Source organism: Setaria viridis, chromosome 3 (genome assembly GCF_005286985.2).
Source record: "Setaria viridis chromosome 3, Setaria_viridis_v4.0, whole genome shotgun sequence".
In the NCBI taxonomy this organism is placed as follows: domain Eukaryota; kingdom Viridiplantae; phylum Streptophyta; class Magnoliopsida; order Poales; family Poaceae; genus Setaria; species Setaria viridis.
The window spans coordinates 13,133,420-13,273,261 of NC_048265.2; the positions used below are offsets into that span (position 1 = coordinate 13,133,420).

At 46.7% G+C, this 139,842-nt stretch overlaps 13 protein-coding genes across 17 annotated transcripts; 4 read left to right on the forward strand and 9 right to left on the reverse strand.

Annotated features, from left to right (window-relative positions):
* The first annotated feature begins 11,726 nt into the window (after positions 1 to 11,726).
* LOC117847795 (gibberellin 2-beta-dioxygenase 3) lies at positions 11,727 to 13,636 on the forward strand. The gene is made up of 3 exons (XM_034729079.2): positions 11,727 to 12,490; positions 12,581 to 12,932; positions 13,067 to 13,636. The coding sequence occupies exons 1-3, from the start codon at positions 12,093 to 12,095 to the stop codon at positions 13,304 to 13,306; spliced, it is 990 nt and encodes a 329-aa protein (XP_034584970.1). The 5' UTR covers positions 11,727 to 12,092; the 3' UTR covers positions 13,307 to 13,636.
* Positions 13,637 to 19,837: 6,201 nt separating this feature from the next.
* Positions 19,838 to 21,782, reverse strand: LOC117847942 (uncharacterized). The gene is made up of 3 exons (XM_034729245.2): positions 21,551 to 21,782; positions 21,313 to 21,454; positions 19,838 to 21,213 (listed from the first exon to the last, which is right to left on the reverse strand). Exons 1-3 carry the CDS (start codon positions 21,622 to 21,624, stop codon positions 20,110 to 20,112), a joined length of 1,320 nt encoding a protein of 439 aa, XP_034585136.1. The 5' UTR covers positions 21,625 to 21,782; the 3' UTR covers positions 19,838 to 20,109.
* A 9,897-nt stretch (positions 21,783 to 31,679) lies between these two features.
* LOC140222155 (uncharacterized) lies at positions 31,680 to 32,971 on the reverse strand. The gene is made up of 2 exons (XM_072292356.1): positions 32,227 to 32,971; positions 31,680 to 32,155 (listed from the first exon to the last, which is right to left on the reverse strand). Exons 1-2 carry the CDS (start codon positions 32,969 to 32,971, stop codon positions 31,680 to 31,682), a joined length of 1,221 nt encoding a protein of 406 aa, XP_072148457.1.
* Positions 32,972 to 56,290: 23,319 nt separating this feature from the next.
* Positions 56,291 to 57,767, reverse strand: LOC117847925 (uncharacterized). The gene has a single exon (XM_034729231.2). The coding sequence runs from the start codon at positions 57,306 to 57,308 to the stop codon at positions 56,580 to 56,582; it is 729 nt and encodes a 242-aa protein (XP_034585122.1). The 5' UTR covers positions 57,309 to 57,767; the 3' UTR covers positions 56,291 to 56,579.
* Positions 57,768 to 63,552: 5,785 nt separating this feature from the next.
* On the forward strand, positions 63,553 to 66,021 carry LOC117848673 (uncharacterized). 2 transcript variants are annotated; one of them, XM_034730169.2, is made up of 3 exons: positions 63,553 to 63,767; positions 63,855 to 65,030; positions 65,143 to 66,021. In XM_034730169.2, the coding sequence occupies exons 2-3, from the start codon at positions 64,110 to 64,112 to the stop codon at positions 65,779 to 65,781; spliced, it is 1,560 nt and encodes a 519-aa protein (XP_034586060.1). In that variant the 5' UTR covers positions 63,553 to 63,767; positions 63,855 to 64,109; the 3' UTR covers positions 65,782 to 66,021. The 2 variants fall into 2 exon arrangements, with proteins under 2 accessions (XP_034586060.1, XP_034586059.1); XM_034730168.2 differs by having other exon boundaries at positions 63,553 to 65,030.
* A 119-nt stretch (positions 66,022 to 66,140) lies between these two features.
* Positions 66,141 to 71,559, reverse strand: LOC117848674 (tubby-like F-box protein 9). The gene is made up of 4 exons (XM_034730171.2): positions 70,989 to 71,559; positions 70,095 to 70,182; positions 68,713 to 68,842; positions 66,141 to 66,971 (listed from the first exon to the last, which is right to left on the reverse strand). Exons 1-4 carry the CDS (start codon positions 71,319 to 71,321, stop codon positions 66,416 to 66,418), a joined length of 1,107 nt encoding a protein of 368 aa, XP_034586062.1. The 5' UTR covers positions 71,322 to 71,559; the 3' UTR covers positions 66,141 to 66,415.
* Positions 71,560 to 76,388: 4,829 nt separating this feature from the next.
* Positions 76,389 to 78,387, reverse strand: LOC117846929 (CBL-interacting protein kinase 19). Its single transcript, XM_034728053.2, has one exon. It carries the CDS (start codon positions 78,275 to 78,277, stop codon positions 76,766 to 76,768), a length of 1,512 nt encoding a protein of 503 aa, XP_034583944.1. The 5' UTR covers positions 78,278 to 78,387; the 3' UTR covers positions 76,389 to 76,765.
* Positions 78,388 to 85,315: 6,928 nt separating this feature from the next.
* LOC117849919 (proline iminopeptidase) lies at positions 85,316 to 89,014 on the forward strand. Its single transcript, XM_034731660.2, has 11 exons — positions 85,316 to 85,472; positions 85,595 to 85,806; positions 85,980 to 86,078; positions 86,175 to 86,285; positions 86,364 to 86,426; positions 86,540 to 86,633; positions 86,910 to 87,007; positions 87,130 to 87,231; positions 87,733 to 87,846; positions 88,158 to 88,232; positions 88,749 to 89,014. Exons 1-11 carry the CDS (start codon positions 85,367 to 85,369, stop codon positions 88,842 to 88,844), a joined length of 1,170 nt encoding a protein of 389 aa, XP_034587551.1. The 5' UTR covers positions 85,316 to 85,366; the 3' UTR covers positions 88,845 to 89,014.
* Positions 89,015 to 89,176: 162 nt separating this feature from the next.
* LOC117849920 (rac-like GTP-binding protein 2) lies at positions 89,177 to 92,033 on the reverse strand. The gene is made up of 8 exons (XM_034731661.2): positions 91,540 to 92,033; positions 91,072 to 91,159; positions 90,872 to 90,981; positions 90,385 to 90,448; positions 90,204 to 90,268; positions 90,031 to 90,096; positions 89,777 to 89,886; positions 89,177 to 89,504 (listed from the first exon to the last, which is right to left on the reverse strand). Exons 1-8 carry the CDS (start codon positions 91,636 to 91,638, stop codon positions 89,471 to 89,473), a joined length of 636 nt encoding a protein of 211 aa, XP_034587552.1. The 5' UTR covers positions 91,639 to 92,033; the 3' UTR covers positions 89,177 to 89,470.
* Positions 92,034 to 93,848: 1,815 nt separating this feature from the next.
* Positions 93,849 to 96,712, forward strand: LOC117847244 (beta-arabinofuranosyltransferase RAY1). The gene is made up of 5 exons (XM_034728414.2): positions 93,849 to 94,312; positions 94,430 to 94,685; positions 94,786 to 95,496; positions 95,598 to 95,844; positions 96,141 to 96,712. Exons 1-5 carry the CDS (start codon positions 93,882 to 93,884, stop codon positions 96,617 to 96,619), a joined length of 2,124 nt encoding a protein of 707 aa, XP_034584305.1. The 5' UTR covers positions 93,849 to 93,881; the 3' UTR covers positions 96,620 to 96,712.
* Positions 96,713 to 99,180: 2,468 nt separating this feature from the next.
* Positions 99,181 to 102,861, reverse strand: LOC117847246 (probable magnesium transporter NIPA3). 2 transcript variants are annotated; one of them, XM_034728419.2, is made up of 9 exons: positions 102,343 to 102,861; positions 102,127 to 102,183; positions 101,938 to 102,028; positions 101,681 to 101,841; positions 101,451 to 101,578; positions 101,212 to 101,349; positions 100,286 to 100,378; positions 99,770 to 99,890; positions 99,181 to 99,644 (listed from the first exon to the last, which is right to left on the reverse strand). In XM_034728419.2, the coding sequence occupies exons 1-9, from the start codon at positions 102,509 to 102,511 to the stop codon at positions 99,640 to 99,642; spliced, it is 963 nt and encodes a 320-aa protein (XP_034584310.1). In that variant the 5' UTR covers positions 102,512 to 102,861; the 3' UTR covers positions 99,181 to 99,639. The 2 variants fall into 2 exon arrangements, with proteins under 2 accessions (XP_034584310.1, XP_034584309.1); XM_034728418.2 differs by having other exon boundaries at positions 99,181 to 99,681; positions 102,343 to 102,859.
* Positions 102,862 to 103,409: 548 nt separating this feature from the next.
* On the reverse strand, positions 103,410 to 108,320 carry LOC117847245 (cleavage stimulating factor 64). 3 transcript variants are annotated; one of them, XM_034728417.2, is made up of 7 exons: positions 108,081 to 108,320; positions 107,852 to 107,929; positions 107,141 to 107,161; positions 106,501 to 107,031; positions 106,324 to 106,428; positions 104,009 to 104,185; positions 103,410 to 103,903 (listed from the first exon to the last, which is right to left on the reverse strand). In XM_034728417.2, the coding sequence occupies exons 1-7, from the start codon at positions 108,174 to 108,176 to the stop codon at positions 103,778 to 103,780; spliced, it is 1,134 nt and encodes a 377-aa protein (XP_034584308.1). In that variant the 5' UTR covers positions 108,177 to 108,320; the 3' UTR covers positions 103,410 to 103,777. The 3 variants fall into 3 exon arrangements, with proteins under 3 accessions (XP_034584308.1, XP_034584306.1, XP_034584307.1); XM_034728415.2 differs by having other exon boundaries at positions 107,123 to 107,161; XM_034728416.2 differs by having other exon boundaries at positions 104,009 to 104,182; positions 107,123 to 107,161; positions 108,081 to 108,319.
* A 2,038-nt stretch (positions 108,321 to 110,358) lies between these two features.
* Positions 110,359 to 115,295, reverse strand: LOC117847125 (mitochondrial import inner membrane translocase subunit TIM50). The gene is made up of 10 exons (XM_034728289.2): positions 114,900 to 115,295; positions 114,667 to 114,755; positions 114,240 to 114,276; positions 113,657 to 113,718; positions 113,461 to 113,574; positions 112,633 to 112,737; positions 112,445 to 112,543; positions 111,886 to 112,042; positions 111,707 to 111,809; positions 110,359 to 110,854 (listed from the first exon to the last, which is right to left on the reverse strand). Exons 1-10 carry the CDS (start codon positions 115,228 to 115,230, stop codon positions 110,809 to 110,811), a joined length of 1,143 nt encoding a protein of 380 aa, XP_034584180.1. The 5' UTR covers positions 115,231 to 115,295; the 3' UTR covers positions 110,359 to 110,808.
* Between the last annotated feature and the right edge of the window lie 24,547 nt (positions 115,296 to 139,842).

Below are 139,842 nucleotides of genomic sequence, written 5' to 3' on the forward strand. Positions count from 1 at the left end.
CTCGGAGCTCGGTTTGTGGCTGGGTGGTGTCTGCGAAAGCAAACCTTTCGATGCGCCTGGCGTGTCTACCACCTGAGGAAGAAAGAGGGAGGCGAAGGTGTGGGGTTGAGAGGAGAGGCCCGAGTGCCCTTTTATAGGAAGAGGAGATCGTCGGGGAGGCGCCATGTAGCGGTGCAGATGAGGATGACCGGCGGCAGGTGGATCCAAGGAAGGCACACAATAGGGAGAAGGATAGCGCCGGCCGGGTTGCCTTTGTGGCCAAGGAAGGGAAGGAGGGTAGCATTGATTGGCGGCCGGCGCGCGTCCTCTGGTCAGAGAAGGGGAGGGGTAGATGCATCGGTGGTATGGCGGCAACGGGGATAAGGGCGGCCCATGGCCGTGGCAGGCGGTTAGAGCAGGGGACAGAGGAGAGGGGAGGGGGATAGAGCTGCAATAACTGCGGGTGCAGAGCTCCGGCAAGGGGGGAAGGCACCTAGACGGTGGCGGCCGCGACGTGATGTCGAGCGCGTGGGGCGCGGTGACCGCACTCTGCCACGGGTGCGTGTGGGCGCGGGCGGCATGGCATGGCCTCGTGGCCAGGGTGTTGTGGTGAGGTGCGGGAGGCGCGACGAGGGGCAGCGCTAGCAGGCCTACTCGCCGGGGAGGCTGATGGCATGCGCGCATGGTGGCGGGCACCGGCAGAGAGTGGAGGACAAGGGGATTCTAGTGGTGGTGGTGGTGTGGAAGGGAGAGGAGGGCCGGAGGGGGTGCGGCCACGAAGGGTTGTGAGCTCTAGCTCTCGGAGCTCGGTTTGTGGCTGGGTGGCGTCTACGAAAGCAGACCTTTTGATGCGCCTGGCGTGTCTACCACCTGAGGAAGAAAGAGGGAGGCGAAGGTGTGGGGTTGAGAGGGGAGGCCTGGGTGCCCTTTTATAGGAAGAGGAGGTCGTCAGGGAGGCACCATGTAGCGGTGCGGATGAGGATGACCGGCGGCAGGTGGATCCAGGGAAGGCACACAACGGGAAGAAGGATAGCGCCAGCCGGGTTGCCTTTGTGGCCAAGGAAGGGAAGGAGGGTAGCATTGATTGGCGGCCGGCGCGCGTCCCCTGGTCAGAGAAGGGGAGGGGTAGATGCATCGGTGGTATGGCGGCAACGGGGATAAGGGCGGCCCATGGCCGTGGCAGGCGGTTAGAGCAGGGGAGAGAGGAGAGGTGAGGGGATAGAGCTGCAATAACTGCGGGCGCAGAGCTCCGACAAGGGGTAAGGCACCTAGACGGTGGCAGCCGCTACGCGACGTCGCGCGCGCGGGGCGCAGTGACTGCACTCTGCCACGGGTGCGTGTGGGCTCGGGCGGCATGGCATGGCCTCGTGGCCAGGGTGTTCTGGCGAGGTGCGGGAGGTGCGACGAGGGGTGGCGCTAGCAGGCCTACTCGCCAGGGAGGCTAATGGCTTGCGGGCATGGTGGTGGCAAGGCAGAAGAGGGAAGAGAGAGGTAGAAGGGCAGGGGTGATGGGGACGGGTGCGATGGCCAGGAGGTGCGGTGGCAGGCTGCCCCGGTGTGCGGTGGCATGGTAGACTCGGCGTGGAGCGTTGGCGCTGCGGTGAACGCGGCGGCGGCAGTGAGGGAATTTGTCCCCCAACGGTGGGGGCGCTGGCAAGCTGCAAAGGCAGGCCGGGCTAGTGTGCGCGTGCTGGGCCAAGCTGGGCCGCAGCACTGTGCTGGGCCATGGGAGGTGGGAAAGGGGCCGCAACACTGTGCTGGGCCATGGCAAGTTTGATGATGCTTGTCTAGGGTCAAGTGGAAACCTTATAGGGTTTAAGATTGGATTGATATTCAAATTAATATTAATGAAGGAGAAAGGAATTTCATTTGGAGAATAGATTTAGGATAAGGTTTCTAAGGAAGAGCAATCAAGTGCAACACGCATGCAGTGTTTGTTTATAAAAATAATTTTGAATATTTGGAAAGAAAATGTTTGCGTTTAGTTTTAAGAATTTTTAAAAAAAAAATCTGTAATTTTAAGTGCTCTAAAAAGCGGATGTTACAATCATGTTCAAGAATAATCTAGAGATGGAAGAAGATCATTTGCCCGTATACATGAGGTTACGTGAGCAAAGAGACTTGGTCCTCGTGCAACATCGAGTCCAGGAGCTCTAATGCAGAGATTGGCTTCATCAGATTGGTCAAGCAAAGATAATTAGAATAAAGGGGGCAAGGATGGCGTCTAGAAGGAAAGGCCAGTACGTGCATACAAAGGTCAGGGAAATCTATATACAGGATTACGGAAGGAAAGAATCACAAAGCTTAGCACCATGGCTGGGATATTTTATTGTTTCCGTCGGAGATCAACAGGTTTAATATATGAACGTATGGCTGGTAGTCTGTTATGATACGCGTGACTAGTAGGCTAGATATAGAATATTAATTAAGGTAGTCAAGGCATATTCGATTTAGGCTTAGAATTTTGTTTCTGGACGTGCGCTGCCCTGTAAATATAAAGGGATGACGGCGAATTGTAATTAATAATCATCGATCAATCAATACAACCTTTCAGCACCACGCTGCCAAAACTCTAGGAGTAGGAGTAGAGTAGAAATCGACGAGTTTCTTCTTGCACGCAAAGTTGCATTGGCTTCAATCTCAGGCGAGCTTATAAGTATCGTCATCCGGTCATTATGTTATATGTATCGGAACTTTCTAGGCATCGTCCAATATTTTGATAGCTAGTTATCAAGTTAACTTAGATTGCAAGTAGAACTTTCTAGGTTTTGTCCAATATTCTATTTGTTTTTGACGTTGCTCTTAGTTTTATCGAGCGCTCATCGAACGGCTTAGATCTGGTTAGATTCTCTTTATCGGCTTTTTGATCATTCACCCATTATCTGATCGTATCGGCTGGTTAGCATGCTTTACTTGCATATGCTATGTCCGATAGATCTTTACTCCTGCCCCTCGCATTGCTAGCTGTCGAATCCTTAACGTCAAAGCGCTACCGATGAGAGGTGATGTTTCGGTTGGGTCTTATCCATATCTCTTGGTAGAAGGATAACGTCATCGAGCCGATAGTCTAGCGTGCGAGGCCTCGCTGCTACAAACTAGTCTGTTAAGTTAGTGGGTTGAAGTTAATGCCCTCTCAGATGTGCTGCCTTGGTTAAGTCCAATCCACGTCTCATAACATTAATTAGATCCATTAGCTTAATCGGCTCGTAAGTGGTAGGGAAGAGGTATTTGTTACCATACTCTAATCTTTTATATTAATAGATTGAGATTAATGCCCTCTCAGCCGTACTGTCTTGGTAAGTCCAATTTATGTCTCATGACATTAACTAGATCTGTTAGTTTATTTGATATGTGCATGGTTAGCAAGGGCTCCTTTTATAGCTATTGTTTCATATTGCATCTATCTTAGCCTGTCGGCTCATATAGCCGATGGCACATGCCATTAATGCTTCTGTTTATTTACACCGTATGATTACATTGAAAAGTGTTTATTCAAAGTAACACCTCGAAGGCTTAGCCGTCTATCGGCTTACGAATTTAACGTTTCCTTGTCAATTACATATAAATTGACTGGTATGCCTTGTGCCTGAAGCTCAGATTTTACGTAGTGATTCGTTGGAATGTAAGGGACTTGCACTACTTGCTGATACCAGGCGCTTGAAAAATTATTTGTTTCGGGCAACAGTTATGAACAGCACCATCAAGATCGGATGGTCACTGTCGCCGAACACAACATCGCTCTCCCTCTCTTTGCGCGTTTCGACACACTCTTCCACCCCGCCGTCCTCCAGCCATCTATGACGGCGTTACAACCGCCGGCATGACCATCAGGTACGGCCGTGCTAATTCATTGCCATGACCCGGTTCCTTAATTTCCTAATTTGGTACAATCATCAAGAATTGCATACATCGATCTCCTAACACATATAAGATGTTATTAACTTCATTCTTATTATTTTAAAAAACTTAGGTTACGTTACATCTACTCATTTAGAGTAGTATAAACCCAATAACTAGCTAGCTTATTTAAAGACTCAAAACATTACCAGCTTAATGGTTAGCATAAGCAGGTAATGTTTCGAGTCTTTAGAGAAGAGCTCTTCTTGGGCTTGTACGCGCCTGAGTCTAGCCCTTGTGCATTTGAACGGTCAAGCATATGGAAGCGTGGTGATAGTTGATAGCCGTCCATCGGGGCTACCACTAGTGATGCTGGGGGTCTGGCCCTCCCGGGCTCAGCCGCTTACCCTCGTACGGCCCGGCGATGCCGGCGTCACCTCCCTCTCCCGCCGCGCCGTCGCCGAAGGCCGTCACCTTGGCATCCACGTGAACCATGGCCGGGCGAAGGAGGCCCGACCCCTCCACAGCCGGCGCCGCCTCTTGCTGCTGCAGCGGCCGGGCCGAACAGGCGTGCTGCTGCACGACGGCGGCGAGCAGCATCAGCACGACGCAAAGAATCTCCCTCGCGCCGGTGCCTGCCATGCTTCTTGCTCGGTTTAATTTTTCAGCTAAGGTAGTGTATCTAGTGATCGATCGAGCCTGCACGACGTACGACCTATCTGAACCCTAGAACAGTACCGTGCTATGTTAATTTGACCACTGTACTCGAGAGCTAGCTGTCGTTCTTGTGCAAGATCTACGACGGGAAGGTCTTATATAGAGCTCGTGGCCTACCTCGTAGGTGAGGTGCTGTGCATGGCACCGTGAACCTTTTCAATTCTTCATCCATCCAATGTACGTAGCCTGCTTACGTGGAAGGCAACTAAGACTCGTGTAGCCGTGTGTCGATCGGCATCACCATCTGCTACGGATTACTACACCTTTTTTGGGTGTCGTCGTCTATGATCTGCGTCACTTCGCGCCTAGGAGAAAGGCAAAGCCTCTTTGGCATCTTCATCGCGCTCCGATCCCACGGCAAGAGCAGAGACCAGAGGGCCGGGGGTGAGAATGAATTCGACTCTGGATGTGCTTCTGGCGGCGGGCAGCTCTCGTGCGCAGTACACTAGTGGAACCTGAAGCAGCTTTTGAGTTCTGACCGGCGCACTGACCGCGCGGGATTATCTCTGGACTCTCTTGTAAATTTATTCTCAAATATGAGGGATTGCAGGTATATTTTTTATGATTATTACCATTTAATTCTTTCTATAGTTAATAAGATAATGGTGGCTGATTGGTGGATTATTACTAAAAATAAATTCTTTATTATCTACAACTATCTTTCTATAATTAACAAGATAAAGATAAGGGGTACATGTGTTTTTTGCTACTCCTGCTAATATATCGTAAAATCATTAGGATGCCTTATATTTTAGGACGGAAGGAGTACAAAGCACTCATCTTCAGGAGATAATCAGCACCAGGCAATCACCCAAATTATATCATCGCATCACCACCTAGCTATGACCATAACCCACAGAGATTAGAGCATCTCCAAGAGTGCCTAAAAAATAAAAAACAAAGGCTTTTGATTTTAGGACATTGCAAAAAAACTATTGTGAGTAAAAAAATACCCTTCTAACCAACACTTCCCAAAAAGATGTATTGCTGCCACATCATCCATCCGTAGACCCAACACTTCCCTTCCGCGAACAGTAACTCGGACTTTTTCCCCTCCGCCGTTTTTTCGTGTGTTTGGGAGCACGGGGAGGGGAGCAAATTTGGCTCAGGATGGAGCTGGTATTGGGCATGCGGGAAAAATAGAAACCAGATTGGACAACTATTGTAGCACCAATTTTTTCATCTTCCATTGATTATTGACATTTTTGCAAAGGATTTACACTAAACTCAAATGGTGCTCCATTTTATAAGCCAATGGAAGTTGCACTGAAAATTCCAAAATAATAAACTCAAATTGCAAAGGATTTACACTAGAGCCGAGTCTTGACATTATTTTTATAGCGTCGTCCCTAAATGTTACTCTTTTTTTTTTGGCAAAATGCATTAACATTACAAATCTTGCTCACTAGAATGCAGTCTCTTAATAACTAAAGTTAGCACAGTCTTTAACCACTTAATAACCCCACGGTAGGTCATGAAGGTCTAATCAACGATCGGATGACGATGGAGCAGGCTATGAACCTAGTCACCGGCCACCATCTTTTTAGGTTAATTGTTCCTGTGATCCACCCGATTGGATCGGTCCAATGTGTCAGTCTGTCAGTGGTTTCGAGAGCTATCTTCTGAAGATTCACATAGTGCTAGTGTTATCCGGTCTTGACACAGGTTGCAACTCGAGCATATGGTCATCCATTGCGCTCCATTTGACCGCCCCCTGAATCGTAAAGGGTAGAAAGATGTTTGAAAATGAAGCATCTTCAGACAGAAAAATGGGCTGTGGTGCTCGCAATGCGAGAGGCGCATAACCTTCTGCAGTGGTGGTGCGCGCTCTCAACCTCGTGAAAAAGCATCTCATCTTTGTGAATGGATCTTCAGGCGTCAAGAGCTGCATAAATGGCTGACTCAGATCTCAGTGAGGACAAATTAGCCACTTTTTGAACATTTTCAAGGAATTCATGCCAGTTGCCATTGCCACTACTAACTGTGTAATCTTACTAACAAATTTCAAGTTGCAAGGCGGGGACAATTTTGATGACCGGAGATTGAAGAATCGGATATATCTAGCTGCAGCAAAGCTACTAGAATTAAAGTTTTTCTAGTGGAAGTGGGGCTTTGCTTTTCGCGTCGATAGCATTCAGAAAAGAAAACGTTAAAATTTCCCAAACACAGAAGGATATGCACGCAGCCACGCAGTAGCGTATCCCTTATGGTTGATTGACTACACGTGCGCTGATGGGGCCGGCCACCATGCTGGAAAATTGTCGCGGGCGCTTTCCGGCCGGCACAAGACGCTCTATGGACCGTGCCGCGTAAGATCCTGATCATCTAGCAAAGGCCCGGACGAGTAGAGTGGTTTCGTCAGAAACCAACTGATCGCCACTCGCGGCTACTGCATGCGCACACATGCTCTCGGCCTAAGGTGGGATACGTTTGCTATTGCTAGCCCACCAATGTTAATTTTCACGCACCTCCTGAACACAGAAATTGAAGCTTCTCTCAGTTGATAACCGGCACAGAGGCAACATGGACATAAGCCCTGACAAAATGCTTGTCATGGAAGTGCGAGTGCCATATCAGACAACAATAATTTGACGTGGCAATACAAGTCCTGACGAAATTTTCATAATTTTGCTTGAGACCCAATTATGGCCCACTTATTTCTATAAAAAGGCAAGGTTCAAGGCTCGAATTTTTCAGCCTAGTCTATCTTTTCAGCCCAACACCAAGTGGGCCCATTCGTTTTTTCCTGTCACAAAATAATACACGGATTATTTCCATGTAATAACTCATAATGCAATATATTAGCAACTATAAAAAAAATCTCTTTACACACTTTCATGTTCCATCCACGAAAATAGACATACACAGAAGAATATAACAAGAAACATGGCCGTAGGTTTCACATGAATCAAGAACAATTTCCAAAAAAAGTTATCAACTTGGCTGATTTCACATCTGCAACACAGCCTACATTACATCATCATACACACGCACTGGTACGGCTCTGTTCGCTTTAGCTTATCAGCCGACTTATCAACCACCGAACAGTATTTTTCTCTCACAACAAATCAACCGTTTCAGCTTTTCAACCGGCTTATAAATCTCCAACTTCATGCCACTGCTACTAGTGCCAAGAGGGATCTAGTCAAGTCTTCATGCAAGACGCAACCGGCTGGAATTAACAAATGACCACTGAATAGATCACATCTTACATCATTGTTACATTGATGAAGACACCATAGTGACCATCAAGTAAAATTATATTTGTCAAAAGCTGTAGACAAGCATTATGTTGCATGTAAAATTCTAGAGCCAAAAATTGCATTCATGTGCATTCCGAAGTACAATTATATTTGTCAGGACCCTTAGCATGAAAAAAGTAGTTTATTGAGAACCTAGACATTGCAAACATATACTTATCTAAGAGTGGGGAGGAATTTTTTTTTTAGAAAATAGCAGTGGGAAGGGATATAAAAAACAAACCAAATTCTTCCCTCTCTCCCCTCCCTCATCCGCCTCCCCGCCGCCAGCCTTATCTTGATTTGAGCTCGTTTCGGCTGAAAACAACCCGAGCCATGGTGGAGGGATTTTTTTTCTTGTCCAGTTAAAATAACTGTTGAAATGAAAGGTGTGGTTTTGAAACAAAAATATTGATATATTTAACCGATGGATTCATGTCAAAGTGAAAATCCTGTACCTTTATATATAGTCAATGTCAGTGGCAGCTTGCCTCTCCTGTTTCGTGTACAAAGAATTGTAGAAACGACGGGTAGAATTGTCGGAGTCAGATCACTAGGAAAGCACCCTCCTACCAACTGAGAGTTCGTCGCTTCTTCATTCACAGCCTGATCGTAAACCGGCCGCCGGCCTGCTTCCGATCCCCACCGCTCCGACATCTGTCGCTGGCGTGCTACGAACCCAATGCTCTTTATTTCTTCACCGGCATGGAGCCGAGAATTATCAGACGTCCGGGACGGCCGAGAAGGCAGGCTATTCAGGAACCCCTTTTGCTCACAGTAGTGAGCAGCCCCGATACCATTTGTGCAACGGATCCCGCGGCCACGTCGTCGCCGGCCGATGGCACCCGCGCGCACGCGGGGCCTCCCCGCACAGTCCCTCGCGATCCCGTCGCGTGACAGCGACCGCCGATGCCGGATGCCTCCCTCCCTCTCCCCGATCCGCCCCCACACAAAAAGCAGCCGCGCTGATGCCGATCCCATCGGGCTGCCGACCACCGAAGCTGCCGCACCCGCAACAGCGCCCTCGCGCCGCGTTGTCGAGGCTTATCTTATCCGCGATCTAGTAGAGTACGTCTGTTCGATCGCGTCGCGTCGTCCACTTTTTTGTGCTCCGCCGCGCGTGCGCTGCGTGCTGGAAATGGTGAAAGCTGCTGCGCGCGCGGCCTGCGGCTTACGTGCTCATCCGCGTGCCGTCGCCTGGTCGTCGTCGGCACGGCAAGGCCAGCGGCGCTCGACGCGCGTTGCGGCGCACCCGCGGAATCTGCCGAAACGGCGAATCCCATCAATAGAATTGCATAGGCACTATGCCATACTACCCCACATTTCCCTTTACTAACTTATTATCAATTAGCTATTGCGCATTACATAGAAAAAATTATATAAACCATCATGAATATTAGGAGTCTTACGTAGCATGGGGCAACCATCCGTACCAATTCCTTAACTTCATTAGCACCATTTGGTGAAACAAATAAAGGAGAAATGTTACCCTTGCATTGTTCCGACATTGATAAAAAATCAGAAACATATAATGAAACAAACTGATTTTGCTCTAGTAGAGCCTAGATTATAACTAATTGAAGACAAACAGATCGACAAAATGCTGCTCCAAGGACGATTATTGGGCTGATAAGTCAGAAGAAAGTTTCATACGGGAGGCCCATACATCAATTAGCTTGTCGATTAGTAATATAGCCGGATTATTAATGAGGTATCCTATGGGAAAAACAATTTGGTTGGGGGCCAGGCTCCTGCCCGCCCCCTTGTCTCCACCCCCTGCCTAGGACGGCCAGCATATCTAAGGCACAATCTCCGATCGTCGAGATTAGAGGATGAACATCGATCATATCGAGATAGGAAAAAAAAAATAGGGCAAGAAAAGAAAAAAAGTAAAAACTAATTGAATTTGGTTCGATTGGAAATGCTCAATCAGCTGTGATCATGTATATTGTTTATAGTGTGGGAAAATTCTCACTCTACCTTGTTAAAAGTCAAAAGTCTTACAAATCTCATACAAAAATACAACTCCTAACTCAAATTAGATCTGGCTCGTTTTATCTGGCGAAGATCTTCTCAAAGTCATAATTATCTTATCCAAACTTCAAAATGGGCATTGGTTCTATGCACGCATTTCAATCACCATGACCAAAGATGCACAATGATGTAGTCCAATTTATGATTTGATAAAGTCTACCAAATCCACAGTAATTTTATCAAACTTTTATATCATATGTAGTAATTAATACAAAGGTAATTGATAGAATCATGCATTGTATATAGTGTTTGGAATTGTAAATAAGAGACATCCAAATCAGACTGAAAGGTATACACCTTTCACTAGTTTGAAAGATATAGCCGACCTTACCTGATTGATGTGCACTTGCGTTGGCCGACACATTCGTCATTTTGTTGTTTCTATAATTCATAAAACAATGTCATCTCAGACATTATTACTGCCACAAATGATTCTGACATGACGCTAACAACAACGCCGTAGCATTGGCCCTTTTTTTCAAAGCTCTAGGTGTTTGGATCCTGAAGCTAAAGTTTATATCCGTGTCACATCGAATATTCGGAGGCTAATTAGGAGGATTAAATATGAGTTAATTATAAAACTAATTACACAGACGGCTAGACGAATCTATTAAGCCTAGTTAATCCATCATTAGCAAATGGTTACTGTAGTAGTACATTGTCCAATCATGGACTAATTAGGCTTAATAGATTTGTCTCGCCGTTTAGCCTCCATCTGTACAATGGGTTTTGTAAATAGTCTATGTTTAATACTCCTAATTAGTATCTAAACATTCAATGTGATAGGGACTAAAATTTAGCCCGGAGATCCAAACAACCCCTTAGTAGCATATGATGACTTGTCAACAATCTTCAATAACTCTCTGTGTAACTATAGCAGTCTAGCACTCCCGGCCCGGCAGCCTCTTGCCCACTTTCACTGGTTCATTGGTCAACACTCTATATCCGAAAGAAATAGAAATTTGAGTTTTGGAGCTTCAGCTTTCAATTTGACGAAACAGCTCCTAAACATGGAACTCGCTTTCAACTCATGCAGAACACGACTTTTAATAACTAACTTGAGACCCAGAAATAGTATCATGATCGTTTCCAAAAAAAAATAGTATCATGAGTAAATCACTTTCAGCGTGAACGGTGGTTTCTCATAGGCTCCATTGCCCCTTCGCCGGATCTGGCACACGGGTGAAGTGCTGTGAGGGTATGATATTTTTTAGAAATTAAATCATCTACAACAACGATGGAGAGGAGGTGCCGAGGAGTAGTGGCACGCTTGCTCCAAGGTCATCCTAGCTGTGGTGGAAGGGCACAAATGAATGATTCGGAAGCTTCCCATTATTGCTTCTCCTCTCTAACCCTATAGAGCAGCGTCCGACTATCCTTAACCAACAATCAACCATCATGCTAAAATTCCACCCATGCAAGAAACAAAGTCTTCGACAGCTGCACCGAGTCGTACACGCATCGGTTGTTTTTTCTTAACGCGGTACAGATGCAGATGCAGATGCAGATGCAGATGCTCACAACCACAGACGTGCATTCACCTCCATTAACGCATGCGACATTACTGTTGGGTGTTGGAATCCAACGATGCATAGCCATTCTCCAAACCCACGGGAGTGCACCAAGGGTTGCATCAGCGCGTGTTATTATGTGAATGGCACCAACCATTAGCGCGCCCAAACCCACACCTCGCTCGTTTCGAAAGCCCTCTCATGATGGCCGGGATTACTAGCTAATCGTGTCTTCGTCATTGTACCCCAGCAGGAATCCGTCAACAGAAACATTATCCGAGACGAAAAGCACCAGAGGACGGACACTTATCACCTCGCCCTCGCCACCACCTCCGACCCCATTGCACCAGCAGATCACGCCGGGACACGTATCGATCGCGCCTTCGCCCCCAGGAGTGTAGGTGTAGGGCGCTCCGGCCTCCCGCAGATCGATCAAGCCCGCCGGATCTGCCGCCCTTAGCCAATTAGCACGAGAAAAAAAAGGACGATGAACAGCTCCCGCCAACGTCGTCCCCTCCCTCCCCGCTCGTTTCGTATCGCCGCTTTGGGCCCCGCCGCCATGGCGCTCCCCTATATATACGAGCCATGAACCCTGCACTCCCCCCACATGCACTCAAGCTCGAGCTGACCAGCAGTGGTCACCAGTCATCACTCATCAGAGTGGTGGGCACTACTACGAGCTTCGAGGGAGCTACGGTTACTCTTCCTCCGAACTACGATCCGATCCTCTGCTTGCCGTACGTAGTACGGTGCTCTGTTTCTTGGTGGCACCACCATGGTGGTCCTCGCGCCGGCGCTCGACCAAATCTCGCTGGTGAGGTCCCCGGAGCCCGGAGGCGCCTCCTCCTCCTTCTTCCCCGGCGTGCCGGCCGTCGACCTCTCCGGCCCCGGCGCGGCCATGGCCGTCGTGGACGCGTGCGAGCGGTTCGGGTTCTTCAAGGTCGTCAACCACGGCGTGCCAATGGGGGTTGTGGATAGGCTGGAGGCCGAGGCCGTGAGGTTCTTCGCCAAGCCGCAGGCGGAGAAGGACGCGTCCGGCCCCGCCAACCCGCTCGGGTACGGGAACAAGCGCATCGGGCGCAATGGCGATATGGGGTGGCTCGAGTACCTCCTCCTCGCCGTCGACCAGGCCTCCGTCTCCAAGGCCTCCCCTGTCCCGTCGTCCTCGCTGCGGTAAGTGGATTCAGTCTCGTAAGTGCAGCCATTGTCCGCGTGCGTGCGTTTTCTAATTAACGATCCCGTCGATCCGTGTGTCGCGTGCAGGGACGCGATGAACGAGTACGTGGGCGCCGTGCGCGGTGTGGCGGCGTCGGTGCTGGAGGCGGTGGCGGAGGGGCTCGGCGTCGCGCCGCGGGACGCGCTGAGCAGGATGGTGACGGGCGCGGCGAGCGACGGGGTGTTCCGGGTGAACCACTACCCGCCGTGCCCGCTGCTGCAGCGCCTCCCGGACTCGTGCAGCGTCACCGGCTTCGGCGAGCACACGGACCCGCAGCTGGTGTCCGTGCTCCGCTCCAACGGCACGGCCGGGCTGCAGCTCGCGCTCCGCGACGGCCGGTGGGTGCCCGTGCCGCCCGACCGCGACGCCCTCTTCGTCATCGTCGGCGACTCACTGGAGGTACGTCGCCGTCCATCCTCCATACCATAGCCGCCGCCCATACCAAAAAACGTACGATCAAGCACCCGTGCCATGAGCTCTCGATCCGGCAACATAATTGATGAGATATGATGGATGTGTACTACGTGCGCCAGGTTCTGACGAATGGGAGGCTGAAAAGTGTGCGGCACCGGGTGGTGGCCAACAGCCTGAAGCCGCGGGTGTCCATGATCTACTTCGCGGGGCCGGCGCCGGCGCAGCGGATCGCGCCCCTGCCGGAGCTGCTGGGGCACGGCGAGCAGGGCCGCTACAGGGACTTCACATGGGGCGACTACAAGAAGGCCGCCTACCGCTCGCGCCTCGGGGACGACCGCCTGGACCCCTTCCGCATCTAGACGACGACACCACCTGTCGCCGGCTCCAGCGAACAGCTCGGGGCCTCCGTGCTCCAGGAGATCACTGGAGGACACCAGGGAGCCAGTACGACCGATTGGTGATTGCCCATGGACCAGGAAGGGAGGTAGGTGGGTAGGGTTAGATACGGAGACAGGTGTGCTCTGTTGGATTGGATTCTTCCTCTCGCATGCAAGCTTTTGTGTTGCCAATGCCAAGTGTACAGCAAATGTGGTACTACTGGCTACAGAGAGCTTTGTGGTGCCTCTGGGCTTGATGCTGTGTGAATGTTATGAGTGTTTTTCTATATATATATGGTATGTACCTTTTCACTGTTTGTTGTACTGACCTAATGAATGTCTAAAGGATGAGGAGTACTACCTGGGATTGGGCAAATTTGGCAAGAGCTAAACCCAAATGTAGCAAAGGGCAGGCCCGTTTTGTTTGCCCATCTTTGTTGCGGCATTCTTCTGTTCGTTCCCTTTTGGTGTTTCCATTTATAGTTTCTTTTTTTTGCGAAAAGGGAGAGCTTTATTGCTTAAGGTGATTCATTACACACTAGAGTGTTAATACACTCAGGAACTGAAATAAAAGAAACACGACACTCTCCCAAGCGAATGGCTAGATGAGCTAGCTCATGCGCAATTTTATTTTGCTCTCTCCTGAGCTTAGCAAAATGTAGACTATGCAGCTGTCTGCTATCCCGCTGAATATCAAGGATGACTGGTGCAATCAGAGACCTATCAACACCAGGTGCTCCCAGTTTATGAATAACTGTCGAGCAATCGGCTTCTAGGATCATATCCCTATCCGGCCATCTCGCTGCCAGTCTAACTCCTTCCAGGCATGCTAGCGCCTCTGCTTTTTCCGCATCTCTGCAATGACGCAGCCAGCACCAAGCCATCAGCAAAGGCTGCCCTTTGCAATCTCTGATGATGACGCCGACGGCTGCTTCCCCTGTATGAATGATAAAAGCCCCATCTTCATTGATATTGAGATCTTCCCCTTCCGGCGGAATCCATCTAGTACTCTCCTCAGTATATTCATCGGTGGGCGGGCTTAGCTTGTTCCTAGAATCTTCTGCTTCCCTCGAGTATCCTCAGCCAGCGTCTGTTGTCGTATTTGGAGCAGGTGGCTGAATGTATCTCATTAGAAAGAGCACAGAGCTTGCTATCGATATCTATTCACCAGCTTGTAGCACGCTATTCCTAACACTCCAACATCTCCATATTAGCATAAGGAAATTTGAAATAGTTCCAGTGTCATACCTGTCCGATAGCATAAGGAGCCACTCCGGTCCTGGATAAATCATATCTGACTCGTTAGGTAACGGCAATTGGCTTCTCAGTTCAAGATGTAGAGCACGAGCATGCGGGCAGGCAATGACAGTATGGAAACAATCTTCCGTCGGGTGACCACAAAGCTCGCAGCTACTCTCCTGGTCTAGGTGTCTGAAGCACTTATTTGCTCTGGTGGGCAAACCATTATTAATGACCTTCCAAGCGAAAACTCTTAACTTACATGGAACCTGAGCACTCCAAATTTTCTTCCATAATCCTCAGCTCCCATTTGTACTGGTACTAGATCCAATGTCACCCATCTCATACTTCCACTTCATTGCCAATCTATAAGCACTTCTCACCGAAAACAGCCCGCTTTTCTCAAAATTCCATGCCAACCAGTCACTGCACTGACTCAATGGTAATTTGATTTTTAAGAATTTCAGCCGCATCACATTGGTGAAAAAACCTTTGAATCAATGTCTCATCCCAATCATTCAATCTTTGGTCAATTAGTTGGCTTACTCTGCGTAATATACGCAATCTGCTACTTCCAATCAGTCTCATTCCATACGGGTGTGGTAACCAGTTATCTCGCCAAATGCGAATTGAGCTCCCATCACTAACATGCCAGACCACACCCTTCCTCAGAAATTCAAGACCAAATTCAATTGCCCTCCAGGTTTGCAAAGCATCATTAGCCACAACAGTATCTAGCAGATTACCAGAGGGGAAGTACTTAGCTTTCAAAACATGTGCACACAAGATGTCTGGAAAAACCAGTAGCCTCCAAGCCTGCTTGGCAAGCAGTGCCTAGTTAAACAAGATCAGGTCCCTTGAAACCCATCCCACCAAGGCCCTTTGGCATTAGCATTGTTTGCCATGATATCCATTGAACCTTTCTCCTCCCTTGGTTCGAGCCCTACTAGTAAGCACGAATGCTCTTCATTAGGTCCTCACACAAACCCCCTGTCAACTTGAAAACACTCATTATGTAAGTTGGGATTGAGCAACCGATTTAATTAAGATCTCCTTCCGAGCAGCTGACAAATCCTTCTCTCACCATGTGGTCATGCGCTTCAGGAATCTAGCTTTCAGAGGTTGGAAGAATCCCCTCTTCATATGACCTTGTGGGGTAGGTAGGCCCAGATATTTCTCCTCAAAATCTAAATGTTCCACACCTAGAATGTTCCTTACCTGGTGAGATCTGACTTCATCACTTCCTTCTCTTACAAGCAATGAACACTTACTAGGACTTAACAGTTGACTCATGCTCTTTTCAAAAGTTGAAATAGCCGATCGCACATGACATGCTTGGTCTGCGGTGGCACGAAAAAATAGTAGGCTGTCATATGCGAATAGAAGGTAAGAGATGCTCAGTGCCCTTCTACACACCTTGATGCCCTCAATACGACCCATATACTTGTAGTGCTTCAACAAAATCGACAGACCATCAGCAACCAAAAGAAAGAGGTAGGGCAAAAGTGGATAACCTTGGCGTAGACCACGCGACGGGGAAAAGGGTGGCAACGGCACCCCATTGAAGCGGATAGAGTAGCGAATAGTGGACACACAGGCCATGATCCATTGTACCCACTTACTTTGAAAGCCTAGCTTCACCAACAAACTATTTAAGTATCCCCAATCAACACGATCATATGCCTTGGACAAGTCCAACTTATACGCACAGAACTCCTCCCTGTCACCAACACCTCTTTGAATTGCATGAATGCACTCAAAGGCAATTAGGGCATTATCAGTAATCATTCTCTCGAGCACAAAGGCACTTTGTTCTTGTGATATAATTTCTCCTAGCAGTGGCCTTAATCTATTAACCAAGCATTTTGAGATCACCTTGTAAATCACATTACAAAGGCTTATAGGCCGAAAATCCTTCAGCTCCTCAGGATTGGTACCTTTTGGTATGAGCACAATGGCTGTATCATTAATTCCTAGAGGCATTACCCCATCTACAAAAAAACTCTTTACAGCACACACCACATCGTCTCGTAGGATATCCCAATATTTTTGGAAAAAGCGTGCTGGGAATCCATCCGGCCCCAAGGCTTTCAAAGGACCCATCTGAAAAAGAACTCCTTGCACAGATGGTCATTCATCTCCTCCAAGATTTTTGGCGCAACTAAGTTCAGTAAATCACCCAGAACAACTCCCGGATCAGTCGCATACAGATTTTTAAAGAAATCCTCCACATTCCCTTTAAATCTCGTTGATCCTCATGCCACACACCATCCCAATCTTTGAGCCTCTTTATACGATTCTTGCGAGCTCGCTAGACTGCTTGTCGATAGAAATAAGTTGTGTTTCTATCCCCTTCACGCAGCCAGGCAATCCGCGAACATTGAAGCCACATCATTTCTTCCCTATATAAAAGCTCATCCATTATATCTGTGATTTGCCTGATATCACGTGATCAGCTACAGGGTTACTCTTTAGTTCTTCAAGCTTAGTTCTCAGCGCCTCCAGTTCAGTAGAAACCGAACCAAAATTCTTCTTGCTCCATGAACGCAAGGCACGCTGTACATGGCCCAAAGCCCCAGCTATTCCTCCAGGCCCTTCTCTGCTTGGTGCCGAGCACCAAGCTTCCTTGATTTCTTCCGCTAGAGATTCAAGTCTCTCCCACATGATTTCGTATCGGAAAATCCGCTACTTGTGGCGCTCCCAGCTCTCTTTTTTAATCTCTAGAAACAGTGGACAATGATCTGATTGGGACGACACTAAGTGATGTAATGTTGCCTCTGCAAACATATCCCTTCAGTTAGTATCTGCTACAGCTCTATCAAGTCTGACCTTGACATTAGTAGCCCCTGCCCTCCCATTATCATAAGTGAAAGGTAGTCCTACAAAACCCAAGTCCATCATATCACAATCAACCAAGGCATCACGAAAATTAGCCATTTGCCTCTCAGGCCTTTCACAAGCTGAGAAGTGCTCAAAACCCCACATCGCTTTGTTAAAATCCCCCATAACTAGCCAAGGAAGCTCTGATTTAGAGCACAAATAGCAAAGCATTTCCCACATATGATGGTGGTTTCGGTTCCCCATACACAAAGGTCACCCTAAACCAAGGTTCGCCCACGCCAACACGCGTCGAGACATCAATATACCGATGATTTTTTTCTATTAACTTCAACTAACTCATGCCAAAAGAGGGCCAAGCCTCCACTTCTACCATCACTATCAACTGCAATACAATTCTTAAGACCCAACCTCCATCTTAACTTAGCTACTCTACTTTCTGAATTACGCGTTTCACAAAGAAAAACCATACTTGGGCTCTTGGCTCGTACTAGAGCCAACAATTTTTGAACTATCCGAGGGAGCTCAGTCCCTCGGCAGTTCCAACATAAAGCATTCATGGAGCTTGGTGGGGCTCGTCCTAAGCACCCACAAGGTTGTTTGTAGCCATCGACGACAACGACCTCTTTAGAGCATCCAGTGTCTCCCCTGCCACCTTCTTCTCTTCCTCTAGCGCCTACTTCCAGGTCTTGCACCCATAGGAGCAGGCGGACTGCCTAGCAGCTTCCCATCAGATTGCAGCTCCTTTAGAGATTGGGCTATCACCTCCGGCTTCATAGATTTCTTGGTCTTCCTTGATTTGTTGATATCTTTTGCAGCACCCGGGCTCTTGACAAGTGATTTGCGATCTGGTAGACCTCCTGTCTTTGATTTTGCCAACAACAGCCTATCATGGAGGCTGAGCGGTAGAGCAGCTCCTTTGTTCTTTGCTGACTCCTCCTGGGTGGGCAGAGTGCCATCATTGGAGCCATCGTACGAGTTGATGCCAGACACACTTCGTTTACACCCAGCATTTCGTCCTGCATGCTTCCATTAGCCACTGATCCAACGTTTGTACTAGGAGGAATCACATGTGTGCCTCAGTGCCCCGGTGGAACTCATTTTAGCTTTTAATGTGCATACAAAATTCCAAGGGCAAAGTTTCCCTTTCGTGCAATAGGCTTCCATGAACACATATCGCAGTAATACTTATTGTCACGCTTCCATAACCAATTTAAGAGATTCCCCGATGACTTTTATATTACATATGCATGTTTCCATATTCCCTTATTAATTTAATGTTTTTCAAACATGTTCTTTTTCTTTCCTCCCTCATGCGCCACTGACTTGCCTCCCCCTCCTTCAGTACATCCCTTCGTCGTAGTGCTTCGCCGAAAGCCCGTGCGGGCGCAAGGAAGGCGGTGGCGAGGCCCTTTCTTGTGTGTGCTGCAGATCGACAGCGTCGGCGGATAAGGTGATGGCGGTAGCTCAGGGCGGCGGATCTGGTGCCCTAGAGGTCATGGGTCGTGAAAGAAGGCTAGCATGGCGTGCAACGTTGGTGCGGGCACACGTGGGCATGATGGCAAGGTGGTGCCGTGTGCATCGGTGGTGGCTACATCGCTGGGCGAGCGGCTTCGCGGAGGCAGCCGACAGCGTGTGAAGAGGCGAGGGCGGCACAATGACGGCCACAAGCGCAAGGAGGCACGGAGGCCGTGTACGTGGGGAGTGGCCGTGCTTGTGCGCAACGGCATGAAGGCGTGCACGCGAGGAATGACCACGAGTGTGCACAATGGTGTGGAGGTCACGTGCGTGGGGCACGGGAGCGTGGAGACTACGTGTGCGTGAGGCACGGTGGCGTGAGATTGCGGTGGCTGCCTCTTTTCATGCGAAGAGAGGGTAGGGGGCACATGCCCGCACTAAAGCCGCACTAAATATAATTGGTCCATAGTGATAATCTAAATATTTTAGACACCCTTGTTTAGAAATCGTACTTAGTGTTGATCTGGCCTTGCCTAGCATCATACAGAGAGAGGAGAGAATGAGCAAACCAAAGTTTTTCGAATGGTGTATAATCACTCTCAGTCCCGGTATGTTAAGGATATTAGGGCACCCACAATGGTTATATTAAGGTGCTCTCTTTAGTAGTGTCCACTATTAGGGCACCCACAATGGTTATATTAAGGTGCTCTCACGTAGGATACAGTGAGTTATGTAGAATACATGTTCAATAGTCTTACTATAGACTGACTCTATGTGGGTTCGCATATTAACTCCTAGCCTTATCATCTCTCATCACAAGTGGGCTGCATTGCATGCAGCTAATCGCTCCATTCTCGTCCTCGTTCCGATTTACGTGTGGTTTGTTCAAACGAACGCTTGCGATTTTCTTCGTTACCGTAGGGATCCATGACGATTGACGTGTACTGAAACTCAAAGATACAACACCCGATGAGACAATAAGCATTGTCACACAAAAACAAATCTCTCTGTTCCTCCTCACAAAAACAAATCTCTCTGTTCCTCCTCACAAAAACAAATCTCTCAGTACGCAAGTGACACACTACACAAAAGACACAGCACGAGTTTATTTTAGGTTTAGCAACTTATCTTATATAACCCCACAATAATAACATAAATAGTGAATTAACCTGCGCCGTAAATCGGTACCAGAAGTTACCCTAGTGGACAAGATCACCAGACAGCAGAGCAAGTAAATTCCAGCCTTTCGATCACTTCTGCGCCTTCTTCTTCCACAGGTCGCTGAGCGCCCGCATCGCGCCGCCGGCCTTCCGCTTGCCACTGGTTCCATCTTCGTCGCCTTCCTTGGCCGTCGTGCCCTCACTCTCACAGGCACCTGCCGAGGCTGACCCGTAGCGCCGTTTGTCCGTGTTCCTGGCCCCCGCGACGCGGTCCACGCCGCCGCCGAGCACCGCGGCGGCCTCCTCGGCCGCCTTGCGCCACTGCTCGCTCTGCACGCGCGAGCGCTGCGCCTCGGCCTCCAGCGCCTCTCGGGCGTGCTCCGACGCGCGCAGCCGCTCAGCGAGCCGGGCCTCCCGCGCCGCGCTCTCCCGCAGCGCGTGCTCGGTCTCCCGCGCCCGCGCGGACGCCGCCTTCACGGCCTCGGCGGCCTCCTCGGCCACCTTTGTGAGGTCGGCGTTGTCGGCCTCGAGGGCGGCGATCTCCGCGTCCTTGACCATCAGGTTTGCTGTGAGCTTGTCGACCAGCTCATCGTTCAGCATCAGCTTCGCCTTCATCTCCTCGAGCTCCGTGCCCTTGGACATCACCTTCCTCTTCAGATCGTCGACCTCCGTGTCTATCACCATCAGCCTCGCCCTCAGCTCGTAGACCTCCATGTCCTTGGCCATAAGCTTCGCCCTCAGCAACTCAACCTCCGGGCTCCCCTTCTTGCCATCGTCACCATCGGCAACGGCATTGCTCCTCGCTTCCTCCTCATCACTAGTCTTGTTGCCCTCCTTGACGACCGGGCCGTCGTTGTTATTCCTCGACTCGCTCGGCACGACCGCCTCGAAGGCGTCTGTGACCGGCGAGCTCATGTAGCCTTTCTCTCCGTTGGCGCCCTCCGCACCGTCGTCTGTCGGCGCCGGCACCTTGTCGTCACCGTGCTCGACCGGCGGCGCCGAAGATGCCGCGTCGTCCCTCTTCTTCGCGCCAAGGCGCTTCTTGGCCTCGACGAGCGCGGCGCGCGCGTCCTTCCTGGCCTTCTCGGCCGCCGCGAGCTGGTCTCGCATCCCCATGAGCTGGCCGTGCGCCTTCTCCAGCTTCGCTTCCAGCTCCGCCACCCGTGGCCCCGCGCCGGGACCGGCGGGCTTCTTCTGCAAATCCACGTTCATGAAAAAACACACGCCACGTCATTGACAACACGTGCACTTGAAGTGTTTGTACAGTTCATTTGATCACAGGAACATCCTTGCCTCGTGCAACGGGCTGCGCGGCGCTGCGCACCGGACGCCGAGAGCGCGGCGCGGCGTGCCGCCGGTTGCCTCCGCGCCCGCCGCCGGCGGCGGCGGCGGCTTCAGACGCTGTGACGGACGCTGCGGCAGCTCAGACACGGCCCTGTAGTAGAGTTGCTCGTGAGTTCACCTCCAGATATGAGACCAGAACAAACTTGGATTGGATCGGAGCGTGAAAATAGTGCCGAATGGCGAATACCTGGGCCTCGACATGCGGCTGTCCGCGTCCTCGAACTTGCTGCTCTTCTTGGCATTGGCCGTGTGTCCTAGCATCCTAACAGCAAGAAAGCGGTTCGCGAGAGCTGAGGCGCACAGACGAGACGCGAATTCAAATCCGGAATTATATCGTTGATGGACGAAGCAACGCCGAGGACGTCTGGTTGGTGAGCGCGTCTACCTCTCGGTGTTAATGCTCATTCGGTACTGATTGGAAACTTGAAACAGGTTACTGATTGGAAACTTGAAATCCATGGCAACACGTGCACTGAAACGACGACGAGGAGGAGCATTTTCCGCCATTTGTCGTTTGCTAGAAGCTAAATTCCGCAAGCACAAAGTGAGTGATATGTCTCACCTGGATGATGCGATGCGAGGCCCTACCAGCACGTCCTGGACTGCACGGACGTTTTTTAGCTTCTAAGCTTTTTGCAGCTCGTGGCTGGCGCCGGTGTTCATGTGTACGGCGGGAGGGGATTATAGTTAGAATCTACGTCTTCGTCGGAGGAAGAAGATCAACTGCACGGACGGGCGTTGCGTTGTCCAGTTATCTCATCTCCAAGCTAAGCATTGATCAGTGACAACTAATGGACCACACGTCCACACCCTATCGGAACCGGGCCGCATTTTCTGGCCCACGCTGGCTACCTCTAAGGCTCAGCCCACAAGGAATTCTAAGAGTAGCGGGGAAGGAGATTAGAAGAATTGGAGCAAGTTCAGGCAGCAAGAACTTGGGGAATCGAGAGAAGAACATACCAGCGATTAGAGAACAGAAGAATGTTACTTGAAGAAAATGAATAGTTCATACATTATCTCATAGATGTCCTCTCCCTCTCCCTCTCCCTCTCCCTGTATATGTAGATAGGATAATACACGGGCTGAGTCCAATGAGAGATAGGCACGCAGGCCCAACACGAACACAAGCCCAGTACGCAGGCCCGACATGTATAGCGATCCTAACATTGCCCCTCCGTCAGAAGCAGCTTTCCCTCAAGCTACTAACCTCTAGTATAAGCATGTTTGCGCTGGACGGATCATCACAATATACATTCATATGGAATTGGAGTCTTCAAGGATCTTCGATCACTAGATTGTAGAAGTGAAGTTTGAAAACGATGTCACCGACACCTCTGAAACTTATGTACTCCCATATCCGTCTTCTTCACTCTTGATGACTCCAACTCCAAGCGGATGATTAGAAACCCCAACCAAAGATTGATCCTAGAGAGGTTCATCAAATTTGCAAGAAGAATTGCATCAGAACCACATCCCAACATGCCTGAGGCACCAACCAAAATATCCTGCTCATCCATATTAACAATATAACTGTCAGGTTCCTGAAGATGTGGATAATGATCATCGCATGGTTCGCATATATGTCCTGTAAATATCAGGTCAATCACGTTGATATTTACGGATAAATGATATTTATTTGAAATAAATGGTAAAAATGAAAAGAAAAAAGAAAGAACGCGCGCACCCCAGCGCGCAGGGGAAAAAATTCTGTGGGGACGGTCCCCGGACTTGCTCCTGTGCGGACCTGTTTTAGATGCCCGACTCCTGGAGACCCGGGGCATCCAACGGATCACGACGAGGTGCAATTCCTTGGCTCTGGGCATGCACTCGCGTCGTCGGATTGGCTCCAGGCGCGGCTCGCCTCTGTCCTCCTCGTCCGCGGAGGTTCGCCCGGTGGCCGAGACAAGGAACGGGACGAGCCACGGCGTGACCGTCGCTGGAGAAGAACAACGCGGGTAGGGCGGAAATCGGCGACCGCCACCGCTAGCGGGGCGAAACACGAGGGATGCGGCAGACATGGACAAGAGCGACACTACTGCGCTGTGGCCGCGTCGATTGGAGGAGGGTGGCACCCGTGGGCAAGACCGGAAGAGCAGCAGAAAAGGCAAGTGCAACACTGCTGACACCTGACCGCACCATCTTCAGTGGCCTGGCAAGCGACTTGCCACGTGCCTTCCCTTTCCTCCATGTAGACCCGGAAGTGTTCTTATTAGTTAGAACTTGGAGTTTGCTGGGTAAATTTCTTTTTCTTGATCTCCTATTGCTAATTTGGTTGCATAGATTCGAACAAAGAGGAAGGCACATATGATCAGAATCTGTAATAAATTTAATTGAATCATGTTAGGCCCCGTTTGGTTCCGCTGACTTATTTTAGCACCCATCACATCGAATGTTTAGATACTAATTAGGAGTATTAAACATAGACTATTTACAAAACCCATTACATAAGTGGAGGCTAAACGGCGAGATGAATCTATTAAGCCTAATTAGTCCATGATTTGACAATGTGTTGCTACAGTAAACATTTGCTAATGATGGATTAATTAGGCTTAATAGATTCGTTTTGCCGTTTAGCCTCCACTTATGTAATGGGTTTTGTAAATAGTCTACGTTTAATACTCCTAATTAGTATCTAAACATTCGATGTGACACATGCTAAAAATAAGCAAAGGGAACCAAACGCCCCCTAAGTCGATCAGGTAATCCACCCAGGAAGAAGATTGCACTGCAAGGTTGGTAGGAAGAAAGGGTAAAAGTAATAATTGCTCCACTGAAGATGAAGGCCTGAAGATGAATGGGACAGTGAATAGCAAAACCGTGGTAACTGAGCAGCACCGATGTGTGCTCGATGGCACGCGAGTAGGGAGTCAGGTGCTCGGGGACGTTGCGTCGCTCCATACCCAGAACCTAGATTTGGTTGGCGTCCCTGGCGCATGTGACAGAGGCTGCGGACGGTGCTCATGCTGCCATACATGACGAGGCACGCCGCGATGCTTGCCAGACCACTGAAGATGGTGCAGTCAGACGTCAGCAGTGCTGCACTTGCCTTTTCTGCTGCTCTTCCGATCTTGCCCATGGCCGCCGCCCTCCTCCGATCAATGCGGCCACAGCCCATGGCAGTAGTGTCGCTCTTGTCCATGTCTGCCGCATCCATCATGTTTCGCCCGCCAGCGGCAGCGGTCGCCAATCTCCGCCCCACCCGCGTTGTTCTTCTCCGGTAACGGTCACGCCATGGCTCGTCCCGTTCCTCGTCTCGGCCACCGGGCGAACCTCCGCGGACGAGGAGGACAGAGGCGAGCTGAGCCGATGACGCGAGTGCGTGCCCAGAGCCAAGGAATCGTGCCTTGTCGTGATCCGTTGGATGCCCCGGGTCTCCACGCATCGAGCATCTGAAACAGGTCCGCACAGGAGCAAGCTTGGGGACTGTCCCCACAGAATTTTTTTCCCGCGCAGGACGCAACGACGCCGCTTCCTTGCGCGGCAACACCGCGTGGACCCCTCAGCCGCACGTCGCGCGCTGGTGGATTCAACTTTGAGTAGTTTCCAACCCCCGTCTATTCTAGGGTTTCGTGTTCCCCTAACCTCACCGGCGGTGGCCTACAGCCGGATTAGGCGCTGCGCCCTCCCGTCCGTCTTCTCTAGCCTCGACGGCGGACTTTGGTTGCTTGCGTCGCCGGCGACCGTTCTCTAGCTTCTTGCCGCGCGGGTGACTGCAACTGCAAGGTGAGTTGGTGACCTCCACTGCACCCTTCTTCCCTCTTTCGATTGGGCCAACAGTTATAAGTACTCAACTTTGCTTTGGTTTCCAGTTTAAACGGACCTATTCTTCTTTTCCATCGAATCTTTCGTGCCTTCAGATCCATTTTGAGTAAGGGCGTTTAGTTTTCCCCCTTCTTCTTGTGCCGATTATGCAGAACCATGATCATGTTTTGCGTGTGCTAGATATTAGTCGGGTCTCAGCTGTAAACTTTACTTTTGTTCAGCAGAGTTGTTCCTAAACGTTGGAGAAATCAGTTTGCCGATTCATTCGTTGCTGCTGAAAGAAAAAAGATGAAACCCCACTGCTAACGATCGCTCAACATTTGGAATTTGCTCCTTCTGCTTTATTTTTGATGAAACAGGAGGGTTTTACCCCTGCTGGTTATATATATAATATGAAAAGACAAATACAAGGCAGTTTGAAATTAAGAAACAAAAAAGGTGAAAAAGAAAATCATGAAAATTACAACATCTGCTGCAGCCATTCAACCATTGGTTGTTTCCAGACTTCTTTAACTCTATGTAAAACTAGAGAATAAATTGTCTTGAAGCGAACGATAGCCCCTTGAGTTGTCGGAGATATGGCTCGAAAGATTGAATCATTTCGTGCCATCCAGATGCACCAGCTCATGATGATGATAATTTCTCCTTCTGCTTTAGGTTTGAGACATGTCAAAGAAACGAAGAGGTGATTGCTCAACAAGCTCAAATAGAAAACAGAAAGCCGGCCCGCAGTATTGGAAAGACTAGTGAGTTGTTGATTCAGTTTTCCTGTTTCTTCCTTTTAACACAATTTAAACAGCCTGTTATATCAATCACAAATTTTTTTTAACTGTGCAACTTTCATACAGACAATACATCTGATGAGGAATTTAACATTACTAGTGATTGTGATCTCAGTGGGGAAGTTCTATCAGGTTTATAAGGATGTGCTGTCGCCCTGGCTTCATTCTTCAACCGTGAGCATAAAAATTCGCTTCCATATTTGTATTTAATCATCAGTTCTAAAGATTGAAATGATTTTGTGCAGCAAATAAGATGCATTCAGCATGCACAGGCACGGTTTTAAAAAACAATAAATCTATTCTAAGTATTCTGAATTCAGCAAGTCTGGTTAGAGCATCTGTTGGTGCCAGCAAGATCGCTCCAGGGTTGATGGTTGGTGCTGCCAATTTTCTGTAATCTATTGCCTGCCTATTTAAGATATTGGTAATATTAATCAGTAAAATGGTTGTCTTCCTCATTGCAGATTGAAGTGCTGCTTCCAACTTTTGAGTATGCCAGTGGGTGGTTGGATCACTATATTTACATTACAATATTGCTGTTGTCAACACCAAGTCTTTCCCTGCTGTTCAAGAAGCGCATATTGATCGTCTCTTGCAAATTGGGCCTCATTGCAAAGGTTGTAGCTGCAGGGCGTCAGTTTGACAGGCAAATTTATGACCTATACTGGGATAACAGCTGACGAGACAACAGACCCTCCCCTGATGAGCTTATGATCTCCACATGTAAAATCACCATGATGGTGTGCTGCTGATTTCTTTCCTTGACATTGTTGAGATAAACCGATTTGGGCCTTAAACAATTCAGTTCCCTTAGTAGTTTCTTATGTAGTCTGGTTTTATTTTTATTTTTTTTTGTACTAAGGTTAGCATCATTTCATGTTTTTTTGTGCCAGTCCTGGATTGGAGGGCCCCTTTTTGACTTTGATGGGAACTTTGTTGGCATGAACTTTTGTGCAAACGAAAAAACTCCTTTCCTACCATGGAACATTATCTGCAAACTCTTGGTGCATGATGCAACACTCTGGTATGGTATATGTCTTCTATGCTTTGATTTAGATCTGACACTAAGCACTTCACAAAGGGGTAGGATGATATGGCATGGCTTTACTGGTGATCGCTTATAGCAGAGGAGAGTGAATCAATATATGAGTTTGGGATTTGGATATTAGGGAGTAATGATACGGTGCAGGTGAGGGCTTGCCCTCCTTTCCAAGCAGGGGCATTTCCCCAGCCATGTTAGGAGGCACTGTACTCGCCGAGAACAAGCAGAGTTTATTTGTTCGATGATTATCCTATGATGACTCATGGTTGCTGTTATGGTGCCATCTACTAACTGAAGCAACAAATTAACTAGCAAGCTATGTTATCTTTTGAGAAACTCAAGCTATGTTATCTAAAGAACATAATGACTTAGCTCCATGTTTTATTCAGGTTGCCGTCGATGAGCCAAACTCAGCATCTGCTAGACGATTTTCATGCTGCCCCTGATGACTTGGATCGGGTCCTACCAATGGATAGGTCCACATCAAACAGCTCCAGTTGGGTACTGTTCAGCAAATGCCTTGAGCTTGTCCCAGAAAGCATCCATGAGATCCTGGCTGACCCATTGGATCAACAGTTCCAACATACCCATTAACAATATTCATGTTTCCCCCACAACCTACAGGATAGGCGGTCAATCCAACAATCCACACAGGATTGTGCTACTTACCTGTGCTTGCATTCCTGTTATCATGAGGATTAATTACATAGTTATAAATTGTAAAATTGATTAAAATATCCGGAATGAAATCTGATGAAAACAGTAACCATTGGTATTGAGCTCAATAGTTGATCCTGCAAAAATAGATGTTGAAAGATATTGTTTTGTTAGGATAGATGCAATTCTCTACTTTGGGAAACATAGCTCTGTAAAACCAACTGTTTTTTATTACTTTCGGCTGCAGGGTTGGAATCAAGCATGGAAGTGATAGCACAACTGAAAGACACACAAGCAAGATACAGAAATCTGTTGCCCCTCCATTACTTGCTTTAGAAGGTGATAAAAGCACAACCGATGCTAATTTGTGACTTTGTGTACTGTTAGAACATTCATCTTCATTGGTTTTGAACATCAGTAATCATTTGCAGGTCCCTCACAAGTGCCACCTGGTTAGTTTTGGGTACTCCATCCATAAATGCAATGCATAGTTTACCTTACTTGCACATCGACTAATAAATTTAAATGACTAAAACTAACCCTTACTGAGGGCTATATTTGCTCTATGCATGTCATCAATACAAATTAAAAAAGTTTATGTTGATTAGGGTGATGTAGTGAATAAGATACACATTTGCTTTTGGAGTATGATATACATCCTAATTAGTGCACAAGATCTGTAGATAGAGCTTAGTGCTTAACCGCTATTTTGATAAGTCATAATAGAATCTACTGCTGATGTTTTGCATAGAGCTATTATTGTCTAACAATTGTTCTTTTTAAAAAAAATAGGTATCTCAAGTGGAAAGAGTCAAAACAAGAATCAGAAGCCCTCTAGATCCTCTAGTCGTGATTCAGAAGGTTAACTTAGCTGGGTCACTTATAATGTTATTTAATTGTCATACAAGCCATCATCATGCTATATTCCCATCCACCAAAGCAAGGCTTATTTTGGAAGAAAATCTTGAAAAGTAAAACCTGACCTTCAATTTCTCTGAAAGTGTTTTGTTAATTGATACAAAATCAAGATTATATTGAAGGTACTTTGCACATGAATCTATTCATACATCTTTTGTATAATGTATATTAAACACATATATAGTTTGCCTAATTGTTGGTCAAAACTTACAAAATTTGATCTTTTTCAAAGTAGAATATGCTTTACATTGATTTCTTAATAATCATTGCTAATACATGGTCATTAATTGTTTCACCTTGTTGCACCAGAGCCCTCGTATTATGAAATCGTGCATACTGACATCAGGAAGATACCTCATTTTCTTCCTTTGCCAGAAAACAGTGAGCCAATTCTTTCAGTTTTGCTAGCCATTAGTATAGCGTGGTCATTAATTACTTCCATCTTGTTGCACCAGAATTCACGGCTTCTTTATTTGAGGAAGTTGAGCCCTGTGGTTATCCCATGCCAATTACGCTTGAGGGTAAGTTGTTACTTCCGCTTCTGCAGTCCATTCTCATTGTTGCACAATTTTACAATTTGTTATGCCACTCTTAACTGTTGTACAATATTTCTTTAACTAGGGGGAATGTGTTTGCTTCATACATTTGAAAAGGAATTTGATGGGGATATGTGGAGCACACTTACTAAAAAGTTGCTTATAATGTGTCCCAATGTGTCGTCTCCCTTGCTTCACTCCATGGTGAGTGTACTGTTATAAGATAATTATTTTTCCCTATCTGGTTCTGTATTTCATCTCTAAATATGAACGTAATAATGATCTTTATAGGGGTAAAAGGTATTTTGCTTGCACAGGTGTACTCATAGGACGCCACAAATTCACCACGAGTTCTGACCTCAGCAAGTTTGGTTAGAAAAGCTGATTCAAACGAGATTGATGATAACTTGGCGGTTAGTACTGCAAACCATTATGTACTCATTTTACTGTTTCATTTGAGCTATTATAGGCTAATCTCATGTTTTCAATCATAGCAGATCGAAGTGTACCTTCCAAATAATCGACATGCCAAAGGGAGATTGCAACATTATAGCATACATTATAACATTGCGCTCATCAGCATCAGGAATTTCCATTGTCATCGAACAGCAAAGTTCAACGAGCAGGTGGGTGTTGAACCCCCTAAGAAGGTAGTAGCTAGGGCGTGTCTTCCAAACAGGTAAATTGATGGCCACAAGTGGGGAATGGAATCACAGCGAAAGCAAACTCTGCCGTGAGGTGATGGTCTCCACTTGTAAAATCACTAAGGTACACTGCACTGTTTCCCTTATACTGAAATTAGATAGTTGCATCACAATCAGTGGTTCTTAAGGTGTTCCCTAAGTATTGTCTAGGTGACATGGTGTTCCAGCATGGCTGGTCGTCCCCGGACAGGGAGGGACAGGAGAAGAGAGCAAGTGCGTGAAGGGAACTGGCCAGGATGTCTCCAGCACTGGTTGTGTTGAGACCTTGGGGGGCTTTGGTATGCTCTGTAGCACAGTGAATAGTTAGGAAGTGAGGGACTAGTGGCGCCTGGTGGCACAACAAAAAGGGAAATATGGGGCAGCAAGCGAAGGACGTGATGCTGCTGTAGAGAGACAGGTAGAAAGTTGCGGCACTGCACCTCGGAGTGGTGTTGCATCGAACCATCAGTAGCATATACTCCTTTACACCTTTTCCTTCTTTCCATTTTGTTTTTGTTTCGTCCGCTGCTGTTTAGCTATATGTTAAATTGGCACGACATTGCATCTCCTAGTCTCCTTTGCCTCATAAGTGCCTAGGTGTTGCGAGAGAGTTGGGTTGTCATGCTCATGCCAAGCCTTAGCGTCTTAGGAACACTGATCAGAATAGAGTATTTTAATTAATTTCTTCTGTAATGCGCTAACAGAAAGGAAAAAACTTTTCATGTGTGTCAATTTGTTCTTCATCCTAGGCTGGCATAGGAGGGCCCCTGATTGATTATGATGGAAATTTCATTGGCATGAACTTCTATGATACTGAAGAAACTCCTTGTCTACCCACGAGTAAAGTTCTTCAGTTATTGAGGCAATTCAATGGAGAAGGTTATGTCTTATATTCACTTCGTAACATTTTGGATTGAGGAAGTTGATCATTTTCACATTTATGCAGTTTTTCCTTCCATCTTTTGTAATCTAATCTTGTGTTATAAAATTTTGAGCTGACCATTGCAAAATCCATGGTTAATTTGATGGTTTTCTTTATCTTGGTTCTTGTTACTTCGTTTGAAACTCATGTGCAAACTTATTTCGTTAAAGAAAACTTCAGTACTGTAGTACGTGGATGTGACATGGGGGTTTCAATCGATGTTGCATTGATTTGTCATCTATTTTGTAGGACTGTTGCTGATGAGATTGTTGATAATCCTAATATGTGTAGGTAGGTATTCTTACACGTTCAACTGTATTTTCTTCCATACATTTTCCCAGATAATTAGTTACTCACTTTTGTTTAATATATTACCAGCAACAGATGGTCTGTGCCCAAGCCATGTTGGGATAATCCTTCTACTGTACAACGTGTGTATCGATCGTGCAGGACAAAGTACTGAATTGTTACCGCCATCATAAGGTAGTCCGGAACCTGTTTAGTCACGTAAGGATCGTGTCGTAGTAGTAACCATCAGCTTGTTAAATTTATATGTTGCGTGACATGGTTCCTTAGGCCTTCCACAACGTGTGTCCTGAGTGGTGCCCAAAGATGAAAGAGGAATTTGAACTATCCACTGCTGAAAAACTGACCTCTTATCCTTAGCCTTAGGTCCTGTTTGGCATGACTCCAACTCTAGGTGGAGCTGCTCCACTCCAAAACTCCAGGTGGAGCTGCTCCACTCCAAAACTCCAGGTGGAGCTAGCTCTGGGTGGAGTTGGAGCTGTCTGGTGAGGGTGTTTGGCTGGGAGGGTGTCCCTAGCTCCAGAAAAGAGGAGTTTGAGGGTAGATTGCCTTTCTTGCCCCTGGTTCGACTTGAACTACTTATCACAAATATAAAATGAAAGTACATGCATTGAAGTCCAAAATAATAATAAATTATATGTTCCAAAAATTTAAAATTTTGAAATAAATTCATAGTTCCAAAATAAGGTCGTTACAATAATCATTGCACTAATTCCATGTTAGGGCAATCGATGTAGCCATACTATCACGAAAGGTGTCCATAGTCACAAAGCTTGATTCCGAAGTTGATCCATCGGAGGCATGTTGAGACACGGCATACTTGTTGTATCTTTCCGGAATAGTAGGCATGTAGGTAGGATCTCTATCAAAATTAGCAAAGTCCACATCAACGCTAGCATGTTCACGTATGAAATTGTGTAGAACTATAGTAGCAGCAACAATCTTCTTTTGTGTGACCATTGAATAACCGGGCATCTTGTAAAGGATTTGCCATTTCATTTTTAATACTCCAAATGACCGCTCAATAACATTACGAACAGATGAGTGTATATGGTTGAACTTCTCTTTTGGAGTATTTGGTTCCATACCTCGATGCCACTCGGGTAAGTGGTACCTTTCACCCTTGTATGGAGCCAGATACCCCGGACGATTAGGATAGCCCGCATCTACAACATAGTACTTGCCTACACATATGTAAAATAAGATAAGTTTGTGCATACAAATATGAAAAGGAACATAAGGAAAAAATCTTTACCTTGAGGAGGATGTGGGAAGACATTTACATATGCTTCCAATGCATGGTACAGTACACTAGTGTCATGCAAAGAACCCGGTTGACCCGCAGCCACATAGGTGAAGCGCATATCAAAATCACAAACGACAAGCACATTTTGAGTTGCAATTCCAGTCTTACCAATATATCTCACTTGTTCTTCAGGTGATAAATACACACGAATATGGATTCCATCAAGTGCACCAATGCAATCCTTAAAGTGTGGGTATGCTCTCTTGTCATTCCTAATCCTCTTGTGCACATTGCGAAAATAAGGATCTGTTGGTCTCAAGAAATCTTGTGCCATGGCAACCACACAATTTAGAACTTCATGAAATTTTCTACTAATGGTTTCACCTGAGTGTTTGAACTTATTTTGTCCTCTTCTATTTGACTCATACCCACCACATGTGAATAGGAAAATGGCCAACATTTCATAAGTATTCACGTGCTTCGATGGTTTTAATCCGTACCTCTCAACCAACACATCATGAAGATCCTGAAAAATAACCTCATTCATCCGAAGCATTCGATGACACTCCCCTGGAGTGTTTACCGTCTCCATCAGCCATCCCATTCCACTTTGTTGTGAAAACATAGATCTCGGTGGTGCCTTATCCATATATGAGTCATGATAACTTTGTGCTAGCTTACGACAGCTCTCAACCATTTTAAAAAAATATTCACCATCAGACTCACTAGATTCATCAGACTCACTTGAAGACATCTGTGAACATTGACATAAATAAAATGCAATAAAATAAAATGTACCACACATGCGACAAAAATAAAATAGTAGCATACACAAATGACATCACTCTCACTAAGCCAATTTCTACTTTTCATATTTATCATTGTACTTCCTCCTAAGCCAATTGAACCTAATCTCATTAGTAGGCAAGGTCATGAACATCTCCCTTTGCTCCTTCTTCACAAACAGCTCAGACGCCATGTAATGTTCATTGCTATCATAGCCGGCCCCACAAGCAATCACAACCTCCATCACTTCATCAATAGAATATTTTCCATGTCTCTTAGAAACATATTCATTGGCTGAACTTGCCATACTTGTTACTGCTTCTTGAATTAGGAGTGCATTTCCAGACTTCGCCTTCTTGCCACTTCTATCAACAGACCTTGCCAATCTATTATGAAGTTTCGGAAGAACTGTTTCTTCTTCACTTGGAACCTGAATTATGGAATGAAAAAAGGACAATTATGAGTTACACACCACCTAGGTCAGTAAACAATATATGATGCATCACTAAGGCTCTTAGCGCCAAATATTCATTGACATATTTGCAGAATTATTTAAACACCACAGTTCTTACAATTGTACCACAGTTTCCTCAACCACCAGTATGTCTCCCAACTCAACTTCTTATTAATTGTTGTGCTCTTTCTATCTTATTTTCGTTTATGGGCACAGAGGAAAATTACCAAGTAACGACATAAAACAATCGCAGCGCGTAGCAATCACTTGCATAAACACCATACCCTGCATTAAATATGATTGGTGGCAGCAGGTATATGAAGAAGAGATCCTCGCTGAACACCAGCACACGCGAGTGCTTCCCGCTCGATGCGAACAGGATCATGGCGCCAGTCCCCAGCCCCTGCACAACCCACAAGCATAATCATAATCAATCACCTTCGAATATATTGTAGCTATATAGCAGACCATTCATTTTACCATGCACTTGATATTATTATGACAAATATAGTGTAGCTATATAGCAGACCATTCATTTATTTCTATCTGTAGCAGTGGAAAATCGGCAATGAATTGTGTATAAAAAATGAACATAATGGTTTGGTTTGCAAACTCTTCGTAGATATACGTATCTTTATTTGAGTGAATCGAATATTAGGCTTGTGAATGTATTCAAATAATAGCACTACTCTATGAATCCTATTTTCAGCACTTAAAGGACATCAGCCTAGCTATAGCAATATAGCAGACCGTGTATGTCAATGAATTGTAGGGGAAAAAATCGAATGTGATGGTTGGCTTACAAAATCTTGCTGATATATGCATATTTATTTGCATGAACTGAATGCCGTACCTATAAAGATATACAGATAGTAGCACTACTTTATGAACCTCTCTTTCTCTAGATCGTCATTTTCCAGCACTTAATAAAATGGCATCTTTTTAGCTACAGCAGACCATGCATGTCTATCTCTAGCTGTGGCATTGAATTGTACAAAAAAATTAATGTACTGGTTGTGAAAATCTCCATAGATATTTGTATTCTTGCATGAATTAAATGCCAAATCTGCAAAGATATGCTACTATTAGCACTACTATAGCTTACTTTCTCAGGATTCACTCGTGCTTATAAAAATTGCATTTCACAGTAGAGGTGGATGGCGGCGAAACTCCTCCTGATGCAAAGGCTCAATCAAATGTGTACTCCAATTCCAATAACACAACCGAGTTCAACATTGGTTCGACATGAATTTCAGTTAATGAAAAAAAATAAGTTCCTGCCATACCTGTGGCCGGCGGAACTCCTCCTGAGCCGGCGGACGGCGGGGATCTCCTCCTGATGTGGAGGACGACGAAGCTTAGGCGGCCGTCGGCGGATCTCTTTTGACGGCGGTGGTAGGTCTCCGGCCGCCGGCAGGGGTTTGGGCGGCTGTGGCGCGCGGGTGACTGCGCGCCAGCGGCAGACGGCGGGGCTTGGCGGGCGGGCGGGGAAAGGGGGTGTGGTGGAACCACCTCGGATTACCTTGATTAAAGCATGGTTAAGTCGCCTGACACGCGACACTCATGCCTTAGTCAAGTTAACTCGAAGTGCCATCGGATTTCCTCCGATTCAACCACTTACAGGACCGGGTTAGCAAAACTCACACGAAGGTGAGTGGTTCCAGGGAATACAACAGATCCACTGAGTTAAACAAGTTTGACAATTTAGTTCAACATCAAAATAAAAATCAAAATTTTACAAGATTCAAAAGCAGCGGAAAGGTAAATTAGCGGAAGCTAGCGCCGGGGTCGGATGTCCCTGATGAGGCCGATCAGGACATCAGTGATCCCTTTCCTCGCCGTCCGAGGAGGGATCCCACTCAACCGTCCAAATCGGAGGGAGCTGGGGCGGCCAAGTGCCAACAGGAGCAAACTCAGGAGCTGCGACTTCACCTGAAAAGAGAGCCACAACAAGGCTGAGCTGCTAAGCTCAACAAGACTTAACCGACCAGTGGTAAAACTACTCCACCACGTCTAGACATGCAAGGCTCTTTGGCTGAGGGGTTTGTTTGCCAAAAGCGACTATGTTAGATCCTTGCTTTCAAATTTTAGCTCAAATTCTAAGTTCAAGAACCAGTCTACGTTGGCATCTTACTCTAAACAAACATAGATCCAACTTTATGTATATAAGCTCATCATCAAGACCATGTCATCATCAGACTCTTTCATTACTCAGTGTAGCATAGCGATCAAGCAGTCTCAAACTGTGAGAGGCAGACGAATCGATTCGAGTTTCTTAACCATGCATGGCGAACCTAATCTTACGACATCCGCGCACCACAATGGTCGCTTCCTGTGTCGGCCATCCCCATCAATTCCCAGGCACGTGTCACGTCCAAACTTCCCTTGGCATGCAATGCTCCACAGTCCCGGCCTCTACCGTACTGTGACCGCACTTGCACCCACATGATGCACCATGGGAACCTCGTTCCAGGGACAGCAGGGGTATAAACCACGCCCTAGTTCAATCAGGTACTAGGCTTCCCCATCCCATACTAGGTATGAGATTAGTACTTTCAAACACTTGATCACGAACACCACCACTGTCGAGCCTTTACAGATTTCGTAGACAGACGGGGCGATCAACCGACCACCAAAAGAGTTAACAAAAACCCTGCCCCCTCCATCGTCCTTATAGTTGTAACAGAAGGAGAACAACCAACTCCTATAACTCGCGAGTGACAGGAAATCACTCGACTTTTACCGCTTCCTATTTAAGCATAGCAACTACTCCATCCAACAACTAGTGTTCAGATCAAGGAACTATGTCATGCCTCTAAGGTTGCAAACAACTCCTATACGTAAATGCACAGACATGGGGAAAGAAGGCATGCGCAAGTTTGGGAAACTTTGGGGTTTATGCTTCGGGGCTTGCCTTCAAGCGGAGGGGAGGGAAGCGGGTCTTCAGCTGGGGCGACTTCGGCTTCTGGAACTGGTAGCCCAGCTACAGCTCCGTCTTCTAGCACCAGGTGTAGCTCGTAGACGCCGTTAGCAAGACGAAACTCTACACAAATGCAATGCAGGAGTTAGTGTTTAGACGGTTATTTCAACAGCAACACTCGCAAGTCTTAGCCCAGAAACTTGTAGCAAAGCTACGGAAAAAGTGTGGGGGTTCAAGCTTCAGCGGATAGAGAACAAGACCAAGGGTCAGATTGGAAGAAACTTATGATCTGACCCTTAAACCTTAAGGGATAACCGGGTTTGGGGTCCTCAGATCTATTACAAAGAAGTCCCCAAAATCTTACACAGATACCCTCGGGTCAAGGAAAAAGATACAGCCGAGTCCTCGGGCGAAGCAGATAAGGGTCGGCTAACAGACAGGGTCGGGCGAGACGGAAAAAGGGGTCGGGCGAACAGCTAGGGTCGGGCGAACCGGTGAGGGGTCGGCAGCTTACCTTCGGTTTATAGGTGAAGCCTTTTGGGGTCGGGAAGGGGTAGACTTGAGCGGAAGGTCTTAAGCACTAAGGCTTTGGTGGCGGCGAGGTCCGGCGGTGCTCCAGCGGTGGCGGAGCTTCTTGTGAGCAACAAGGAAGCTCTAGCACAGCGCGGAGGAGCAGGCGGCTGGGTGGATTGGGAGGGGTGGGTGTTGAGCGGAGATGAGAGTTCCTCAAGAACTTAGGTGATGGCGCTCGAGCACAAAACAGAGGAACAAGGCGGTGAGGCAACGATGGCGAAGGGAACTCCAGTAGAGCTCTGGCATTCCCTTTTATAGCTGCGCGGAAGAGAGAGGGAGTTGAAGTAGCACGAAGACCGGAAGAAAAGGATGGAGTGCGCTGCCATAGCAGTGATTGAGCGGCGATGGGCGGCAGAACAGGACTTCAGAGATAGCGTCCTCGGCTATTGGGCACGGGAGACAAGGCGGCGCAGGCGCGATTTTGCCGGGGTTGAGGTTTGGCGGAGGCGGGCGTCGTCGTGCGGCGGATCTGATTGGTGTGACAGGGAGAATGGCGCTACAGGCGAGGTTGCAACAGGTGAAAAGACAGGCGGGCTGCGGCTGCGCGGGCGAGCGCAACTGTGTAGAGGCGGCGGAAAAGCCGGAAGGCATCGGGCCTTGCAGCCGGGGATCCGGTGAGATGATGGTGGGCGCGAGCCGCGAGGCGGTTTTTGACGCAGCAGGTGGCAAAGCTCTGCCACAGCGGCGTCGGAGCACCAAGGCGCGGCCGGCGAGGGTGCGAGCGAAACGAGGCGCTACAGAAAGGGTTGCAGAGGGGCTTCCGCTGCGATTGGGGAGGAGGGCGCGAGAATCCATCCTGTCGCGGCCAGCGACTGGGCGAAGCGGCGGGCGTCGGAGAAAATGAGCCACGTGGGGGGGAGCTCTGAAGCGGTGCAGGCCGCTCGAGTGCACCTGCCTCGGGAGATCCGGGGAAAAGATCGCGAGTCCACCGGTCAGTCTCGGTTTCTCCTCTATTCAAGATTGAAAGGGACACTGTTGTTGAGACTTAGAAGGAATCGGCGGGGTGGGTTAGGGCCTTCAGGGGTCGGGACCGGGAACTGGAGTGGAGCACTCCTGCTCGGGAAGAGCTGAGACAGAGGAATTTGGGGACTCGGATTAAGATTAACCCGAATGATTTAACCGAGCTCGTTACAAGGGGCCGGCGAAGGGGCTAGGGCGGGGGACGGGCGGGGAAAGGGGGCCGACGAAGGGGCTAGGGCGGGCGGCGGTGGGCCTCCGGCCACCGGTGGCGGGTAGGGTGGCTATAGCGCGCGAGTGACTGCGGAAAAGTGGCGGACGGCAGAGCTCGACGGGCGGGCGGGGAAAAGGGTCGGCGAAGGAGCTAGGACGGGCGGCAGCGGGCTTCCGGCCGCCGGCGGAGGTAGGGCGGCAGCGGGGCTAGGGTCGCCGGAACCCTAGCGGGCGGCGCGGCAAGAAACAGAGGCGCGGGCGGGGGAGAAACAGAGGTGCAGGGGGTCTTGAAGGAGAAAAGAACGAATCATTTTTCTGTGTAATCAGTGGCATTGGTGGGTAATTACCCACCAACTCCACGAGGAGGTTCAAAAGACGGGGTTTTGGAGCAGCAAAAGAGGTGCTCCAAGACTCCACCCCTATTTGCACTACAGCTCCATGGAGTTGGTAGCTCCATGGAGTTTTGGAGTTGAGGTGTTTGGCTGGATTCTTGATGGAGTTGCTGGAGTTTAGGAGTTGAGGTCTCGGAGGAGTTTAGTACTAGTTGTTTTTTACCTAGTTCCAAATTTGAAGGTCCCCGGAGACCCTCTAGTACCGGATGAGGGCTCCAACCGGTACTAAAGGGTACTAGAGTACCGGGTGGAGGCTTCAACCACCGGTACTAGATGGCCCATCCGGTACTAGAGGCTCCATCCCGCGCGCCCCCACCGAGATTTAGATTTTTTCGGGGCACAAAGGCGCACAGATCGAGCAAAGCACAGGCGCGGCGCCCCCTTATCTTCTCTACCTCTCCTTCTCTCCTCTCTCTCTTCCTCTCCTCTCCTCTCTTCCTCTCCTCAGCAGAGCCCAGCGGCGGAGGCGGCCAGATGGGGGGCGGCGGGGGTGGGGCTGGCGGCGGCGAGGGAGGCAGGCGGGCTGGTTAGGTGGGGGATTTTTTTTTTAATTTTTTAACACCCTCCACCGGTTGTTTCAACCAAAACAACTGGTACTAGACGACCCCCACCGGTTGAGTAACCGGTACCAGTAGTAGATCCATTTTTTTATAGTGATCACTTCCCCGCTGTGGCACGCGGTGCTAATTTCGAGCGATGCTAAAAAAATTAGGAGCGAGGAACGTTCTTGCGCCGATGCTCCATTACTAAACAATGATTTTGTAAAACTTCTGCACGCGGAGTGAGGCACAGCTGATTTTCCTATCTGTAGTTATATATTTTTTTTCTCTTGGAGCCGGGGTTAGTCTTTGCATCCAACCATGGGGTCTGCGGAGGCAGGATATTTAACCTTTTGCCATCGTACGAATGGCACGTTATGAAAGTTTCTACATATCCACCAAGAATTCACAAAGAGAGTCCACCATGTGAGTGAAAATGCCAGTAGAGGGATTTTTAAAGAGGCGTTTTAACCCCTATCTTCCAAGAGTTTGCTTCGCTCATGAACAATCGCCTTTCTTTCTCGAATTCTCGTTGCTGCTGCCGCCGCCTGCCGCCTGGCTACACGCCTCCTCACGAATTGACTCGCGCGTACACGCCATGTTAGCTGTCCTCTGGATTAATTCACATTGCTAGAAGAGATCTCACGCGTACTTGATCCGTCGACCACTTCTACGCTACTGTAAAACTTCACATTTGATGTTAATACCCGCAAGGTATAGACTCGGAGCCCATTAGTACCGGTTGGGGTTTCAAGTAGTACTAATGATCACATTTAGGGTGTGTTTGGCAGCAGTTCATTTTAAATTTTTTTAGCTCCACTTCACCTCAGCTTCACTCCACCAACTCCAGAAAAATATTGAAGTTGTCCACATGTTTGGCAATACAGAAAATCATCATAGATCCATTCATATGATGCACCAGTGGAGAAGCAGCACTGTCATACTCACTCCCTACCTATAATCCTGAAGTGTGCAAGTGACTGCTGCTAATGATAGCAATTACATCCCTACTCAGGATCAAGTTTGCCCATGATTAGAGAATCTGTAATCTATTTACGAATGCTTCCAGATCTTTACTATTTCAATTGTGTGCTAGACACGTGTTTACATGCTTGAGCTTTGATGGACCAAACATGTTGCATTCAGTTCTGCACTCACATTAAGCATACTTCACTCACTGCAAGTTGTGTTAGAGTAGTAAAGGAATCTCACAGCATCAAGAGGCGACGCGTTCTCCAAGCTGCACACAGCACGCGCGCCGAGCTCGAGAAGCAGAGGAAACGCTCCTATGAACTGAAATGCTTCCAGAGTGCCCACATCAACATACACAATTGTATCCGCAATCTCATCTCCAATCTGCGACCACAGTTAATAAATACATTTAATTCTTCAAAGCTGAAAAGATGAGAGTTTGAAATTCAGAACTCATTGCAAGCAATTATTGGCAAATTATCCACAAATTGAGATTGTTAAAGAAGACCAATTTTAGGTTTAGAAGCTCAAAAGATGGTAACCAGCTGGACAACTAATATTCGGCATTGTAACATAAACTTTGAGTCCAGGATGTTAAAAATATGGTTCTTTTAACAGGTTATTAATTGTTCCAATAAGGCACATTTATCAGATAATTTCTATACAATGCAAATTTCCGTGAATGGATGCAAAAGCAAAGTTGTGGAAACCACAGGAATTCCACGTGACAACAGCTCAAACCTCGTGCCATATCTACAAGATAAATTGGGACAGGCAAGCATGGATCCAGAAGGTTAGTTGTTCACATCCATGTTTAGGAAAAATCAGATTCAAAGCTCAATCAGCGTGGATCCTAAGATATTTGCCATCACTTTATTTCATCATCTTTTCGAGAGACTCTTTAATTTCGAGAAGGATTTTTTTTTGAACTTTATTGTTCACCAAATTTGTATTTTTAGCATAACTCAAACAAGACTAAGATAAAATTGCATGAAAAAAACAAAAGGGGGCATTTGGCAGTATACTCATAGTGCACCTTGAAAGGTGATATTTGCTTCCCTTGCATGTTGTACAATTCTTTTGTTGAAAGTGTATCTCGGATCTTGATTTATCTCCAAAATGAATTGTATTTGAGGACTACCCGTTTAATGAAAACTTCCCTACAGGGCTTAGTCCAAGAAAAATATGCATCCAAAGTCTATGATAGTATTAACTCTAACAATTTATTAATCTAATTCGACACCATATCTTATTTGATTAAAGAAGGTAATTTTAACCTAAGCACCATGCTTAATTTAAAAAGCCTAGTCCATAGCCCTTGGAGGCAGAAAAAATAGTAAATTTTGATGAAATTGGATTGTTCTTGCTCTTAGTTGGATAGATGAATTATCACTGTCCAATGAGTATAAAATTGGCATAACTTTTTTTACTAAACAATGATACACACACATACATGCATATTAATTAATGTTTTTATAGCCAAAACATTATAGCCAACTAAGTGTAGCTCAGCTGTAAGATTCCTTTGTGGTGGGATTTGCTCACCCAAGTTCGAGTACTTGACTCAGCAGGGTGCACATATTTTTCTAGATCTATTTCAGGATTTAACCGGCACAATTCTTTCAGTGCCTGTCGACAGCAAGGCGCCGGTGGTGACTTCGTCAATTTCGAGAATTTGCCGAATCATCTCAAAGAGCTCATAGGGTAGAGGTGTGTGCGTGTACTCGTAGGGACGAGTATGCCGGTGGTGCGTGCGTATATGTGAGTAGTATTGCTGTGATTTGAATTTTTTAATATTTTTTATATTTATATAAGGGTCTCGTTTCTAGTTTCACCTTCGGTCTGTGCCCATGTCTGCCCATCTCAGAACCGGCCCGGTCTGTCAGCCTGTGCCCATGTGCTACAATACAAGTGACGATAAAAAGAAAAACCAACTGCACGGGACGTCTGACAAGGTGTGTGCTTCGAATACGAATCATGAAAGGAGTTTCAACGACTCTTCAAATTCAATGCTCTGAGTAGTCCGTTGCAAGAAGTTTGGCAGCAAGTTACAATCACACTGGTCAGACGCCTAAGGGTTTTTTTATGTGCCTAAGACGACACTGCATTTCTCGTTGGTCCACATGAAAAACGGCCTGCACGCAGATACTTAGTGGGCTGTGCACTCTACTGTCGTGGGCCTCTGGGCCTGTTCGATTCCCGTCGGACAACCCACCACCTGCTTTGCTTCCTCCTCCCCAACGTGAAAGGCTAAAATGGCACGGCATTGGTGATCGATAGAGCGAGCAGGGCGCGGCGCGGGTGGAAGGAGCCTGCGAGAGCTGCCGCCGCGCAAAATGAAGGCAGCGCCGAGGTTGCTGCAGTTCCTCTCGCGGCGTGCGCTCGCCGCGCCGCCTCCGCCTGCTCCTCCTGCTCGGCACCTCCTCGGCCGGATCGCTTCGCCTCCGCCGCCTGCCCTACCCACTCGCCACCACCCCCTCCCGTACGGCCCCGCCGCGCCGCAGCCGACGTCGGCGTCAGCGACTTCTACACGACACTTCCGAAGCCCCACCGCGCCATCGCCTCCAACGTCGACGTCGGTGCCTCCTCTAAGCCAGCTCCGAAGCCCCGCCGTGCGGCTCCCTCTTACGTCGGCGTCGGCGCTTCCACCACGTCACCTTCGAAGCCCTACCGCCGCCCCACCGCTTCCGAATTCGGTATCTGCTCCTCCGCCTTCCAACCCCGTCCGGTACCTCAAGCCGCGAGATGCCGAGGAGTCGATCGGCACGCCAAGTGCCCGGTCGCTCACACGCACGGCGTCGTCTGCGTTAGCGCAACCACTTCACCGCCGGCTGCCATGCGCGGGGCTCGACGGGGCCACATCCCTGACGCTCTTTACAGGACTCAGCTATGGGATGCCACGCACGACAGGGTGGCCCTACTCACCGTCCTGCTTGTTCTCCACCGGTGCACAAGCGCAACAGCTGACAAAGGGACTGAGACTGATGGCGCAGCGGCTCATGAAACTCAAAGGTGAGGCCTCCTCATTGCTTTTGGCATCAGAAATTCATCCAATGTAGAGGGTTTGATGCAGCATCACAATTGAATTTAAATCTGGTGCCTCCACTTAGATTACAGGCTTGAATTAAGCACTCCTGCCTTGATTTATTGTAGCCTTTTTGGAACTCATGCAACATTTGATCTCTTAACAAAATTCCTTGTTCTGACAAAGTAAAACTGAGAAACGACACCTGATTATGTTGAAGTAGATGAATTAGTATCAAATCATAGATAATTTTTAACTAAATTATATAAGATCTTACTGAATCTGAAACATTCACAGCGAAGCTGACATGCTTTAGCTTACATATTTTGATTCGTTCCCCACCGAAAAGTGAATTTGCACGGCATCTTAGGTGTGTTTTCTATTGTCTTCTGAAGCTTTTGCAGCACCCAAAATCAGTCAATTACAGACTCTCTGTTCTGATCTCAAGTTGATGTGAATGCTTCCCTAATGCATATTATACAACTACTGACTTGCTTACTATATCCTGATAAATTTGCATCTCATGTTACATGAATTGTCCTGAACTTGGTCTGAGGTCATGTTAATTGACATGCTGAGCTAGTTTTTATTGCAATATTTGAAGTGAGGTAATTTCTGATTGCAATATTCAAATGTAGTTTATGATTGCAATATTCAGAGTGGAGTAGTATCTGATTGCAATATTCACAGTGAGATGTCAAATTCACATGGACTGCTTCAATTTATGAACCTTCATGCTACTTTCCAGTGCCGTGTGGTATTCTGTGCAACTCAGATTGAATTCTTGAAAATTGTGTTTGTCAGTGTTCTGGTTTTTCCTCATCTCAATACAGCTTGGAGTTGCAATTGAATAGAAACTGAACTCTGTGATTTGGTACCTGAACTGTTAGCATATTGATTTTCTTCTTACCTCTTTAGGTCCACCGGAGCTGAAATAGTGGGCGAGCAGCGTGAAAAGGCTGTAGATTATTTCAGAAAGAATGATATACTGATCAAGGTTCCAGATATCTCGACTGGATCTGATTACAACTTGATCACATTCAATACAGACAAGCCTTACATGTTGAATGAAGCTGCGAAAAGATCTGTCAGGTCCTTGTTTCAAAGACTTGACTGCATTCATATTGAAAACAAATGCATCAGTTCGCCAATAGTTGTGAGAAACATTTTGGCAAGCAGAACAGGAGTTCTTGGATTCTCAGAGGAAGAAACAGTGGCTCTGATAGCAGAAGGGATTAACAAAAACTATGTTGATCTCAAAATCTGCTTGGATTCTATAATGACAGAAATACACGGTGAGGAAGTGATCACAGAACTTCCAGGAGGATATGAGCTATTGAAATATGCAATGCATACTTGGAACATTCTAGAAGATTGTGGAGATCTCAAGAGACTAACTTTGCTATGTATAAGAATAAGATCATGGCAAGGTAAGAAGGTTCTAGAAAATTGGAGAGGATGCATGAGCCATAGTTGTCATGCTTCATGGTGAAGTGTAGAATACTCTAAAACTAGATATTTTAGCATGGTAGAAATATAAGAAACTAGATAAGAATGAGGAGGGTTCTAGATATAGGATATTTTGTATGGAAGAGTGTGGAAGTTGCCACATAGCAACACCACAATGATCATGAGCACCTATAAATAAAGGTGCTCCCCTCCCTCCTAGCCATACCATGGCATAAGAGGTCTCATGTAGAAGATTGCAAAGTAGCCATGTAGTGTAGTGGTGCCATGGTAGGATAGTCATACAAAGAGTGTGCAAGTGAGTCTGTATCAAATTGAGTAGTGAATAAAGGTTTGAGTTTCCTTATAAAGAGTTGATTTCCCGCATTGGTGTCAGTGTGAAGGTATTCTCCAAGTAGTGTGGTGTCAAGTTTAAGGCGCCGATTTCTCAACATGAGCATTTGCGACAGGCAATGGTCGATGACTCTGTCGAGAAGTTATATCTTCTGCCAAACCACTCATCTCTATTACCTGCCAGTACCCGAGCAATTGTTGTTCTTAAGATATATATGCTTCTAGTTGAAGAAATGCCAAATATTGATACTGCACATGCTAATCTTGCCTCAACAATACTGGCAGCAGCTGCTAAACCATATATGACTCCAGGAAACCATTGGTATGATATTTGCCAGAACGATACAATGCTAAGCAACTGGTTAAATTACCGCGGTGAGCGCATGTACACGGGAGATGAAAGAAGCTTGATGTTATTACATCGACATGTTACCCACTACAGTCTTGAGCACCAAGGCAAAAGCCCAACTAGTAGCTGCACATATGAGGCTATCCAGAATCTACTGGAGCACACTTTTCCTGATTTCATATCGAGACTTCAATTCCTCTTATGGGATAATAACATTCTAAAACCACTAAGATTGCATACTCTATTTACTGCATCCCCTCACCCTTATGATGGTTGATCCAGTGTTTTGTGCTAATTGGTACGTGAACTTTCCTTGTTAACCTTCGCATACATTATTCCTATTGTCTATAATTTTGTTCACACATCATGAAAGGGCTTGCTGGCAGAGTGGCAGCTATTTTTTGTTGATATATCATTTCTGAGGATTTCCTTGTTGGATTTTCCATTTCAGAACGACGTCCATTCTGCTGAAGTGTCAATAAGAAGGTTTGGTGGATCAGGAAGGCGTAGGAGCGTAGCAATGTGTAGGGTGGCTAAGTAGATCGAGATCTAACTGCCGAACCTATGCATAATGCTATTAGCTCTTTAGTACGCTACTCACTACTCAGGAAGTTATCTGTGTATGGGATATATACAATGATAGAGAAAGGTATACATCAAGTCATGGACACAATAATTGTTCAGTGAAAATCTCAACAACTGTTAGATGTAGAGTGAACCTTCTTTATCACTACTTTCTCACGAGTAAATTCTTTTCATTACAAAACTTCAACACCATGAATCTGTGTTATTTTTCAGTAATTTCTGCTACCCAAGTAATTGCAAGTATTGAATTGCTTTCTAGAGAATACCTCAGGGTTTTGCTATGCTTTCTGAATGCCTCAGATTCATGCAAATACAATACCCAATACCGACATGTGTTTTTACATTGTCCAATAGTAGTGTTGAAATGTTGCTCCAATTTCTGCACCCACACACTGGATGAGCATACGCCAAGCAGATAACATAATCTGCCCAGTGCCCATTATTGTAAGTCGTATAAAGTAATAATAAAAAATTGTAGTTGGTATTATGATATTTTGATAAACCTCTTTTACATATCTTTACATATATAAGCATTCCTCCCATGCATTGCTACTACAGATATGCTATCGCTGTTTCATATGTGTACTCAAATTAATGAAATGATAAAATATTGGAAAAACTACATAATAGAAGTTTATAAATAAAATGGATGAAAATTGGATCACAACATTGTTTAGTTGAAATGAACCGATTCTGTTTACAACCCATATTGCAAATGGCCGACAAGTGTGTGCGAATTAACAGCCACTGTTGCTTCTTCTTCTTATGCAAATCATACATGCATATGTCATATGATAGTTGGAGTGAAAAAAGCTATACTTGGGGGGCACCGAATTATGTAGAAGATCTACTCTTGGAGGATTGCAGACACTTAGTTTGTTGACAAATATATGCACTCCTTTCCCCTGCAAGAAAAACAGTTACACTCGAGAAAAATCACAATATAATGGCACAATTGTAACTTTTGTTATGCTATGAATTTTTTTTCTTGAAACCTTTGTTCGGCTCTGCCATGTGCTGTGAAATCTTCATGCCAATGTGATTTTGCAGATGCTCATCGAAGCAAAAACAAAGATATGGTTGAAGATCTGCATGCCGTGAATTTGGAAGCATCAGATAGACGTGGGTCCCAAATTTCTTGGCCCAATTGTATGGGGAGAAACAGGGACTGGTTTGGACAACAGCATAGGAAATCTTCATGCCAATGTGATTTTGCGGATGCTCATCGAAGCAAAAATAGAGATATGGTTGAAGATCTGCATGCCGTGAATTTTGAAGCATCAGATAGACATGGGTCCCAAATTTCTTGGCCCAATTGTATGGGGAGAAACAGGGACTGGTTTGGACAACAGCCTAGGTCTTGTTGCTAGAGAGGAGCAATCGGTTGCGTGACAATCAATGATGAACGGCGTGCTTTCAGTGGCCCGGCATGCTTATTTGGGAACCTCAAATCCTGTGGGGATCCCGGATTTTTTCCTGGACTGGAATCCCATGCCGAAACCGGCCACGGGCTAAATTTCCACATCCTCTGGAATCTCACGCTACGGGGGTGCGCCGGGTGTGGTTATACATCACCGGAGATGATAGATTCGCAGGCATCACCCGAAGAAAGCGGTGCACTAATTAATATTCTAATGGACCGTGTCTCAGCTAATGTGTGCGTGGGCCTGAACAACCCGCGTGATGAACATATGCATGCAGAGGAATCAAAAAAACTAGCTAACATCATCGTGTTCCAAAAATTTCATAGGACTAAAAAAAAGTTGTAGATTGCTAACCGAATATTCAAATTAAATTCCGATTGTACCACTATATTTCTTATGATAATATCTTCAAAACAAGACCACGCTTGACTATATTTGGCTGATTTTTTAAAAAACTATTTTTAAAATATTAAATATTAATTTTTATTACTACGAACAAATTTTTGAACACTAAGAACAAATGATTGTTTCATACGTACAAAATATTAAACATCACGAGCAAATGACTGTATATAACGGACAAAATATGAATGAAAAACTATACGACCGAAGAAAGTATTAAACATGACATACAACTAATAGTGTGGCACAAACAAAAGACTGAATTATTATGAGAAAGTAAAAGAAAAGTACTTAAATTGTTAATCAAGCATCCAAATTATTTTTTTATTACATCAAGATGTTTCTTATAATAAGATCATAAAAATAAGACTACACATAACTTGTCTGGTGAGATTTATTTTTCAAGTATATTTCTTTTTCAAATTTTTTCAAGTATATTTTAATATAAATAATAATTTTGGTCACTGTGAACAAATATTTGGATAACATGAACAAATGATTGTTCCATACGAATAAAATGTAAACACAACGAACAAATGGTTATATATAGTGAACAAAATATCGAATATCAAGAACAAAATTCTTGTACGATGCGAATAAATTATGCGAACTAACGGAAAACATTTTCAATAAATGCATTATGAACATAGAATAAATATTATAATTCATAAATAAATACAAATGGATAACTTTAAATATAAATAGTCATGGGAGAATAAATAAAAACTAAAAAACTAAAATAATAGTATGGGTGAAGAAATAATAGATAAAGAAAATAGAATACGAAATATAAGAATAAATAAAAACATTAGATAGGGAATAAGGGAAAAGCAAATAAAATAAAAGATAATAATAAAAAATAAGCAAATACAAATAAGGATCTACATACCTCGAACAAGTTGCAGTAACTCATAAAACAAGTATTTATAAACCTAGAACAAATTATATGAACTCACTAAATAAAAAATTGTACATTTGGAACAAATACACTATGGACATATAACAGTATTGTAATCCACAAGTCTATATAGTTGACCAGTTCAGTCTTTAAAGCGACCAAATAATTTAACACACAAACAAATAATATAAAGTAAACATATAATTTTACACCACAAACAAACAAGTGAAGATATATAGAACAACTACCTTTACTAAGTAATAACAAAAATTCTCTAGTATTAATAGTAGAAAAAATAATAGAAACTTATCATCACGAGCAAATTATTGCCTACATGAACCCCAATGGAATCTTGAATCTGCAGTTTCATGTTTCATTTTAAGACTTTTCTTGATTTGCTACGCCCCATAGAATCTTGAATTTGTAGCTGTGGCTCCTCCATCTCACCGGTTTTTGTCAGATCAACATTCGTAGTACTGCTTTTTGCATGAATTTTACATCGATTTGAGTAGCTTTCAGTAGAAACCAAAACAACTTATTCTTAATTTAATAGAGACAGCTACTCTCCAGCATATTTTATTTAGGCTTATGTTAAGAAATGGAGTAGTTGAGGGAGCAAGAATGGTGCCCCTCTATTATTTTGGACAAAGTTCCAGATTCAAGACTTATCTGTTGACTAGTAGACTGATCTAGGCAAGTCTTAGGTGTCCAAGTGACCAAGTCTGACAGCTGCCAACTACTAGCGACGTAGTGATTGATAATCTCATAAGAGCAGAAGGAACCTACTGGTAGTGAAGTAGTGATTTGAGTGTACGACACTGAATTTTTGTGATTTTATCCATGAAAAATTACGTGAGTAGCAATTTGCAGTTTCTTTCACTCTTTTACTATCTTATCAGCACACTTTGTACTTACTTTTGAACATGCATTGCCTTCACTGTTGATTTCATGTCTTCAAGTAGGGTCGTGCAACTTTAAGTTTCAGCACAAAACTTTCCTCGCATATGTATCATGGAAGCCTTTTTGAGCATTGAAAACTAATTAGGTATGGCCAATTACAAGAAGCAGTGGCAATGTGTTTGCTTTGACCACATCCCCTAAATCAAGCTGGTGTCCTGCATTTTCAGACTGCTTTCGATATCGTTCATTCTTTGATTAATGCCAGTAGAGTAGCTATTTCTATTTCTAATGCAGGTGTCATTAAGTCCATCTAGGCCTATATTCAACTAATCTGCTAGTAGAGTAGCTATTTTTGGAAGTACAAAGCTGTATATCAGGTTAATGTCATTTCATTTACTGTTTGATTAATGCTTGTCGAGTCTATTCTTTTCCTTTCCTGTAAAGTTAATCTGGCATTTGCTGTTGGTTTCATGTCTTCAAGAGGGTTGTGCAACTTGAGGTAATTCATTGAAGATACTTGGATGCTTCATTTTACCCTACCTAGTTGCCTTCCTGATTGGATATTTTGGAAAGTTCCAAGGCACCTGGAGGACAATGACTTCTAGTCCTGGTCCTTGAATTGCTTGGCAGCCTTACAAGACTCCGGGAATTGTAAGTGCCCGCTTCAGTAAGTAGTCCAGTACGCTATAGTAGTTCAGATTTCTGAGACTTACACTTTCTTTTTGTGTTGATGCAGTGCTCAACCGTGTACAGGTGATATGCCTTCCTCTTCTTCCTTGTTGATGTCAACAATGATGAGGTGTGAAACCCCCTGCTGTCTAGCTTGCATCCTACTCCAATTCGGTTCCATAGCTACCATACCTAAAAAACTATCTGTCCATCAACTTGGCTGAAGAAAAAGACTTCTCAGATATGTGCAGAGAAGGCTTGGTTATCAATTATTCACGTGCCTTTTTGTAAAGCTTCCTTATTTTAGTTTGCATTATAGTAGAAGTCAGACTTGTTTTTCGTAGAGCTTCAGTTTTTTTTCTATGAAGTCATGTCATAGAACAAACAACCTTTTGTTCCCCAATGCCATCATCTTGTTGTGTCAATAGTTGATCAGGTTTTGCGTACGAACAAATACAAATTAGTAAATTTTCAAGGATAATATTAGCATCCACGGCCTGTCAGGCAGCTCATCTCCTTGAGTCAGCACTACATTTCCATTTTTTAGCAATATTATGTCTTAAATGTTTTTACTTTGTGAATTCGACCCCATTATATTTATCCCATTTGATTGGAACAGTGAGGTTATTTCTAATCATTATATCTGTCAGATACAGGTTGAATCAGCTGGCCAAGTATTCTAGGTTCTCTATGAACCTTCAAGAATCAGCTGACCAAGAATCAGCTTGGCTTGTCAATGTGTTATCCCCTAGCACATGTTCTGCTCTAGTGCTCTGCTCTTTTTCTTCTATGTATTCAGTTGATCGGCAGATGCTCTGCTCTTTCTTTGTAACAGAGGGTTGTAGAAGCAAGATTCAGTTGATAGCTGGGCATATAATATAACTGAGTTATATATTAATGTAGTTCCTGGAGTATGGAACTAATTTTCTTTTGTCCCAGCACTGACATAAAAATCTGGAATCTGCAAGTTGATTGTTCTTACCTTTACTCAAGCAGCGAAAAATAATTCTAGTTTTACATTTTTGTCTAACCGTTTGTTTATCCATGTTTCTGCTGGTGCTGTAGTTTTCTAGTGTACACAACACATTTGTACTTGGATCAAAAGGAAGGAGGAGTAAAATTTACTTGGTTTATTCTTTGCTGCTGCTGGATTAGTATGAGTTATGAAAGTTGTAGGCCATTATTAGCATAAAGGGTATAATTATTGAAAGGCTGAGTTTTAGAACCAATAGTCCATTACAGTTTGACGTATGTTTACTAGTAGTGTGCTGTGCCTAGCACCATTGTCTACTATGACACTGTATTCTTTCATTCTATGCTGAATGACGTGCTGTCTTAGATGTGACCTTCAATGCATTGTTAAAATCCAGTCGTCATGAAGGAGCTGCTCGATAATATAGTGATAATCTGCTCATGAATATAGTGATGTCCTGCTTATGTGCTACCTCCGTTCCCATTTGTATGACGTTTCAGACAATAAATTAACACTATATGCAAGCCAAAATGGCTGTCTGAAACGTCATGTAAATATGACTGGAGGGAGTACAAAATGAAAGTGATGCTGTTAAGTTAGGATTACTACTATATGGCATGCATTCTTGGTTGGTACTTTTTTTAAAGAAAAAGAGCATGCATGGTGGTGGCATAGACAGCCGGACTAATTAATCATCGCAAGTTGCTCCCACACGGCTGCCGCGCGTCGGGACCTCCAAACAGCGACAGGGGCAGGGGGCAGCACTGCCCTGCCCCGTGCAAGGAGATTTTGAAGTTCAAAATAATCCCCGTGGGTCATTTCTTCCAGGGGCTAATCGGCCACGAGCTGCCAAGCTCTTATTTTAGGAGAGATTGGTGAATTATTGGTTTGTCCTAAACTTCCAATAATTATTGGAAAAAGGAAAGGTACAGGAGATCTGCTGGAGCACTATTTTTTTACGAACACTTCCAATATAATAGTTGGATTGAGAAAAGAGAGATTGTTGGAGATGCTCTAAAAATGGGAAAAGACAAAAACTAGGAAGAAAAGGATATATAGGAAGAAAAGAAAAAAAACTAAAGATGATAAACGAAAGAATAAGAAAAATAAGAATGTTATGGATATTTGATATCTTCTATCCATTTAAAAAAGAGAGAAAAAGTTATTTTATTAAACATTTTACAAACTAGATAAAAAATTACGCTACACTGGAGAAGGTTAGGGTCAGAGCCTTTCTATCGAGAGCTAGAGGCATGCCAAATGGACCCTTAGTGATAATCCTTTGTGATCCCAAACGATAGAAAATGCATGCTGGGAGTAGGAATTCTAGGTTGAAGCTCTCCTTCGCACCACCTAGGTAGAGACAGTTGATGATCCATGAGCCCACGCGTTACAGGGTCAAGTTCCTCTACAATTTTTTCCCTTTGATGAAATGTGTGCCGGTGTCAGTGTGCCACTCTAAGGCCAGTCTTAATGAAATGTTTCAATTAAGTTTCATGAGCATTAAATTGTATGCCACATCAGCAAAATTGTTGACTTGGCAATATCATTGTGAGGAGAGAGAAGTAAGAGTTTCATTAGATGTGAGAAAAGTTTCATCCTCATAACACTCAGCTGGCACAGTTCAATGAAACTATACACTTAGAGTGACTGAATAAAAATGTGTCTAGTTATTTAATGAATGTGAAGCTATTTTTGAAAAAAGATAAATATCATTCCATCCTTTACGGTTTTATACTCTTCCTTCCTAAATTATAATTTTTTTTCTTTCCTAGATTCGTAGATTTTATTATGAACTTAGATTCTCTCTCTCTCTATATATATATATATACAATATGCATAGTAATAAAATTTATAAATCTAGAAAAGAAAAAAATGACCCATAAACCACTTCTTAACCCTAACACCCGTGCCTATAGCCTACTCCCGCCGCCGCCGCCACCCGATTCCCCACTCCTGCCGCCGGCCACCACCCTCCCCTTCTCGCGGTGACCTCCTTCTCCCTCCAACAGTCGCGGTCTTGTCCCGTCTCCCCGCCCTAACCATCACCCCATCACCGTGCCTTGCGTGCTGTATCTCTGGCGAGCCCACTCCTGCACCCCGCCCTCTTTCCACGTCCCCGACGGCGGCTCTCCCTCCTCCTCTTCCTCCTTCAGCCTTCTAAATCCACCTACATCTGAGTATAAAAAAAAACACTTACATCTTGTTGACCCCGCCGCCGCCATGTACCCACCCTGGTTTGCCGCCTCTCAAGTGTTCCTATAAGGTTGTGGTATGGTAACCCTAATCCTTCCTCGAGCTCTAGCTTCTGTAAGGGTGTGTTTGGTTCCGTCACCGGAGATGAAGAATAACAGCCGATGACATCGCTGATTAAAGGTAATCATCGACCGAAACATTGATAGTTGTACATTCATATCATGTGAACCCAATTTGAACAATTTTATTCTTTTTTCCCTTAATATGAACAAAGCAGTATATCGGCAATTGTACGCTTGGAGTAATATTAGTAACTCAATAATCGGGAGATTTGTTCGCAAAAGAGTAGGACAACTTTAGATTCCTCTCTCTATAAGAGAGGGAGGAGTGTTTTTCAGAGGCTTGGATTGGTATTGATGATGAACCGGAGGTTTCTGTATCTGTTGTTGGACAACATCAATCAGGAGCAGAGCACCTTTGCACTGCGCCGCATCAACATGTCTGGCTTCTTTTACCCAACAAGACCACTAGCAAACAGATCAAGAGGCGCCGGTAGTTCGGCGAATAACACAGCTACAATCGAGAAAGCTCGGCTGCCTCGGCCTGTAATCACCTTTCGGCCCCCCTCATCTGAATCTGAGCTTGACTTTGGGAGCATGGACTTCATGCTCTTCAGCAGCACTCGCGACAGCAAGTACCAGATCATCGGCACTTACGAGAGGGGCAACACACTCCTTTACAGCATGGACTCAAATACCATCCGGGTCATGCCAACCCTCAACAAGCGGAAGAGAATGCCTCTCTCCCACATTGTCGGTGACAGCCTCTACGTCATGGACAGGTTTCCACGGCCATCTGACACCAAATGCTTCGAGGCCCTTGCTCACGGCCGTGCCTCTAGCGACCGGTTCAGCAGGCTGGACTGGTACTGGCAATCTCTTTCGCCACCACCGGACATATTTGAGCCAGGCTACAAGCTGCCTGACAGCTACATCAGGTCCTACGCGGTGGTCGGACACTCCAACATATGTGTGTCCGCCAAGGACATCGGCACCTACTCCTTTGACACAGTGAGCCAAGCGTGGAGCAAGACCGGTGACTGGGTGCTTCCATTCTCCGGCCGCGCCGAGTATATCCCAGAGTACAACCTCTGGTTCGGCCTCTCATATGGTGACAACAACCTGCTGTGCACGTCAGACCTATCAGCTGCCTCAGAGCTCAAGCCGCCAAAGCTGCGCCACGTCTGGGAGGACAATCACAAAACCCCTGAGGATTGGGTCAGAGGAATGGCCAACGTGGTGCACCTAGGGTCTGGCAAGTTTTGCGTCGCCAGGTTCTTCCAAACACCGGAGGAAGAGCCATGCGAAGATGGTGGCTTCATCCGCCGGGAATGCGAGAGGTTCGTCGTGCTCACCGGCGTGGAGGTGGAGCGCTGCGGCAAGGCTGGCAGAGGGCTCAGGATGATCACGCACAGGTCCAAACGTTACAGGTTGGTGAATAATAAGTTGCTCGATTTGGTACTCTGATGAGTATCTGATTTCCCTTCCTCTAGCCTGGTTAGAGCTGAAATAATCATCTCAGGCATCAGGATCGATCCATCTTTGTGTGCATTATTTATTTATTGCGTGCTAAATATTTGCCTGATTGGTGGCCGACAACTCTCCTAGTAATTGGCAATGCTCAACCTCTGTTATTTATCCCTGAATTCTACTGCGTATTTGTGTATTTGGGAACTGTGACGAGCAACAGTAAACCTCACTGTTGATCCAGTTTTCCTTATTTTGTGGACTCTCTCCCTTCAGAGATCGTATATGAATAATTGAATGTGAACCTTTGGCCCAGTTTGGTACCGCTGTGGGGAGAAGCGCTTCTCAAATAAGCTGCACTAATATGGTAAAAGCGCTTCTCCGAGAAGCGGATCTAGTCCAGTTTCTACGTTCTAGTATAAATGGGAGCTGTGAGGAGAAGCGTGGTTAGAAGAAGCTGCAAAAAAGCACGCCGTTTGGCTAGTAGTTTCAGCTTATTTTAGCCACAAGCAGGATTTAAACTGTTCAGAACCTTTGTATACTGATTCTAAATTGTGCCATTGTCCCATTGGGATTTGAAGGAAAAAAAAATCAGACCTCCGGTGAGGGATGGAACCGGCAGGCTCCAGAGATACTCTGATAGACAAGATATCTCAGCCTGCCGCTGCTGGTGGTGATGGACTGATGTCTGATGATGTTGGTGCTAACCTTCTCTGATTTTTCTGAAAGAAGCAAGACTGCAACAGGATTACAGGAAGCTGGGTCTGTACTACCAACTGTTCGAGGATTCAGAATTTCAGATGATGTTGAGATTTCCCGCGGCTTACTAGTGAGGAGCCCCGAAAGGTTCAGGTTTTGCCAATGGAGGTGTCTCAGGTTGAAACATGCGTGAATGTTGAACCCAATGATTGCAAGAGAATTCAATCATCAGGTACACAAAAGTTCGATCGCTATGATTCAGTAATTCTAGGATCCTGGAGTTAGCATGATGAATCATGAATGCATTTCTGATTCAGTAATTCCAGGATCCTGGAGGTAGCATGATGAATGCATTGCTGTTCTTGGATGCTGGTGCAGAATGGGAAGCAACATCCATTGGCAAAAGTTGTATCCAAAATCCATGTAGACATCTGACTATCTGAGTGCTGCTCGGTTGGCAGGTGTTGCTGCTAACCTTCTCTGATTTTTCTGAAAGAAGCAAGACTGCAACAGGAAGCTGGGTCTGTATCACCAACTGTTCGAGGATTCATGATTTCAGAATTTCAGATTATTGAGGACTTGAGATTTACCACGGCTTACTAGCTAGGAGCCCGGGAAGCTTCAGGTTTTTCCAACGGGGGTGTGCACAGGAGGGGATTGCTTTCATGGGTTGACTTTGTCGCAACGCGAGTTTCTCATGGGCCTTTCCCCCCTCTCCTTTTCTCAAAAAAAAGAAAAGAAAAACGATCACTAAATTGATTTAGTGAGCGTGTTACTGATTCAAAAAAGCAGTGAGCATCCTCTTCACAACTTTTTGAAAGTTAAATTACATCCCATCTTCACAGAAGTTCCAAAAAAAAAAGGTTAGAACAACTTTCACGAAAGTCCGACGCAAAGCCAAACGAAAAGAATCAGAACAGACACCTCGATTCCTGTGCAAAGATGACACGGTTACACCTAAAAAGCCTCCTGCGCTGCACTCGGCAAAGCGTCCTCACCGGGTCAACACCCTACCCCTATTCACCGCGCAGCCAACCGGGCCGCAGGCTCGTTCCATTTCCATCCGTGAAAAGAGTTTACCGAAAAAAGAACGCGCCCCTATTTCTCGGATCAGAACGCGCGGTCCGACGACGCGACCGCACCGCCCGCCACGAGCCACCAGTACTGCCCCGTCGTCGCCTCTGGGAGGCCGCTGGCGGCGGTGCAGGCCGGCGACGGCGGCGCGAGGTGGAACGGCGAGCCGCGGTAGGGAACGGCGAGGCCGGAGGCGGCGAACACCGGAGGCGACCCCGATCCTGATGAGGCGTGGTCGGCGCCGGTGTTGGTGGCGGCGTGCGGCGGCGGCATCGGCGGCAGCACCGGGCGGTTCTTGCGGCGGCCGGAGCCGACGGGCACGTTGCGGATGGCGCCGCCGGCCGTCCAGTAGCGGTGGCAGGCCCGGCAGAAGTGGCGCGGCTGGTTGACGTTGTAGTTGTTGAAGTAGCAGAACTTGGTGTCCCGGCTCCGGCACCGCGGGCACGGCAGCCGCGCCTCGGCCGCCGCCGCGCGCGCCCGCGCGGCCTCCTCCAGCAGGTCCGCGCTCCCGCGCCCCGGCGCCGGCGGCGCCTGGTTCTGCAGCCTCGGCGGCGCGTTGCCACCAGCGTGCATGGGCGGCGCCGGCAGCGGCTGCTGCTGCGTGGTGATAACCTTGCCGAACAGCTTGATGCCCGCCGCGCCGGTGCACGCGGCCGCGGCCCTGACCGGCAACTCGACGTGAGGCAGCATGTCGCGCGAGGCGTACGTGTGGATGGCTGGTTTGCGATGGTTTTCTCCGAAGCAGAGGAGGGACGTATCAGCCATCCAGTCGACCTGGGCATTGGTATATATAGCATCTTAGACAACTCAGTGCGTGGGTGCGTGCGCGCGGTCGACACCATGATTTCCGGTGCCTTTTGGTCGCGATCGACGTTTCGTTGCAAAGTCATTTTCCAGACTTGCATCGCAGAATGAGCTGCCTCTGCCCTCTAGCTACAACCATTGCACATGATACTCCACCGTCCTAAATTATAGATTGTTTTAGCTTTTTTTTCTAGGTACATAGGTATTTGTATGCATATGGAGATGTGTACAAACACCTATGAACCTAGAAAGCTAAAACGACTTATATTTTGAAATTGAGGGAGTATAATATAATGGAGAGCTTACCAAGAGACACACCAATGAACCTAAAAAGCTAAAACGACTTATATTTTGAAATTGAGGGAGTATAATATAATGGAGGGCTTACCAAGAGACAAGTTGAAGTACCTTGGTCTATTTGACATTATTCTCAGGAAGAATTATTAAAGGCTAACATTCAACCCCTGGTGGCCCGTTCCGGTCCTTTAGAAGTTGTAATGTAAGAGTTTTTTTTTTTGGTGAAAGTAGAAATGTAGGAGTTTGACGTTGCTGTAAGGAGTTTTTCTATTTAGAAATAAATAAAATCACTGCAACATATAAATAAGCCTGCAAGCATGCCGTGGAACAAGCTTGGCCATTCATGGCTCTACGTGAATCGGGTTGTGCATGCTTCTAGTATTGGGTTAAGTGGCGGTACTGCGGGCATCTTCAACAAAATGGCTTATGAGATATCTCATACTCAAAGTGACATGTATATCATATGGTATTTGAAACTTTGTCATATCATATCCAGTATGTTTTTAGCGACATGGTAACAACCCCAGGAGTCAACCTAGGTCTTAGAGCCGCCATACTTGCTTACCAGTTGCACCTTCCTAATCTTTTCCTTCCTTTTTTCGACTGATCACTTTGCGTTTGTGTGGCATAAAAGTTCGCAAAAGGCACTAAAAACCACCCGAAAACAAGATTCTCACCTTTACTTTATCTCCCGTAAAGCGCATGCTTTTAGGGGGTGTTCGTGGTCTTTATCCGTATGGTACGAATCACTAGCTAGCCAGTGGCTTTTGATGAGGGGCAGTATCGAAAGTGTAAATCTTTCTGGTTGGAAAGGCCGAAGTGCCGAACCATGCCCTGCTTTTCCTGCCAATCCAAAAGAAAGTTGCCATTACCTTTGCTTTTGCGCTTTGATAGGAAACCTGATTTGCCAAGCAACTCGCGGAGTTTAATAGCCTCATGAATTACCGAGCTGTGTTTCTGAAGAAATGAGAGCACCTGTTTTTTCATTGCTATTGGGCAGAGAAAAAGACTAAGAGTCTACAGTATATGGGCCAAATCTTGGGCTTGCGGCCTAATATGCTGAACGCTACTGGCTGGGCCGCCTAATGTCTAACCGCATTTTCTCGGTTCCTCTGAATGAAAAAGGAGCGACCCCACGTTGAGTTTTTTTTTTTAGGTTAAGCCATTCAGCAAGCTTTATTGATTCGAGAGAATAGTTACATCATTTATAAGAAATTGGCGAATAGATGCAGGGGATCATCTATCCAAACACAAGAACTTTTTCCTAACATTGCTTGCCTAGCCAGCTCATGAGCTACAAAATTACTCTCCCTATTACAGTGGCTAATAGAAATTGCGGCAAAGTCCGCCCAAGGCCAACAACATTCGTCATATATTGCCGCCGAAGCCGTAGCTGAGAAACCTCCACCTAGTATCAACCACCTCCATACAATCAGCTTGGATTTGCACCCGATTAGAACCAACCTGCTGGGCCAATAATAGCCCGTCTCTCAAAGCTGAAGCTTCCGCCATAGCTGCGTCTAGCACATGAGAGATATAGCTATACGAAGCTACGATGAAGCCGCCCGAGGCATCTCGTATGACCGCGCCAGTACTTCCCACCCCCGTAATTTCTTTAAAGGATCCATCTACATTAATCATAAGGAATCCCTCCAACGGCTTCTTCCAAGAATTGTTGACCACAGTCGATATCTTGACGCTAAAGCATAATTTGTTATGATCACCGCAATTGACATGGCTGCTCTGGCTGGACTCTGAGTTTCTTCCCTATATACAACTTGTCTTCGTTGCCACCAAATGAACCAACAACCTGTTCAGCCAAGCCTACATTTTTAAACTCCTTGGCCAGACCTCCTTGCGAATTACCTCCTGAATCATTACAGATCCCGATCTATCCACCACCAGCAGTTTTTCGATTATTTCCCACACACCGAGAGACAGCCAAACTTCCCTTGCTCGGCTACAAGAGAACAATGCATGTTTTATATCCTCCGCTCCTGTTAAACACCCGGGGCAATTGCACATATCGGAAATATGCTTGTTTGCCAAGATTACATTGCACGGTATACACCCATGGAGGGCTCGCCATACAAAGATTTTAATCTTACTTGGAATTGAGAGCTTCCACAATTGGCGCCATACAAAGCTGGGCCTGTACCACCTGGTGCTGCATTGTGGTTGTGATCTCCAAACTTATAATTCCATTGGACATGATAAGCTATTCTTATCGAAAATAGGCCATTCCGATTGTGATGCCAGGCCACCACATCCTCACGTCCATTAACAATAGGAATTTGAAGAATTCTGTTAGCATCAACAGACCAAAATATAGATCGAATCAATTGCACATCCCATCTTCCATCCACGGGGTTAATCAATTCATCCACCGTGGAAACTAAGACATTGCCACGTGGAGTTAAAACCTTCATATTATGGCTACCGGGGATCCAATTATTATTCCAAATATTAATCTGTGAGCCATCCCCAATTCTCCATATATATCCTCGTTTGAAACATTCCAACCCTGCTAGAACACTCTGCCACGTAAAGGAGCTTCCACTCTTCATTCTTGCCTGAAGTAATTTGCCATCAGGATAATATTTCGCTCTTAGTACTCTTGCACATAGCGATTCTGGCTCACTAAGCAACCTCCAGACCTATTTTACCAACATTGCTAAATTAAAACTGTGGAAATCTCTAAAGCCCATACCTCCTTTGTTCTTTGGTATGCATAGCTTCCACCACGCCTGCTAGTGGATCCTCTTCTTCTCATCGTCATCCCCCCACCAATATTGCGAGATAGCATCAGTCATCCCTTTGCATATGTTTTTTGGAATTTTGAATACCATCATCGCAAACGTTGGTATGGTTTGAGCGATTGATTTGATCAGGACCTCCTTCCCCCCCATACTTAGCTGTTTATCCTTCCAACCATTAATCCTCAACCGGATTCTATCAATAAGGTGTCGGAAGCAATCACTTCTGTCAGCTCCCACCAAAGCCGGCAGCCCTAAATATTTATCATTGAGAGACTCATTCGAGATATTCATGGAATTTATAACCTCCACCTTCACCTCAGGAAGTGTATTGCTAGAAAAGAAGATACTCGATTTATTCACACTCAACATCTGGCCTGAGCTTTGACAGTACGTGTCAAGAATATTCTTGAGGCAATCTGCATTTTTCTTATCAGCGTGCGTAAGAATTAGAGAGTCATCCGCAAATAATAAGTGTGAAACCATCGGGGCTCCTCTACAGACTTTTATCTCCTCCGGATCACCATTCTCCTCGGCATTCTGGATCATACACGATAGGCCTTCTGCCACCATGAGAAACAAGTAGGGGGACAAAGGGTCCCCTTGAAGGATACCTCTGGTTGGTGTAAAAATATCCGTCTCCGTTGAATTGAATCGAACTGTGTACCTGACTGACGATACACACGCCATAATCAGCCGCACCCATCTATCATCAAATCCCAGCTTGAGCATCATTTTCTCTAGGAAAGCCCATTCGACTCTGTCATACGCCTTATGCATGTCCAGCTTAATAGCACAGAGCCCACGCTTCCCCTTCTTCCTCCTTATAGCATGAATACATTCATAAGCAATTAGAATATTATCAGTAATCAGCCTGCCTGGCACAAATGCACTTAGGTGTCCGCTGATGACCTCCGGAAGGATACCCTTCAATCTATTTGAGAGCATTTTAGAGATAATCTTATACACAACATTGCATAAACTAATTGGGCGGAACTGAGGCTCCATATCTGGATTTTCCACTTTGGGAATCATCACAATCGTGGGGTCATTCCATCCTTCAGGAATAGTAGCCGTGTTCACTGCCTGCAGAACTTCTTTCACCAGATCATCCCCAAGCATTCCCCAGAACCGTTTGTAGAAAATAGCATGTAGTCCGTCAGGCCTCGGGGCCTTCAAGGGTGCGTTTGGTTTGGAGACAAAGTGGGACGGGATGATCCTGTCCCTATTTTTTGGTACGGGACGATCCTATTTCATGTTTGGTTGACAAGGACAAGTTCGTCCCAGTTTTTTGTTTGGTACGAGGGATTGAGGGAATGGGATGGATAGCGATTTTAACACCGTTAGGCATAATAAATGGACTCTACATGTTATACAAAAGTGGACCCACTTGTCATTGCCTATTCCATATTTTTCTTTTTTTTTTCATCCCTCGCGAGCTCCTCCGGGCGGAGGCCATAGGCGCGGCCCGCCGGCTTGCTGGCGCCACCCCTCCGGGGTCGACCTCACCGGCGCAGAGGCCGTGGCCGTGGCCCGTCGGCGCGCCGCCGCTGCCCCTCCGGGGTCGACCTCACCGGTGCGGAGGCCGTGGCCCGCAGGCACGTCGCCGCCGCCCCTCCGGGGTCGAGCTCCCCCGTGCGAAGGTTAGCCCCCGCGCCTTGCCTGGTGAGCTCGCGCGCGCCGACCGCGGCGGATCTCGCCCGCGCTCGCCGGTGGCTCGTCCCTGCCGCCCAAAATCGCCCCCTCCGCCGATGGCTGTCCGCCACCCAAGCTCGGCCCCTCCGCCGGTGCAAACGAACGGCGCGTGACGGGGGCGAAGTGGGATGCCCCCATCCGCTCGTTTTGGTGGGACGGAGGCATCCCGCATCTGGAGGGTATATTCCCTCCTGGGGATGTCCCCGTCCCACCTGTCTCCAAACCAAACGCGGGACGAAGTGGGATCGTCCCATCCCGTCCCACTTCGTCCCTTGAACCAAACGCACCCTAAGTCTCCAATAGAAAATAGTGCCTTTTTCACTTCTTCCGCAGAGAATTCTGCTAATGGACTTCTATTCATCTCAGGGGTTACCTTCCGCTTAACCGCATGAAGCATCGACACATCAACTTCGTTAATTTCTGATTGGAATAATTGAGAGAAATAGTTTTGCACCATCGAGCACATAGTACTACTATCTTCATGTCGAACCCCCTGATCATCCACCAAGCACCGATCAAAATGAGTTCGTGTTGGTTCAACTTTTTTTCTTCATTTAGATTATTATTTTTTTGTCAGATCTCGTTTCGGAATAAAAGTACAAGAGCGCATTTCAGGGGAAGACATGCAAATGTGCTCTTGAATGCAAAACAAACGAGGCACGACATGCGAATCATAGAGTTGTTAGAGACTTTTAGAACCAATACAGCTTAATTAAACGCAAAGTTCAGACACCTAAAACCACTATTGGCGACGCTTATTAGCACGTGGTACTTGGATTGATAGAGTAAACAGTGCATAGAATTATGCTTGCCAATCAACCAAACAATTATGCATTGCTGCATTAAGTAGGAGTCCCATTCCCTTCTCATCTCTCTCTTCTCGTTCTCTGTCACACTAAAAGGAAAATAGCGCAACGCCCTGCCATGTCTAGAAGTCAATCGGTCAATCGTATCCAGGACAGGATACCCCACTAGGATCCTAATTCTGGGCCACCACATGGTTCTTAGACACTTACCAGCAAAGGTCTTGCAGAATTTCCAAACAGTATGCAGTCAGGTTTTCCCCCTCAAAAGGGTAACAAGTTTCAGGCTAGAACACCCTCAAATAAATTTCAGACAACTTGAGTCCTTGACGATGCTGGATGCTATAACTGGTGCGTACCCGGTTTACCGAAGCATTGCCCTGCCGATCAACATGATGATTAGTTATACCATTATTACTGTAGCACGATTCTGATTCCCTCTCGTCAGGCCAGGGGAAAAGGGAGCACCAGCGTGTGTCGGTGCTGTTCTTTCTCCCACTGACTGCACCTCTTGAGCCAAGAGAAAACGACCGGCCTCGCTGCAGTCTGCATGGAAGTTATGGACACGACGACGACTCCCCATCCGCTGCTGACAACGCCATTCATCCATCCATCGATCCATCCGACACCGTGGTCACCAACCGGTTGTTATGCTAATCTCTCCGCGTGACCCCGGCCACTTTGTCGTCGGCTCATCGCTATTGCTGACGCTACGTTCCAAATGACAGAATCAATCAGAGATTCAGAGGACAAGGTCACAAGGAATGTAGCAAAGATGTTCTGACCCTTTCCTCATTTCAGGTCTTAGCAGCAGCCGCCGACAGCAGATCAAAATCTTCACCTGCCACAGGATGTAAAGCGATGCAGGAGTACGACGAGAGTGTTCCACAGTGGCATTAGTATCTTTACCAAATCTCTCTTTGTTTTTCTCTTGAGTTTTACTCATATATGCACAGACTGCAGGAGAAGATATAAGTAGCAGCTTGGCAGTTCAGTTCGGTCGCTTCTCGCCACGTCGTCTATGGCTATACCACCATGCAAGCTACTTCACTGAATACGAGTACAAGCATACAAGGAATCATTAAGGAGAACGATCCAAGAGCCTGACGTTATTTAATCGGCGGATAAGTGCAGTTCAATGCCGAGCTCACTCGCACAAGTGGTTGCGGAGCACGTACGGCAGCGAGTCTGAGCCGCTTGTCTAGGCCGTCATGGGCATGGCCAACGCCAACAAGCGCATCAACCTCACAGCGCCGCTTCTGTCCGTCCGGCGCCACGGTGGCGATGGCACCGAGACCACGGTCACGGGGTTGCCGGCATCATACAAGGCGGACGCCAGGTCGGGGGCTTTGGGCGACACCGGCGCCGTGCCGTTCGGGTGGGAGCACCGTCCCGGCCACCCCAAGAGCGTCCGCACCCGCCGGCCGCCGCCGGTGCCTTCCTTGACGATCATCGCCGACGACGATCCCAAGCGCGCGGCGCAGGAACGGGCCGCGGCGGTGATCGTGGCCTCCGAGCGCGCGCGGGAGGAGGAGCTCTTCTCGGACGCGCTCTCCCGCGACGACGTCAGCTGCGTCACCGTGAACTGCAGCGCGACGACCGTGCTCAGCGACGCCGCGGGGGCGGGGGCGCGCGGAGGGCCGCCCCGCGCCCGCGGCGGCAGCGTCATGATGGAGCGCTTCCTGCCGGCCGCGCACGCCGTGGCCGCGGGCTCCCCGCAGAACACCTTCCGGAAGGCCACGCGATCGCCCGCGGTGGCGAGCGCGCGCACGGGCGGCGGCGACAGGTCGCCAGCGCGAGCGCAGAGGCGGCTGCCCCTCCAGCACATCGCGGCGTATCACCTGCCACCCCTCCCTCCCGGCGCAGGCAAGAACGAGGAGGAGGAGGACGACGACGACGACGCCGAGTCCGACGCGCACAGCACGGCGGGCTTCGCGTCCAGGAGGTGCGGGTGGCTCCCGAGCCGGTGCGTGAAGAGCGCCAGGCTGCTCTCCCGCGGATCGCGGCTAGGGGTGGGCAGACCGTTCCTGCCCATCGGCAGCGGAAGCCGGAGAGGAACGGATCCACCACTGCTGCGGCGATCGCGGAACGGGCAGCAGCAACCGCAGCATACCGGCGACGATCCCGGCATGGTATCGCTGTTGCTGTTACATATCGTCGCGTGCATGGACTTCACTTCTTGCGTGCCGTTGAATTCACTGTGCCATGCATGAACAGCTCACATCTTCTTGTGGAATCTCGCAGCAATCGTGGGAGGAGGTGTACATCAAATCGCTGCTCCGATCAGGCGGCGGCGGCGGCGGCGGCCTGATGGGACCGGCGGCCGCCGTGGCCTCAGAGCTGGACAGAACAGTGCGCGAGCTCTACAGGCACCGAGGAGGACAGACCGTCCAACCGAAGCCGAAGGCGAGCCACCTCGGTCTGCTCCTGGTTCTCGACAGGTCAAACGAGGATTGCGGCCGGGTGTACAAGAAGTACCACGGCTCGTCGGCGTGGAACCTCCCTAAAACCGGCGACGCCCCATTGCCGCTGCCGTCTACAGAAAGCTCGCCGAACTCCGGGAACAAGCTCGGGCGTGGCGTCACCGGCGACTACGGTTTCCCGCTGCTCCTGGAAGACGCGGAGGCCGTCGCCGGGCGTGAGATGGCGCTGTCGCCGACGCCCCTGCTCCCGTTGCCGCTGCCCGCGTCGCCCACGGAGTCGTGGCTGTCGCGCGCGCTGCCTTCGGTGTCAGCCCGGCCCCCGGCGGCGACGTCTTTCCTGGGCCTCCATGTGCAGCCCAAGAAACATGCCCCGCTGCCGTCGTGGTGCGCCGTTGATTCGGGCAGGGGCGCCGACCATGACAGGCAACGGCAAAGGCGCGTGCACGATCTGCAGAAATAATGGAACCTACCCTGGCATGATGTTGTGCGTCTGACTTTGCATGATCGTGCCAACTGCTAAGTAGTTGCTCCGGGTGCTTATCTAGGAATGTGATGGGTTCTTGGTAATCTCCAAGGGCGTGTAGCATGCTTGTATCGACAATGTTCCATATATGCAGCTCCAGATAAGTTGATGCCAATGTAAAGTATACTACCCATGCTGCACAATGTACTGTTAGCACATTACTCCATGTTTTCGTTATCACCTGGCCCAACAAACATTAGTAAATTTTAGCAGTAGCCACAATTAGATATGCTCATACGTAATCGATCATGTCTGGTAAAAAAACAACCATCAGCTTTGACGAATGCAGAGGAATGTAAGTTTAAGTGTTTAACATCACATTGGATCGGAATAAGGCATTATGAGTAACCTCACCAAGAAAGGGAGTGCCATTTACAACAATAAGCCATCGTCATCTCTTCAACAACATAGACGTGCATCCATATAACTCAAATCATTAGGCGATCACAAGAAACAGTCAAGCTAGGGGCACCTGTTTCTTATCGCCTTTTCTCCCAGCTCTGGGCAACTAGTTCAGACTATCTGCTACAATTTGGTCCCCCACATAATTGGTAAACAAACCGAGAGTCACTTATTCACAAGCCAGCTTCGTGCCAAAGCTGGTGAGGCAGATGGCAAACGCCTGGAAGGCTGACAGAGGCTGCCGGTAGTCCATCGTGAACGCATCATCCTCTATCTTGCCAAACTGCAGGATCACCGTCTCCTCATCTCCAACGCCCCATGGGCCACCGGAGCCAGCTGTGGCGACGAGCTGGAAGTTCTTCACAGAGGCGACGGTCACCCGGCCATGGAAATTTAAGCACCAGCATTGCAGATGCTCGTGCCATCGTGGAGCTTTGTTCTTTAGATCTAAGGAACTCGGAGCGGGTGTTTTCTCCTTGGAAGGATCTGATGCCGTGTCCTGACCTACAGGGCACTGGATACTGCACTGCATTCGTCTTGGTCCTCTTGATTTCAGGAAGTTAAACTTATATGTCACCTGTCCTACTTCGTAATTGCCTCCTGAAACCTGTGGGCTTATTTGCTTGCTTGTAAAGCGGCGACTAGATCGGCTCCTCGAGGGTTTAGCACCATTATATGGTGCCTGGCTATCATAGATGATGAATTTTGTCCCCAGGAAATCAGATCTACAAGCAGAAGGCACACGATCAAATTAGCATTCTTGCAAGCCTTTACAACAAGAAGAATATAAGAAAACTCCCATAAAGTGCCAAATTATAACTCTATTAGTATAACAGCAGATGCTGGAACAAATGCATTTCAAAGTGGTAGGAAGTCTGGTGTGTCTCCTATCTCCATAGAGGTTAGGGCTAGTGTTTGTAGGATTGAGAAAGCCTGATTGTAGGACTAGTTTCTGTTGGTTTAGGGCTTCCAATTTAACATGTGCTTGATATGGTATCTAAACTCTGTTCCCTCACATCCAGACTTCCAGATGTCACCGCCTTGTTGACCTGCATATGGATCTAATGCTCGTCCATTATTGTCCCAATCAACTGTATGCTGCAACAAGATCTGACAACCCTTCCCCCATCAATTACACATTCACCTGTATTGAAATTGAGCATCCTGTGCTGTAAGAATTAAAAGCCTAAGCTGTACAACATCGTGCTGATGCTTCTACACTTGCAGGAATTTATAAGATTATGTTTGTATTTTATTCCGCTTCTACAGCCTACTCTCTTCTGGATATACAAGACTTTCTTTCAATATTCGCAATATTTTTATCCAATACAATGAAGGGGTGGAAGTGCATATGACTATATGAGCGCTGAGGTACCTTGTATAATGCAGAGCTAGATCTAGATCTCGATCAGGTATTGATACAGGTGGATGGGCCACACCTTTTAACAAGGTTGGCCGCATGATGACATGATGGGAAATCAAAGATAACACATAAAAGGGGAAGGAAAATCTTGAATTTGTATCCCTTTCATGGTGCTATACTTGCAAACAAATCAAACACAAATGTTTATAATGCAGGTTTGTACACGCTTACAGGATTCAACGAACCAAACTCTGGGGTTACATATTACGAATTTAGGGGAGAACACATGCTGCTAGATGGAGAATTGATCCATCATAGCAGCTTAATATGTAAGAGAAGAGTATGATACAGGATATTATTGGGTTTGAGGTTGTGTGCTGGGGGCAACAATGGCAGGTACAGTGAGTTATGGAGTTCATGTACGCTGTAGTCAATTTATAAAGAAATAAGCAGGGCATGAATAGCATGAAAACATAAAGCACCAATGTGCATGTAACTTCTATTAATGGAAGTTCAGAGGCGAGGCGATAGTGTTTACTATGCCCCTATAGTCAACTTGGCAAGAAACAGGACAGTGTTTAGAGTAGATTGTCCAAGAGATTGACTCGATTCCTTGTTTCCATACAAATGGCTCTTTTTACAGGTACTGCTATTGAAAAAAAAGGAAAAGCTGCCAAACCCCCACCGTTGTAACTGGGCAAGAACTCAATCTATCAATTAGCAGGATTTCAGCCATTGTTAGATGAATATCCTAGATACCACAGGAATCTGTGGCATCTGCGCTCACACTAGCAATTTGCTAATAAAATGGTTCAATCACAGAACTTGATGATGCAAATGAACCTGGATAATGCATATGCATAGACAAAAATAACTACCAGAAACAAAGAGATGAAGTGTTAATTTAGTAAATTATTTGAACAATAAATCAATGACAGAAGTACCAGCAATGGAAACAAGGCACATGACAAATTCTATGGCTCTATGCAACAGAGACCTCAGCATATAGTCAAAAGATGAACATTTAACCTAGCGGGCATGCATAATAAGCAAATCAGGCAATCAATTTGGAAAAACTAGATTCTGAAATGATAAGACCTTACCTTAACTTTCCAACATATGAAGTGCTTCCTGGGTGCAGATCATCATAGTCATAAGAGATGATATATTCTGTATGTGCTCCTTGTCTGAACCTTCGAGCGGCCAAAAGAAACTTCCCTTTATCCGTTAGGGCTGCCAAGCGAGTTGCAGTCAGATATTTATACAAGAATTCCAGACAAAGTGTTCACACAAACAAACGATCTACGATGAAAGAAGGATGCTTTTTTTTGCCACAATCTCTACAACAAGCTAATTTTGATTGATATTGCTGGGAGGTAATCAAATATAACCATTCAATATTTTCCAATATCCAAAAAGATCCGTCAAATATGGACCGCAGAAAAAATGCTATGAACACTTTATTACTAAGGAGAGGTTCAATACACACATAACCTCAAAAGGTATGCAACTCGATACTACCATAACCCTAGTTATCTAGTCATATTCTTCATTGAAAGTAGTTTTATACTATTATTTATTTATAAGAACACCCAAGAGATCAACTGAACTAATGCTGCACGCCTGCACTTTTTTTTGTTTCTAGTTCCCAAGCCGCAATGTCCACATACCATACTCGTGTTAAACTGTGACCCTATTTATACAGTGAATCATACAGTTGACAGGATGAGAGCCAGTATATTCAAAGCCTTGCACATCTTCCTTTGGCAGATCATACGTTGAACTGATTATGAAATGCATCATGCAGAGTTCCAAAACTCCGTTAAACATTGCGAAATCATCCACTTCACAGGTTCTGCTATGTATTATCATGCCAACCAGGTAGAGTTTCCAAATATTTATATTGACTATTAAGATCAAATCAAGTAGATGTTCAAGTCACTGCCAAGAATGTATTCAATTAAAAAAATCAATGACCAATTACAGAAGCCATATCTTCATACAGCGTGGATAGGATTATATATAAGCAGCAGTGCAGCACCATTTAAAAATTGTAGATAGAGACGGCAAAGTAGGTGTACGGGTCGTTGTCAAAATGGTATAAGAAAGCTGTAAATGATTACAAGAAGAAACAAGATAACGTTTCCTTTCCTGTTTTATAAACAAGACTAGGTACAATCGCGCGATGTCAAAAGTCCTATGCAAAAGGAACCTCCGCAGAGGTACCAGCTGTAATTTCTGCTCATTTGGCACTAAACTTCTAAAAAAGATTTGACAGAACTGTAGGATTCCAACATCAAATATCATAGGTGGATAAGGAACATCAGAAAGCCAGTCAGTATCCTCTTTAGTTGCTTACTTGGCACTACCTATTTAAATCGGAAGAAAGATCCGAAACCCCTGTTGTAATCCACAACGGGCACCAGATGGATAATATCATGAAATCATAAGCATGCCAGAACAAGAAGTATCCATGCTTACTCACCCTGTGTTAAGCTGAGGTAAAGGGAAAAGGTTGAGTTCTTTTTGTCCCTCCTGATAAAGCAGTGCATTGGTGCATCCCTTGGTCCAGGCTGTGCAAAAGAAAAGGAAAATATAGGCATCCATTAAATCAATATGCAGAAAGCCCAAGCGAAGAAGTAAGCTTTTAGGTAGTATCATATTGTTATTTACTGACCAGAACAAAACCCAGCTATCCCATAGGAACATAAAGAAATTCCACATTTGTGCCAACTTCTCCACTATGATCATACTTTATTAGCACTAGCCACCAAGAAATATAGTGCTATGTAGCCAAACAAAGAAAACAAAGAGGATAGTGATTAAGGTAAACATGTGGCTCGCTCCTAAATCAAAACATCGCACAAGACCAATACAACAACCGCAAGAACAACAACAATAAGATCTCAAATAAATAAACATTTGAAATTGTTAGGCTACAAACACGGATCTGCTCAATCCTTGTGACCATGAGAACATATAAAATCTAACAAATAATTTTTTTTACCATTTTTTGTGTACAAATAAAATTGAATAGACGTAGACGTCAATTCTGAAACAGAAAAATAATAAAAGAAGAAAACTAATTTCCAACGACTGATGCAGAGATCGCCTCAGATCAAGTCAAACTGCATAAGAAAAAGGCGCAGAAGACATTTCCTGCATCTACTGTTTGAAATCCATGACACCCATAGAACTTTTTTCGCTTCTGATTTTATTCTTTACAAGGATAGAAATGGATCCTAAGAAAACGCACAGCCACAATAACCATGTGGCCCAAATCCTCAAATCACACAGCAATTTCTGGCGATGCATAAAAAAAAGTGCGTTACCCAAACAGATCAATACAACAACTATTTTGAGACAGGCCTCGCCTCACCTGCTTGAGCGACGACGGGAAGGTGATCCTCCCGCCCTCGAGCGGCGGCCGCACGACCGAGAACGCGGCGTCCCTCCACCGCCGGCACACGCAGGCGCAGACCACGACGTCCCGCCGCAGCGGCCACCGCTCGGCACCGGCGTCGACGCGCCGCACGATCTCCGTGAGCAGCTCCGGCAGGAGGCGCGACCACCGCTCCTCGTCGACCTCCTCCTCCTCCTGGGCCGCCGGACCCACCTCCGGCGTGACCTTCGCCTCCCCGCCGACGGCGCCGCCGAGCGAGGAGCGGGAGGCGGACGACAGCCAGGACGCGCTGCGCCGCCAGGAGACCATGGTCGGGCGGCCGGGCGCCGATTTCCGCCCCCCCGAAGCGTCTAGCAGCTTCGAGACGAGATGGGGAAGGAGATCGATTGGCGCGAGCGGAGCGGGGGAGGAATAAAGGGGGGAACGAAGCAGCGAAGAGAAGCGAGCGAGAGAACAGGGAAGGAACGAAGAAAAAGAATTGACGGAAAAAACGAGCCGGGAATCGAGAAAGAAAAATGCTCGTCGTGCGCCTCTCGCTCGGTGCTCGCATGCATCTCCGCCTAATTATACGCCCCCCATCTGCCATGACACGTGGGGCCATCGAGCGCGTGGGCCCCACATGGTAGTGCGGAAGCGGTGGGTCGCAGTCGCAGCTGCCGCGACAGTACACTCGTGCTCGCTCCCGAGTTTTTCCACCTCGCACCTCAACTCTACTGCGAATTTTTGTAAAACTTGCACAGTTTTTTTTTTTGTCAAACTGGCTCTGGCTTCCAACTCGGGTCATCCACTCATCCTTGACCACTTCGCAGCGTATCCGATCTTCCGCAGTTTTGAATCGGACTGGATCTCCGGACCTAACATTTAAGAAACAGATGGTAGGTTGTAAACTCCTCGCTAATTAAGACATTTTTTTAGAAAGAATTAAGACGTTAGGTGAACCGTGCTAGAAACTTTCCATCACAATACATTACCCCCCGTCTGTGGCCTTTGTGGTGCGGTGACGACACCACCCCCCAGTCCAACCACCTGACAGCGGTCGCGACGAGACGACGCGGTGAGCTCAGCTTCGGCGTCAAACTCCCCAGCACGGCAGCATCAAACAGCGCGCGCCCTGCAGAGCTGAAGAACGGGGACTGGAGCTGGATGGAAAGGTCGCCGCGCCGGGGCCCGCTCGCTCCCCCTCATCGGCGCCCCACGCCCGGCAGACCAACCACCGCCCCGACCGCGACGTCCCCGCGCGCGCACCCCGGCCGCCCAAGCCCCCCGATCCCACCACCACCCCGGGCGCCATCCATCCGCGCGGGCGCCACGTCGCGGTCCACCAGCGCGCGCGCGCGGAGTCGCACGGCGCGGCACGACACGAGCCTTTCTGGCTTCCTCCTCCGAACGCCCGCGACAGCGGCGGGCCGGGTGTTTTCCACTGCCGCTGACTGCGCTCGCCTTGGACGCGCGCGCGGCCACCTGCGGGTGCCGGCCTGCCGGGGCCGGGGCTGCGGTGACCTGCTGACTTGGCCATCTCCAGTGGGCCGCGGGGCCACTCGCTGCTGCTTGGGTTTGACTGAGTTGTTCTCGTGGTCCAGGCCTCCAGGCCCCCCATTGTGCTGGCGTCGGACGCCTCAAGCCGCACGCTTGGAAAACGTCTTGACGACGAGTCCGGGATCCGGATATCCAGAGATATCTTGAAGCAGCTGGGCCTGCGCGGCATCGTGCATGATTGATCGCGCACTAAGGTGATATTTTATTAGCGAGGTGTTTGATGGCTCTGTTGACGTTGGCCCCACGTCGCTGATGGCATCTGTCAACTGTCATTGTGGTTGATTAGAGGGATTGTAGGCCCAGTTGAACTTGAACTGTGGCGAGGCCTGCAAACAAACAGCTGTGCTGCTGAGTTTGCACGAACTGGACTTACTCCCTCCGTCCCAAGTTAACTGCATTTGTACATTCAAAAAAATATCCCAAATTAAACGCCATCAATCCCAATATTCCAGCCTCCTGTCATGCTGCCCACCAGTGTTACAGTGTACTCATTTGTTAAAAAAGCTGAAGCATGTGGGTCCCATTTGCTAAAAAAAACTGAAGCACCCTAGCAGCCCAGCAATCTTTCGTGCCCTCAATCTTCCAGCCGCCTTGTTTCTGCTGCCTACTGTTACCTTTACCTAGGGGTAGAATTGTAATTTACCATCAATACTAATTTGCTTCTCAAATTCTAAAAATGCAGTTATAATGGGACGGAGGGAGTACTCCTCTTGGCCCCCACGATCAGGGTCCCCCGCAATCCACAAGCTGTTTGCGCTGGATGTCTGAATAGCAGAATAGGTAAGTTCATATAAAGAGGATATACCGATACGATTTATATGGGAAAAGAGCACTCTGCAAATTTGAAAAGTACAAAAATCAGGTAGTCGCTGAACTCTCGAAGCAGATACATACGTTAGAACATTTTCTACTGAACCCTGTACGCAGCAAGCCAGCAACAGTCTTCTCTCATTTCTCGATCATCAACTGTAATCTTTACTTGGCCACAAGATTGTTAGTGTTACGCCCTTCTCAGGAAGAACACACACTTCCTCCAGCCTAAAATATATTCCATTGCAGCAGCCATCAGCACTGTGGGTGTGGGTGCCATTCAAAAGGTTCTGAAAGTTCTACAGACAGCAACACAGGAAGAGAACTGCACCAGCAGCTTCAGTGAGTGGACTCAACTGCTCGAGAAAACTGACCAATGAACTCTGAAATAGTTCAGAACCTGCAAACAGCATGAACAAGTCAATTAAGCTGGTCCATTTGGAACAGATCAACTGCTTCCAGACATTTCAGCTTCTAATATCTTGCTGGAATCTGGTAGCGTCCACCGAACAGTTCTAGTAGTTTCCACATCTCATTCACTATCAAAGTATGAATTTTAGTCATTATGCACCAAGTAGGAGAAGAATTCACAGCAGATGCTAGCTTAAACTCATTATTCACAAAATAAACCGAAGAAAATAAAGCTCCAGACACGGATACCATGGAGTTCACCTGCTGCTGAATGTTTGTATCAGCTGTTTTCTGGAGGAAGGCAGGAAGCAACCTTAGCTCGGTACTGTTAGTTTCAAGCCAGTTGGCTCTGTTAGTTTCAAGCTGAGACGCTGTCTGTTTAACCAGAAAACTGACCAATGAACTCTGAAATCGTTCAGAACCTGCAAACAGCATGAACAAGTCAATTAAGCTGGTCCATTCGGAACAGATCAACTGCTTCCAGACATTTCAGCTTCTAATATCTTGCTGGAATCTGGTTGCGTCCACCGAACAGTTCTAGTAGTTTCCACATCTCATTCACTATCAAAGTATGAATTTTAGTCATTATGCACCAAGTAAGAGAAGAATTCACAGCAGATGCTAACTTAAACTCATTATTCACAAAATAAACCGAAGAAAATAAAGCTCCAGACACGGATACCATGGAGTTCACCTGCTGCTGAACGTTTGTATCAGCTGTTTTCTGGAGGAAGGCAGGAAGCAACCTTAGTTCGCTACTGTTAGTTTCAAGCTGAGACGCTGTCTGTTTAACCAATACAAACCTGGTGAGCACATTAGTCTGCTTCAAATCAGCACAAGGCAGGCTGCACGGAACGACTTCAATGTTGTACCGGCATATGCACTTGACTTTGCACATGTTTGCGTTTTATGCATTTGCCCGCGCTTGTATTCTGTGACAGCAGGCTCCAAGTCCTCTGCAAGTACATAAAGTGACAGATGGCTTGACTTTAGGTGGTGCATATGCAATGAATTAACAATGAGGGAAAAGAATGAAGCCTCCCACTGAGCTGGTTCACTCTGGCACATGGAGCTTCACGAAAAAAAAATAACCTGCAAAAACCCTTGGACATAGAGAAGCAAAATATAACATGAAAAAAGAGAGAGAAAATGCACCTGTGAGTCTGTGACATGTAGCTGTCTTGAAAGAGTATGGCATTCAATTTTTGTGTATTTTAAACAAGCAAGTAAGACAATTTATGACATGGACAGTGTATCAAAACATCACATTTCCTCCACGCGTTCATTTTAGCTTAAATGCTAATAGTTTCGAAGTCATGATTTTGCTAGGTATATTTCACTGTCACAATTAATTGATCCCACTCAATATACTTTTACTTTTTTTCTTGATGAAGTGACTTTACTAAAATTGGCTTTTGATTGCACTCAATGGACTAGGTTTTTTCTCTTGATGAAATGCTTTTACCAAAAATTGGTATTTGGTGCTACAATTCGATGAAATTCCATGGGTATACAACTATACATCTTAATGATGGTGAGCACTGCGGCATGGTTGAAACAGAATGAAACCAAAGAATTTTCACTGCATCACATGAGCGGCCAGGAATATCCATCCTTGGTAATTACTTTACGTAACTGATGTATGTAGTTATAGCAACGAAGAATCTTAAATACAAGTTATATTTACCAATTTCTCCTCCACACAAAAATAAAGCTGAGGCATCCATCCTGACATCCCATTTAGTTAGATTAGCAAAACACACAAGTCATAATTCTATTTACAAACAGTATGAAGTGAGAATTTCTACAGTACAGATGGATGCTTGACAACCAACAACCAACTGGATACTCAGCATGACAATTCTTTCAACAAAGAAAAAAGTTTTGCTGGAGCACTTAACTTCGATGTTTCTTTCCAATGATGTCATGATGTCTAGAGAACAGAATACAAATTGCCACAGTGCAATCAAACTTTGGCATCATCGTTTAGATGAAATTTTCCTCATGCAAAGTAAATCACAAATGGGGAGTCTAAAGTTTACACCCATGCAAGCAAAAGAACTACACCCTTCGTAAACCTTGTTTTCTAATTGAATTTAGATGAGAACAGCATGAACTTGCATGAAAAGCAAGAATCTTTACATTTTGGGGGGGAATAAATAGCACAATTTTGAATTCACTAAGAAATGGTAACAAAGTTGATAAGAAATATAGTGCATGCATGAGTTTTTGTCTGAGGTCTCCACGCTTTTTTTTTGCCACCAATTACCCATCCTAATCGGTGTGAGTTGTTTGTACTATTAGCCATCTCCCATTTAATTTGGATCAAAGAAAGTTCTCAGTTACTCCATATGTGAAGCTCAACATCTACTGACCAATAGCCAATTCTTATTCTATACTCGTGTTCCACCATCCCTAACAGATGCACCAAATTTACACCAAATTTAAGATTTTTTAATATTAGTGAACTACTATTTCATTTCAGTTTGATCTAATAGAATGTTTTCAATTAATAAATTGGTGAAGCTGGACGGCAGAGAACCAATGGTCTTTTCAATTTTACTGTAATTCTTCCAGTTTTCGTGAGCACAACAAAAAGGAACTGAACATACAATAGTCTTTTGTTCACACCAAGGCCAATATTCCTTCTCCAACAAATTTACAGATGGCATTTGTACACGATGAATATACACAATTGTAGCACAATTACATGTCTAACAACATTAGAGGTATAGCTGATAATGCTATAGTGAAACGGGCACTCCTTTTAAACTGTAACAACTAGAAGAATGTTTTGATGATGGATATTAGCACACAACCAGTATCGCAAAACATTTTGGATTGCGGAAAGAATATTACTGAAAAGAAGTAACTAAGGAAATCTATGAACAATATTTTTCTGCACAGATGCTTATGCTGAAACAGAAACATTCATCCTTTCAATCCAAATTTCTTTTTTTTAATATTCCTTCCAAGCGAGAGCTCTACCTTTCAAGCTACTCAGTATCAGAAGGTATATCCGGAACGGAGGCTGTATGGTGCACAAGGTGCTGCATCCCAGGTTTCAACTCCCTCTCGCAGAAGTCTTCATACTCTTCCCTGTCCCCTGCCTTCATCTTCACCTCCACCACCACAAGGCTTGGTGTGAGCTCAAATACCTCGGCCCCAATCGTCAACGGACCCTTCTCACTTTCCCTGGTGCCTTCAAGGCTCACCCGCCAATCCTTCCGCCGAATTGCAAAGCTCTTAACCTTTGCAATCTCCTCCAATTTTGTTATAATCGTTTGCATGGGATGTGCTGAGACAAACCTCACTTCGTTGCCTCGCTCCTCAAACAACCCCGACAAATTGAATCCTCTTGAGAATGATATGATATCAAACGCATTTAGACTTACTGGTCGTGTGAGAGATCCAAGGGGCCGTCTTCTCTCCTCTGATGACAATGTGGCTGGACAGGATGCTACAGACGAGTCTGATTCCCACCCAGAGTCATCACCTTCGTCCTCTTGCTGCGGTGGCGGTGGCGGTGGCGGAGGAGGAGGCTGACTAGGCCCCAGCTCCGGCACTTCATTCTCATCGTCTGCCAAGCTGTGCACCTGGTCATCCTCGACATAGAACCTGACTGGTCGGAACCCCTTCTGAAACCATCGGCTCTCCATGATCTGAGCCACGGTAATCCTTGTCTCTGGGTTCGTGTCAAGCAGACGATTCAATAGACTGGTCAGATCCTTGGAGAACCACCTCGGGCACCGGAATTCCCCCCTGTATATCTTACGGTACATTGCCATGAGGTTCTGATCATGGAATGGAAGGTAGCCAGCCATGAGCACGAAGAGGATGACACCGCACGACCATATGTCCGCCTTGGCGCCGTCGTAGCCGCGGCGCGCGAGCACCTCCGGCGCGACGTAGGAGGGCGTGCCGCAGAAGGTGTGGAGAAGCCCATCGGGGTGGAACTGATCGGCGACGGCCGAGAGTCCGAAATCGGAGACCTTGAGATCGCCGCGCTCGTCGACGAGGAGGTTCTCGGGCTTGAGGTCGCGGTGGAAGACGCCCCGTGCGTGGCAGAAGCCGACGGCGGAGATGAGCTGCTGGAAGTACCTTCGCGCGATGTCCTCCTTGAGGCGGCCCTTGGCGACGCGCGCGAAGAGCTCCCCGCCGCGGACGTACTCCATGACGAAGTAGATCTTGGACTTGGTGGCCATGACCTCGAAGAGGCGGACGATGTTGGGGTGGCGCACGCGGCGGAGGATGGCGATCTCGCGCTTGATGTGTGGGACGAGGCCGTGGCGGAGGGCCTTCTCCTTGTCGAGCACCTTGATGGCGACGGTCTCGCCGGTGTCGGCGTGGCGGGCGAGGTAGACCTTGGCGAAGGTGCCGTGGCCGAGGAGCCGGCCCAGCTCGTAGCGGCCGAGCAGGAGGCCCCCGCGCTTGTGGGGCCCCGCGGAGGAGGCCGGACGCCGGGGCTGCGGCGACGGGTCCCGCGACGACGGCGGGGTGCCGGCCATCGGGTAGCGGAGGCGGCACAGGGAGACGCGGAGAAGCGGAGGGGAACGCGGGATTAGCCGATTAGGTGGTGGTGGTGAGGGCACGGGGGTGCGGGCGGGCGGGCGGGCGGGAGGGAGGGGAAGGAAGGTGATGGGTGGCCGGCAATGGAGGGGGCCAACAGCTAACGGCTCCTGAATAGTTTCCGTTCTCTTTTCAGTTCGCCCTTCTGTGCAGCGCTGGACGTATGACCTGCTCTGCTGGAAGTTGGACTTCTGCGAGGATGTGAATTGTGATATACGCAACCACAGAGGTTGTAGCTGCAAGTGTGCCACAAAAGTTTTCGTATAAATAGAAAGGTTATAAGTGCACTGTACAACAAGCTGGATGACAACGTGACCCAGCCGGGAAATAGATGGGCTGAGTTTCCATACACGTAACTTTTTTTTGAAAGCGTGCACGTAAAATGAGTTGTGTGTTTTCTGATTTTATGCACGAGGACGGTAGTTTGATGTGCTACCGCTTCCGGGGGGTTGAATGCAAACACGCTGACGCTAGGGAGGTACGGTCACTGACCGCAACGTGCTACGCACCCAATGGCCTGAGCTGGCGCCTGGCGGTGGAGCCGGCATACGTGGAGCATTCTGGGCGGCGCAGACGGATGGCAGGCCGGTGCACGTCGGCATCGCGCGGAAACCTTCCGCGGGGGCGCGGCTCCGAGTCGCGAACTGGCACCGACCGGCGACTACTGCGGACGTGTGGAGGTGGACATCTTCTTTCCGGTGAGAGCTGACGAGGCCAGAGGGAGGGAGAGGCATGGGCGCCGTTGCCGAACCATCTGGTTCGTTTCGCGCTTCGGCAGTAGGTTTCTGCCGCCACCATTGCCGGGACGCGGTGGGAACCGCGGGCCGGCGTGTCATGGGTGGGTACGGACAAATTCACCTTCTTTCACGTCCAAATCCAAATAATTTAGGGGCGTTTGGTTCCCTTTGCTTATTTTTAGCACGTGTCACATCGAATGTTTAGATACTAATTAGCAGTATTAAACGTAAACTATTTACAAAACCCATTATATAGATGGAGGCTAAACGGCGAGACGAATCTATTAAGCCTAATTAATCCATAATTAGCAAATATTTATTGTAGCAGCACATTGTCAAATCATGGACTAATTAGACTTAATAGATTCATCTCGCCGTTTAGCCTCCACTTATATAATGGGTTTTGTAAATAGTCTACATTTAGTACTTCTAATTAGTATCTAAACATTCGATATGACGGGTGCTAAACTTTAGGGGGAGGAACCAAACACCCCCGATCTTACCCTCTCCAATCTCACACATACCCAATATATAATTAACTATGTCCTATATATATACATATACAACTAATTAATTATTCACCTCTCATACCCCACCCTCACCATTTTTAATGGATATATAATTTTCTACTTATATCCCTATATTCGAAGTGGGTATGGATTTAAGGAGAGGATATGAACATCCCGTGGCAGACCTACCGGCGGACGAGCTCGGCTCGGCGGCCGTCGGCGTAATGGGGTGGCTTGGTGCCTTCGTGCAAACATAAAAAAAAAAGCCGGCGTGTAGCGCACCAGCTAGGACCAAGCTGCCGATTTTATTATTGCTGCCGGGCGGCGGGTTCATCATCGTCATCAGTATGGCCAACAATCGTCTAAAAAGTCCATTAAGAAAAGCGGGTGTTTGGATCTTTAGTCCGGACTAAAATTCATATCATATCGACTATTTGGAGGCTAATTAGGAGGACCAAATATGAGCTAATTATAAAACTAATTGCACATATGGAGACCAATTCCCAGAACGAATCTATTAAGGCTAATTAATCCATCATTGGCACATGTTTACTGTAGCACCACATTGTCAAATCATAGACTAATTAGGCTTAATAGATTCATCTCACAAATTAACCTCCATCTGTACAATTAATTTTATAATTAATCTATATTTAATACTCCTAATTAGTATAAATATTCGATGTGATAGCAATTCAGGAACTCACGAAGAAACAAACGGAGCCTGAAAATGCCATCTTGGGCCAAAGTTCTGGACGAAGGGCTGATGTGATGGGGGGTCCATGTGGTAAGGCCCGTTTTCTTTTGTTTTGGATAAGGAGTAAGGCCCGGGTTGATCTTGGGCTTCATGTGACCCTGAAATTGGTTGGTTGGGCTTGTGCTTCATTCAAATTCAAAGAATGTGCGACTGCGAGCACGGTCCTCAGAGTTCTAAATTACTATTCATTTTGACTTTTTCAAATACATAAATTTTACTATGTATCTAGACATAGTATACATATGTATATATGCATATCAAAATGTATGTATTAGGAAAAACCAAAACGAATAATAATTTGGGACAAGGGTGTATATAAAATCCAACCAATTGATCATCAGGTTGCTTTCTCGCTCTTCCTTCCTCAATCTCGCACCACCATTTCAAAATACCACCATGATACCATGACATCTCCTTTAACTTCAACAGCCTGAAACTCATACGTGGAAGGCATAAATGTAACGGGATTTCTAAACATCTCATGAGTGATTTTATTTGCTGTTTTCGCTCATTTTTCTCGGCTGAGATCTTGTGCAGATTCATGTGGCTTTGATCGAAGAGTTGTTTTGTTGGGTGCCTTTTAGACTTTTTATTATTTTATGTCAGCCTATTAACGAAGTATGTGTCTTCTCTCCTGTGGTCGCCCTCACCACCGTGTTTGTTGTGGCAGGCATCCGACATCCGCCCCAGGGACTTTGCCGACATTGAGGCCCTCTCGTCGAGGCGGTTCAACGCTACGGTAAATCAAATGTTGTCGGTGTTTTATACCCGGCAACCTACCAAGAAGTATCCTGAGGTAGTAGATTTGTTGGTGGGGGATCGCTGGACCTGGAACTTGATAGTAAAAGTGAGCACACAAGATACAGATTTATACAGGTTCGGGCTACCAGAGTAGCGTAATACTTTACGTCCTGTTTGGGGTGTTGTATATTGCGCCATGCGCGTGGGTGTTGTTTGGTATTGAGAATTTGGTCCTCTGTTGTGGTTCCGCCGATCTAAGTACCTCGGCCCTCTTTTATATACTTCAGGGGGTGGGATTACTAGTCGGTTACCAGGTAGGAGTCCTATTAGGATTACATTGTATGAGTCCTAATAGGATTATAGGGTAATCCTAGTAGGAGTCTGTCTTCTTCCTTCGTTACGGGTACTTGGGATTTATCCCCGACAAGACCCCAAGCACTTCATAGTCGAGTGCAGCAATCCTTGATTACTTTTTAGATTCTCGCCGAGTAGTTCTAATGCTCTTCGAGTACTTTGTCTGGCTGAATCTTCAAAGTGCTTCGAGGATGTCACGAGGCTAGTGTGCTCAAGCCCTTAATCGTCTTGATTTTGTAATCTTCATCTTTGGAATGTGATATAGGGGGCAACGAAAGTCGCACTCCATATGGAGTAGCCCCCGAGCCTTAGGTTGAATCGAAGAATCGGGTTGAGAGTCAAATAAGATCTTGAATCTTCTTCTTTCATCTTAAAAAAATTAACTGTTGGGTGTAGCTACTCAGCTCTCGAGCCTTGGAATGATTAAATAATCAATCCAAGGATCTTTAGTCTTCACAATCATCTTTCGAGTAGCCATTTGGCGTCCAGCCCTTGAGCTTATGCGCTGGGTGAGCAGTAGGAGCCATGTTGAGTAGTTATTGGCGCCCGGCCTCCGAGCATGGGAGCTAGTGGAGCTACCGGAGGTATTTCGAGTAGTAATTGGTGCTTAACCCCCGAGTTTGGAAGCTAGCTAAGCCATTGGAGGTACGCTGAGCATCCTGGAGAGTTGCCGCTGAAGCTTGACCTGAAAAAAAGAGAGATGCATACATTATGTAGCATATTTAAAGAATTTTGAAGATACTACCGAAATTTATTCGGTGATGAAAGTAAATGTTGTGTGTCATGCTCTTGTTTCGACCATATTTCTCCCAAGTAGTTAGCCTGTTACGTTTAGACTCTCAGTCCTTGTTTAGCTATTGCCACTGTGTGTAGATTTTTGTCTCGGGTATGCGTACTGGCACTGCTGCTACGCATCTGAGATCTTTGTGTCGTGTAAGCGTCCTAGCATTTAGGCATGATAGAAAATCCGAAACTTTCACGCATTAAGGCGTGTTTTGCTCGAGGAGATTAGTGACCCCTAAGAGAAGACAACAAAAATAAGTAGCCGACATTGCGAAAAAAAGAGCGCGATTCTGCGTAAAGTAGTCATTGAGACTTTTCTACCTTTTGGCAAGGAGAGCGCGTCTTGCCGTGCATAGGATTTGTGCCTCCTTAGGATGTAGCCGCTGCGAGCTTCCAGCACTCAGTGCACCAAACCTGTGGCCGTAGCCTCCAAAATTCAATGTACCAAGCTTGTTGGCAGAGCTTCTGGAATTCAGTGCACAAAACCTGTGGCTATAGCCTCCGTAATTTAGTGTACTAAACCCATGGCTGTCGGTTAACATACCCTAGAAATAATGGACAAAGTGTATCTCTGGAGGGTAATTTCCGTCGAGAGACGTACACAAGAATATACTTGGCTTGTTGCCCTGCATGCTGAAAACAAGCTGGAAAAATTATATAAAATAATTAAAAAGTGACTTAGCTTGATTCGTGTACGATTGTCGACGAAGTTGCGGCGGGTTGTTGATGAAGATAACTAGTCGGAGTCAATTCCGACTAGTTGTTGATCACGTGCAACCCGCCCTTGACTAGTTTGTAGTCGAGATGAGAAGTTTTAGGTAGTCGCTACTGTGTCGCCGAGCATTCTAGTGAAGCTAGCACAATCATGCATGCTGAAATCACATGTGCATTTCTTGAGTACGTGTAGTGAAGAGCAACAGATCTCCTGGTAGCCTTCTTAGTACGTGTACTGAAACTCAAAAAGTAGCCTTGCATAGAGAGTACTCGAGCTGACAGTTTCCTCGATCCGTGCATGAGCAGTAGATGGAATATTGATTGGCCTTTCATCGTTTCAGTATAGGATTCGGCAACTGGAGGCAATTAGCTTAAGATGCATCGTTGGTGACTTCGACTCGGAGACGGAAAAATAATTCCACCAGTATTTTTCCTTCTCACGGGCGTGGAGCGGTAGCGGATCATCAGCCTTGAGCAACGCACGGAGCCACGGAGTATGATCAGCTATAGTAGTGCGACTAGTGCTGCAGCTTTTTGCATGTAGACGAGCCGACAACCGATTGATCTCCTGCAAACTTCTCGTATCCGCTTCGAATTGGAACTCAGCGACTTGCTTATCGTCGAGTAGATTGATTTTGAAGATGAGGTACTTCAAGCTCGCACGACGATCACCCCTACCTGGCACACTAGGCAACCTATCGAGGGGTATCCCAAGTAATAGATTTGTTGGTGGGGGATCACCGGACCTGACACTTGATGGTAAAAGTGAGGACACAAGATACAGATGTATACAGGTTCGGGCTGCTAGAGTAGTGTAATACCCTTTGTCCTATTTGGGGTGTTGTACATTGCGCCCTGCGCTTGGGTGTTGTTTGATATTGAGGATTTGGTCATCTATTGTGCTTCTGCCGATCTAGGTACCCATGCCCTCCTTTATATACTCCAGGGGTGGGATTACTAGTCGGTTACAAGGTAGGAGTCCTAGTAGGATTACATGGTAGGAGTATTAATAGGATTACAGGGAAATTCTAGTAGGAGTCCGTCTTCTTCTTTCCTTGCGAGTACTGGGGATCTATCCCCGACAAACGCGGCAAAGAATGGCCACGCGAGGACGGTGGCATGCTGTTGCGGTCAGTGACGGATCTTAGGGGGGCTTTGGGGTCCCCTACTACCTAGGATCCCATGGATCCCCCGGTAGGGGGGCTCGAGCCCCCACCCCCCTTAGATGCGTCATTGGGCATCATAGTAGGTGAAGCGTGGCGAAACATGGCTGGTATCAAGCACCCTCAATGTCGCTATTATCACAGCACACCCATACCAGTTTCACATATTGAGGTAATAAAAATCTCCATATCATAATTGGAGAATAGAAGAGGTACGCTGCCAGGCTCGTACATTATGTGGCGCAAAGCAGCGCGATCGTGCCGGGTCACCAATTTTGAGGGGTCACCCTAAGCAACAATTAGCATAATAAAGCATGTTTCCAATCTTTTCTACATCAAGTCCAATAGCTCGCAGCTCAGGCGATCAAATCAAGCATTTGCGGAAAAAGAGTCTGCAGTCATGATACCTCATCTTCCATCTACAACTACGGCACGAGGCTGACGTGGACACAGGTGCAATCGGCATTTAGCAAAATTGCGACCTAGTGCGAGTCCACGAGGCATCAGTGGTTATCATAAGTATATTATGAAGTATAATGCATTTTTCTTATTTGCATGTTGGAAATATATAGGGCAACCAGTTTATTTTTTGCATAGGGTCTCAAAAACTTAGGTACGGGGCCTGCGGCCTGCCGCCTGAGGACCTATTTGGATGTGCTATTGTTAAAGTTTAGTTCATCTAAAGTTTAGCATTTTTACCCATTAGCATTCTGTTTGGTGACATGGCTAATAGATGGAGCTAAAGTCCATAAAAAATCATTTTTACCCCTTATATCCTCACCTCCTTCCTTTTTCTCTCACCCTTTTTGTCTTTTCATAAACCATTAGCACGCATTAGCTCCTCCACACTAGTTAATATTTTTACACCTTTTAAGTAGGCTAAAGTTTAACCCTATTATTAACCCACCATTTAATTGGACTAATTCATTAAAAGTGCTAAACTTTAACACTTCCATCCGACCATGGATCCATGCTAAAACCCTTCCTTCCTCCGGCCGCCAGAGAGCGGGATCCACGCGACCACGCCAGAACAGAACGAATCCACCGCACTCCCACAGCGCCTCGCAAGCGCCGAAACGAAAAGCCAGACCCGTCCAGATTCACCCGCCTGGCACTTGGCCGCACCCCCAACCTCCGCGGCGCGGCCGGCCGCGGTCCGCGCCAGCCACGGGGGATCCGGCTCGCCCCCCGCTCCTCACTCGTGAAAACTCGCAAAACCACCGGCCGGCTACAGAGTTACCAACCACCCTCCCCGATCGGGCGCACTCAAATGATCAGCCACCTCCCCTTCCCCCACGCCCTCGCCTCCCCTCTCCGCGCCCACTGCCCCACTCCCCCACGCCTCTCGCGCCCGCCGCCCCACCCACGCGGCGCAGGTAACCGCCGCGCCGCCTCCTCGAACCCCCCGCGATCCCAGCCTTATCTTCCCGTCGTCCTCGACCAGCGGCGCACGAGGGTTCCCGAGTCCTGACGCGATTTTCGGTGCCGCTCTCTGCAGGGATAGGGGGCCTGGGCTGCGTGCAGGCCAAGGGCGCGCGCCGCAGCTGCCGCGCTAGCGTCTCCGCGTCGGCCGCCGCGCGGACGGAGATGGACCCGTCGGAGGTGAAGAAGGGCCTGTACGTGCAGGTCGAGCCGTACGATACCGGATTCCTCAAGGTCTCCGACGTCCACACCATCTACTACGAGCAGTCCGGGAACCCCCACGGCCACGTGAGCGTCTGATTTTCCCATCTTCTGTCTTGGATTGAGAGATGTTGGGGTCTTTTGTTTCCCAATTATCTGCCGTCCCTCCTACAATTAGTCGCAGACTGCTCGGAACCCCGTGCACTTGTGCTTGCACTCTCGGATGAGCTTCTCATCCCGTCGATTTTGGCATTTTGCAGCCGGTGGTGTTCCTCCACGGGGGTCCCGGCGCCGGCACGTCGCCTGGCAACAGGAGGTTCTTTGACCCGGAGTTCTACAGGATCGTTCTGTTTGACCAGGTCACCTTGGCGATTCTCTCACTCTCACGTCGTTGTTTATTGTTATTGCCAGGGGATTGTATCTTGTTGCTTAATTTGCTTTGCCGGTGGTTACAGAGGGGCGCAGGCAGAAGCACTCCCCATGCTTGTTTAGAGCAGAACACTACTTGGGACTTGGTAGCTGACATTGAGAAGCTCAGGGAACATCTTGACATCCCGGAATGGCAGGCAATTATCTTGTCTTTTTTCACCAACTTTGGTTACTCACTCATCTGCAGTGGAACTCATTGTTCCCATATAATGTAGGTGTTTGGTGGTTCATGGGGAAGCACCTTGGCCCTTGCTTACAGTCAGACACACCCTGATAAGGCAAGTAATTTATCGTCCATTGCATTTTTATTTCATCCTAAACTTATGTAGCATACAGGTGGGAATGGAAGCTATATTCTGGATCCCACTAACACTATTTGGATGCTCACCAGGTCACTGGCATTGTTCTAAGAGGAATTTTCTTGCTTAGGAAAAAGGAGCTTGATTGGTTCTATGAGGGCGGTGCAGCAGCCATTTTCCCAGATGGTTTGTATTCTCGGTTTTGTGTCATAGAGAAAAAAATGCTTCGATAAACATTAACCAATCATTTTCACTGTTGCAGAATAATATCGGCAACTTTTATTAATTATGGCATACCTTCTCAGTGACTATACCAGAAGTTAAATGACAATACTAAATGTCAATGCAATTGGTTCTAGTGTTCTCTGAAACTATTTTACTTTCCGATTTTATGAAAGAAAAAACAACCTATGTGCTCGTGCCACTTTGTTTGAGTAAATAACTTTAGTTTCAAATTTGCAGCATGGGAACCATTTAGAGATTTTATTCCTGAGGAGGAAAGGAATTGTTTCATAGCTGCATATAGCAAAAGGCTAACTTCATCCGATCCTACTGTTCAGGTATGATAACCCAACTCATTTCCATTTCAAAGTAAAATACATCTATCATACTTGTGGGGCATGTCGTAACTTCGTAATTTCTTACTTATTTTGATAAAGAGACATTTGCCTTTTCCCCTTAGATTGAAGCTGCTAAGCGATGGACGATGTGGGAGATGATGACTGCACATCTTATCCAAAATAATGATAACATTAAACGAGGGGAAGATGACAAGTTTTCACTGGCAAGTCCTCTCACAAGCGTCTTTTTTTTTTCTTTTGGTAACACTACCAGCCTACCAATATTTCAGTTTCTTTTGTTTCGCCCCAACTTAGTGCATTGATCTTTTCAGTTCTCATTCTAATATTTAGCTTTGTATAGAGATTGAGAGAAGAATGATTTTTCAGTTTTCATTCTGATATTTAGCTTTGTGTAGATATTGAGAGAATAATGCCTTTAAGGCTTCTGTACTATTTTACTTAAATTGTTTCTGTGCTCAATGTTACTCTGGACTTATAAAAGAGCAAAATAAGCAATCATTGTATAGTCACAATTTGGAAAACCTATTTCATAATGCTAATAACTTGTTGCCGGCGATGGCTGTAGAAATCTGCACTGATTCTGAATTTAAAATTACAAATTGCAACATATGTTTATAAGGCATGTTTTAGTTGATGTTTCTATGGTTTACAGGGTCGAATAACATGTTATTTTATATTTGTTGATACATGGTTCAATTTTTCAGGCATTTGCAAGGATTGAAAATCACTATTTTGTTAATAAGGGATTTTTACCCTCAGACTCATACCTATTAGACAATGTTGACAAGATTCGGCATATTAAAGCTTTTATTGTACAGGTATGCTTTTCAATAAGCTTGTTCTTTACACAATATCCATGTGCATCTGCTGGTAGCTGGGTACATATGTGCGTATCAGTAATGCATGATAAAATGCTACACATTATATTTCACACATCACGGCTGCACATTGCCTTTAGCTCTTCATCCTTGTCTACCTTCAATTGTCATTAAACTTCTAGCCAATCATGTAGTTTTTTGTTATTGTCTAGCATGGTTGCCAGGATAATTTGAAACCTCAAATCCATGATAGAAACGAAATTGGTAAAAAGCGTCATTGTGCTCATACCTGATTACTTATTATGTTGCAGGGGCGTTATGATGTTTGTTGCCCTATGATGTCCGCTTGGGATCTTCACAAAGCTTGGCCGGAAGCAGAATTCAAGGTAAATTATGCTTGCATCATTCTTCCAAAAATATCAGATATGATATTCATGTTGGAAACTGGGATTAATTGGACTGTTAATATTGAAGCACAAAAATAGTTTTTCCAAGAGTTTGGTTCCTGAATGAACCAGTGGTTAAAGTAGGTGATTGCGATCTTTTGAAGTCATAAGCTTTTCTGATAGTATATTGGCCACTAAACTGAAGCTGGAAGCCTGGAAGACATGCTGTGTCTTTACTTTTTATAGAGTGTAGTACTAAATATTTACTTTTGTACTTTAAATTTGCGATTTGCCATATGACTAATCACTCCTCCAAGATGTTTGCTAAGCAATATTTCTTGGCATGATATAACAATAACTTTACTTACCACTGTTTGATACTGGCATCTGCATAGCCAATATTCAGAACCCTTGGCAAATTAACTAGAGATTGTTCCCCAATCTGTACCTTACATCTTAACAGTCCGAACCACTGGTAAATTTGACCACTTATATAATTCCTCTTACTGGATGCAGGTGGTCCCAGATGCAGGGCACTCAGCCAATGAAGTAGGTATTGCCGCCGAACTGAGGTCAGCCACAGAGAAGCTGAGGGACATGTTGCGAAAATGAGCCGGCGAAAGGCATGTGCCGGCGTGCCGCCCGTCTGATGATCGAATTCAGAGGCGCAGAATAAAACCCATGGCTGTAGCGGTTAGCAGAGCCTGATTGTAATGTGTTGTTAAACAAATGTCACTGTCAAACATACCTTAACCAATCAGAGCAGGCTTGATTCCCGGGTATCTTTCAGAACTGCGTTGTTTGTTGCCCTGTTGGTTTACTGGTGTGTCGAAGGAATTGAAATTTCAATGCTGGGCCAAATCCGACGCTTCTTGCGCCTGAACGGATTACAAACATACGAATCTGTAGCAAAGCAATGCCAACAGAGCCATGAACATTCATGGTGCAGAACAAACGCTCTAGCTTGCTTGTATCTTACTAGTACTTATACCACATCCCTCTTGCAGAACATTACAGCAATCCTCGTCCAACACAAACTTCTTACATGACACTACAGTCTGGGTAAGTCAGTCCTCGAAAAGCCTGACGCACTAAGCCTAAAAATCAAAGCGTACAGAAGAGCTAAGTAAAATGAAAGGAGCATTCATCCAAAGCTTGTCCCATTCTATAGCAAATTCACTTGCCACAAGTTCACACCACATACACATATGCATCGCGGCTTCATCTCCTTCGAGCGCCTAAGCAGCACACGTGCTTCCACACATCAGGTTCCTGCAGAACAAGAGTCATAACAAGAAAAACAGTTTCAACATTTGCTACAAAAAATTGTTTTTAAGTTTGAAGAGCAGCAGATGAGCCAGACGCCTTCTTGATGTCATAGAAGCGGGTTTTTTTTTTCTGATAAACTGGCCAGTAGACTAAACATTCTCTCAAGTCTTCACCATTCTGACCCTTTTTTTAAGATTTCGGTGGTTTGAAATCACTATAACAGTCTACTATCATCATATTATCCAACTAGTAAACGGTAGAAAGATGAAGCTTACATTATAGAGCATCCGCCGCGCCTACTTTTCCTCCTGGCAGGCATTGCCTCCCTTCTCCGTGGGGGTTGAAGGACCACTTTGATGGCGGTATCAAAGACAGCCTTGACATTCTAGAATGGCCAACATCATTACAAAAGTCAGTATATTCATCTATTGCCAACAACCCATATATGTCAACTTAAATTAACGAAACGACAAACCATATTTAAACAGGACATAACAGATCAAAATCATTTCACATGAGGCATGACTACCTGCTGCGTTTTGGAACTGCACTCGATGTAAGCTGCAGCACCAATCTGCTTCCTCAGTTCTTCACCCTGCATAACAGGAGGAATAGAACTATAAGAGAAACTGTAAGGTACTTCGCATAACTATTTGCTGGTAAGATACAACATTCGGCACTATAGACGATGAAAGAGCTAACCTGTGCTGTCGTGATTGTTGAAGCTCCAGGATGGTCAGCAAGGTAGGCCCTGTGGTCACGGAGATCTGAACAATTCAACCAAATTCCTTGATTAGCTATTGGATCTTGGAAGAACAATCATGACAACGAACATGTGGCATTAAACTTCATTGAATCAAGGTCACATTCAGCATTTCCTCACCTAACTTGGTCCCAACAAGAACAACTGGAACATTGGGCGCAAATCTGCGAAGCTCTGGCATCCACTGTTTGGTCAGAAATAGAATGATCAGTTCCTAATGACCCAGCAATAATAACCACATAATCTGAAAAGCAGAAACTGCAAAGATTCTGCTAGCTATGCTGATCAGTTCATAATGACCAAGCAATAATAACCACATAATCTGAAAAAGCAGAAACTGCAAAGATACTGCTAGGTATGTAGTCACAAGAAAAAATAAAGCTCTTCTGCAGCTACTATGTTCAGTATCATTATCATTTGTCAGAGATTGACATACTGAAATCTAACATTGAAACTTTAGGTTTTCCTGGATCCCCTCCTACACAGGCAATTGGCTATATTACATCTGCACCACGATTCCAGGCTTTCTTGGGTTCTCTCCCTACGAACAGGCCACCCACCAGCCACCATACAACAATACAAGCACTTGCCAATCTTATCTACATACCTTCTTAAGAACATTCTCATAGCTTGCCCTGCTGATCAGGGAGAAAGCCAGCACGAACACGTCTGCGCCCCTGTAGCTCAGTGGCCTCAGCCTGCTGTAGTCCTCTTGCCCTGAACAAAGACAACAGGCAGAGATATTTTTAGGATGCCCAGCCACTGACTGTATCAAAGTTTAGCTGTGAAATGGTAAGCAAGCAGTACCAGCGGTGTCCCAGAGGCCCAGGTTGACGATGTTGCCATCCACGGAGACGTTGGCGCTGAAGTTGTCGAACACCGTGGGAATGTAATCCTGTCAGGAACCACGAACAGAGCGCCGTCAGTTTCAGGAACCAGAGAACTGAATGCGCACCGCGAACTGATGATTCCCTCACAGGTTTTCCGCATTCTCAAAGAGGAAAGGGACAGGAGGAGATGGAGCATAACACACATGCCGAGTGAGTGCCTGCTGCCTACTCCTATCACTAATGCTGGAAAACATCAAACGACCTAGGTTTGGATTCAGAAACAAACTGAAAAATGTGCCGCTCCTACCACTGGACAGCCAGTTTTGTACCGGAAGGTGCCCAAAATCCCAGAGCCAGATCGAGCAGAAAGAATCTGACGAAGAACAAGGAGGAGGGGATGGGCGCCGCCCGCGAATGGAGGAGGAAAGCAGGCGTGCGCGCATACCGTGGGGAACTTGTTGCTGGTGTAGCAGATGAGCATGCAGGTCTTGCCCACCGCGCCGTCGCCCACCGTGACGCACTTGATGAACTTGGTTACGCTCATCTCTCCCAACTCCCCCTTCTCTCTTTCCCCTGGCTCTCTTCTCCCGCACACCAGGCAGAGGCGGCGGCTACTGCTAGTAGTAGAAAGAAACAGGACAAAGAGCAAAGCAGGAGGGACAGAGACAAGAATGCTCGCCTCGCTTGTCTTCTCCGAGAAGGCAAAGCCACTCCACTCCACTCCACTCCAAGCCAAGCCAGGCAAAGGCACCGGCCTGCCGCTTCCTTAAAGAACTCGCCGCTCGCAGCTGGCTGTGCGCGCTGCTACCGGTGGCCTTGGGAGGCGTGGGTGTAAATGCGACGCGCAGGGCAGGGAGGGAGAGAGGGAGGGCCGGGCCGGCCGGTCAAGATTCAAGAAGGTTGCTTGCCGCAAGAGCCCTTCTCCTGAGGCCAGCTGCGCTGACAGCTCTGCGCCTCTGCTGACGGCCTGCTGCTGCTACTGTTCCTTGCCGTGATTACACAAAGATTGCCCTCGTGCTCGTGTTACCTTAATCGACGCGTCCTGCCCGGTGCTGCAGCAACGTGATCACGAATCGGGAGGACACAGTACGCCCCACTACGTCCAACCTTTGAGCCTGATTATTATAAAACTATTGCTACTGTATTAAGCGAAAAAGGCAAAATATTCGGGCTAAGTTGGTGGAGCTCCAACAGTTCCGACTCCTCCCCGTAGCGTCAGATGAGCCAGAGCCGGAGTAGCTAAAAATAACTGACTCCATCGGCTCCTCCTTGATCAGTGAGAGAGGGAGGAAGAAGAGAGAAAAAATATCTCACGTGAACAGTATTGCTACGTAAACATCAAGATGGCAGGGAGTCGGAACCGTTTCGAACCGCACCGAACCGGCCCTCGTACTTCATGCGCTATACTGCTTGTGATGAAAAGGGTAGTACAGTAGTGCTCGTGTGCACGGAAAACATTTGAATTTGTTTAAGCTCAAGTTTCAACGTTCAAATCTGGGGGAGCGTTTTATTCCCCCCGAAAGAAAGCGAAAAGAGTCAAAAGGAGTCCGACTCTGCTTTTTCTTTGCCCTGCGCATATTCAAATCGATCACCCAGGAGGAGCGGGGAGGAGAGGAGGGGGAGGGCGAGGCGGTGGGGCCCGCACAGGCCCGGCGCACGAGGACCCTACCCCAGCACGCGGAGCGGGTCGGGGATCCTGTCTCCTCCTCGTCGCTCGCCTCAAAGCAAGGAGATTTCGCTAACCAAATTAGAGTTTTAATCGACCACTGACAGCACTGCGCTGCTGACTGACTCGTGGGGCCAGGTTGCAGGGGACCACGTGCCAGTGACGCTCCTTGACGTTTCGCTTCCCTCTCCACTTCTTCTCCAGGCCTCCTCGAGTCCTTTTCCTTTCAGCGAGGTTTTGAAGGCCAGCGAGCGAGCAGGAGCAGAGCAGCAAGCAGAGCAAGCCCAGGCAGCCGTTCGGCAACGGTTTCCGAGACGCGCGCGGATCGGTCGTGCTTTCCTCTCGTACGCCGGATCCTCCACGGACACTCTCCACACCTGCTCTAGCTGACTACTAGCGCCACTAGGGTAGGGTAGGAATTGAATGGCGGAATACCCGTCGCGAATTAAAGCTGACGCCCCACAGGTCACTGACGAATGGGGACGCGGGGTGCTGGACCCACAGGCCGTCGGTAGGGTGCGCGACGAAGCGGGTTGCTCGAGGGGGTTGGAATTGAATGCGTAACGGCCTGGGGTGGGGTTGTTGGTGGGAGGGCCGTTGGATGAGTCCAAACTTGCGATCCAAAATCACTGACGAAGTGACGATTTTATTAGGTGGTGGTTCCGCTGTGCATTTAGGCCCGACTGAGAGGAGCCCGTCTTTTATTTGGGCCGTGCCCACCCCAGCCCAGGTCGGAAGGCCCTGAAAGCATGAACTCAGCCCATTCTTGTCCGCCTGGTATCTTTTCTGCAGCGTCAAGTTAGCCGGTCAAGGCCCCTGATTCTCTGCAGCTGCTCAAAAAGTTTGAGACGCGAGGACGACGCGGCCACAGGCCACTGACGTGTGGTCCCTCGCACACATGAGCCCCACCTGCGAGTGACCATGCGGGTATTCTCACCGACGCGACGCGCGCTTCCAGGCTCTAGTGTGTTTATTTGCAGCGCTTTGCTTTCGGTTAACGCTTGTGCCTTGGTACTTTGACCTCAGCTCAATGACAGGCCGGCCCCACCAACCAGCCAAACAAACTACTCCTATCATCCCATGCTTCCTTCGCCCGCCGGCCCGGCGCGGCGCGCGCCCAAATGCTGCTCCCTTCGCACCACCGCCGCGCTCCCCCGCGTCGCGGAGGGCGCCAGCCCCGTGGCGGCGAGGGCAGCGGCGTCGCCGACCTCTCCTCGCGTCTCGCGGGGTTCCTATTCCTCCTCGCCCTCGTCGCGGCCGCGCTCTGCCTCTCCTCCTCGTCCTCCCGCGCGCGCTCCGGTCGCCGCCACGAGGAAGGCGGTAGCCGCGAGACCCTGCCCGGCGGCAGCGGAGCGACGCCGAGGGTGACCATCTTCGCTGCGCCGCGGCCGCCGCCGGAGGGCTCGCCCGCGCGGCAGGAGCTGGCGGTGCGCTCCTGGCTGGCGCTCCCGGGGAACGTCAGCGTCGTGCTCCTAGGCGCTCACGCCTCCTGGCTCGTGACCGCCGGGCGGCTCGGCCGCCGGGTTACCGTCGATGCGGCCATCGATTCCGCGTACGCATTCACAACCCCCTTAACCTCATACATAATCTACGTTGCTCTGCGCCATGAACAAATGAACTCGTGGCTGCAACACGGAACTGATCACTGCCGTCTTCATCCTTGGTTTAGGTTCATGGGGACGCCATTCTTCCACTCGATTGTCGCGAGAGCACAAGCTGCCCCTGACTCCGACATTTGCGTTCTTGTCGATGCTGAGATCATCCTTCTTCCTGAAATTTTCGACGCATTGGCACATTTCAGCAAGGTTGATCGTGATTGGTTCCTTGTTGCAATGTCACGTAACATCACCGAGTTCCATTACCAGCTCGCTGACAATGGAAGCCACTGGGTACGAGCAGATGGTAAAAATGTGAGCTTCAAGAAGGTACCTTTTCCTCCATCTATGAACAATGTAACATTCATAGAAAATAACCGATTGCTGTATACCTTGTCGTTGCTGATCAAATGTTCTCTGTCTCCATTAGTTGCAGGAGATTCCAGCTGACAAGTGGGCATCAGAAAGCTCTGACAGGGGGCTGATTATGGCGTGGAACAGTCCGAGCAGTCCTTTACATGCTGGAGTTCTGCCTTCGTTTCTGTATGGAAGAGGAGCACACAATTGGTGGCTGACTCATGAGGTTCTATCATCTGAAATGAGACTCGTCTTTGATGCAAGCAGTCTGGTTCTTGGATTGTATCCTGAAAGTTTTAGCTCGATGCATGACGTGAGCTCGAGTAAGAATGACAGGTTACCTGCTGGATCCTGGGAGTATAATGTCAATCGCCACCTTGCCGCAATTTATGGCTCTTATTGCTACCGATTACCGAGAAGACACTCTACGGTGCTGCATAAAGTGGTAAAGCAATCTGAAGAGTATACGTTCAGCAAAGCTGACGAGCTGACCTTGTCAGATTTTATAATCAGCAAAGAAGAAAAAGCTCATGGAGGAGGCAGCCTATGGAGGAATGAAAACACTTGCTTATCTGGACATCTGCACAGCTCTGATCTTCCATATTCTTTGAGCATGCTACTTGAGCTTGCTGCTGATAAGAACAGGTCTGTTGTCCTTGGTGTGGCTGGAGTAAGTTACAGGGACATGCTCATGACTTGGGCGTGCCGCTTGCGCTATCTTAGAGTTACCAATTTTATAGTCTGCGCCTTAGACCACGAGACATATGAATTCTCAGTTTTACAGGTAGTTATTTTCAGTCACATCCTTTCTTCTCCTTTTCTCTATTTTTAACCTCTTTACTTTGCAAATCACAGACCACCTCAAGCTTTCAATCCTAATTCTAGGGTTTGCCAGTTTTCAGAGATCCATTATCACCAAAGAATGTCAGCTTTGATGACTGCCACTTTGGAACAAAGTGTTTTCAGCAAGTGACAAAAGTGAAGTCACGGATTGTTCTAGAGATATTAAAACTGGGTTACAATGTGCTGTTGAGTGATGTTGATGTTTATTGGTTTGACAATCCAATGCCATTCCTGTACTCTCTTGGTCCCGCTACATTTGGAGCACAATCTGATGAATACAATGACACGGGTAAGTCAAGGGTCTTATGATTACCATTTTTTGGTGTTTCTTCCTGTTTTGGTTCTCTTGACAATGCACGCCTACATCTATCATTGGGTCAAATTCACTTGTAACAGGAGTTGATTTCATTTAGGTGGCACAAAGTTCATCGTAAAAAAGTAAATGACACATGCTTTGACCAATAAATATGAATATGGCATATCAAATAATAAAATAAATATGCTAATTCAGTTCTGTTGATTCTCTAGATGTTAGCTCCCTGCTAATTTTGGCTGTGCATTCTCATTGCTGTTGGTTGGTTGTAGGACCAATAAATTTGCCACGGAGATTGAATTCAGGATTCTACTTCGCTCGCTCAGACAACGCCACGGTCACTGTGATGCAGATGATAGTAAAACATGCAACTAATTCCGGCTTATCTGAGCAACCTAGTTTCTACGATGTCATGTGTGGGGAAAATGGAACAAACCGCATCAGTGACGACAAATGCCTGGAGGCCAACACAAACTTGACTGTTGTTTTTCTGAACCGGGACTTATTCCCCAATGGAGCTTACAAGGGTCTATGGGAGAAGCATGATGTACAATCAACTTGCAAGGAGCTTGGTTGTTTCATCTTGCACAACAACTGGATAAATGGGAGGAAGAAGAAGCTCCAGCGGCAGATGTCGTCTGGGTTGTGGGACTATGATCCTAGCTCTAGGCTGTGCTTGCAGGATTGGAGTGATAGAGGTAGCTTCAGACAAATGGGCCATTTTTATCCGTTTGAGGACAGTGACAGATAATGACTTCACAACATGTACCCAAGACGTCTGTTTTTTTTTGGATAAAAATGTCTGCCAAATCTTTATGGCAGTAATACAGAACGCTCATATGCATGCATAGTATTTGCACAAACTTGAATTCATATGTACTCCCTCCGTTCCAAAATATAGGTCGATTTGACTTTTCTAAATATGTAGATTTTGCTATGTATCTAGACATAACCCTATATTTAGATGCATAGAAAAATTTATATATCTAGAAAAGCCAAAACGACCTATATTTTGGAATGGAGAGAGTAGATTTTTTGTTAGGTAGAATGAAATTTCTGAGTTTTTTCTTCCAGTTAGGCAGATGATATTTCTGTGCTAGAAAAGGCAAGAATTCTGGCCCTGATTAAATCCACCAATATGAATATACGCACTGTAATTTAAGTTACTTATTGCGTTTTCTACCAATCTTCGGCAACTACATTAAAATCAACTTTCTGTGCTTTTCGGAGACACAGACCAGTAAATTAACATTTAGTACAGAGCAACAGCTTCGCTTCATCTTTAGCTGAGCATCTCGGGAGTTCACATGTTCAGCAAGGAATGGATTGGTTCACATAACATGGCGGGATTGAAAAGTGCAGATACTAACTTGGAATTTCCTTCACCAGGAGATGATTATAGTTGCGTACCTCAAAAGGAAATGATTAAAAAACTACAAGCCGTTCGCAGGTCAGCAGCTCACTCGAGCAACAAAACAGACAGGAAGAACACATAAAATCCTTAAATCACATACCCACTTCAGTTATCTAAATGGAACTCTGGAAATCAGAACAGGACAATGTTGGGCTACATCCTTAACAGTACAAGAGATTTCTAATTGCAAAAGGCGACAACCTATTCCTGTTCTGTATTGTGGAGGTAGAAGATATCACTTCATCTTTGCTTCTGTAAACAGAACATGCTTGTTCACACGGGGATCATACTTCCTAAATTCAAGCTTCTCAGTGATCCGCCGAGGATTCTTGCGCTTCACATAGAAGAACCCAGTACCAGCTGCAGAAACCAGCCTGATGAAGATTGAGGCACGCTTTGCTTTCCCCATCAGTGATTATGAATTTGCAGAAAAGGAGACTGGATGGAGGACAAACAAAAGCATATGATCAGAAGTCCAAGACTTACATTCAAGCTCACGCCACATTACAGAAAATAGAATGTACAAAGTAAATAGTAGAGCACGCAAAATTCGTAGATGAGTTAGTAAATGCATCTCAAAACCTTAGGTAGAACATGCAAACATACACTAGGGAGAAGGCTCATTCCACAGATTGAAACTGTCCTATCATATCCGCAAGCAGCTTGCCACCCTTCTTGACATACAGATTAATATACGTCCATCTATCTGTTATATCCTATCAGCTAGCCTCGATGTAATTGCAACTTAAATAAGCAAATGGAAAGAATCCTTCCAAAAGACAGAGGAAGCCACCTTAACAAGAAAATTTCAACCCAACATTTATCTAACGAAACAAAAGATATGATACATGCAGGAAAAGGAAGACAGTGAACCATAACAATTCCTGCTTTTTTCAAGTAGGATAAATTCAATAGCCACATTATAACTGCAGTCCTCTGATGTTGTCAAAAGCTATCTCCTTATGGCACAAGACATAGAAAGTGTGACAAGGCCTTAGTGCAAACAAGCACCCACGACCAGAGTTCGGAAACGAACTCGTAGGAAAGGAAATCACTGGGTCAACAGGCAAATATCCCTCACCATTTTCCTTGTCCATAAACATTTCCTTCACGTTTCAGGTTCCGCTGCAATCTAAACACGGGCAAGCGCGAGGCTCCCCATCCCCCAAACAAAATTTTGGAAAACATACTGCTACTGGTACGGGTACTCGGGTCCGCACCAAATCAGTCCGCTAAAACTTGGGTGGATGGGAACGATTATCAGGGGAAGAAAGACTAGGGTTTAAAGACTGCGGAATTAAAGAACAAGACGAGGAGTCCATTCAATCAGGGTAGGGCTTCTTACCAACGAACGAAGAAATCAATCGGATCTCCTTCTCCACTCCACTCCGCGCCCGTATCAGGAGGCGGCGAGGACTAGAGACGAACGGGAGGCGGAGTTGCGGCGGGGGATCGGGCCTGGGTGCGGGTGTGCGCGCGTGGGTCGATCAGGGGGTCTCGGGGAACGACGACGGTGCGGCGCACGGTCGCGCCAGCTCGAGGGTGCCGCTAGGGTTTTGTTAATGGTTTCGGCCTTTGTGGAAGTGGCCCGGCCCATCCTACCTCTCATACAATGGGGACATTTTTGTTCATCTCTATACTATGCTTATTTTATTTTATCGAAATCCTCTTATGATTTATGAAGTAATGAAATCTTATACTTTTTTTAAAGAAAACGTGGAGCCTGCTGGGCTGTTCTTCGTTGCTAATGTGTCAGTGTCACTCACACCCCGTTGCCGCCAGCGGTGAGAACCGGCCGTGAGGATATCTCGACAAGCTCACCAGGCCCGCTGCTGGAAGACGACAACAAGATGGCATGATATCAGAATTTTGCAAAAGCATCACTACCAATAATAATGTACAGATCTCACAATTTGCAAGAACTTCACTGAGACAATAATGATGTACAGCATTCGCAGTTGCATACAATCTCCGTGGCTCACCCGGTCACTCTAACTCTACACAGGGGACAAATGCCGTGGACAAAACTGGGAAAGTTAACAAAGGAGAAGGAAACTTGACAAGAATCTATGCACCCGACTTAAATCTATCTGCTGGAACTATGCAGCCTTCCACCTCTCCAGATTTGCACAAATTGCTGCAGGTATCCGGTTATATACACAAACCAACACACCATAATGGAGGAAGCAACAATCGCTATGGGAAGGTCATCGCCATATACAAGCCCCTGCTGGAGCATCCATCGAAATTACTTATCCCTCCTTTGAGATTCTGATGCTAGTACATCTCTCGTCTTCTCAAGGCTTTTTCTTCATCAGAAGTCTTCTCATCATCGACGTGCTTCAACAATTCTCCATTTAATCTAGTTGTCAAGGAGGGAGACAATGGAGCATAAACACCTATATAGTAGGGGAAAAAACGATATTAAAGACATTCAAATAAGAATTATATGATGATTTCAATTCGAGAGGAGTAAAGGCCACACACTTCTTGATTGTGGGATCCTTTCATAATCCTTCGTCACATGCAACAAGATGGTACCGGACAACACCACAATCAAACCACAAATTCCAGAAATGATGCTTCCAGGGCTTTGACCGGACCAATCCTGCACAAATAATTAAACCGCATGACAATTAGGGCTAGCACATAGTTAAACTCTTAAACTTCAAATAGATGAAAATTCAACAAACTTGGTATTACTGTTTGTCTTATTTAGTAAGCAGTCCTAGACGAGCGAAATTTCCTATGCTTACTAATACGATAAAAATTACTATTTTTCTCCATCCACCAAAGAGAAAGGTTCCATCAATTTATTGCAGTTCACTTATAATAATCTGCAGTCCCAGTAGTTTATACTTTATACGACTATAGTTGAGGCATGCATAAGGAACAAATGCAACAATGTGAAATTCTCCAAAAGGGTCCCAAAAATGTATCAGGGTAAATGGCATGATGAAAATAAGAAATGAATATATATGCTGAGGGTGAAAGAAAATTTACCTTGAACATTATGACACTTGCAAGTATTGTAAGAGTTGTGAACATTACGTAATATATTGGAGACACAATTGCTGTGTTGAATGTGTCAAGTGCCTACAGTGAAAAAATACAATTTACTAAATCAAAGTGAACAGGAACCAGTAACATAATATTTGCGGTAACTGTATAAACTAATGCACTTCAGTGCATTGTTCTGTAAATAGTGGTATTAACTCTACCATAGCAGTCTACAAAACTATATGCCACTAGATAATATTCTGGAGTCAGGGATAAGAGGATGTTGCCCAAATTGGATCTAAAATGTAGGTAGAAACACAATTAGGACTAAACAAAGTCAGCAAATGAGCTTTTGATGCAAATCAAATAGGTCCACATCATGTCAACCTAGCATTTGGCCACCAACTTATCATAATCTTACTTTCTTTTCCAACATGTTTGGTTGTTAAGAAGAGTGATAACAAGCAGAATATTATATGCATAACAATTATTTGATGAGAATGGGACATGACACTTTTCAACGTAATAAACAATTCAAACCCAACCATAATTTGAAAGATCCAAACCAGTTGAAAATGGAGTTAATCTCAAAGGTAAAAAGAATCAATATGATTTATTTCTAGGTGGCAATTTTTATGTTCCGTTCTGTTCTTAGTCCTCACTAATCAAACGATGTCTATATATTTCTTACAGTCCATATGGTTTTATACCGTTTCCAACTAACAACTTCTGTTTTGAATCTTTGAAGGTTACGCAGCTTGCAAACATAATTCCTACTTTTGCTAATACATTTGCAAAGGTTCAACTCCCAAATTGCATTCAGATAGCTCTTCTCTATCATGTGCATTTATCCAGCTAGAATGTAAATGGTTGTGCTAATAGTGTCATAGGTTACTGAATGGAAGCAAGTTGCAACAAGTTGTACAAACCTTATTCAAATAATTCATCTGTGTCAGCACACAAGTAGCCACAACAAGCATAAAGAACCAAGTCTCTGGATATATTAATTGGTTTGTCCCCTCAAAAGTCAGCTTTAACGATGTACCAAGAGCTTTAACACTCATGACCTGAATAATGAGAAAAGTTAGCACATTCCCTAGCCAGAATAAAGAATGTATTCAAATAAAACACTAGAGAACATATGAACTGCTGGCAGAAGTGCCATTACCGAAAGAGAACCCATCAAAGAGCAAATGGCGGTGTAGATCAACACATTTGACTGCCCATATAGAGGGGAGAAATAGAACACCAGGACAAAGACAACCACAATAACTGAAGCGACATATAGCAAGAAAGCTGCAAATGAAAACAACAAGGTATCTCAATCCTAATATTTAACTTCCTACAAATCATGAGCTAGCAATTGTATGAGTAAACCACACCCATAGTAGTCCTCACCAGGTTGCGTTGCCATGTTCCATATTTCCCTAACCGATGTAATCTCCTGCTCCTGTGGAGCATGGATAACAATGACCACAGACCCTGCTATGCACATCACACAGCCGAGCACCCCGAGGGCATGCAACCTCTCATTGAGGATGAAATGAGCCAGCACTGCACTGAATGGTGAAGACACCCTCAATGCCAAATTCTAGCTTGACCGAAAAATGAACGGGTAACAGCTGAATTGCAAGACGAAAGTTGAGCTTCCTGACCTAACAATTATGCTGAGTGCTCCAAGTGGAGTAACCAGGACCGCGGGGGCAAAGGCATATGCCACGAAATTCGCAACCTCTCCCACAATCACTGCAAAGAGGAAAAACTCTGCTCAGGATCGCCCGTAAAATACTATCTATAAGCATCATGCCCCAGCTCTGTACTGAAATCGCACGAGGAAACCTTACTAGTGATCATGCCAACCCACCACAGGGGCTCCATGAGGTACGAGTACCCGCCGACACCTGCACATGCCACCACCGTCATCATCAGGAAACCAAGCCAAGCAAAGCAGTCATCTCTTTTGACCAGAACCAGCCTGCTCCAGCTACCAAAGGCAACAGCAACAACAACAACAACAACAACAACAACAGTACGAGAGGATGTGAGGTGGGGCGAGCGACCTGCGCGGACACCGGAGGCGACGGCGGCCCGGCGGAGGCCCTTCTTCTTGATGATGAAGCTGGCGCCGATGAAGCCGCTGGAGAGCAGCGCCAGGACTATCCCCTTGACGTTGTCCGTCGACAGCTCCGGCCCTCCGGAGGCCCCTTCCCCTCCTCCTCCTCCCCCCATCCCTCCTCCCACTCCGGCCGCTCCTCTACACGCGGCCGAGCGCCACGGACGGCCGGGTTCCGGCGGGGATTGCGACGGGTGGGGCCAACGCGACACCTGATTGCTGCTCCGGACTCCGGTTTTGGGGTTCTCTACCGCCTAATCCGACGGGAATGCGGTTGTAGGGCTGCTTGGCGGGGGATTCTGATGGTTCTTGGGAGGGGAGAGGACGAGCTGATTGGACAGGCAGAGGAGGAGCTGCGCACGAAGGGGGCGAGCGAGACGCCCGAAGGAGGCCAGGGAGGACGAGTCGACGAGGCGAGACGGAACAAAGCACGCTGATTAGGCGTCGTTTTCTCGCTCTACGGAAATTTCTTGAGAGAGGGGGAAGGTGTGCGCCTGCGTGGCTGGCTGATGGGGTGATTGGCGGGGGAGGCTGAGGCGTGGGGCCCAGCTGGCATGGCACAGCTGGTTCCTGCCAAGAGTGTACCACGTGGTGAATCCGGCGTCGGATGGGAAATTCGGCTGGGCTGTGGATCATCCATCCCGAGTTTTCTACCGCGTATCGTGTAAAAGTCTACCGCCTCCGTTTCACAATGTTTGCTCATGAGATTTTGAGAAAGTGTCGGCCTGTTCGCTTCAGCTTATTCAGCCGGCTTATCAGCCACCAAACAGTGTTTTCCTCTCACAACAAATCAGCCGTTTCAACTTTTCAACCGGCTTATAAGCTGAAGCGAACAGGCCCATGTTTCAATTGAGTTTTCTATTTTGTATCGTGCATACAAGAGTTCTCTGTGTTTTATTATGTACGTTCATGATCAAGAGAATGTATCACAATGGTTGCCCATTGAGAAGGATGAAGTTCACTCCACACACCCCGTCTTTTCATCAACATAGAGACAACTGCGGCAAACAAGAATCACGATCCAAAAAGGTTACTAATGCTTCAACCAACAATTTAACAAGGCTCAGCTGTGTGCATCCTAGTTGATGCATACGTCGGGAGTTAATACTTCTATCATCTAAAGACTACACAACTTTGAAATTGAAATGGCAAAACAAAACATACGGGTCGAGAAAACAGGGCCAAAACATGCCGTCTATTAGCCAAAGCATAGCACGGATGTCCAATTACGTCTAGAAACAACAAGGACTAGCATTCTACAATTACGTCTGCAAGGTAGGCTGCAGACTAGTCGGGATGCCAATCAGGCGCCCAGCAAAGCTGAGCAAGGGCTCTCTGTGGCAGGGAACTGAAACTCTTCTACCCAGTCAGCTGCCGATCTATCACTGCCGTAGCATGTCCCGTAGCTGAAGCACCTGTTGCCGTTGTTCTGGAGGGAGCATGTTGATCTGCTCAGCAGACATGCCCAGGACTTGCTGGACGAGCATCTTCTCCATCTCGGGCGTCAGCTGCTTGAACAATGACCGGATTAAATAGTTCATTCTGGGAGAAAACATAGGAAGGTAATGGTAGTACCCGACTGTTGCTCCCAAATGCTAAGAGAAGATACTTACAGGTGCTTGTCCTGCCTGGATACCACCAATTCCTTGGGCCATTTGTCCGGGCAACCCGGGTAACTGTCCAGGGAAATGGGAGCCTGCAGCAGGCGCTTCTGGGCCCCGTCCCCACGGAGCTGACCTATCAACTTGCATGGGCGCTGTGCTTTGAGTATTGTAATGTGAACTAGCCTGCTGAACAGATAGATTATGAGAACTGATGTAGTGAACCATGGTCGCCACATTACATGGAAGATGGAACTAAAAGAGCACACCAGTAAAACTATCTTTGCAATTAGGACCATGTGTAACTGAAGCTTGTCAAACTTTCCTCTATCTGCTATCCTTAAACGAAAATATAAATTCGTGGAGATATATGTGGACAAATGGTTGAAATATCCCTAGAACTGCAGACTCTGCTCCATACACCAGCCATACACTTTTTAATGTTTAAAGAAGAATGCTTATAGCTGATCCTGGTGTCGACTAAACAAACAACAGAAAGTAAACATGCATCTAGCAGCCTAGCACTACTTTCAGGACTATACTGGCAGAACCATATAAATTTCTTAGTATACATAAAAAGGGGCTAATAGAACTTTTATTTCCCAAGCATTTAGGAAGTGCCAAATATGTCTATACATCCTTTAGAAACAAAGAAAGGGGGACTAGCAGATATTATTTGGAATTTTCACATATCCGCAGGTAGTTGTGAGTGTAACACAACACCACAGCTTTAAACTTTGTTTCACAGAACCATAGATACTTAGCCTATATAACACACAACCATAACTTTCGCTTCTTTTCCTCATCTGGATGCCACCAAAATTTTTTTTAAAAAAAGACATCAACTGCTCCAGTTATTTTGCCTTCCCCTTGCAGCTTGAGCCTGAAGACATACTTTTTCCCTACAGATAGCTCAGTATGACGCACATCATTAAGGGCCAGTAATATTTTGCCATTGACCTCTGAGGGGTACGCCATTCGTGCTTTCACTCCCATTCTTCAGCATACAAGTTAAAATTATGATGCTTCATAATACCTCGGCATCCCAGTAACGTGCTCATCACCTTCTATCAACACTATTCTCTCCAACCCCAACTATCTTTCTTACTGTGGTACATCCGTACATGTAATCAGATGAGGAACACCCAAGAGAGGCAATCAGGTCAACCAAATTTAAATGGCAAAGGATATCCATGTCCATCTTTTTCAGAATATAAATAAACGGTATACCATCAACGGTAGCACAACACATGTTCACAGTCCATTCTTTGTTAATGAGAAGAAGCCAAGGCCCAAGACAGCTTTCTTTTTATTTTTGCATTTGCATATAGACAAGAGAAGCAAAGTTTTGGCTTTTGCATTATATAGATCTAAGTACTAGTGGTTTTGTGAAAAAAAGTTTAAAACTTTTGATTTGTGTTACAGCAACAAGTACCAATGGCTTTGTGAATTTTCTCATTTGTTTTTTCACATATCTGGAATATTCTTAAGGCAGGACTACAATGGTGCATTAATAAATCATTAGTGGAAACTGTCAAAACATGAAAAGGAACTGCTCCCTCCAGTCACAAATACTTGACACTTTAACCAAAATCCTGTCAAACTTTTGAAACTGACTATTAATAGTTTTCAAAATATTGGAAACATAAAAAATCATATGCGTAGATTTGTCTTGAAAAGAACTTTCATTAATTCTCATACTTATTAGGTATTATAACTGTGTTCTGATAAAAAGTAGACATCAAAGTTCAAACTCAAAGACCGTTAAAAAGAGTCAATGGCTTCAAGTATGTATGACCGGAGGGCTGTATAAGTTTTCTGTATCGGTGCCCTTAGGAATAAATTATTGCCTTGGGCCTAAGAAGTAACTATAGCAAAATTTGACCTTTACATGCACCAATGATCAGAGGAAAAAGCCAAATGATAATTAGAACATGGAAAGCATCACTAGAACCTAGCTAATCTTATGTCGCAGAATTGTTGTACAGTACCATATGAGTGCCAGATTTGATTAAAAAAATTTATATGACGAACATTTTGGTCATACGTCATTTGATACTGAAATTTCAATAGTCGGCACATAAATTGATCAATATGTTAGTCAACTTTGGACCCTATGTAATTTGCTTCTTCCACACCTAGAACTATTGTGATGACAGCAATAAAGAATGTGATTCTTAATTGCATCTCCTACACCTAACTCTTCCAAACAATCTTCATCAAACTCAGATAGAAATGGGAAGATACTCATGTTAGCTTCTTTCGGAAGGCAATACCAAAACTCCAATGCAACACAACCATATCTTTCAGAAGAGAAGAAACTGTACCGGGTATAGCTGTGGTGGTGGCTGGCTAGGCAATGGTGGTTGGCCAGCAAGGAAAGAAGTTTGAGGGTTCCCGCCTGGCTGCAAAGTTTGAGGGTTCCCGCCTGGCTGCAAATTACAAACATGATGATCAGTATGCAGAGCATGGTACCTAGTTATCAGCATCATATAGAATCTTACATGAAACATCTGTTGTTGTAAAATGTGCTGAGGAGCATTTCCATGAGTCAAACCAAATGAATTTGGCACTTGCGGATGCATCTGATGTGAAAAGGACTGCATGGACTGTGGCCTAGGCATCTGGGGCAAAGGAGGTTGGAACTGTTGATTAAACATTCCAGGATTTTGCAAAGGTTTCTGTGGCTGACTATGAACTATAGGCATATGTGATGGAAGATTGGAATACTGCGGAGGAGCATGAGGTAGGGTCATTGGATGCTGAGATGACTGAGGAATCGATGAAGGCATCTGATGAATAGGATATCCTTTTGCTTGTGCTGCTTGTGGTGGATTTGCTGACATAGTAGGAAGGTCCATGGTTGATCCCACATTAGATGGACCAGATGGAAATGGGGTAGAATGTTGAGCAACACTCTGCTGGTTAGCAGGTAATAGTGGTGGAGGCAAGCTGACATGATCTGGCGCTGTAGCTTTAACTGATGAAGGTGCTGTCGGCGCTGCTGCGGGTTGGACTGTGTCTGAAGGTTGTGCCTGTAGGACAGGGAATGTGACAGTAAAATTCAATTTGCTTGTTAGCAAGACAGATACTAAGATTCATGAAAAGTTCAAGAAGTTTGTTTACAGTTTTAGGCGTTTTCACCATTCCAAGTACTACTTGTGCCTGCAAGCAGAAAGGCATATAAGATGCTATTTTGTTCAAATGCATGTGACAAAATCATTTTGAATTAGTAGTGAGATATGCTGTTAGATGATGTGATGGAGAGACCAAGACAGATTTTGCCACAACAAAAATAACATAAGCAGGTATTAGAACAAGAATGTTTGAAACAAACAGTTGGAGAACAATCTTAAAGTAGAACAAGTAGTGACTTTAATGCTATTAGTGTTTGCTGACCAACAAAAGTACATAAAACATATCCAAAGTTCTCTCATTAAAAAACAAACAAATAGAAGCGAATGGATTGTGTTGACACTAGCAAGAGATGCATAGCAGACATTCAAAGACAAATATTAAGCTGACTGTCACGCCTAAATTCCCTTCTAAGGGGTGTAAAAAGCAACCAACATTTTTGTACACACTAGTGTTCATGAATCCCCTTTCTTGAGTTAACATGGACAGGCCCAATTGGAAGGATAGAGAGCCTCTGTTTCCCTCCCTAATTCGTCAGGCAACTAGAAGCTACATGCCTCGAAGCAATATGAACCAAATCATTTCCGGATTATTAACCAAATACGAATTCAACAACCCGCAAAACCCTAAAGCCCAACAAATATCTAAACTCCGTGAGCGGGTTCAGCCGAAGCACCAAATGCAGGATAAAGCGAGAGCACGCGCAGCGAGAAATCTCACCCGAAAGAGCGCGCGGGTGACGTCCGGGTTGTCGACGAGCATGCGGCGCACCGTCTCCTGGTCGTGGTCGATCAAGGTCTGCGCGAGCAAGCGCCGTAGCATAAAAAACCAGTAAAAAGGTAAGCAAATCGGTGAACAAACCGGCGGGTGGAAAGGGACACAGAAGAGAGGAGGGAGGAGAGAGAGGAATTGGGCTGGTAGGGTTTGGGGATTTGGGGTGAGGGCGCACCTTCATCTTTGACATCATGTCGTACATCTCGGAACGGGACATGGCGTTGATTTGGGCCGCGAGGGCTTCGCCCGCCGCCGCCTGCTTGGCCGCCATGGAGGGTGGGAGCGCGGCAGCGGCCGGAGATTACGCGACGGCGACGGAGATGGGGCGGACACCGGGGACGGGACGGGAGACGGAAGGCGGCGGTCTATGCCGCTATCGAACTGCAACCAGCAAAGGCTGCCTGCAAGCCGCGGTCTGACCAGAGTACCAGACAAATAGCTGTCAAACTCGAATTGTAATCTGAGTCAAATAGCTCTAAAAGGGGCAAATGGTTTCATATTATAATTGAATTTGACTCAGAATTTCAAAATCTCATGGTACGAGGCTCTTCAGAAGTTGTTTGGTACAAACCAATAGCTTTATTGACACGAAGAGATAGGTGTTAAACTCGAATTTAGTCTATACTCAAACCATTGTGATTCCATATTTTCTCGACACGGACTACGCAACGGGCTTCAAGGAACGATAAAGAGAAATTGTAATGATATCTAGTCAATACAAAACCTTGAACAACGTTTTCGACCATTCTATTGCCTAGATACTTACAACAACTAAAAATAAAAAATAACGATTTGATGGTAAAAAACTAAAAATAAAGTCTAGGTAAAAAAATTCATCAGTCATACACGCTAAATGTCGAGATGCCGCTGCAACTAAATCATATGAATCTAGTATTTATAGGATAATCCATGAATAAATTCGACGGATAACTAAGAGGATAACCTAGAAAGGAGAAATTTTATATTTTTCTAAAAAATGAATCATAAATGTATAGCCATAACGGCAACAAGTTTACACCAGTCACTGTATGCTCACCGCGCTCTAGTTCCTGTAAAAGCTCTAAAAACAATTGCAGATGACTGATGAGTAGGTACTCGGAGTAGCATGCAATAACATTTTACGGTTTTAATATAATCTCTGATCATAAATATTTAATGCTTCAATTCAAATCTTGCTAAACTTCAAAACTTTGACCAGTAATAGCTTTTAGAATATTTCGTTTGTAAGCTAAAAAATTCATATATTCAATTTTTCCTTGAAGAATACTTTCATGGACTAATACATTTATTATGTCCTATAATCTATAATTTTAGTTTTGCAAAATACCAATATAGATGCAGTTATCTCTCATGCACTCTAAGAATACATGCATGCAAACCCTCACATATTAGCACACCTGAGAGACTTAGGCGAGGACTTGAATTCACTGTAAGAAACTTAACTAATTGAGCGATGCTTTCGCTATAACTATATTTTTCTAATAGAAATAAAAGTCACATTTATGGCACAGAAGATAATAATACTTCATCTTCGATTTCCAATTCAGTTACAAGTCATCTAGAGTTTTTTTCCCCTTTTTGAGGAATCAAAGACCTTTTTACTTAAAACCTACTCTTTGTACACGATGAATACTTTTGTTTTTTTGTTGAGACATTAACGCAACCGTTTATCTACTCCATCCGATCTTAAATATGCATTAGGATTTTAGACTTCATACATATTGCGATAGATTAGCATGCATTCTTAGGAGATAAAATGTTGTATAATTAGATTCACATTGCACGTAGTAGTATCTTTTAACAAGATTTGATCTTATGGCCACTGACGATGTACTGTAAGAGTAATTGGTAGTCCAAAGCATACTCCCTTCATTCTAAATTATAAATTATTTTAGCTTTGTCACAAGTTGGAATTCTAACTTTGACAAAGTTTATAGACAAATGCACATATATCTACAACAACAAACTAGTTTTATTAGATACACCATGTAATATATATTGATAGTGCATTTATTCGACATTGCCGATATTAATATATTTTCCTATAAATGTAGTTAAAGTTAAACAAATTTGATTTAGAATGAAACTCAAATGGTACACGATTTTGATAAAGAGGGAGTAAATGCGCAATGAAAATATATTTTATTATTTATCTAGTAAAACTAGTTTGATGCCGTAGATATTTATATATTTTTCCTATAAATTTGATCAAATCTGAAGACTTTTGATTTAGTAAAGATAAAACAAAACTTAGAACGAATACTGAAGGCTTGTCTATTTAGCACGGACGTGATGACTGTAGAAAGAATCGATATGGCGCTTAGACTTGCGAAACAAAGTCCGTTGACATCAACTGAATTCCTAAGTGCAATATAGATGTTTGCAATGCTACTGGGTACTTTGCTGCTCCTACAATTTATCAGAACAGCACAATAAGAAAAAATAGACTCGGATGACTCAATGAGTGAAACAACCTTTACGGTACCAGGGTTTCCCACTTAAAGATCCACTGTTACATGTCGACAAAAGGCAGATCCCTTCGATTCTACAGATCTAAAGAACACCTGCAGATGAAGCAGATAATCCAAAAAAAAATTGACGGAAGATGCTACAACCGCTGAAGAACATCTGCACTTCAGTTTTCAGCATATATGAAGCACGTGGTGACAACTCCATCAAAGCAAAATTTGAATCGCATGGTCTCAACATTGACCATTCAACCGATGATCTTAGGATGCCTCAATCAGCCAAAACCTGAACTGCCAAAACTACAAGATATCCCTACAGAGCAGCCAATAATTTGACTACGGACGAGGACAAAAGGTTCCATATGCTTTTCTTTCAGAAACACCACCATGACTAGAATTCACAAATCAATCAGTGCATAATCGTTCCAGGATCCTTCACCGTCTCCATAAGCGTCCATGTTTGCTCTGCTCGTGCATTCGCCTGAGATGAAGAGTAATGTCATCAAATTAACAGTACTGGCCATTTGTATACCTTACCAACAAATATCTTAAATGCACACGTAAATAAATTCTAGAAGCATTTGTATTTTAAATCTGATATTAATATCAAGGTGCACAAAGGTAGGCTACTTATGGCATTAGAGTGATTGGCTCTGTTCCCAAAGTGTACTGCAGTTTTTATGTAAATACTAAATAGGGGGAAAATATTGTGTTTGCCAAATCCAAACAACCCTTGTTCAACTAAAATTGTCCAGACCTCTTCATCTGTCACATGGTCTGTCTCAGATTTTTGAACCTGAATATGGCACAGATGGTCAAAATATACCATTAGGCCAGACTTCTAGAGATTTTTGAACCTGAATATGGCACTGATGGTCAAAATATACCATTAGGCCAGACTTCTAGAGATCGTATTTTCAGGTATTGGTGAAGCTAGGCATTGTGAACGAGGGGCCACATATCACTTTAAAGACCAGTCCAAGTTTTAACGTCAGGCACTCAAGCCAATCCACACGAGGAATCTGTTGGGAGATGATTAGGCGCTTACAGCACCATTTTAATATAATCAGAAACACTTCGATTTAAGAAGCTGGTGCAGTGCGAGTTGATTAAAGAATTACAACATCAGGTTAATATTAGAGACTATTCCTTAATGCGTTATGCAAAAGAAGCAACATATGTAATGTCAGTTTGTGGTACATATTAGCGATTCATTCAAACTTGCATCAAACTCAGACTATTATAACTTCATAGAAAATTGCATGGATTCAATAGCTTGACCATTCACAGCGTGTCTGGCAATGAGAACTCAAGACAACTATTTTTTGTTTACCTCTGGTGTTCCTTTGAACGCTCGATAAACTCAGCAGCAACATCATGACCTTGATATGATGCAAGCACTGTCCTAATGTCAGAAGGTCTGGCCATGGCCACATCTGTACATTGTGTTGGCTTGCTTAACATTTAATCACATTGAGAATCACAATATACAAGGTAGATTAGAACACTTACACTCGAGAAATGGAATGAGATCAAGCAGTCGGGTGTCATCACTTTCAAGTTTAAAAGGTTTGATTTCAACACAATTTTCAGGTTGCAAGCAAGTTTCAAGAGCATGGGCGCTGAGATAAATAACCTGTTGAGGTTTTCTGTTCAACTTCGACAAATCCTGGCAAAACATGAAAAACCATAAGATTAAGAGGAAACATAAAAAACAGTGGAAATAGACAGTCACAGCTCAGCATCATGTCTGCAAATTAGATGCCGGACCAGTCTTCTAAAGACCATGTCATACCCTTACTAACATAACATGTTTAGCAATAGCAAGTTTATTAATCACAAAGGCCTGGTGGTACATCTACAATAGAAAGTACTATAAAATCTGAGTTTATTTAGATGCTTCTGCAAGTATGTGCTCATTTACCATATAAAAAAGATAATAGAACAGAGATGGACTAATAATAAAGGAACAAATGGATGATGATATTCAGGAGCAAGATCATAGACTAACATCAATGAATGTGTCCAAATTCCTAATGCTAAGATACGTAAATCCCAACAGTCTGCATACCCGATAATGCTTTCCATCCATGTACTTAGTTGCAGGTCTTGATAGCCTGTGTAAAATGGTACCCCTTGAGTTCAGCCTCTCAATCACAGGTTCAACATACTGCACACCAATAAAATAACCCATAAAATATCCAGAGGTTAGGGCATTACATAACAGTCCAAATGCAAAGGAAGTTAAGATCAACTAACCATAGGTGGCTGATCAGAATACACAACAACTTCATATAATCTTGCCATATGTTCCAAAAATGCATCAACTCCTGGCCTCTTATAAGTTCTCCATCCTCTCTCACGCTTTACACAGAGAGAAAGAACATTATTAGCGTATTCTTGGATACACAAAGGAAGATAACGACGAATGACTGAAGAGAAATGTGAAGAAAGTATGGAAAGGATGACCACTGGGAAAATAAGCAGGATTTAATCAAGTTTAGTGTTCATCTTGCTATGTTACCACAAGGCGTCAGAAAATCTCTCAAGCATATTGTGTGCTTGCATAAGCCCTAGTCCACATGGCTCATAAGTTCTACAGTTTCTGATGATGTGCAAACAGTTAAACACTATATTTATGCATCTCAAGTTTCCCACTGAAAGTCTGAAACACTGTAAACTAAATGTTACTTGCACAAGAATACGCGTATTGATTGAGCATACTGTAGCCAGTACCTTATCAGGTTATGTTAAACTGCACAGGCAATACTACCATTTCATATTATGTTAAACTGCACAGGCAATACTACCTTTTCATATTAATCATCTATTAGTACATATCTAGCAAAGAAAACAAACTGCACTCTCCCATTCAAACTGCCATTAGCCAATATCTCATTCTTGGGCGGCAGGGATAAGAAATGGGCCTAGATTTCACAAGACTAAGCTATTTAACCAAAAACAAAGTCTGTAAATTCAGTATTAGATTTTTTTGTCTTTCTCATATTATTAGTGCATGTTATTGGATTCCAAGGTGGTACATACAATGAAATAAATAACAGAACAAGGTATGAAGCCATAAAATACCTGCCAATCAGAGTAGACAAGTGTTTCATTCAGATCAAGAACTAGGGTGAAGACATGCTGCTCTTCAGGAAGTAGATCTGGTAGCAGTTTGTCTGATGTGGGTTCAGTAAAGCCCTGGAGTAGAAAAATAATAAGAGGAATTGCAAACACTTGCTAGGTTACGCATGTGCAAAGGGAGTTATAGTTTGTTACCAACCCTGACATGGTCTTCAATTGTGCTCCTAACATCCAAGTACATCTCTATTGCTGCAACAGGAGCTGCAGCACAAGATTATACACCACTAAGTAAGAATAAGAAGGTACAAATAAAGAAAACAGAAGAACCAACAAAGCTAAGCTGGAAACGAGTAGCAATTTATAGCAAGAAAACATGTTAAAATTTAGAATAATCAATCAGACCATGTGCATTTATATAACCAATGTTAAATTTAAAAGGGTTAATGTATATTAGTTTCCAATATATGTGCTTCGACTGAACCATTCAAAGATTTCTTTAATCATTCCTAAAGTCATTTGCAAGTGTGAATTCTTGAGTATGCAGATTGAAACATTTAATAGCAATCAAAGGTAAAATTTTCAAGTGTCGAGAAACAATAAGTAGTGCTATGAGCCTATAACTTCATCAGCCACATTGCCATTCAGAGTTTCAGACATGTGGTCACAGAGTGCATAACAGTTGATCTCCAGAGAAGAGAGCCGTTTCATGTTTGCAGCATTAACTCTTGAATTCCAAGAAAACAAAGAGAACAGAAAAATGAGGAGCGCACTGTAGTTTTTACCTTTCATAGCTTTCGAGTACACCATAGCCTTGTACTTCTGCAAGCAAGAAATACAACAATAATTAACAGTCAAAACATAATTTCACACTTGAAACATTCACTATTTCAATTGCCATAATTCTCCCATTTGTGCAAAATAATCATGGGGGCATACAAGTTACTCCTATCTCATGCTTCTATATCAACAAGCATAAATTCCGTGCGGCATTCATTTATGGTATGATCAAATGGTGGCATCAAATAGAAATTGACTGATCACTGGAAGTCCCAGATCCGCCCCAAATCGAACCAACAGAATGGGCGAATGACACTACAGCAAGTATAGCAAATTGTGTGGGCTGAAAAGTAGAAGCAAATGACTAATTGACTTCGCAATGCACATTAATACTATCAAGCAACAACAAGTAAGAGAGGTTCGCATACTTACCTCGAACGCGGAAGCATCGTCAGGGACGGTCGGCGCTTGTTTCGTCCTGAACTCCCGCGTCATCTCCTCGACCTCCGGCAGCGAATACGCTACACGCAAGCAAACAGGAACAGGCCGCACAAGTCAGACGCGCAAAAGGCCAAGCCAAACCCCCAAACCGCATCTGCACCAGAAAAACAAAAACAAAATCGCCATAGGAGGCGAGATCGCGACGAGGGACCGGGGGATCGCACCGTAGGTGGCGTATCCGACGCCGCCGGTGGCTCCAGCGACCGCCGCGAAGGCGCCGAACTTGAGCAGGCCCCAACGCCCGCGCGCCGCGGGGGGAGGCGGCGGCGAGGGCTGCTCGCCCGCTCCGGCGGAGGACTCGGGCGCAGCCGCCGCGGCTGCCGCAGGCTCCGCTTGGGCGCCCGCGGCCGCTGCGGCGGCGGAGGGATGGACGGACCGGGCGGTGTGGGAGGAGGCGGCCCGGGAGGAGGAGGCGGCGGCGGCGAAGGGGTGGGCGGCGCCGCTCCGCGCCCCCGTGAGGAGGAGGTGGCGGTGGCGGAGGAGGGCTCGCGACATGGCAATCGGCGCGGCCGCTGGGCCCGTGGCTTGCGGGAGAAGAAGACGAAAAAAAAAGGTGCTGGGTCCTGGGGTTTTAGTTTAGGTTTTGGTTTTTAGCGCAGGGTTTAGGCGAGGACGCGGAGAAGACGGCGATTGCGAGAGAGAGCCAGGGTGATTTCGACCCAAAAGCTGGCGGCAGCGTGGACCGCCGGAGAGGCGGTGGATCCTTGCGTAAAGTTTAATCCGGTCACATCGAATATTTGATGTCAATTATGAGTATTAAATATAGATTAATAATAAAAATAAATGTTTGATGTCCAATTACGAGTATTAAATATAGATTAATAATAAAAATAATTATATAAATAAGGACTAATTCACGGTACGAATCCATTAACTCTAATTCGGATCACATCGAATGTTTGATGCCAATTATCAGTATTAAATGTAAAATAATAATAAAGATAATTACATAAATGAGGGCTAATTCGCCGTACAAATCCATTAAGCCTAATTAATCCATGATTAGATAGTATCACGGTGCTAATCATGAATTAATTAGGCTTAATAGATTCATCTCACGAATTAACAATTATTTTTATCATTAGTCTACGTTTAACCTAATAGGCATTCAAACATCCAATGTGACCTGGGCTAAACTTTAGCCCATGAATTCAAACACTCTTAGTCGAGAGATCTGCGTTGCAGTGGCGAGGTGCGGTCGGTTCCTTGGCTTGCGGGACTAGAAAGTAGGGTAAAAGTAGGGTAAATTTGCTGGTGGGCATTCCTTAATGGTGGCTTTTGCTAGAGGATAGTACTCAAATACATCTGTGCTAGTGGACACTGCTCTTTTGTGTGTCTTTACTGATGGACATCGAAGCCAATAAAATATTAACTTTGTGCTTGAGAGGAGAGAGAAAGGATGTGCAAAGTCTCCTTTGCCCTTGTTCAGGTGGGGTCCACAAAGTCATTTTCCTATCCAAGGTGAGGATCTGGAGGGTTATATTTGTAAGATTTTAAGGGTGGGACTGCCTAGTGAGATGTGGAATACTTAAATGGCTTTATGCAAGATACTCAAGACACAAGAATTGCCTCAATAATTACAATATTCCTCAAGGGCCTTTCTCTAAAATGTCAAGATCCAATCCACCGAGGTGGTGAGGCTTCCGGACGAAGGCTTAATGGGTGACGAGTCTCCGACGGCAGGGGTAGGCAGCTCCTTGAGCTGCGCGTCGTGGTGGAGCTCCGGCATCCCGGCGTGTTAAAGTATGGATTTATAACATGTGTATACGCCTAGCTTCTAGAACATCTGTACATACATGCTTGACATGGTCTCGGTGTAGATATAGAGATAGATTGTATTTAGAACTGAGTATCCTTGTAAGACAGGTTGTAAACAACTTGTACTTTTGTTAAGGCATTGCCTCTATATAAACATGGAACCGATGATGAACTGGGTAAGGCAGCCACGTTTACCAAATTTCCACAAATCTTTCATGGTAATCAGAACTTTCTTCTTTTAGAGTACATCTACTGCTATGGTGTCGACATCCAGCGCCCCAACAGCACCTCTCGGTCCTCGAGTCACCGAGAAGCTCACCCGGGACAACTATGTCCTTTGGAAGGCATATGTCCTTTCCCCCATTAGAGGCGCTTAACTCATGGGGATCATTAATGGATCATCCAAGTCACCGCCAACGACCATAGAAGTCGTGAAGGAAGACAAGTCCAAGGAGATCTACATCAACCCAGCTTACTCTTGCATGGCTCGCGCAAGACCAATAGGTACTTGCATATATGTTCAATTTTGTCTCCAAAAATGTATTGGGACAAGTAGCAACATTAGAGTCTGCAGCTGAAGTCTGGGTGGCACTAGAGACAATGTTCTCAGCATAGTCGTGTGCACGGGTAACAAACTTGCGCATGCAGCTTTCTACCCCAAAGAAGGGGTGTCGGGCATGCTCCCCAGGCCCACGAGTAGGCCCTGAACAGCCCACTAAGGGACGTACTTGGACACGACCAAGACAAGGGGGCTACGCAGCTATAGGCGTATCCCACTCGGACTAGTTAAGTGTGCATAAAGAAACTACTCGGACCACACCGAGTAGAATTCTGTAATTGTACCCGACTAGGATTCAGACTTGTAACCCTGCCCTCCCGAGTATATAAGGGCGGGCAAGGACCCTCCCCTAAAACAACAACTTCAGTTCATCTAAGATCAATACAACCAAACTCACAGAACGTCGGGTATTACGCGATCTAGCGGCCCGAACCTATCTAAATCGTGTTCCTTGCGTCACCATTGACTCCTTGATTCTCGACAGCCCCTACCGCATAAAAGACCACCTAGGGTACCCCCTAGGCGGGTTATCGGTCTAAAACACCGACAGCTGGCACGCCAGGTAAGGGAGCTCGTCGAGTTTCTCAACGTGAGCTCGATGGCACCTGTCATCAAGCCTGTCTTCATCATTGAAGCAGGCGCAACTTTCATTTTTGGATCCTCGCTCTGCATCGCCGACGGTGCCGGATCGTTTCAGTGCCAAATCATCAACATCCAGAAGAAGAAATCGGTCGATTCGGCTAGAGAAAACCAAATTTTTTAAAGTTAACAACCCCGAGTTCGACTACACATCGGACTCGACCCCAGTTCGAACTAGTCGGTTCCAGTCACTTCTCAAATCAATTTCGACTCAGAAACGGTTCACATACGGACTCCGCAATGCATCCGAAGTCTACCAAAGTTCCCTCACTCGAACTCAACTCGAACACAGGAAAGACGAAGATGATGACTCCGACTCGGACTACGTCCCAGAGATCCCACTGATAGGACCAGCCCAAGGACTGGTAATAACTTCAACATCGCAAGGCAGATTCGTCCACTGGCCAGGAATGAGACCATCCCTCATTGCCCACGACTACGAGTCGCGCCTTGTCGCTCATATAGACAACCTCCCATACCAGGAAGGCATCCCACTCACTTCAAGCCGCGAGGAAAGTTCCACAAAAATTGCAACATCAAGCTCTGCAAGCTACTACCCAGACAGAGAAGTCTTTGTTATTACTCAAAATAACAACCCGGGTACTAGCCAACAGAGAACCCCCCGGCGACTAGCGCAACTCGATAATGTCTCAGAAGACGAGTCAACAGCTAACGCCCCACAAGACGAAACTTCCGACCAAAGGAACCAAAGAAGGATGTGTAACACTACTCAGGCTGAACGACGACAAATGCTGGCTACAAACATTCCCATCACAAACCTTGAAAGAGCATTTGACGCAATACAGGCTCAAGAATACAACACTCCACTCGCGGCAATTGCCTCGATCAACCTTATATCAACGCTCATACCTCGAGACAGAGACAACGAAGTCACAACTCAACTGGCGTAGCGAGGAAATGGACTAATTGCACAACTCGCAGAACAAGATTACGAGCTACTCGATAAAGAATCTCCAATCCCGTCTATTCCCCGCATTACAGCTCATCAAGAGGGCAGTAGAGGTGCTGCAGTTAACAACAACTTCAACGATGTACAAAGGAATGACAACGAAGTAGTGAACCAACCAAGGCAACACAGCCAAGGTCCGAGTAAACACAACGCTCCAGTACGACAAAAAGACGTTGGGGAAGTTATCTGCACTAACTCCGCAAAAAGTCCTCGCCATACTCGAAAAAATCATGAAGTATCAAATTTCAGTGATCTACGAGAAATAATCAACAGTCGGTGTGAGCGAGAAGTCGACAATTACAACCACTTTCCTGCTTTCACAAATCGGGTAATGAGGACAAGATTACCCGAAAAGTTCACACCAACACGAATCACTAAGTATGATGGCAAGTAAGACCCAATTCAATGGCTACGATGCTACTCGTTGGCAGTCCAGGCAGCTGGGGGCAACAACGACGTGGCTTGAGTCACTCAAGCCTAGATCAATTAACTCTTGGGCAGACTTGACAAAGGCTTTCACCAACAACTATGCTGACTCCATAGCTAGACCAGGCAACAAGATTGACCTAAGTCAAGTAAAACAGAAAGAAGGCGAAACACTACGCGACTACTTGCGACGATTCTTCGAAAAGAAGGCCACTATAGTTGATATTTTAGAAACAGACGTCATCGAGTGCTTCCAGAACGGACTCTATGATCGACGAACATACCTAGACTTTGGCAGACGACGACCAGCCAATGTTAAAGACCTCAAAGTCATGGTACAACAGTGGGTAGATGAAGAAGACAAAGAATGAGAACGATTCGGCTCTCACCGTAACCGAGGACGCAACAACAACAATAATGACCAGGAAAGAAACAGACACAGCAATACTCGAAACAACTTCTCGGGTAATCAAAATCGCAAAAGGAAACCCGACAACACCATTGCTTCCATGACTAACTCCGGGAAAAAGGGATCTCACAAAAACAATGAATGGCCAACCTTCACCGAACTACTCAAAAAACAGTGCCCATGGCACCCGACTAGCAAACACTCGGCAATAGACTGCTACAGCATGCATCGAGTAATGCAAGATTTACCCGCACCACCACCTCCCGAAGAGTACAGCAAGAAAAAAGACAAGGGCAAGAACAAAGTCCACAACAACGAAGAAGGAGAAGGCGACTTCCAGACCGTCTCCAAGACAGTCAACGTCATTTTTGGAGGAATCCCAGGCACCGCATCCAAGCGGGCTAGCAAACTCGTACTCAGGGAAATCATGGCCATCGAGCCAACAGATCCAACACCGCTAAAATGGTCAGAAGTACCCATAACTTTCAGCAGAAAGGACCAATGGACAAAATTCTTGGAGCCAGACCGATTCCCTTTAGTACTCGATACCGTTGTGGCAGGATCAAAACTAACAAAAGTACTCATTGATGATGGAAGCGGACTCAACGTCATTTTTGCCAAAACACTAAGGAAGATGTGCCTCGACATCATAGAAATGCTCACCCCAACAGACTCACCATTCTATGGAATCATACCAGGAAACGCGGCCATTCCACTAGGACAAGTCATCCTACCAGTTACTTTTGGAACTAAGGAACACTACCAAACCGAGTACATCAGATTTGAAGTTGTCGACTTCGAGACATCTTACCATGCCATACTCGGAAGGCCAGCACTAGCTAAATTCATCGCCATACCTCACTACGTTTACTTGGTACTCAAAATGCCAGGGCCCAAGTAAGAACTAACGCTACGAGGAGATCTACGACGATCTTACGAGTACGACACCGAAGCCGTGGAGATTGCCGCAACCTCTCAAGCACCCAGCCCTATGCAGCAAGTTTTCACAGCTTCAAAGAAACTTCACCCAACCGAACTCGAGATCCCAGAAAACAAGTCGGGGTCCACAAAGGTGAAACCAGCAAGCGAGAAAGATTTCAAACCAATCAATCTCCAGATGGGTGACTCTTCCAAGACAGCTCTGATCGGAACAGGGCTAGATCCTAAATAGGAAACCGCGCTCATCAATTTTCTTCGGGCTAACCATGACATATTTGCTTGGAAACCATCTGACATGCCCGGTGTGCCCAAGGAATTGATTGAACACTCTCTAAACGTTGACCCCAAAGCTACTCCAAAACGATAGCGACTCCGCAGGTTCGCCCAAGATAGACGAGAAGCAATCAAAAAAGAACTAGCCAAACTACTCGCAACAGGGTTCATCAAAAAAGTCTTTCACCCTGACTGGCTAGCCAATCCTGTACTCATTCGCAAGAAAAATAATGAATGGAGAATGTGCGTCGATTACACGGATCTCAACAAAGACTGTCCAAAAGACCCTTTTGGATGACCCAGGATCGACCAAGTAGTCGACTCTACCGCTGGGTGCGATTTGCTATTCTTTCTCGACTATTACTTAGGATATCACCAGATAAGCCTCAAAGAAGAAGATCAAGCTAAGACAGCCTTCATCACACTATTCGAGGCTTTCTGCTACAAAACAATGTCATTTGGACTAAAAAATGCAGGAGCAACCTACCAATGAGCTATACAGATGTGCTTCGAAAAAAATTACACCGCAATGTTGAAGCTTACGTAGACGATGTAGTCGTCAAAACAAGAAACCAGGAGGACCTTATCGCTGACTTAGAGGGAACTTTCTCAAGCCTACGAGCTTTCCGATGGAAACTCAATCCTACCAAATGCATCTTTGGAGTACCTTCGGGCAAACTACTCGGGTTCATCATTAGCCATCGCGGCATTGAGGCTAACCCGGAGAAAATATCTGCCATCACAAATATGCACGCTCCAGCTACCATTAAAGATGTGTAGAAACTCACAGGCTGCATGGCAGCCCTCAATCGATTTATCTCAAGACTTGGAGAACGAGGACTACCCTTCTTCAAGCTTCTCAAACAACAGGACAAGTTCAAGTGGACAGAAGAGGCAGACAAGGTATTAACGCAACAAAGACTTTTTGTCAAAACCTCCAATCCTCACTGCTCCATCTCCAAACGAAGACCTACTCCTATACATAGCAGCTACTACTCACGTCATCAACACGGCAAGAGTAGTCGAACGGTGTGAACCAGGCCATATTTACAAAGTCCAAAGACTTGTATACTTCGTTAGTGAAGTACTCTTGGACTCCAAAACTCGGTACTCGCCGATAAAAAAACTCTTATATGCAATTCTGCTCACTTCGCAAAAGCTGTGACATTATTTTCAAGAACACAGCATCACAGTCATCACTGACTTCCTGCTCGGTGAAATTCTCCACAATAGAGACGCCACGGGTAGAATCTCCAACTGGGCAGTTGAACTTGGAGCATTAACCTTGGACTTTAAACCAAGGACAACTATCAAATCTCAGGCTTTGGTCAACTTCATGGCTGAATGGACTGAAAACCAAGTACCAACACCAGTCGAAAGGCCAGAGCATTGGGTAATGTATTTCGACGGTTCCCTCAAACTCGAAGGTGCTGGGGCAGGCGTACTCCTCATCTCCCCAAAGGGAGACCAACTCAAGTACGCACTGCAAATCTTCTGGGAAGTCTCAAACAACGAAGCTGAATACGAAGCACTGCTACACGGCCTTCATCTTGCAATCTCCCTCGGAATCAAAAGACTACTGGTATACAACGACTCACTAGTCTTTATAAACCAAATCAATGATGAATGGGATCGAAACAAGGACAACATGGACGCCTACTGCAAAGAAGTCCGCAAACTGGCAAACAAGTTCTCAGGCTTGGAACTCCATCATATTGTCCGCGACAACAACGTAGCCACAAACGTACTATCAAAAATGGGCTCAACTCGTGCAGAAGTTCCAGCAGGAATTTTCGTACATGAACTCCACAAACCATCTGTAACGCCCGTAAAATACACCCAGTTAAATCACCCGCTAAAAATACTCTCCAAAATTTTTCCGACCACCGAGCTCCGTCAAATCCTTTCCCTTCTGTCGGACCCGCCGTCCTGGCCCCGGCCCGTCAATTCTCCATATTCCACTCCCCGTAATTTTCGCCGCGTGCCCGTCAAGTCCATCACCGCGCGCAGTCGAATCCCGCAATTCCCGCCATCTTTTTCCCCTCCCTTCCCTCTCTTTCTCTTCCTTCTTTCTTTTTCCTCCCCTTTCTTTCCCTTCTCTTTTTCCTTCTCTTTCTTCCTCCTCTCCCTTTTCCCTTTCTTCTCTCTCTTCTTTTACTCCCCTGGCAGCCCCCCCCACTTGCGCCAGGCGCTGGCGCACGTAGGCACGCGCGCCGAGGCGCACGCGCCGGGCCGCGCGCCGCGCTCGCGCGCGCCCGCGCGCCCGCTGCCGTACGCGCCCGCTGCCGTGCCGCTGCCGCCCGCGCCGCGCCGTCCGCGCCCGCGCGCGCCGCGCCCGCGTCGCGTCACGTCGCCCGTGCCACGCCCGTTCGCGCCTTGGCGTCTAGCGCTTGGCTCGGTGCGTCGCGTCGTGTCGCCGGTCACCGGTTGCCGCCCCTGTGGCCTCGTCGACCACGCCGCCACGCCATCCACGAGCTCCACCACTCCGGCACGCCACCGACCAAGAGTCCGGCCGCCATCATTACCTCGGCCCACGCCCGCCCGTGCGCCGCCTATAAAAGGGGGGAGCCGAGCTTCACCTCCACACCCTCACCACGAGCACCTTGCCTTCCTCCACTCCCACCACCAGAGCGCCGACGACCATCTTCCTCTCAACCTTCTGTTGCCTCCAGGAAGAAGAAGGGGTAAATCCCTCTCCTCGCGATCCAACCCACTAGTTTCCCTGATTCGCGAACAGGTCCTCCCACCATTCCAAAAATAATTACGAATAGGCCCCTGCTCTCGCGGTTCAGTCCTAAACCTCATTTTAAAGCCCCTAATACTCCTTTAACCCGTCATTTCATGCGCCAAATTTCCTCCAATCCACCCCAAATTCGACCACAGCCTCCTCTCATATATTTCCGCCGAGGCATATCAAAATTTCATGAAAATACCCTGTCTACCTATTTTCCGTTCATGTTTCCTGCTCGAAGCTCATCGGGTAAAACCTTTTTCCTTTTTATTTATTGTGTGCTCGTTTGTGTGTGCCGTAGATTGTGGAGTACCCGAGGAGGAGCGCGAGGAGGAGTTCGACCGCGAGCCCGAGCCCGAGGACCAGTACCGCGAGCAGGAGCTCCCGGAAGGCTTTGAGAACGGCAAGTCCAATCTCACCCTTTGATGCATATTTAATACCCAGTTTTTCAGACACAACCTATTGGCCTGTTTTATAACATGCATATTGTTTTATCGCGAGACATGGTTGGATAGCCACCCCTTGATTGTTATGACTATTCCTTGATTGTCCCATATTTATCTCTAAATATGAGTTGCTCTGTTTAGATGATAAATACCGCTAGAACGCTTAGGAACTCATTATCCAAATTCAAACATGACTACACCTGTTTACTCGGAAAATAATGTGTGAGTATGTTTAACTGAGGAGTTGGGTTTTCGGGTGTAAAGAGAGGTGGTGGATGAGATGGATGGGTGTTTCTTGTGTGGAACGCCGGGTTGATAGGCTCGTACCTCAGTGGTTGAGCAGTGTGGGAGATATCCATCTTGTCATGGCTAAGGGCCGAGTTGATGTGTCATCCTGCCTAATTCCATCATCGTACAACCACTCGACCGTTGTATGGGCAACGGCTTAGCATAAATCCCACTAGCTAAACTGCTAGGCTTCAGGTGTGCTGGCGAGCAACGGGAGGCCATGGAAAAGGACTAAGCTCTTGGTGACTTAGGTCCCGGTTTCGGCCCCGTGGATGGGTTGCTAACCCCTTGAGCGCTTCCGTGTTGACTAGTCAGTGTTGGCTAAGGTGGGTAATGGCTTTGTTAGGATCCGTACCGACACTAAGGTGATCGCGATACGGTACCCTACTTGTGGGAAAAGTGTACAACCTCTGCAGAGTTAAAACCTATCCGGGTAGCCGTGTCCACGGCATTGGACGAGTTACGGCTCGGTCACACAACTAGCTTTTGGGGATGACTGGTATTTTACTGCGTGTGTGGGTGCGTAGAATTTTGGAAGTGTCCGGCAGGTGTGCTGTGCGCTACGGCGGACGGGGAGTCCGGTAGCGATAAAACTTGGATCCTTTGTGTAGGATCAACCCCACTTGATATATTGTTGACTAAAATGTTTTTCATTAAACCTCTTCGAAATGGAACCCCGCATGTGTCTAAAAATTTAGCTTTACTGCAAATAAACCATAGCTTATTCCTTGATTACTCTTATGCATATTCTTGTTGTATCCCCCTCCGTGGATGGGGTTGGACTTGCTGAGTACTTTTGTACTCACCCTTGTGTTGTTACTTCAGAGGAAGATCCGGACTTCGTCGCCGAGGACTTCGAGTAGGAGGTTGCGTCTGCACCCAACGCTGCCTGCGGTGTTGGCCCTTTTGCAGGATGCTTCCGCTAACGCTTAGCTCCGATTGCAGCCCGGAGTCCGACTGGACTGCAACTTGGATTTGTGTTGTTATCGCTTTAGTCTTGCTTTGGGTGTGGCTTGCCCGCCCGCTCCTTCGGGAGCTGTACGGTTTCTGAACTATCTGTTGAATAAATGTGTTATCAGCCTCCTGGGACTGATAATTTGGATCACATTTAGTCTCTACTTATGTGGGGACGCTTCAGGTGGTATCAGAGCCGTCGTTGGCCGTAGGACGTAACCATTAGGACCGGAAGAGCCTTTTTGACCAAATTAAATGATTTACAAAATTTCTTGCTACCCCTGCTCATTTGCAAAACTGATTTACACCCCGATTCTTTCCAGATGGCCGAAGAAGGATGGACCAACAACCACTGCCTGGAGGAGCCCGGTTTTCCCAGGTTGCTGTTCGCCTGCATGGACCGCCTCGGGATTTACGAGCGCCCGGAGTACTCCAGCAGGGAGTACGAGGACCGTGGGACTCTCCGGTGCGAGATGACCATCTTTGTGGGCAGGAGCAGCCGCTTCCCCGACATTCAGCCTTGGAATGTGTCTGCCACTGGTTTCCGGCGGAAAGACACTTACCAGGTGGCAGCTCGGAAAGCCCTGCGCTACCTGTGCCAAATCTATGAGCGGCACATCGGACGCACACCGATGAGGTTCTACCCGCCTGTCAAGAAGAACCGCCCGGTTTGGCTGGCCCGGGTGAGAACTTTGGAAGGACGTGGACAGCGCGAGGATGATCCCACCGTGCTCCATATGGCTGCCTATCTCCTCACTTTGGATGAACTCTGCGATGAGCAGGCCGCTCATTTGAAGCAGCAGATCCGCAGAGCCGAGGATGCCGAGATTATGGTGAGGAGGCTCTAGGTGAGATTGGCAGCAGCTGAGGCCCGAGCCGCGGCCGCCCAAAGCAATGAGGCCCTCGCCATCGAGGCCCTCAAAGAGGCCGAGGACCGGCACGCGCAGGCACTGAAGGAAGCCCACCGCTCGGACCGCACAAGGAGGAAGATGCGGATCGTGGAGGACGACGAGGCCCCAGTATTGGATGGAGTCCCTGTTGCCCAGGGGTCCGAAAAGCGGAAGAGCCCCGATGCCACACCAGCACCACCGCCTTCGGAAAGGGACTCTGAGGTGGCCAATGAGCTCCCTCCCGCAGGTGGGACCCTGAGAGATGAGGTGCTGGCCCTCCTGATTCCGCCAGAAGACCACTCCGCGCAGTGTGCAGATTCGTCCCGCGAGTAGAGTGCCCAGCCCAGAGTTTGCCCGAGGGAGTGGAGTTGTCATGGTCCGTGGTCCAAGTTGTACTCCAGAAGCTGTCCCGAGTCTAGATTTGTACCCCCCAGTTGTGTCGTTGTACCGGTCGTGTAGCACGTGTTTTGGCCCTACCCCAAGTGTTGTAACCGCCCCGGCAAATTAATAAAACCATTTGTGCTTGTTGTTTGTTAGTCTGTGTGCTTGTCGACAGGAGGTGGATTCTGTCTCTTCGAAAATTCGAAATAATTAACTAAACATCACCTTAATATCCAAATCCAAGTCTCATGAAAGTTCACTCAATCTGCAGATGCCTCCCAAGCGTGCCACCAGGACCTCCCCGAGTCAAGCACGTGCCACTCCTAGTGCAGAAAGGCAGCAGGAAAGGCAGGGACCCCCACCAATAGTGCACCATGAGGAGCAGGAGGTGAATCAGCCCGAGGGTAGGGGAGAGAGTCAAGTGGGAGCACAGGAGCCACCGCCCCCACCGGTCATTGATCTGGTGCAAGTCATGAACAACCAGACCCTTCTGCTGGAAGCCTTGGCCAATGCCATCACTCGCCAGAGGCCCCGCGGACAGGGTATGAATGAGCAACTGACAGACTTCCTCCGCACCAAGCCACCCACTTTTGGCGGATCCATCAACCCCCTGGACGCAGATGACTGGCTGCGGGTCATTCAGAGGAAGCTAGAGCCATTCGGCTGTGAGAGCAGGGACAAGGTTCTCCTGGCTGCACACCAGCTCACTGGGACTGCTTTGGCTTGGTGGGAGAACTACTGCACGGCCGCCCAGGATGCCTCCACTATCACTTGGGATGAGATTGTGACAGAGTTCCGCCGCTATCACATCCCTGCAGCTACCATGAAGCGCAAGGCAGATGAATTCCGTGAACTGCGCCAGGGCAACAAGTCCGTGGAGGAGTACACCTATCAGTTCATGGAGCTGGCTCGCTATGCTCCAGAAGAAGTAGACAAGGATGAGAAGAAGCAAGACATGTTCAAGAAGGGCTTGAACGCAGAACTGAGGACCCTGCTTACTCCTCAGATCTACCCTGACTTCAACACCCTGATGAACATGGCCATTCTGACTGAGAGGGCCAAGGCAGATGAAAGGAGGGACAACAAGCGTCGGTTCCTGGACAGCAAGGCCCACCAGCAGGACAGGTTCCAGAAACCAAGAAACTTTGGTTACCCCATGCCCAGGTCCCAAGCTCCCATGCAGTACCGGACCCAGTCGCAAGCCTCCGGTTCCCATCAGACCAATGCCCCATTCAGAAGCCAGAACCCTGTCAAGGCCCCACAGAACAGCGCCAGTCAGGTCACCAACAACGGCAGGGCATGCTTCAACTGTCGTGAGCCAGGGCACTTCATTGCCAACTGCCCCTACGCCAACAAGCCAGCTGCATCAGCCTTCTCTAACGCAGTGACTGGGCCAAGGGCAGCAGTGTCAGGAGCCAACCGTGTTCCCGTCCGCAGCAACAACCCCGGCCACAACAACAACAACAACAACAGCCAGTAGATGAGGCAGCCCCAGCAGTCGTTTGGACGAGCCCGCGTCAACCACATCAGTGCGCAAGAGGCTCAGGAAGCTCAGGGCGTTGTACTCGGTGAGTTTCTAGTCAACTCAGTATTGGCAACAATACTCTTCGATTCTGGAGCATCACATTCATTTATATCATCAAGCTTTGTGGATAAGCACCACATACCTACAGTACTACTAAAGGTACCCCTAATAACCCGGACGCCTGGAGCCGACATCCAGTGTCGACTAGGTTGTTCCCGGGTAAGGATAAATTTAAGTGGGGTAGAATTCCTAGCAGATCTAGTAGTACTTAAGTCTAAAGGAATAGATGTGATCCTTGGAATGGATTGGTTAAGCCTACATGATGGACACATAGGATGTGCTGATAAGGTAGTGCGCCTAATTAATCAGGATGGCGTACAAGTAACCTGCCACACCCGGGGAAGTGGGCCCGACCCAATGGTTTTTAGCATGGAAGCCAAGGTCATAGAAGGAGTCCCGGTAGTGAGTGAATACCCGGATGTGTTTCCTGAAGAACTACCTGGAATGCCCCCAGATAGGGATATAGAGTTTGTGATCGACCTTATCCCTGGCACCTCCCCTATAGCCAAGAGGCCCTATAGAATGGCAGCATCTGAGTTAGCAGAGCTGAAGAAACAGTTAGGTGAACTACAGCAGAGTGGCTTTATCAGACCTAGCTCATCCCTGTGGGGAGCCCCAGTGCTATTTGTCAAGAAGAAAGATGGAAGCATGAGGATGTGCGTGGATTATCGCGCACTAAATGAGGTCACCATCAAGAATAAGTACCCCCTTCCCAGAATAGATGACCTATTTGACCAGTTAAAAGGAGCCAAGTACTTCTCCAAAATAGATTTGAGATCAGGGTACCACCAGCTCAAGATTAAGGAAAGTGATATCCCGAAGACAGCTTTTGTTACCCGATATGGCCAGTTTGAATTCACAGTGATGTCCTTTGGACTGACCAATGCCCCTGCTTATTTCATGAATCTCATGAACAAGGTGTTTATGGAGGAGTTAGACAAGTTTGTCGTGGTCTTTATCGACGACATACTTATTTACTCCAAGAGTGTCCAAGAACATGAGCAACATCTGCGAGTAGTACTGGAGAGATTGAGAGCCCACCGACTCTATGCTAAATTCAGTAAGTGTGAGTTTTGGCTAGAGAAGGTGGCATTTCTTGGTCACATCTTGACCGCAGAAGGAGTAGCAGTCGACCCCGAGAAGGTGGAAGCCGTCTCCAACTGGCAGCAGCCCACCAATGTTAGTGAAATCAGGAGTTTTCTGGGTTTAGCCGGGTATTATCGGAGGTTCATTGAAGGATTCTCCAAAATAGCCCGACCTATGACAGAGCTACTCAGGAAGGATAAGAAATTCAATTGGACTGAGTCATGTGAGAGGAGTTTTCAGGAACTGAAGAGAAGATTAACGACCGCCCCAGTGTTAACCCTACCGGATATCCAGCGGGACTTCGTCATTTATTGCGACGCTTCCCGACAAGGGTTAGGGTGTGTCCTGATGCAAGATGGGAAGGTAGTAGCATATGCCTCCCGTCAACTTAAGCCCCATGAACAAAATTACCCTACCCACGATCTGGAATTTGCAGCCGTAGTGCATGCCCTCAAGATCTGGAGACACTACTTGATCGGAAACAAGTGTGAGATTTACACTGACCACAAGAGCCTAAAATATATCTTCACCCAACCAGATCTGAATTTGAGGCAAAGAAGATGGTTAGAGCTGGTCAAGGATTATAATCTGGAAATTCACTACCACCCCGGTAAGGCCAATGTGGTAGCGGATGCATTAAGCAGGAAATCCTATGGGCAGATCGGGCCTAAGGACCCTCACTTACAGGAGGAAATAGCCTGATTAAATGTGCACATCATTCCTCAGAATACCAGCCGCAAGCTAAGCGTTCAGCCCACCTTGGAAGGAAGAATCCGAGAGGCCCAAGGCTCGGACCCGGACCTGGTGAGGATTCGCAGGCAAACCGGAGAAAACAAAGCCCCAGACTTCAGAGTGGATGAAAAGGGAACCTTGTGGTACAAGGATAGGATTTTTGTACCCAAGGAAGGTGAATTCCGGCAAACCATCATGGATGAGGCCCATAACTCAGCATATTCCATCCACCCGGGATCCACCAAGATGTACATGGACTTAAGGCAAAAGTACTGGTGGAACGGGATGAAAGCAGACATAGCCCAGTTCGTCGCTCACTGCGATATTTGCCAGAGAGTTAAGGCCGAACATCAGAAGCCAGCCGGGTTACTGCAACCACTACCCATTCCAGTTTGGAAATGGGACGAGATTGGCATGGATTTTGTGGTGGGGTTGCCCAAGACTCAGAAAGGGAATGACTCCATATGGGTGATAGTGGACCGACTCACTAAGGTTGCCCACTACTTGCCCGTACGGACCACCTATGGTGGAGAAAAAGCTAGCTAGGCTCTATGTGGACAACATAGTGAAGTTGCATGGTGTACCTAGCAGAATTGTTTCGGATAGAGGGACCCAATTCACCTCTAGATTCTGGAAGAGTCTTCATAAGGCTATGGGCACCAAACTGGACTTTAGTTCAGCCTATCACCCCCAGACCGATGGTCAAACAGAGAGAGTAAATCAGATCATGGAAGACATGTTGAGGGCATGTGTCCTTACTTATGGCAAGGATTGGGAACAGAGTCTACCATATGCAGAGTTCTCATACAACAACAGTTACCAAGCCAGCTTAGGCATGTCACCGTTTGAGGCTCTCTATGGAAGAAAGTGCAGGACCCCGTTGATGTGGTCAGAAGTGGGGGAGCGCACCCTGGTAGGACCTGCCTTTATTAAGGAAGCAGAAGAGCGAGTAGCTGAAATACGAGAGAAGTTGAAAGCAGCACAGTCTAGACAGAAGAGCTACTCAGATAAGAGGAGACGAGAGTTGATTTTCAGTGAGGGGGACTTCGTGTACCTTAAGGTCTCTCCGATTCGAGGTACCCGGAGGTTCCAAGTGCAAGGAAAGCTGGCCCCTCGGTATATCGGACCATACAAGGTGCTGAAGAGAATTGGAGTGGTGGCCTACTGTATTCAGTTGCCCGAATAAATGTCGGATATCCACCCGGTATTTCATGTGTCCCAGCTAAGAAAATGCCTGAGAGTACCAGAAGAGCAAGTACCGGTGGAAACCATAGATTTGCAGAAAGATCTGCGATATCAGGAGGTACCCGTCAAGATTCTGGACACAGTCACCAGAAGGACAAGGAATTCAGCAGTACGGATTTGCAGAGTTCAATGGAGTAGGCATGGTGAGGAAGAAGCCACTTGGGAACGCGAGGATGCGTTGAAGAAGGAATTTCCCCATTTGTTCAGGACTCAGCCGAATCTTGAGGACGAGATTCAATTTAAGTGGGGCAGGTTCGTAACGCCCGTAAAATACACCCAGTTAAATCACCCGCTAAAAATACTCTCCAAAATTTTTCCGACCGCCGAGCTCCGTCAAATCCTTTCCCTTCCGTCGGACCCGCTGTCCTGGCCCCGGCCCGTCAATTCTCCATTTTCCACTCCCCGTAATTTTCGCCGCGTGCCCGTCAAGTCCATCACCGCGCGCAGTCGAATCCCGCAATTCCCGCCATCTTTTTCCCCTCCCTTCCCTCTCTTTCTCTTCCTTCTTTCTTTTTCCTCCCCTTTCTTTCCCTTCTCTTTTTCCTTCTCTTTCTTCCTCCTCTCCCTTTTCCCTTTCTTCTCTCTCTTCTTTTACTCCCCTGGCAGCCCCCCCCACTTGCTGCCATGCCGCTGCCGCCCGCGCCGCGCCGTCCGTACCCGCGCCACGTCACGTCGCCCGTGCCACGCCCGCTCGTGCCTTGGCATCTAGCGCTTGGCTCGGTGCGTCGCGTCGTGTCGCCGATCGCCGCCCCTGTGGCCTCGTCGACCACGCCGCCACGCCATCCACGAGCTCCACCACTCCGGCACGCCACCGACCAAGAGTCCGGCCGCCATCATTACCTCGGCCCACGCCCGCCCGTGCGCCTCCTATAAAAGGGGGGAGCCGAGCCTTCACCTCCACACCCTCACCACGAGCACCTTGCCTTCCTCCACTCCCACCACCAGAGCGCCGACGACCATCTTCCTCTCAACCTTCTGTTGCCTCCAGGAAGAAGAAGGGGTAAATCCCTCTCCTCGCGATCCAACCCACTAGTTTCCCTGATTCGCGAACAGGTCCTCCCACCATTCCAAAAATAATTACGAATAGGCCCCTGCTCTCGCGGTTCAGTCCTAAACCTCATTTTAAAGCCCCTAATACTCCTTTAACCCGTCATTTCATGCGCCAAATTTCCTCCAATCCACCCCAAATTCGACCACAGCCTCCTCTCATATATTTCCGCCGAGGCATATCAAAATTTCATGAAAATACCCTGTCTACCTATTTTCCGTTCATGTTTCCTGCTCGGAGCTCATCGGGTAAAACCTTTTTCCTTTTTATTTATTGTGTGCTCGTTTGTGTGTGCCGTAGATCGTGGAGTACCCGAGGAGGAGCGCGAGGAGGAGTTCGACCGCGAGCCCGAGCCCGAGGACCAGTACCGCGAGCAGGAGCTCCCGGAAGGCTTTGAGAACGGCAAGTCCAATCTCACCCTTTGATGCATATTTAATACCCAGTTTTTCAGACACAACCTATTGGCCTGTTTTATAACATGCATATTGTTTTATCGCGAGACATGGTTGGATAGCCACCCCTTGATTGTTATGACTATTCCTTGATTGTCCCATATTTATCTCTAAATATGAGTTGCTCTGTTTAGATGATAAATACCGCTAGAACGCTTAGGAACTCATTATCCAAATTCAAACATGACTACACCTGTTTACTCGGAAAATAATGTGTGAGTATGTTTAACTGAGGAGTTGGGTTTTCGGGTGTAAAGAGAGGTGGTGGATGAGATGGATGGGTGTTTCTTGTGTGGAACGCCGGGTTGATAGGCTCGTACCTCAGTGGTTGAGCAGTGTGGGAGATATCCATCTTGTCATGGCTAAGGGCCGAGTTGATGTGTCATCCTGCCTAATTCCATCATCGTACAACCACTCGACCGTTGTATGGGCAACGGCTTAGCATAAATCCCACTAGCTAAACTGCTAGGCTTCAGGTGTGCTGGCGAGCAACGGGAGGCCATGGAAAAGGACTAAGCTCTTGGTGACTTAGGTCCCGGTTTCGGCCCCGTGGATGGGTTGCTAACCCCTTGAGCGCTTCCGTGTTGACTAGTCAGTGTTGGCTAAGGTGGGTAATGGCTTTGTTAGGATCCGTACCGACACTAAGGTGATCGCGATACGGTACCCTACTTGTGGGAAAAGTGTACAACCTCTGCAGAGTTAAAACCTATCCGGGTAGCCGTGTCCACGGCATTGGACGAGTTACGGCTCGGTCACACAACTAGCTTTTGGGGATGACTGGTATTTTACTGCGTGTGTGGGTGCGTAGAATTTTGGAAGTGTCCGGCAGGTGTGCTGTGCGCTACGGCGGACGGGGAGTCCGGTAGCGATAAAACTTGGATCCTTTGTGTAGGATCAACCCCACTTGATATATTGTTGACTAAAATGTTTTTCATTAAACCTCTTCGAAATGGAACCCCGCATGTGTCTAAAAATTTAGCTTTACTGCAAATAAACCATAGCTTATTCCTTGATTACTCTTATGCATATTCTTGTTGTATCCCCCTCCGTGGATGGGGTTGGACTTGCTGAGTACTTTTGTACTCACCCTTGTGTTGTTACTTCAGAGGAAGATCCGGACTTCGTCGCCGAGGACTTCGAGTAGGAGGTTGCGTCTGCACCCAACGCTGCCTGCGGTGTTGGCCCTTTTGCAGGATGCTTCCGCTAACGCTTAGCTCCGATTGCAGCCCGGAGTCCGACTGGACTGCAACTTGGATTTGTGTTGTTATCGCTTTAGTCTTGCTTTGGGTGTGGCTTGCCCGCCCGCTCCTTCGGGAGCTGTACGGTTTCTGAACTATCTGTTGAATAAATGTGTTATCAGCCTCCTGGGACTGATAATTTGGATCACATTTAGTCTCTACTTATGTGGGGACGCTTCAGGTGGTATCAGAGCCGTCGTTGGCCGTAGGACGTAACCATTAGGACCGGAAGAGCCTTTTTGACCAAATTAAATGATTTACAAAATTTCTTGCTACCCCTGCTCATTTGCAAAACTGATTTACACCCCGATTCTTTCCAGATGGCCGAAGAAGGATGGACCAACAACCACTGCCTGGAGGAGCCCGGTTTTCCCAGGTTGCTGTTCGCCTGCATGGACCGCCTCGGGATTTACGAGCGCCCGGAGTACTCCAGCAGGGAGTACGAGGACCGTGGGACTCTCCGGTGCGAGATGACCATCTTTGTGGGCAGGAGCAGCCGCTTCCCCGACATTCAGCCTTGGAATGTGTCTGCCACTGGTTTCCGGCGGAAAGACACTTACCAGGTGGCAGCTCGGAAAGCCCTGCGCTACCTGTGCCAAATCTATGAGCGGCACATCGGACGCACACCGATGAGGTTCTACCCGCCTGTCAAGAAGAACCGCCCGGTTTGGCTGGCCCGGGTGAGAACTTTGGAAGGACGTGGACAGCGCGAGGATGATCCCACCGTGCTCCATATGGCTGCCTATCTCCTCACTTTGGATGAACTCTGCGATGAGCAGGCCGCTCATTTGAAGCAGCAGATCCGCAGAGCCGAGGATGCCGAGATTATGGTGAGGAGGCTCTAGGTGAGATTGGCAGCAGCTGAGGCCCGAGCCGCGGCCGCCCAAAGCAATGAGGCCCTCGCCATCGAGGCCCTCAAAGAGGCCGAGGACCGGCACGCGCAGGCACTGAAGGAAGCCCACCGCTCGGACCGCACAAGGAGGAAGATGCGGATCGTGGAGGACGACGAGGCCCCAGTATTGGATGGAGTCCCTGTTGCCCAGGGGTCCGAAAAGCGGAAGAGCCCCGATGCCACACCAGCACCACCGCCTTCGGAAAGGGACTCTGAGGTGGCCAATGAGCTCCCTCCCGCAGGTGGGACCCTGAGAGATGAGGTGCTGGCCCTCCTGATTCCGCCAGAAGACCACTCCGCGCAGTGTGCAGATTCGTCCCGCGAGTAGAGTGCCCAGCCCAGAGTTTGCCCGAGGGAGTGGAGTTGTCATGGTCCGTGGTCCAAGTTGTACTCCAGAAGCTGTCCCGAGTCTAGATTTGTACCCCCCAGTTGTGTCGTTGTACCGGTCGTGTAGCACGTGTTTTGGCCCTACCCCAAGTGTTGTAACCGCCCCGGCAAATTAATAAAACCATTTGTGCTTGTTGTTTGTTAGTCTGTGTGCTTGTCGACAGGAGGTGGATTCTGTCTCTTCGAAAATTCGAAATAATTAACTAAACATCACCTTAATATCCAAATCCAAGTCTCATGAAAGTTCACTCAATCTGCAGATGCCTCCCAAGCGTGCCACCAGGACCTCCCCGAGTCAAGCACGTGCCACTCCTAGTGCAGAAAGGCAGCAGGAAAGGCAGGGACCCCCACCAATAGTGCACCATGAGGAGCAGGAGGTGAATCAGCCCGAGGGTAGGGGAGAGAGTCAAGTGGGAGCACAGGAGCCACCGCCCCCACCGGTCATTGATCTGGTGCAAGTCATGAACAACCAGACCCTTCTGCTGGAAGCCTTGGCCAATGCCATCACTCGCCAGAGGCCCCGCGGACAGGGTATGAATGAGCAACTGACAGACTTCCTCCGCACCAAGCCACCCACTTTTGGCGGATCCATCAACCCCCTGGACGCAGATGACTGGCTGCGGGTCATTCAGAGGAAGCTAGAGCCATTCGGCTGTGAGAGCAGGGACAAGGTTCTCCTGGCTGCACACCAGCTCACTGGGACTGCTTTGGCTTGGTGGGAGAACTACTGCACGGCCGCCCAGGATGCCTCCACTATCACTTGGGATGAGATTGTGACAGAGTTCCGCCGCTATCACATCCCTGCAGCTACCATGAAGCGCAAGGCAGATGAATTCCGTGAACTGCGCCAGGGCAACAAGTCCGTGGAGGAGTACACCTATCAGTTCATGGAGCTGGCTCGCTATGCTCCAGAAGAAGTAGACAAGGATGAGAAGAAGCAAGACATGTTCAAGAAGGGCTTGAACGCAGAACTGAGGACCCTGCTTACTCCTCAGATCTACCCTGACTTCAACACCCTGATGAACATGGCCATTCTGACTGAGAGGGCCAAGGCAGATGAAAGGAGGGACAACAAGCGTCGGTTCCTGGACAGCAAGGCCCACCAGCAGGACAGGTTCCAGAAACCAAGAAACTTTGGTTACCCCATGCCCAGGTCCCAAGCTCCCATGCAGTACCGGACCCAGTCGCAAGCCTCCGGTTCCCATCAGACCAATGCCCCATTCAGAAGCCAGAACCCTGTCAAGGCCCCACAGAACAGCGCCAGTCAGGTCACCAACAACGGCAGGGCATGCTTCAACTGTCGTGAGCCAGGGCACTTCATTGCCAACTGCCCCTACGCCAACAAGCCAGCTGCATCAGCCTTCTCTAACGCAGTGACTGGGCCAAGGGCAGCAGTGTCAGGAGCCAACCGTGTTCCCGTCCGCAGCAACAACCCCGGCCACAACAACAACAACAACAACAGCCAGTAGATGAGGCAGCCCCAGCAGTCGTTTGGACGAGCCCGCGTCAACCACATCAGTGCGCAAGAGGCTCAGGAAGCTCAGGGCGTTGTACTCGGTGAGTTTCTAGTCAACTCAGTATTGGCAACAATACTCTTCGATTCTGGAGCATCACATTCATTTATATCATCAAGCTTTGTGGATAAGCACCACATACCTACAGTACTACTAAAGGTACCCCTAATAACCCGGACGCCTGGAGCCGACATCCAGTGTCGACTAGGTTGTTCCCGGGTAAGGATAAATTTAAGTGGGGTAGAATTCCTAGCAGATCTAGTAGTACTTAAGTCTAAAGGAATAGATGTGATCCTTGGAATGGATTGGTTAAGCCTACATGATGGACACATAGGATGTGCTGATAAGGTAGTGCGCCTAATTAATCAGGATGGCGTACAAGTAACCTGCCACACCCGGGGAAGTGGGCCCGACCCAATGGTTTTTAGCATGGAAGCCAAGGTCATAGAAGGAGTCCCGGTAGTGAGTGAATACCCGGATGTGTTTCCTGAAGAACTACCTGGAATGCCCCCAGATAGGGATATAGAGTTTGTGATCGACCTTATCCCTGGCACCTCCCCTATAGCCAAGAGGCCCTATAGAATGGCAGCATCTGAGTTAGCAGAGCTGAAGAAACAGTTAGGTGAACTACAGCAGAGTGGCTTTATCAGACCTAGCTCATCCCTGTGGGGAGCCCCAGTGCTATTTGTCAAGAAGAAAGATGGAAGCATGAGGATGTGCGTGGATTATCGCGCACTAAATGAGGTCACCATCAAGAATAAGTACCCCCTTCCCAGAATAGATGACCTATTTGACCAGTTAAAAGGAGCCAAGTACTTCTCCAAAATAGATTTGAGATCAGGGTACCACCAGCTCAAGATTAAGGAAAGTGATATCCCGAAGACAGCTTTTGTTACCCGATATGGCCAGTTTGAATTCACAGTGATGTCCTTTGGACTGACCAATGCCCCTGCTTATTTCATGAATCTCATGAACAAGGTGTTTATGGAGGAGTTAGACAAGTTTGTCGTGGTCTTTATCGACGACATACTTATTTACTCCAAGAGTGTCCAAGAACATGAGCAACATCTGCGAGTAGTACTGGAGAGATTGAGAGCCCACCGACTCTATGCTAAATTCAGTAAGTGTGAGTTTTGGCTAGAGAAGGTGGCATTTCTTGGTCACATCTTGACCGCAGAAGGAGTAGCAGTCGACCCCGAGAAGGTGGAAGCCGTCTCCAACTGGCAGCAGCCCACCAATGTTAGTGAAATCAGGAGTTTTCTGGGTTTAGCCGGGTATTATCGGAGGTTCATTGAAGGATTCTCCAAAATAGCCCGACCTATGACAGAGCTACTCAGGAAGGATAAGAAATTCAATTGGACTGAGTCATGTGAGAGGAGTTTTCAGGAACTGAAGAGAAGATTAACGACCGCCCCAGTGTTAACCCTACCGGATATCCAGCGGGACTTCGTCATTTATTGCGACGCTTCCCGACAAGGGTTAGGGTGTGTCCTGATGCAAGATGGGAAGGTAGTAGCATATGCCTCCCGTCAACTTAAGCCCCATGAACAAAATTACCCTACCCACGATCTGGAATTTGCAGCCGTAGTGCATGCCCTCAAGATCTGGAGACACTACTTGATCGGAAACAAGTGTGAGATTTACACTGACCACAAGAGCCTAAAATATATCTTCACCCAACCAGATCTGAATTTGAGGCAAAGAAGATGGTTAGAGCTGGTCAAGGATTATAATCTGGAAATTCACTACCACCCCGGTAAGGCCAATGTGGTAGCGGATGCATTAAGCAGGAAATCCTATGGGCAGATCGGGCCTAAGGACCCTCACTTACAGGAGGAAATAGCCTGATTAAATGTGCACATCATTCCTCAGAATACCAGCCGCAAGCTAAGCGTTCAGCCCACCTTGGAAGGAAGAATCCGAGAGGCCCAAGGCTCGGACCCGGACCTGGTGAGGATTCGCAGGCAAACCGGAGAAAACAAAGCCCCAGACTTCAGAGTGGATGAAAAGGGAACCTTGTGGTACAAGGATAGGATTTTTGTACCCAAGGAAGGTGAATTCCGGCAAACCATCATGGATGAGGCCCATAACTCAGCATATTCCATCCACCCGGGATCCACCAAGATGTAAATGGACTTAAGGCAAAAGTACTGGTGGAACGGGATGAAAGCAGACATAGCCCAGTTCGTCGCTCACTGCGATATTTGCCAGAGAGTTAAGGCCGAACATCAGAAGCCAGCCGGGTTACTGCAACCACTACCCATTCCAGTTTGGAAATGGGACGAGATTGGCATGGATTTTGTGGTGGGGTTGCCCAAGACTCAGAAAGGGAATGACTCCATATGGGTGATAGTGGACCGACTCACTAAGGTTGCCCACTACTTGCCTGTACGGACCACCTATGGTGGAGAAAAAGCTAGCTAGGCTCTATGTGGACAACATAGTGAAGTTGCATGGTGTACCTAGCAGAATTGTTTCGGATAGAGGGACCCAATTCACCTCTAGATTCTGGAAGAGTCTTCATAAGGCTATGGGCACCAAACTGGACTTTAGTTCAGCCTATCACCCCCAGACCGATGGTCAAACAGAGAGAGTAAATCAGATCATGGAAGACATGTTGAGGGCATGTGTCCTTACTTATGGCAAGGATTGGGAACAGAGTCTACCATATGCAGAGTTCTCATACAACAACAGTTACCAAGCCAGCTTAGGCATGTCACCGTTTGAGGCTCTCTATGGAAGAAAGTGCAGGACCCCGTTGATGTGGTCAGAAGTGGGGGAGCGCACCCTGGTAGGACCTGCCTTTATTAAGGAAGCAGAAGAGCGAGTAGCTGAAATACGAGAGAAGTTGAAAGCAGCACAGTCTAGACAGAAGAGCTACTCAGATAAGAGGAGACGAGAGTTGATTTTCAGTGAGGGGGACTTCGTGTACCTTAAGGTCTCTCCGATTCGAGGTACCCGGAGGTTCCAAGTGCAAGGAAAGCTGGCCCCTCGGTATATCGGACCATACAAGGTGCTGAAGAGAATTGGAGTGGTGGCCTACTGTATTCAGTTGCCCGAATAAATGTCGGATATCCACCCGGTATTTCATGTGTCCCAGCTAAGAAAATGCCTGAGAGTACCAGAAGAGCAAGTACCGGTGGAAACCATAGATTTGCAGAAAGATCTGCGATATCAGGAGGTACCCGTCAAGATTCTGGACACAGTCACCAGAAGGACAAGGAATTCAGCAGTACGGATTTGCAGAGTTCAATGGAGTAGGCAT

Bases quoted from the DNA above. Each gene is read 5' to 3' on its own strand.
- LOC117849919 (XM_034731660.2), top strand. From the start codon at position 85,367: ATGATCAGCCACCTCCCCTTCCCCCACGCCCTCGCCTCCCCTCTCCGC. The intron at 86,427-86,539 runs GCAAGTAATTTA...GATGCTCACCAG, and splicing joins GTCAGACACACCCTGATAAG to GTCACTGGCATTGTTCTAAG. The intron at 87,008-87,129 runs GTATGATAACCC...TTTTCCCCTTAG, and splicing joins CATCCGATCCTACTGTTCAG to ATTGAAGCTGCTAAGCGATG.
- LOC117846929 (XM_034728053.2), bottom strand. From the start codon at position 78,277: ATGGCCGGCACCCCGCCGTCGTCGCGGGACCCGTCGCCGCAGCCCCGG.
- LOC117847925 (XM_034729231.2), bottom strand. From the start codon at position 57,308: ATGGCTGATACGTCCCTCCTCTGCTTCGGAGAAAACCATCGCAAACCA.
- LOC117847795 (XM_034729079.2), top strand. From the start codon at position 12,093: ATGGTGGTCCTCGCGCCGGCGCTCGACCAAATCTCGCTGGTGAGGTCC. The intron at 12,491-12,580 runs GTAAGTGGATTC...TGTCGCGTGCAG, and splicing joins GTCCCGTCGTCCTCGCTGCG to GGACGCGATGAACGAGTACG. The intron at 12,933-13,066 runs GTACGTCGCCGT...TACGTGCGCCAG, and splicing joins TCGTCGGCGACTCACTGGAG to GTTCTGACGAATGGGAGGCT.
- LOC117848674 (XM_034730171.2), bottom strand. From the start codon at position 71,321: ATGGTCTCCTGGCGGCGCAGCGCGTCCTGGCTGTCGTCCGCCTCCCGC. The intron at 68,843-70,094 runs GTGAGTAAGCAT...CTCGCTTGGCAG, and splicing joins TTACCTCAGCTTAACACAGG to CCCTAACGGATAAAGGGAAG. The intron at 66,972-68,712 runs GTAAGGTCTTAT...TTCTGCTTGTAG, and splicing joins TCATATGTTGGAAAGTTAAG to ATCTGATTTCCTGGGGACAA.
- LOC117847246 (XM_034728418.2), bottom strand. From the start codon at position 102,511: ATGGGGGGAGGAGGAGGAGGGGAAGGGGCCTCCGGAGGGCCGGAGCTG. The intron at 101,579-101,680 runs GTGAGGACTACT...TTTCATTTGCAG, and splicing joins GAACATGGCAACGCAACCTG to CTTTCTTGCTATATGTCGCT. The intron at 101,350-101,450 runs GTAATGGCACTT...CTCATTATTCAG, and splicing joins CTTTGATGGGTTCTCTTTCG to GTCATGAGTGTTAAAGCTCT.
- LOC117848673 (XM_034730168.2), top strand. From the start codon at position 64,110: ATGGGCATGGCCAACGCCAACAAGCGCATCAACCTCACAGCGCCGCTT. The intron at 65,031-65,142 runs GTATCGCTGTTG...GGAATCTCGCAG, and splicing joins CCGGCGACGATCCCGGCATG to CAATCGTGGGAGGAGGTGTA.
- LOC140222155 (XM_072292356.1), bottom strand. From the start codon at position 32,971: ATGTCTTCAAGTGAGTCTGATGAATCTAGTGAGTCTGATGGTGAATAT. The intron at 32,156-32,226 runs GTAAAGATTTTT...ACATATGTGTAG, and splicing joins CTTCCCACATCCTCCTCAAG to GCAAGTACTATGTTGTAGAT.
- LOC117847942 (XM_034729245.2), bottom strand. From the start codon at position 21,624: ATGCTAGGACACACGGCCAATGCCAAGAAGAGCAGCAAGTTCGAGGAC. The intron at 21,455-21,550 runs GTATTCGCCATT...ACTCTACTACAG, and splicing joins AGCCGCATGTCGAGGCCCAG to GGCCGTGTCTGAGCTGCCGC. The intron at 21,214-21,312 runs GCAAGGATGTTC...GTGGATTTGCAG, and splicing joins CGCGCAGCCCGTTGCACGAG to AAGAAGCCCGCCGGTCCCGG.
- LOC117847125 (XM_034728289.2), bottom strand. From the start codon at position 115,230: ATGTCGCGAGCCCTCCTCCGCCACCGCCACCTCCTCCTCACGGGGGCG. The intron at 114,756-114,899 runs GTGCGATCCCCC...GCTTGCGTGTAG, and splicing joins CGTCGGATACGCCACCTACG to CGTATTCGCTGCCGGAGGTC. The intron at 112,544-112,632 runs GTTAGTTGATCT...ATTGGTGTGCAG, and splicing joins ATTCTGATCAGCCACCTATG to TATGTTGAACCTGTGATTGA.
- LOC117847244 (XM_034728414.2), top strand. From the start codon at position 93,882: ATGCTGCTCCCTTCGCACCACCGCCGCGCTCCCCCGCGTCGCGGAGGG. The intron at 94,313-94,429 runs GTACGCATTCAC...TCCTTGGTTTAG, and splicing joins GATGCGGCCATCGATTCCGC to GTTCATGGGGACGCCATTCT. The intron at 95,845-96,140 runs GTAAGTCAAGGG...GGTTGGTTGTAG, and splicing joins TGATGAATACAATGACACGG to GACCAATAAATTTGCCACGG.
- LOC117849920 (XM_034731661.2), bottom strand. From the start codon at position 91,638: ATGAGCGTAACCAAGTTCATCAAGTGCGTCACGGTGGGCGACGGCGCG. The intron at 90,449-90,871 runs GTATGTAGATAA...CTGACCAAACAG, and splicing joins ATGAGAATGTTCTTAAGAAG to TGGATGCCAGAGCTTCGCAG. The intron at 90,269-90,384 runs GTGAGGAAATGC...TGAATTGTTCAG, and splicing joins TCTTGTTGGGACCAAGTTAG to ATCTCCGTGACCACAGGGCC.
- LOC117847245 (XM_034728415.2), bottom strand. From the start codon at position 108,176: ATGGCGGCCAAGCAGGCGGCGGCGGGCGAAGCCCTCGCGGCCCAAATC. The intron at 107,032-107,122 runs GTAAACAAACTT...CCTGTCCTACAG, and splicing joins TGGTGAAAACGCCTAAAACT to GCACAACCTTCAGACACAGT. The intron at 106,429-106,500 runs GTAAGATTCTAT...TGTAATTTGCAG, and splicing joins TACAACAACAGATGTTTCAT to CCAGGCGGGAACCCTCAAAC.